A 142,512-nucleotide genomic window follows, 5' to 3' on the forward strand; every position below is an offset into this window, starting at 1 on the left:
GTGAGAGAGGATGGGACAGAGAACAGGATGAGAAGGACATAAGGCAAGGCTAGGACAGGCAAGGACAGGCAAGGCAAGGCTAGGCTGCAGGACATGTTTTTGCTTTATAGTTTCTAGCACATTCGTCTTCAGACTAGGAGGAAAGCCATAAGACCGTATGGATTAGGCCCAAGCAAAAACCCCAGCTACTTGAGACACTTAGACTAAGCCTAAAATACCAAGATCTCTCCATAAGGATGGTTTTTATACTGTACTTCCACAATCTGCTGGCAGTACAAAAAAATCAGCTGCAGATCTCCTTAGGCTGAGTCATGGTGCTTTGGGGCAGGGACCATGCATATCATGGGAATATTTCACAGTTTCTGCTCTGTTTTCAGTGTATGACACCAAAACACCCACCTGACGACATCCTTTCAAGAGCAAAGGCAGCAATTTGCAGAATTCCGCTTCTTAGGGGAAGTGAGAAATTGCTGAGCTGACACCAAGTCCTGCAGTGTCCCTGTCACCTGCAGAGCCACCGCATCCTCGCCACGGTAGCGGGCATTGTGACAAAGGTTCTATGTCAGCTGGGTGTGGCAGCGAGGCGCCCCCTAGGGGATGGGGAGCCTGTCAGCCCCGGGCCTGTCACTGCCTGCTGGCCCTGCTGCCACCAGCCAGGCCTCTGAAAACTTGTCAAACCATGCCCAGACGTGGGGACAGTTTGGCATAAAGTCTGCAAGAGACAAGTCGGGAAGAAAGATATGGGACAGAGGGAGAAAGCGAAGGGAGCAGGAGAAAGGGAAGGAAGAATAAAAAGTAGTGTTGGGCTGCAGGAGTGAGATGGAGGAATTGCAAGAAAAGAGGCAGGAAGCAGGAGAGTGAGAGAAAAGGAAAGAAGAGACATGCAGCCAGACGAGCTGTTAGTGAGAGAGGATGGGACAGAGAACAGGATGAGAAGGACATAAGGCAAGGCTAGGACAGGCAAGGACAGGCAAGGCAAGGCTAGGCGGCAGGACATGTTTTTGCTTTATAGTTTCTAGCACATTCGTCTTCAGACTAGCAGGAAAGCCATAAGACCGTATGGGTTAGGCCCAAGGAAAACCCCAGCTACTTGAGACACTTAGACTAAGCCTAAAATACCAAGATCTCTCCATAAGGATGGTTTTTATACTGTACTTCCACAATCTGCTGGCAGTACAAAAAAATCAGCTGCAGATCTCCTTAGGCTGAGTCATGGTGCTTTGGGGCAGGGACCATGCATATCATGGGAATATTTCACAGTTTCTGCTCTGTTTTCAGTGTATGACACCAAAACACCCACCTGACGACATCCTTTCAAGAGCAAAGGCAGCAATTTGCAGAATTCCGCTTCTTAGGGGAAGTGAGAAATTGCTGAGCTGACACCAAGTCCTGCAGTGTCCCTGTCACCTGCAGAGCCACCGCATCCTCGCCACGGTAGCGGGCATTGTGACAAAGGTTCTATGTCAGCTGGGTGTGGCAGCCAGGCGCCCCCTAGGGGATGGGGAGCCTGTCAGCCCCGGGCCTGTCACTGCCTGCTGGCCCTGCTGCCACCAGCCAGGCCTCTGAAAACTTGTCAAACCATGCCCAGACTTGGGGACAGTTTGGCCCAAAGTCTGCAAGAGACAAGTCGGGAAGAAAGATATGGGACAGAGGGAGAAAGCGAAGGGAGCAGGAGAAAGGGAAGGAAGACTAAAAAGTAGTGTTGGGCTGCAGGAGTGAGATGGAGGAATTGCAAGAAAAGAGGCAGGAAGCAGGAGAGTGAGAGAAAAGGAAAGAAGAGACATGCAGCCAGACGAGGGCTTAGTGAGAGAGGATGGGACAGAGAACAGGATGAGAAGGACATAAGGCAAGGCTAGGACAGGCAAGGACAGGCAAGGCAAGGCTAGGCTGCAGGACATGCTTTTGCTTTATAGTTTCTAGCACATTCGTATTCAGACTAGCAGGAAAGCCATAAGACCGTATGGATTAGGCCCAAGCAAAAACCCCAGCTACTTGAGACACTTAGACTAAGCCTAAAATACCAAGATCTCTCCATAAGGATGGTTTTTATACTGTACTTCCACAATCTGCTGGCAGTACAAAAAAATAAGCTGCAGATCTCCTTAGGCTGAGTCATGGTGCTTTGGGGCAGGGACCATGCATATCATGGGAATATTTCACAGTTTCTGCTCTGTTTTCAGTGTATGATACCAAAACACCCACCTGACGACATCCTTTCAAGAGCAAAGGCAGCAATTTGCAGAATTCCGCTTCTTAGGGGAAGTGAGAAATTGCTGAGCTGACACCAAGTCCTGCAGTGTCCCTGTCACCTGCAGAGCCACCGCATCCTCGCCACGGTAGCGGGCATTGTGGCAAAGGTTCTATGTCAGCTGGGTGTGGCAGCCAGGCGCCCCCTAGGGGCTGGGGAGCCTGTCAGACCCGGGCCTGTCACTGCCTGCTGGCCCTGCTGCCACCAGCCAGGCCTCTGAAAACTTGTCAAACCATGCCCAGACTTGGGGCCAGTTTGGCCCAAAGTCTGCAAGAGACAAGTCGGGAAGAAAGATAGGGGACAGAGGGAGAAAGCGAAGGGAGCAGGAGAAAGGGAAGGAAGAATAAAAAGTAGTGTTGGGCTGCAGGAGTGAGATGGAGGAATTGCAAGAAAAGAGGCAGGAAGCAGGAGAGTGAGAGAAAAGGAAAGAAGAGACATGCAGCCAGACGAGGGCTTAGTGAGAAAGGATGGGACAGAGAACAGGATGAGAAGGACATAAGGCAAGGCCAAAACAGGCAAGGACAGGCAAGGCAAGGCTAGGCTGCAGGACATGTTTTTGCTTTATAGTTTCTAGCACATTTGTTTTCAGACTAGGAGGAAAGCCATAAGACCGTATGGATTAGGCCCAAGCAAAAACCCCAGCTACTTGAGACACTTAGACTAAGCCTAAAATACCAAGATCTCTCCATAAGGATGGTTTTTATACTGTACTTCCACAATCTGCTGGCAGTACAAAAAAATCAGCTGCAGATCTCCTTAGGCTGAGTCATGGTGCTTTGGGGCAGGGACCATGCATATCATGGGAATATTTCACAGTTTCTGCTCTGTTTTCAGTGTATGACACCAAAACACCCACCTGATGACATCCTTTCAAGAGCAAAGGCAGCAATTTGCAGAATTCCGCTTCTTAGGGGAAGTGAGAAATTGCTGAGCTGACACCAAGTCCTGCAGTGTCCCTGTCACCTGCAGAGCCACCGCATCCTCGCCACGGTAGTGGGCATTGTGACAAAGGTTCTATGTCAGCTGGGTGTGGCAGCCAGGCGCCCCCTAGGGGATGGGGAGCCTGTCAGCCCCGGGCCTGTCACTGCCTGGTGTCACTGCTGCCACCAGCCAGGCCTCTGAAAACTTGTCAAACCATGCCCAGACTTGGAGCCAGTTTGGCCCAAAGTCTGCAAGAGACAAGTCGGGAAGAAAGATACGGGACAGAGGGAGAAAGCGAAGGGAGCAGGAGAAAGGGAAGGAAGAATAAAAAGTAGTGTTGGGCTGCAGGAGTGAGATGGAGGAATTGCAAGAAAAGAGGCAGGAAGCAGGAGAGTGAGAGAAAAGGAAAGAAGAGACATGCAGCCAGACGAGGGCTTAGTGAGAGAGGATGGGACAGAGAACAGGATGAGAAGGACATAAGGCAAGGCTAGGACAGGCAAGGACAGGCAAGGCAAGGCTAGGCTGCAGGACATGTTTTTGCTTTATAGTTTCTAGCACATTCGTCTTCAGACTAGCAGGAAAGCCATAAGACCGTATGGATTAGGCCCAAGCAAAAACCCCAGCTACTTGAGACACTTAGACTAGGCCTAAAATACCAAGATCTCTCCATAAGGATGGTTTTTATACTGTACTTCCACAATCTGCTGGCAGTACAAAAAAATCAGCTGCAGATCTCCTTAGGCTGAGTCATGGTGCTTTGGGGCAGGGACCATGCATATCATGGGAATATTTCACAGTTTCTGCTCTGTTTTCAGTGTATGACACCAAAACACCCACCTGACGACATCCTTTCAAGAGCAAAGGCAGCAATTTGCAGAATTCCGCTTCTTAGGGGAAGTGAGAAATTGCTGAGCTGACACCAAGTCCTGCAGTGTCCCTGTCACCTGCAGAGCCACCGCATCCTCGCCACGGTAGCGGGCATTGTGACAAAGGTTCTATGTCAGCTGGGTGTGGCAGCCAGGCGCCCCCTAGGGGATGGGGAGCCTGTCAGCCCCGGGCCTGTCACTGCCTGCTGGCCCTGCTGCCACCAGCCAGGCCTCTGAAAACTTGTCAAACCATGGCCAGACTTGGGGACAGTTTGGCCCAAAGTCTGCAAGAGACAAGTCGGGAAGAAAGATATGGGACAGAGGGAGAAAGCGAAGAGAGCAGGAGAAAGGAACGGAAGAATAAAAAGTAGTGTTGGGCTGCAGGAGTGAGATGGAGGAATTGCAAGAAAAGAGGCAGGAAGCAGGAGAGTGAGAGAAAAGGAAAGAAGAGACATGCAGCCAGACGAGGGCTTAGTGAGAGAGGATGGGACAGAGAACAGGATGAGAAGGACATAAGGCAAGGCTAGGACAGGCAAGGACAGGCAAGGCAAGGCTAGGCTGCAGGACATGTTTTTGCTTTATAGTTTCTAGCACATTCGTCTTCAGACTAGCAGGAAAGCCATAAGACCGTATGGATTAGGCCCAAGCAAAAACCCCAGCTACTTGAGACACTTAGACTAAGCCTAAAATACCAAGATCTCTCCATAAGGATGGTTTTTATACTGTACTTCCACAATCTGCTGGCAGTACAAAAAAATAAGCTGCAGATCTCCTTAGGCTGAGTCATGGTGCTTTGGGGCAGGGACCATGCATATCATGGGAATATTTCACAGTTTCTGCTCTGTTTTCGGTGTATGACACCAAAAAACCCACCTGATGACATCCTTTCAAGAGCAAAGGCAGCAATTTGCAGAATTCCGCTTCTTAGGGGAAGTGAGAAATTGCTGAGCTGACACCAAGTCCTGCAGTGTCCCTGTCACCTGCAGAGCCACCGCATCCTCGCCACGGTAGCGGGCATTGTGACAAAGGTTCTATGTCAGCTGGGTGTGGCAGCCAGGCGCCCCCTAGGGGATGGGGAGCCTGTCAGCCCCGGGCCCGTCACTGCCTGCTGGCCCTGCTGCCACCAGCCAGGCCTCTGAAAACTTGTCAAACCATGCCCAGATTTGGGGCCAGTTTGGCCCAAAGTCTGCAAGAGACAAGTCGGGAAGAAAGATACGGGACAGAGGGAGAAAGCGAAGGGAGCAGGAGAAAGGGAAGGAAGAATAAAAAGTAGTGTTGGGCTGCAGGAGTGAGATGGAGGAATTGCAAGAAAAGAGGCAGGAAGCAGGAGAGTGAGAGAAAAGGAAAGAAGAGACATGCAGCCAGACGAGGGCTTAGTGAGAGAGGATGGGACAGAGAACAGGATGAGAAGGACATAAGGCAAGGCTAGGACAGGAAAGGACAGGCAAGGCAAGGCTAGGCTGCAGGACATGTTTTTGCTTTATAGTTTCTACCACATTCGTCTTCAGACTAGCAGGAAAGCCATAAGACCGTATGGATTAGGCCCAAGCAAAAACCCCAGCCACTTGAGACACTTAGACTAAGCCTAAAATACCAAGATCTCTCCATAAGGATGGTTTTTATACTGTACTTCCACAATCTGCTGGCAGTACAAAAAAATCAGCTGCAGATCTCCTTAGGCTGAGTCATGGTGCTTTGGGGCAGGGACCATGCATATCATGGGAATATTTCACAGTTTCTGCTCTGTTTTCAGTGTATGACACCAAAACACCCACCTGATGACATCCTTTCAAGAGCAAAGGCAGCAATTTGCAGAATTCCGCTTCTTAGGGGAAGTGAGAAATTGCTGAGCTGACACCAAGTCCTGCAGTGTCCCTGTCACCTGCAGAGCCACCGCATCCTCGCCACGGTAGCGGGCATTGTGACAAAGGTTCTATGTCAGCTGGGTGTGGCAGCCAGGCGCCCCCTAGGGGATGGGGAGCCTGTCAGCCCCGGGCCTGTCACTGCCTGGTGTCCCTGCTGCCACCAGCCAGGCCTCTGAAAACTTGTCAAACCATGGCCAGACTTGGGGCCAGTTTGGCCCAACGTCTGCAAGAGACAAGTCGGGAAGAAAGATACGGGACAGAGGGAGAAAGCGAAGGGAGCAGGAGAAAGGGAAGGAAGACTAAAAAGTAGTGTTGGGCTGCAGGAGTGAGATGGAGGAATTGCAAGAAAAGAGGCAGGAAGCAGGAGAGTGAGAGAAAAGGAAAGAAGAGACATGCAGCCAGACGAGGGCTTAGTGAGAGAGGATGGGACAGAGAACAGGATGAGAAGGACATAAGGCAAGGCTAGGACAGGCAAGGACAGGCAAGGCAAGGCTAGGCTGCAGGACATGCTTTTGCTTTATAGTTTCTAGCACATTCGTATTCAGACTAGCAGGAAAGCCATAAGACCGTATGGATTAGGCCCAAGCAAAAACCCCAGCTACTTGAGACACTTAGACTAAGCCTAAAATACCAAGATCTCTCCATAAGGATGGTTTTTATACTGTACTTCCACAATCTGCTGGCAGTACAAAAAAATAAGCTGCAGATCTCCTTAGGCTGAGTCATGGTGCTTTGGGGCAGGGACCATGCATATCATGGGAATATTTCACAGTTTCTGCTCTGTTTTCAGTGTATGATACCAAAACACCCACCTGACGACATCCTTTCAAGAGCAAAGGCAGCAATTTGCAGAATTCCGCTTCTTAGGGGAAGTGAGAAATTGCTGAGCTGACACCAAGTCCTGCAGTGTCCCTGTCACCTGCAGAGCCACCGCATCCTCGCCACGGTAGCGGGCATTGTGGCAAAGGTTCTATGTCAGCTGGGTGTGGCAGCCAGGCGCCCCCTAGGGGCTGGGGAGCCTGTCAGACCCGGGCCTGTCACTGCCTGCTGGCCCTGCTGCCACCAGCCAGGCCTCTGAAAACTTGTCAAACCATGCCCAGACTTGGGGCCAGTTTGGCCCAAAGTCTGCAAGAGACAAGTCGGGAAGAAAGATAGGGGACAGAGGGAGAAAGCGAAGGGAGCAGGAGAAAGGGAAGGAAGAATAAAAAGTAGTGTTGGGCTGCAGGAGTGAGATGGAGGAATTGCAAGAAAAGAGGCAGGAAGCAGGAGAGTGAGAGAAAAGGAAAGAAGAGACATGCAGCCAGACGAGGGCTTAGTGAGAGAGGATGGGACAGAGAACAGGATGAGAAGGACATAAGGCAAGGCTAGGACAGGCAAGGACAGGCAAGGCAAGGCTAGGCTGCAGGACATGTTTTTGCTTTATAGTTTCTAGCACATTCGTCTTCAGACTAGCAGGAAAGCCATAAGACCGTATGGATTAGGCCCAAGCAAAAACCCCAGCTACTTGAGACACTTAGACTAGGCCTAAAATACCAAGATCTCTCCATAAGGATGGTTTTTATACTGTACTTCCACAATCTGCTGGCAGTACAAAAAAATCAGCTGCAGATCTCCTTAGGCTGAGTCATGGTGCTTTGGGGCAGGGACCATGCATATCATGGGAATATTTCACAGTTTCTGCTCTGTTTTCAGTGTATGACACCAAAACACCCACCTGACGACATCCTTTCAAGAGCAAAGGCAGCAATTTGCAGAATTCCGCTTCTTAGGGGAAGTGAGAAATTGCTGAGCTGACACCAAGTCCTGCAGTGTCCCTGTCACCTGCAGAGCCACCGCATCCTCGCCACGGTAGCGGGCATTGTGACAAAGGTTCTATGTCAGCTGGGTGTGGCAGCCAGGCGCCCCCTAGGGGATGGGGAGCCTGTCAGCCCCGGGCCTGTCACTGCCTGCTGGCCCTGCTGCCACCAGCCAGGCCTCTGAAAACTTGTCAAACCATGGCCAGACTTGGGGACAGTTTGGCCCAAAGTCTGCAAGAGACAAGTCGGGAAGAAAGATATGGGACAGAGGGAGAAAGCGAAGAGAGCAGGAGAAAGGAACGGAAGAATAAAAAGTAGTGTTGGGCTGCAGGAGTGAGATGGAGGAATTGCAAGAAAAGAGGCAGGAAGCAGGAGAGTGAGAGAAAAGGAAAGAAGAGACATGCAGCCAGACGAGGGCTTAGTGAGAGAGGATGGGACAGAGAACAGGATGAGAAGGACATAAGGCAAGGCTAGGACAGGCAAGGACAGGCAAGGCAAGGCTAGGCTGCAGGACATGTTTTTGCTTTATAGTTTCTAGCACATTCGTCTTCAGACTAGCAGGAAAGCCATAAGACCGTATGGATTAGGCCCAAGCAAAAACCCCAGCTACTTGAGACACTTAGACTAAGCCTAAAATACCAAGATCTCTCCATAAGGATGGTTTTTATACTGTACTTCCACAATCTGCTGGCAGTACAAAAAAATAAGCTGCAGATCTCCTTAGGCTGAGTCATGGTGCTTTGGGGCAGGGACCATGCATATCATGGGAATATTTCACAGTTTCTGCTCTGTTTTCGGTGTATGACACCAAAACACCCACCTGATGACATCCTTTCAAGAGCAAAGGCAGCAATTTGCAGAATTCCGCTTCTTAGGGGAAGTGAGAAATTGCTGAGCTGACACCAAGTCCTGCAGTGTCCCTGTCACCTGCAGAGCCACCGCATCCTCGCCACGGTAGCGGGCATTGTGACAAAGGTTCTATGTCAGCTGGGTGTGGCAGCCAGGCGCCCCCTAGGGGATGGGGAGCCTGTCAGCCCCGGGCCTGTCACTGCCTGCTGGCCCTGCTGCCACCAGCCAGGCCTCTGAAAACTTGTCAAACCATGCCCAGACGTGGGGACAGTTTGGCATAAAGTCTGCAAGAGACAAGTCGGGAAGAAAGATATGGGACAGAGGGAGAAAGCGAAGGGAGCAGGAGAAAGGGAAGGAAGAATAAAAAGTAGTGTTGGGCTGCAGGAGTGAGATGGAGGAATTGCAAGAAAAGAGGCAGGAAGCAGGAGAGTGAGAGAAAAGGAAAGAAGAGACATGCAGCCAGACGAGCTGTTAGTGAGAGAGGATGGGACAGAGAACAGGATGAGAAGGACATAAGGCAAGGCTAGGACAGGCAAGGACAGGCAAGGCAAGGCTAGGCGGCAGGACATGTTTTTGCTTTATAGTTTCTAGCACATTCGTCTTCAGACTAGCAGGAAAGCCATAAGACCGTATGGGTTAGGCCCAAGCAAAAACCCCAGCTACTTGAGACACTTAGACTAAGCCTAAAATACCAAGATCTCTCCATAAGGATGGTTTTTATACTGTACTTCCACAATCTGCTGGCAGTACAAAAAAATCAGCTGCAGATCTCCTTAGGCTGAGTCATGGTGCTTTGGGGCAGGGACCATGCATATCATGGGAATATTTCACAGTTTCTGCTCTGTTTTCAGTGTATGACACCAAAACACCCACCTGACGACATCCTTTCAAGAGCAAAGGCAGCAATTTGCAGAATTCCGCTTCTTAGGGGAAGTGAGAAATTGCTGAGCTGACACCAAGTCCTGCAGTGTCCCTGTCACCTGCAGAGCCACCGCATCCTCGCCACGGTAGCGGGCATTGTGACAAAGGTTCTATGTCAGCTGGGTGTGGCAGCCAGGCGCCCCCTAGGGGATGGGGAGCCTGTCAGCCCCGGGCCTGTCACTGCCTGCTGGCCCTGCTGCCACCAGCCAGGCCTCTGAAAACTTGTCAAACCATGCCCAGACTTGGGGACAGTTTGGCCCAAAGTCTGCAAGAGACAAGTCGGGAAGAAAGATATGGGACAGAGGGAGAAAGCGAAGGGAGCAGGAGAAAGGGAAGGAAGACTAAAAAGTAGTGTTGGGCTGCAGGAGTGAGATGGAGGAATTGCAAGAAAAGAGGCAGGAAGCAGGAGAGTGAGAGAAAAGGAAAGAAGAGACATGCAGCCAGACGAGGGCTTAGTGAGAGAGGATGGGACAGAGAACAGGATGAGAAGGACATAAGGCAAGGCTAGGACAGGCAAGGACAGGCAAGGCAAGGCTAGGCTGCAGGACATGCTTTTGCTTTATAGTTTCTAGCACATTCGTATTCAGACTAGCAGGAAAGCCATAAGACCGTATGGATTAGGCCCAAGCAAAAACCCCAGCTACTTGAGACACTTAGACTAAGCCTAAAATACCAAGATCTCTCCATAAGGATGGTTTTTATACTGTACTTCCACAATCTGCTGGCAGTACAAAAAAATAAGCTGCAGATCTCCTTAGGCTGAGTCATGGTGCTTTGGGGCAGGGACCATGCATATCATGGGAATATTTCACAGTTTCTGCTCTGTTTTCAGTGTATGATACCAAAACACCCACCTGACGACATCCTTTCAAGAGCAAAGGCAGCAATTTGCAGAATTCCGCTTCTTAGGGGAAGTGAGAAATTGCTGAGCTGACACCAAGTCCTGCAGTGTCCCTGTCACCTGCAGAGCCACCGCATCCTCGCCACGGTAGCGGGCATTGTGGCAAAGGTTCTATGTCAGCTGGGTGTGGCAGCCAGGCGCCCCCTAGGGGCTGGGGAGCCTGTCAGACCCGGGCCTGTCACTGCCTGCTGGCCCTGCTGCCACCAGCCAGGCCTCTGAAAACTTGTCAAACCATGCCCAGACTTGGGGCCAGTTTGGCCCAAAGTCTGCAAGAGACAAGTCGGGAAGAAAGATAGGGGACAGAGGGAGAAAGCGAAGGGAGCAGGAGAAAGGGAAGGAAGAATAAAAAGTAGTGTTGGGCTGCAGGAGTGAGATGGAGGAATTGCAAGAAAAGAGGCAGGAAGCAGGAGAGTGAGAGAAAAGGAAAGAAGAGACATGCAGCCAGACGAGGGCTTAGTGAGAAAGGATGGGACAGAGAACAGGATGAGAAGGACATAAGGCAAGGCCAAAACAGGCAAGGACAGGCAAGGCAAGGCTGGGCTGCAGGACATGTTTTTGCTTTATAGTTTCTAGCACATTTGTTTTCAGACTAGGAGGAAAGCCATAAGACCGTATGGATTAGGCCCAAGCAAAAACCCCAGCTACTTGAGACACTTAGACTAAGCCTAAAATACCAAGATCTCTCCATAAGGATGGTTTTTATACTGTACTTCCACAATCTGCTGGCAGTACAAAAAAATCAGCTGCAGATCTCCTTAGGCTGAGTCATGGTGCTTTGGGGCAGGGACCATGCATATCATGGGAATATTTCACAGTTTCTGCTCTGTTTTCAGTGTATGACACCAAAACACCCACCTGATGACATCCTTTCAAGAGCAAAGGCAGCAATTTGCAGAATTCCGCTTCTTAGGGGAAGTGAGAAATTGCTGAGCTGACACCAAGTCCTGCAGTGTCCCTGTCACCTGCAGAGCCACCGCATCCTCGCCACGGTAGTGGGCATTGTGACAAAGGTTCTATGTCAGCTGGGTGTGGCAGCCAGGCGCCCCCTAGGGGATGGGGAGCCTGTCAGCCCCGGGCCTGTCACTGCCTGGTGTCCCTGCTGCCACCAGCCAGGCCTCTGAAAACTTGTCAAACCATGCCCAGACTTGGAGCCAGTTTGGCCCAAAGTCTGCAAGAGACAAGTCGGGAAGAAAGATACGGGACAGAGGGAGAAAGCGAAGGGAGCAGGAGAAAGGGAAGGAAGAATAAAAAGTAGTGTTGGGCTGCAGGAGTGAGATGGAGGAATTGCAAGAAAAGAGGCAGGAAGCAGGAGAGTGAGAGAAAAGGAAAGAAGAGACATGCAGCCAGACGAGGGCTTAGTGAGAGAGGATGGGACAGAGAACAGGATGAGAAGGACATAAGGCAAGGCTAGGACAGGCAAGGACAGGCAAGGCAAGGCTAGGCTGCAGGACATGTTTTTGCTTTATAGTTTCTAGCACATTCGTCTTCAGACTAGCAGGAAAGCCATAAGACCGTATGGATTAGGCCCAAGCAAAAACCCCAGCTACTTGAGACACTTAGACTAGGCCTAAAATACCAAGATCTCTCCATAAGGATGGTTTTTATACTGTACTTCCACAATCTGCTGGCAGTACAAAAAAATCAGCTGCAGATCTCCTTAGGCTGAGTCATGGTGCTTTGGGGCAGGGACCATGCATATCATGGGAATATTTCACAGTTTCTGCTCTGTTTTCAGTGTATGACACCAAAACACCCACCTGACGACATCCTTTCAAGAGCAAAGGCAGCAATTTGCAGAATTCCGCTTCTTAGGGGAAGTGAGAAATTGCTGAGCTGACACCAAGTCCTGCAGTGTCCCTGTCACCTGCAGAGCCACCGCATCCTCGCCACGGTAGCGGGCATTGTGACAAAGGTTCTATGTCAGCTGGGTGTGGCAGCCAGGCGCCCCCTAGGGGATGGGGAGCCTGTCAGCCCCGGGCCTGTCACTGCCTGCTGGCCCTGCTGCCACCAGCCAGGCCTCTGAAAACTTGTCAAACCATGGCCAGACTTGGGGACAGTTTGGCCCAAAGTCTGCAAGAGACAAGTCGGGAAGAAAGATATGGGACAGAGGGAGAAAGCGAAGAGAGCAGGAGAAAGGAACGGAAGAATAAAAAGTAGTGTTGGGCTGCAGGAGTGAGATGGAGGAATTGCAAGAAAAGAGGCAGGAAGCAGGAGAGTGAGAGAAAAGGAAAGAAGAGACATGCAGCCAGACGAGGGCTTAGTGAGAGAGGATGGGACAGAGAACAGGATGAGAAGGACATAAGGCAAGGCTAGGACAGGCAAGGACAGGCAAGGCAAGGCTAGGCTGCAGGACATGTTTTTGCTTTATAGTTTCTAGCACATTCGTCTTCAGACTAGCAGGAAAGCCATAAGACCGTATGGATTAGGCCCAAGCAAAAACCCCAGCTACTTGAGACACTTAGACTAAGCCTAAAATACCAAGATCTCTCCATAAGGATGGTTTTTATACTGTACTTCCACAATCTGCTGGCAGTACAAAAAAATAAGCTGCAGATCTCCTTAGGCTGAGTCATGGTGCTTTGGGGCAGGGACCATGCATATCATGGGAATATTTCACAGTTTCTGCTCTGTTTTCGGTGTATGACACCAAAAAACCCACCTGATGACATCCTTTCAAGAGCAAAGGCAGCAATTTGCAGAATTCCGCTTCTTAGGGGAAGTGAGAAATTGCTGAGCTGACACCAAGTCCTGCAGTGTCCCTGTCACCTGCAGAGCCACCGCATCCTCGCCACGGTAGCGGGCATTGTGACAAAGGTTCTATGTCAGCTGGGTGTGGCAGCCAGGCGCCCCCTAGGGGATGGGGAGCCTGTCAGCCCCGGGCCCGTCACTGCCTGCTGGCCCTGCTGCCACCAGCCAGGCCTCTGAAAACTTGTCAAACCATGCCCAGATTTGGGGCCAGTTTGGCCCAAAGTCTGCAAGAGACAAGTCGGGAAGAAAGATACGGGACAGAGGGAGAAAGCGAAGGGAGCAGGAGAAAGGGAAGGAAGAATAAAAAGTAGTGTTGGGCTGCAGGAGTGAGATGGAGGAATTGCAAGAAAAGAGGCAGGAAGCAGGAGAGTGAGAGAAAAGGAAAGAAGAGACATGCAGCCAGACGAGGGCTTAGTGAGAGAGGATGGGACAGAGAACAGGATGAGAAGGACATAAGGCAAGGCTAGGACAGGAAAGGACAGGCAAGGCAAGGCTAGGCTGCAGGACATGTTTTTGCTTTATAGTTTCTACCACATTCGTCTTCAGACTAGCAGGAAAGCCATAAGACCGTATGGATTAGGCCCAAGCAAAAACCCCAGCCACTTGAGACACTTAGACTAAGCCTAAAATACCAAGATCTCTCCATAAGGATGGTTTTTATACTGTACTTCCACAATCTGCTGGCAGTACAAAAAAATCAGCTGCAGATCTCCTTAGGCTGAGTCATGGTGCTTTGGGGCAGGGACCATGCATATCATGGGAATATTTCACAGTTTCTGCTCTGTTTTCAGTGTATGACACCAAAACACCCACCTGATGACATCCTTTCAAGAGCAAAGGCAGCAATTTGCAGAATTCCGCTTCTTAGGGGAAGTGAGAAATTGCTGAGCTGACACCAAGTCCTGCAGTGTCCCTGTCACCTGCAGAGCCACCGCATCCTCGCCACGGTAGCGGGCATTGTGACAAAGGTTCTATGTCAGCTGGGTGTGGCAGCCAGGCGCCCCCTAGGGGATGGGGAGCCTGTCAGCCCCGGGCCTGTCACTGCCTGGTGTCCCTGCTGCCACCAGCCAGGCCTCTGAAAACTTGTCAAACCATGGCCAGACTTGGGGCCAGTTTGGCCCAACGTCTGCAAGAGACAAGTCGGGAAGAAAGATACGGGACAGAGGGAGAAAGCGAAGGGAGCAGGAGAAAGGGAAGGAAGACTAAAAAGTAGTGTTGGGCTGCAGGAGTGAGATGGAGGAATTGCAAGAAAAGAGGCAGGAAGCAGGAGAGTGAGAGAAAAGGAAAGAAGAGACATGCAGCCAGACGAGGGCTTAGTGAGAGAGGATGGGACAGAGAACAGGATGAGAAGGACATAAGGCAAGGCTAGGACAGGCAAGGACAGGCAAGGCAAGGCTAGGCTGCAGGACATGCTTTTGCTTTATAGTTTCTAGCACATTCGTATTCAGACTAGCAGGAAAGCCATAAGACCGTATGGATTAGGCCCAAGCAAAAACCCCAGCTACTTGAGACACTTAGACTAAGCCTAAAATACCAAGATCTCTCCATAAGGATGGTTTTTATACTGTACTTCCACAATCTGCTGGCAGTACAAAAAAATAAGCTGCAGATCTCCTTAGGCTGAGTCATGGTGCTTTGGGGCAGGGACCATGCATATCATGGGAATATTTCACAGTTTCTGCTCTGTTTTCAGTGTATGATACCAAAACACCCACCTGACGACATCCTTTCAAGAGCAAAGGCAGCAATTTGCAGAATTCCGCTTCTTAGGGGAAGTGAGAAATTGCTGAGCTGACACCAAGTCCTGCAGTGTCCCTGTCACCTGCAGAGCCACCGCATCCTCGCCACGGTAGCGGGCATTGTGGCAAAGGTTCTATGTCAGCTGGGTGTGGCAGCCAGGCGCCCCCTAGGGGCTGGGGAGCCTGTCAGACCCGGGCCTGTCACTGCCTGCTGGCCCTGCTGCCACCAGCCAGGCCTCTGAAAACTTGTCAAACCATGCCCAGACTTGGGGCCAGTTTGGCCCAAAGTCTGCAAGAGACAAGTCGGGAAGAAAGATAGGGGACAGAGGGAGAAAGCGAAGGGAGCAGGAGAAAGGGAAGGAAGAATAAAAAGTAGTGTTGGGCTGCAGGAGTGAGATGGAGGAATTGCAAGAAAAGAGGCAGGAAGCAGGAGAGTGAGAGAAAAGGAAAGAAGAGACATGCAGCCAGACGAGGGCTTAGTGAGAGAGGATGGGACAGAGAACAGGATGAGAAGGACATAAGGCAAGGCTAGGACAGGCAAGGACAGGCAAGGCAAGGCTAGGCTGCAGGACATGTTTTTGCTTTATAGTTTCTAGCACATTCGTCTTCAGACTAGCAGGAAAGCCATAAGACCGTATGGATTAGGCCCAAGCTAAAACCCCAGCTACTTGAGACACTTAGACTAGGCCTAAAATACCAAGATCTCTCCATAAGGATGGTTTTTATACTGTACTTCCACAATCTGCTGGCAGTACAAAAAAATCAGCTGCAGATCTCCTTAGGCTGAGTCATGGTGCTTTGGGGCAGGGACCATGCATATCATGGGAATATTTCACAGTTTCTGCTCTGTTTTCAGTGTATGACACCAAAACACCCACCTGACGACATCCTTTCAAGAGCAAAGGCAGCAATTTGCAGAATTCCGCTTCTTAGGGGAAGTGAGAAATTGCTGAGCTGACACCAAGTCCTGCAGTGTCCCTGTCACCTGCAGAGCCACCGCATCCTCGCCACGGTAGCGGGCATTGTGACAAAGGTTCTATGTCAGCTGGGTGTGGCAGCCAGGCGCCCCCTAGGGGATGGGGAGCCTGTCAGCCCCGGGCCTGTCACTGCCTGCTGGCCCTGCTGCCACCAGCCAGGCCTCTGAAAACTTGTCAAACCATGGCCAGACTTGGGGACAGTTTGGCCCAAAGTCTGCAAGAGACAAGTCGGGAAGAAAGATATGGGACAGAGGGAGAAAGCGAAGAGAGCAGGAGAAAGGAACGGAAGAATAAAAAGTAGTGTTGGGCTGCAGGAGTGAGATGGAGGAATTGCAAGAAAAGAGGCAGGAAGCAGGAGAGTGAGAGAAAAGGAAAGAAGAGACATGCAGCCAGACGAGGGCTTAGTGAGAGAGGATGGGACAGAGAACAGGATGAGAAGGACATAAGGCAAGGCTAGGACAGGCAAGGACAGGCAAGGCAAGGCTAGGCTGCAGGACATGTTTTTGCTTTATAGTTTCTAGCACATTCGTCTTCAGACTAGCAGGAAAGCCATAAGACCGTATGGATTAGGCCCAAGCAAAAACCCCAGCTACTTGAGACACTTAGACTAAGCCTAAAATACCAAGATCTCTCCATAAGGATGGTTTTTATACTGTACTTCCACAATCTGCTGGCAGTACAAAAAAATAAGCTGCAGATCTCCTTAGGCTGAGTCATGGTGCTTTGGGGCAGGGACCATGCATATCATGGGAATATTTCACAGTTTCTGCTCTGTTTTCGGTGTATGACACCAAAACACCCACCTGATGACATCCTTTCAAGAGCAAAGGCAGCAATTTGCAGAATTCCGCTTCTTAGGGGAAGTGAGAAATTGCTGAGCTGACACCAAGTCCTGCAGTGTCCCTGTCACCTGCAGAGCCACCGCATCCTCGCCACGGTAGCGGGCATTGTGACAAAGGTTCTATGTCAGCTGGGTGTGGCAGCCAGGCGCCCCCTAGGGGATGGGGAGCCTGTCAGCCCCGGGCCCGTCACTGCCTGCTGGCCCTGCTGCCACCAGCCAGGCCTCTGAAAACTTGTCAAACCATGCCCAGATTTGGGGCCAGTTTGGCCCAAAGTCTGCAAGAGACAAGTCGGGAAGAAAGATATGGGACAGAGGGAGAAAGCGAAGGGAGCAGGAGAAAGGGAAGGAAGAATAAAAAGTAGTGTTGGGCTGCAGGAGTGAGATGGAGGAATTGCAAGAAAAGAGGCAGGAAGCAGGAGAGTGAGAGAAAAGGAAAGAAGAGACATGCAGCCAGACGAGGGCTTAGTGAGAGAGGATGGGACAGAGAACAGGATGAGAAGGACATAAGGCAAGGCTAGGACAGGAAAGGACAGGCAAGGCAAGGCTAGGCTGCAGGACATGTTTTTGCTTTATAGTTTCTACCACATTCGTCTTCAGACTAGCAGGAAAGCCATAAGACCGTATGGATTAGGCCCAAGCAAAAACCCCAGCCACTTGAGACACTTAGACTAAGCCTAAAATACCAAGATCTCTCCATAAGGATGGTTTTTATACTGTACTTCCACAATCTGCTGGCAGTACAAAAAAATCAGCTGCAGATCTCCTTAGGCTGAGTCATGGTGCTTTGGGGCAGGGACCATGCATATCATGGGAATATTTCACAGTTTCTGCTCTGTTTTCAGTGTATGACACCAAAACACCCACCTGATGACATCCTTTCAAGAGCAAAGGCAGCAATTTGCAGAATTCCGCTTCTTAGGGGAAGTGAGAAATTGCTGAGCTGACACCAAGTCCTGCAGTGTCCCTGTCACCTGCAGAGCCACCGCATCCTCGCCACGGTAGCGGGCATTGTGACAAAGGTTCTATGTCAGCTGGGTGTGGCAGCCAGGCGCCCCCTAGGGGATGGGGAGCCTGTCAGCCCCGGGCCTGTCACTGCCTGGTGTCCCTGCTGCCACCAGCCAGGCCTCTGAAAACTTGTCAAACCATGGCCAGACTTGGGGCCAGTTTGGCCCAACGTCTGCAAGAGACAAGTCGGGAAGAAAGATACGGGACAGAGGGAGAAAGCGAAGGGAGCAGGAGAAAGGGAAGGAAGAATAAAAAGTAGTGTTGGGCTGCAGGAGTGAGATGGAGGAATTGCAAGAAAAGAGGCAGGAAGCAGGAGAGTGAGAGAAAAGGAAAGAAGAGACATGCAGCCAGACGAGGGGTTAGTGAGAGATGATGGGACAGAGAACAGGATGAGAAGGAAAGAAGGCAAGGCTAGGACAGGCAAGGACAGGCAAGGCAAGGCTAGGCTGCAGGACATGTTTTTGCTTTATAGTTTCTAGCACATTCGTCTTCAGACTAGGAGGAAAGCCATAAGACCGTATGGATTAGGCCCAAGCAAAAACCCCAGCCACTTGAGACACTTAGACTAAGCCTAAAATACCAAGATCTCTCCATAAGGATGGTTTTTATACTGTACTTCCACAATCTGCTGGCAGTACAAAAAAATCAGCTGCAGATCTCCTTAGGCTGAGTCATGGTGCTTTGGGGCAGGGACCATGCATATCATGGGAATATTTCACAGTTTCTGCTCTGTTTTCAGTGTATGACACCAAAACACCCACCTGATGACATCCTTTCAAGAGCAAAGGCAGCAATTTGCAGAATTCCGCTTCTTAGGGGAAGTGAGAAATTGCTGAGCTGACACCAAGTCCTGCAGTGTCCCTGTCACCTGCAGAGCCACCGCATCCTCGCCACGGTAGCGGGCATTGTGACAAAGGTTCTATGTCAGCTGGGTGTGGCAGCCAGGCGCCCCCTAGGGGATGGGGAGCCTGTCAGCCCCGGGCCTGTCACTGCCTGCTGGCCCTGATGCCACCAGCCAGGCCTCTGAAAACTTGTCAAACCATGCCCAGACTTGGGGACAGTTTGGCATAAAGTCTGCAAGAGACAAGTCGGGAAGAAAGATATGGGACAGAGGGAGAAAGCGAAGGGAGCAGGAGAAAGGGAAGGAAGAATAAAAAGTAGTGTTGGGCTGCAGGAGTGAGATGGAGGAATTGCAAGAAAAGAGGCAGGAAGCAGGAGAGTGAGAGAAAAGGAAAGAAGAGACATGCAGCCAGACGAGGGCTTAGTGAGAGAGGATGGGACAGAGAACAGGATGAGAAGGACATAAGGCAAGGCTAGGACAGGCAAGGACAGGCAAGGCAAGGCTAGGCTGCAGGACATGTTTTTGCTTTATAGTTTCTAGCACATTCGTCTTCAGACTAGGAGGAAAGCCATAAGACCGTATGGATTAGGCCCAAGCAAAAACCCCAGCTACTTGAGACACTTAGACTAAGCCTAAAATACCAAGATCTCTCCATAAGGATGGTTTTTATACTGTACTTCCACAATCTGCTGGCAGTACAAAAAAATCAGCTGCAGATCTCCTTAGGCTGAGTCATGGTGCTTTGGGGCAGGGACCATGCATATCATGGGAATATTTCACAGTTTCTGCTCTGTTTTCAGTGTATGACACCAAAACACCCACCTGACGACATCCTTTCAAGAGCAAAGGCAGCAATTTGCAGAATTCCGCTTCTTAGGGGAAGTGAGAAATTGCTGAGCTGACACCAAGTCCTGCAGTGTCCCTGTCACCTGCAGAGCCACCGCATCCTCGCCACGGTAGCGGGCATTGTGACAAAGGTTCTATGTCAGCTGGGTGTGGCAGCCAGGCGCCCCCTAGGGGATGGGGAGCCTGTCAGCCCCGGGCCTGTCACTGCCTGCTGGCCCTGCTGCCACCAGCCAGGCCTCTGAAAACTTGTCAAACCATGCCCAGACTTGGGGCCAGTTTGGCCCAAAGTCTGCAAGAGACAAGTCGGGAAGAAAGATATGGGACAGAGGGAGAAAGCGAAGGGAGCAGGAGAAAGGGAAGGAAGAATAAAAAGTAGTGTTGGGCTGCAGGAGTGAGATGGAGGAATTGCAAGAAAAGAGGCAGGAAGCAGGAGAGTGAGAGAAAAGGAAAGAAGAGACATGCAGCCAGACGAGGGCTTAGTGAGAGAGGATGGGACAGAGAACAGGATGAGAAGGACATAAGGCAAGGCTAGGACAGGAAAGGACAGGCAAGGCAAGGCTAGGCTGCAGGACATGTTTTTGCTTTATAGTTTCTAGCACATTCGTCTTCAGACTAGGAGGAAAGCCATAAGACCGTATATATAAGGCCCAAGCAAAAACCCCAGCTACTTGAGACACTTAGACTAGGCCTAAAATACCAAGATCTCTCCATAAGGATGGTTTTTATACTGTACTTCCACAATCTGCTGGCAGTACAAAAAAATCAGCTGCAGATCTCCTTAGGCTGAGTCATGGTGCTTTGGGGCAGGGACCATGCATATCATGGGAATATTTCACAGTTTCTGCTCTGTTTTCAGTGTATGACACCAAAACACCCACCTGACGACATCCTTTCAAGAGCAAAGGCAGCAATTTGCAGAATTCCGCTTCTTAGGGGAAGTGAGAAATTGCTGAGCTGACACCAAGTCCTGCAGTGTCCCTGTCACCTGCAGAGCCACCGCATCCTCGCCACGGTAGCGGGCATTGTGACAAAGGTTCTATGTCAGCTGGGTGTGGCAGCCAGGCGCCCCCTAGGGGATGGGGAGCCTGTCAGCCCCGGGCCTGTCACTGCCTGCTGGCCCTGCTGCCACCAGCCAGGCCTCTGAAAACTTGTCAAACCATGGCCAGACTTGGGGACAGTTTGGCCCAAAGTCTGCAAGAGACAAGTCGGGAAGAAAGATATGGGACAGAGGGAGAAAGCGAAGAGAGCAGGAGAAAGGAACGGAAGAATAAAAAGTAGTGTTGGGCTGCAGGAGTGAGATGGAGGAATTGCAAGAAAAGAGGCAGGAAGCAGGAGAGTGAGAGAAAAGGAAAGAAGAGACATGCAGCCAGACGAGGGCTTAGTGAGAGAGGATGGGACAGAGAACAGGATGAGAAGGACATAAGGCAAGGCTAGGACAGGCAAGGACAGGCAAGGCAAGGCTAGGCTGCAGGACATGTTTTTGCTTTATAGTTTCTAGCACATTCGTCTTCAGACTAGCAGGAAAGCCATAAGACCGTATGGATTAGGCCCAAGCAAAAACCCCAGCTACTTGAGACACTTAGACTAAGCCTAAAATACCAAGATCTCTCCATAAGGATGGTTTTTATACTGTACTTCCACAATCTGCTGGCAGTACAAAAAAATAAGCTGCAGATCTCCTTAGGCTGAGTCATGGTGCTTTGGGGCAGGGACCATGCATATCATGGGAATATTTCACAGTTTCTGCTCTGTTTTCGGTGTATGACACCAAAACACCCACCTGATGACATCCTTTCAAGAGCAAAGGCAGCAATTTGCAGAATTCCGCTTCTTAGGGGAAGTGAGAAATTGCTGAGCTGACACCAAGTCCTGCAGTGTCCCTGTCACCTGCAGAGCCACCGCATCCTCGCCACGGTAGCGGGCATTGTGACAAAGGTTCTATGTCAGCTGGGTGTGGCAGCCAGGCGCCCCCTAGGGGATGGGGAGCCTGTCAGCCCCGGGCCCGTCACTGCCTGCTGGCCCTGCTGCCACCAGCCAGGCCTCTGAAAACTTGTCAAACCATGCCCAGATTTGGGGCCAGTTTGGCCCAAAGTCTGCAAGAGACAAGTCGGGAAGAAAGATATGGGACAGAGGGAGAAAGCGAAGGGAGCAGGAGAAAGGGAAGGAAGAATAAAAAGTAGTGTTGGGCTGCAGGAGTGAGATGGAGGAATTGCAAGAAAAGAGGCAGGAAGCAGGAGAGTGAGAGAAAAGGAAAGAAGAGACATGCAGCCAGACGAGGGCTTAGTGAGAGAGGATGGGACAGAGAACAGGATGAGAAGGACATAAGGCAAGGCTAGGACAGGAAAGGACAGGCAAGGCAAGGCTAGGCTGCAGGACATGTTTTTGCTTTATAGTTTCTACCACATTCGTCTTCAGACTAGCAGGAAAGCCATAAGACCGTATGGATTAGGCCCAAGCAAAAACCCCAGCCACTTGAGACACTTAGACTAAGCCTAAAATACCAAGATCTCTCCATAAGGATGGTTTTTATACTGTACTTCCACAATCTGCTGGCAGTACAAAAAAATCAGCTGCAGATCTCCTTAGGCTGAGTCATGGTGCTTTGGGGCAGGGACCATGCATATCATGGGAATATTTCACAGTTTCTGCTCTGTTTTCAGTGTATGACACCAAAACACCCACCTGATGACATCCTTTCAAGAGCAAAGGCAGCAATTTGCAGAATTCCGCTTCTTAGGGGAAGTGAGAAATTGCTGAGCTGACACCAAGTCCTGCAGTGTCCCTGTCACCTGCAGAGCCACCGCATCCTCGCCACGGTAGCGGGCATTGTGACAAAGGTTCTATGTCAGCTGGGTGTGGCAGCCAGGCGCCCCCTAGGGGATGGGGAGCCTGTCAGCCCCGGGCCTGTCACTGCCTGCTGGCCCTGCTGCCACCAGCCAGGCCTCTGAAAACTTGTCAAACCATGGCCAGACTTGGGGCCAGTTTGGCCCAACGTCTGCAAGAGACAAGTCGGGAAGAAAGATACGGGACAGAGGGAGAAAGCGAAGGGAGCAGGAGAAAGGGAAGGAAGAATAAAAAGTAGTGTTGGGCTGCAGGAGTGAGATGGAGGAATTGCAAGAAAAGAGGCAGGAAGCAGGAGAGTGAGAGAAAAGGAAAGAAGAGACATGCAGCCAGACGAGGGCTTAGTGAGAGAGGATGGGACAGAGAACAGGATGAGAAGGACATAAGGCAAGGCTAGGACAGGCAAGGACAGGCAAGGCAAGGCTAGGCTGCAGGACATGTTTTTGCTTTATAGTTTCTAGCACATTCGTCTTCAGACTAGCAGGAAAGCCATAAGACCGTATGGATTAGGCCCAAGCAAAAACCCCAGCCACTTGAGACACTTAGACTAAGCCTAAAATACCAAGATCTCTCCATAAGGATGGTTTTTATACTGTACTTCCACAATCTGCTGGCAGTACAAAAAAATCAGCTGCAGATCTCCTTAGGCTGAGTCATGGTGCTTTGGGGCAGGGACCATGCATATCATGGGAATATTTCACAGTTTCTCCTCTGTTTTCAGTGTATGACACCAAAACACCCACCTGATGACATCCTTTCAAGAGCAAAGGCAGCAATTTGCAGAATTCCCCTTCTTAGGGGAAGTGAGAAATTGCTGAGCTGACACCAAGTCCTGCAGTGTCCCTGTCACCTGCAGAGCCACCGCATCCTCGCCACGGTAGCGGGCATTGTGACAAAGGTTCTATGTCAGCTGGGTGTGGCAGCCAGGCGCCCCCTAGGGGATGGGGAGCCTGTCAGCCCCGGGCCTGTCACTGCCTGCTGGCCCTGATGCCACCAGCCAGGCCTCTGAAAACTTGTCAAACCATGCCCAGACTTGGGGACAGTTTGGCATAAAGTCTGCAAGAGACAAGTCGGGAAGAAAGATATGGGACAGAGGGAGAAAGCGAAGGGAGCAGGAGAAAGGGAAGGAAGAATAAAAAGTAGTGTTGGGCTGCAGGAGTGAGATGGAGGAATTGCAAGAAAAGAGGCAGGAAGCAGGAGAGTGAGAGAAAAGGAAAGAAGAGACATGCAGCCAGACGAGGGCTTAGTGAGAGAGGATGGGACAGAGAACAGGATGAGAAGGACATAAGGCAAGGCTAGGACAGGCAAGGACAGGCAAGGCAAGGCTAGGCTGCAGGACATGTTTTTGCTTTATAGTTTCTAGCACATTCGTCTTCAGACTAGGAGGAAAGCCATAAGACCGTATGGATTAGGCCCAAGCAAAAACCCCAGCTACTTGAGACACTTAGACTAAGCCTAAAATACCAAGATCTCTCCATAAGGATGGTTTTTATACTGTACTTCCACAATCTGCTGGCAGTACAAAAAAATCAGCTGCAGATCTCCTTAGGCTGAGTCATGGTGCTTTGGGGCAGGGACCATGCATATCATGGGAATATTTCACAGTTTCTGCTCTGTTTTCAGTGTATGACACCAAAACACCCACCTGACGACATCCTTTCAAGAGCAAAGGCAGCAATTTGCAGAATTCCGCTTCTTAGGGGAAGTGAGAAATTGCTGAGCTGACACCAAGTCCTGCAGTGTCCCTGTCACCTGCAGAGCCACCGCATCCTCGCCACGGTAGCGGGCATTGTGGCAAAGGTTCTATGTCAGCTGGGTGTGGCAGCCAGGCGCCCCCTAGGGGATGGGGAGCCTGTCAGCCCCGGGCCTGTCACTGCCTGCTGGCCCTGCTGCCACCAGCCAGGCCTCTGAAAACTTGTCAAACCATGCCCAGACTTGGGGCCAGTTTGGCCCAAAGTCTGCAAGAGACAAGTCGGGAAGAAAGATATGGGACAGAGGGAGAAAGCGAAGGGAGCAGGAGAAAGGGAAGGAAGAATAAAAAGTAGTGTTGGGCTGCAGGAGTGAGATGGAGGAATTGCAAGAAAAGAGGCAGGAAGCAGGAGAGTGAGAGAAAAGGAAAGAAGAGACATGCAGCCAGACGAGGGCTTAGTGAGAGAGGATGGGACAGAGAACAGGATGAGAAGGACATAAGGCAAGGCTAGGACAGGCAAGGACAGGCAAGGCAAGGCTAGGCTGCAGGACATGTTTTTGCTTTATAGTTTCTAGCACATTCGTCTTCAGACTAGGAGGAAAGCCATAAGACCGTATATATAAGGCCCAAGCAAAAACCCCAGCTACTTGAGACACTTAGACTAGGCCTAAAATACCAAGATCTCTCCATAAGGATGGTTTTTATACTGTACTTCCACAATCTGCTGGCAGTACAAAAAAATCAGCTGCAGATCTCCTTAGGCTGAGTCATGGTGCTTTGGGGCAGGGACCATGCATATCATGGGAATATTTCACAGTTTCTGCTCTGTTTTCAGTGTATGACACCAAAACACCCACCTGACGACATCCTTTCAAGAGCAAAGGCAGCAATTTGCAGAATTCCGCTTCTTAGGGGAAGTGAGAAATTGCTGAGCTGACACCAAGTCCTGCAGTGTCCCTGTCACCTGCAGAGCCACCGCATCCTCGCCACGGTAGCGGGCATTGTGACAAAGGTTCTATGTCAGCTGGGTGTGGCAGCCAGGCGCCCCCTAGGGGATGGGGAGCCTGTCAGCCCCGGGCCTGTCACTGCCTGCTGGCCCTGCTGCCACCAGCCAGGCCTCTGAAAACTTGTCAAACCATGGCCAGACTTGGGGACAGTTTGGCCCAAAGTCTGCAAGAGACAAGTCGGGAAGAAAGATATGGGACAGAGGGAGAAAGCGAAGAGAGCAGGAGAAAGGAACGGAAGAATAAAAAGTAGTGTTGGGCTGCAGGAGTGAGATGGAGGAATTGCAAGAAAAGAGGCAGGAAGCAGGAGAGTGAGAGAAAAGGAAAGAAGAGACATGCAGCCAGACGAGGGCTTAGTGAGAGAGGATGGGACAGAGAACAGGATGAGAAGGACATAAGGCAAGGCTAGGACAGGCAAGGACAGGCAAGGCAAGGCTAGGCTGCAGGACATGTTTTTGCTTTATAGTTTCTAGCACATTCGTCTTCAGACTAGCAGGAAAGCCATAAGACCGTATGGATTAGGCCCAAGCAAAAACCCCAGCTACTTGAGACACTTAGACTAAGCCTAAAATACCAAGATCTCTCCATAAGGATGGTTTTTATACTGTACTTCCACAATCTGCTGGCAGTACAAAAAAATAAGCTGCAGATCTCCTTAGGCTGAGTCATGGTGCTTTGGGGCAGGGACCATGCATATCATGGGAATATTTCACAGTTTCTGCTCTGTTTTCGGTGTATGACACCAAAACACCCACCTGATGACATCCTTTCAAGAGCAAAGGCAGCAATTTGCAGAATTCCGCTTCTTAGGGGAAGTGAGAAATTGCTGAGCTGACACCAAGTCCTGCAGTGTCCCTGTCACCTGCAGAGCCACCGCATCCTCGCCACGGTAGCGGGCATTGTGACAAAGGTTCTATGTCAGCTGGGTGTGGCAGCCAGGCGCCCCCTAGGGGATGGGGAGCCTGTCAGCCCCGGGCCCGTCACTGCCTGCTGGCCCTGCTGCCACCAGCCAGGCCTCTGAAAACTTGTCAATCCATGCCCAGATTTGGGGCCAGTTTGGCCCAAAGTCTGCAAGAGACAAGTCGGGAAGAAAGATATGGGACAGAGGGAGAAAGCGAAGGGAGCAGGAGAAAGGGAAGGAAGAATAAAAAGTAGTGTTGGGCTGCAGGAGTGAGATGGAGGAATTGCAAGAAAAGAGGCAGGAAGCAGGAGAGTGAGAGAAAAGGAAAGAAGAGACATGCAGCCAGACGAGGGCTTAGTGAGAGAGGATGGGACAGAGAACAGGATGAGAAGGACATAAGGCAAGGCTAGGACAGGAAAGGACAGGCAAGGCATGGCTAGGCTGCAGGACATGTTTTTGCTTTATAGTTTCTAGCACATTCGTCTTCAGACTAGGAGGAAAGCCATAAGACCGTATGGATTAGGCCCAAGCAAAAACCCCAGCCACTTGAGACACTTAGACTAAGCCTAAAATACCAAGATCTCTCCATAAGGATGGTTTTTATACTGTACTTCCACAATCTGCTGGCAGTACAAAAAAATCAGCTGCAGATCTCCTTAGGCTGAGTCATGGTGCTTTGGGGCAGGGACCATGCATATCATGGGAATATTTCACAGTTTCTGCTCTGTTTTCAGTGTATGACACCAAAACACCCACCTGATGACATCCTTTCAAGAGCAAAGGCAGCAATTTGCAGAATTCCGCTTCTTAGGGGAAGTGAGAAATTGCTGAGCTGACACCAAGTCCTGCAGTGTCCCTGTCACCTGCAGAGCCACCGCATCCTCGCCACGGTAGCGGGCATTGTGACAAACGTTCTATGTCAGCTGGGTGTGGCAGCCAGGCGCCCCCTAGGGGATGGGGAGCCTGTCAGCCCCGGGCCTGTCACTGCCTGGTGTCCCTGCTGCCACCAGCCAGGCCTCTGAAAACTTGTCAAACCATGCCCAGACTTGGGGCCAGTTTGGCCCAACGTCTGCAAGAGACAAGTCGGGAAGAAAGATACGGGACAGAGGGAGAAAGCGAAGGGAGCAGGAGAAAGGGAAGGAAGAATAAAAAGTAGTGTTGGGCTGCAGGAGTGAGATGGAGGAATTGCAAGAAAAGAGGCAGGAAGCAGGAGAGTGAGAGAAAAGGAAAGAAGAGACATGCAGCCAGACGAGGGCTTAGTGAGAGAGGATGGGACAGAGAACAGGATGAGAAGGAAAGAAGGCAAGGCTAGGACAGGCAAGGACAGGCAAGGCAAGGCTAGGCTGCAGGACATGTTTTTGCTTTATAGTTTCTAGCACATTCGTCTTCAGACTAGGAGGAAAGCCATAAGACCGTATGGATTAGGCCCAAGCAAAAACCCCAGCCACTTGAGACACTTAGACTAAGCCTAAAATACCAAGATCTCTCCATAAGTATGGTTTTTATACTGTACTTCCACAATCTGCTGGCAGTACAAAAAAATCAGCTGCAGATCTCCTTAGGCTGAGTCATGGTGCTTTGGGGCAGGGACCATGCATATCATGGGAATATTTCACAGTTTCTGCTCTGTTTTCAGTGTATGACACCAAAACACCCACCTGATGACATCCTTTCAAGAGCAAAGGCAGCAATTTGCAGAATTCCGCTTCTTAGGGGAAGTGAGAAATTGCTGAGCTGACACCAAGTCCTGCAGTGTCCCTGTCACCTGCAGAGCCACCGCATCCTCGCCACGGTAGCGGGCATTGTGACAAAGGTTCTATGTCAGCTGGGTGTGGCAGCCAGGCGCCCCCTAGGGGATGGGGAGCCTGTCAGCCCCGGGCCTGTCACTGCCTGCTGGCCCTGATGCCACCAGCCAGGCCTCTGAAAACTTGTCAAACCATGCCCAGACTTGGGGACAGTTTGGCATAAAGTCTGCAAGAGACAAGTCGGGAAGAAAGATATGGGACAGAGGGAGAAAGCGAAGGGAGCAGGAGAAAGGGAAGGAAGAATAAAAAGTAGTGTTGGGCTGCAGGAGTGAGATGGAGGAATTGCAAGAAAAGAGGCAGGAAGCAGGAGAGTGAGAGAAAAGGAAAGAAGAGACATGCAGCCAGACGAGGGCTTAGTGAGAGAGGATGGGACAGAGAACAGGATGAGAAGGACATAAGGCAAGGCTAGGACAGGCAAGGACAGGCAAGGCAAGGCTAGGCTGCAGGACATGTTTTTGCTTTATAGTTTCTAGCACATTCGTCTTCAGACTAGGAGGAAAGCCATAAGACCGTATGGATTAGGCCCAAGCAAAAACCCCAGCCACTTGAGACACTTAGACTAAGCCTAAAATACCAAGATCTCTCCATAAGGATGGTTTTTATACTGTACTTCCACAATCTGCTGGCAGTACAAAAAAATCAGCTGCAGATCTCCTTAGGCTGAGTCATGGTGCTTTGGGGCAGGGACCATGCATATCATGGGAATATTTCACAGTTTCTGCTCTGTTTTCAGTGTATGACACCAAAACACCCACCTGATGACATCCTTTCAAGAGCAAAGGCAGCAATTTGCAGAATTCCGCTTCTTTGGGGAAGTGAGATATTGCTGAGCTGACACCAAGTCCTGCAGTGTCCCTGTCACCTGCAGAGCCACCGCATCCTCGCCACGGTAGCGGGCATTGTGACAAAGGTTCTATGTCAGCTGGGTGTGGCAGCCAGGCGCCCCCTAGGGGATGGGGAGCCTGTCAGCCCCGGGCCTGTCACTGCCTGCTGGCCCTGCTGCCACCAGCCAGGCCTCTGAAAACTTGTCAAACCATGGCCAGACTTGGGGACAGTTTGGCCCAAAGTCTGCAAGAGACAAGTCGGGAAGAAAGATATGGGACAGAGGGAGAAAGCGAAGAGAGCAGGAGAAAGGAACGGAAGAATAAAAAGTAGTGTTGGGCTGCAGGAGTGAGATGGAGGAATTGCAAGAAAAGAGGCAGGAAGCAGGAGAGTGAGAGAAAAGGAAAGAAGAGACATGCAGCCAGACGAGGGCTTAGTGAGAGAGGATGGGACAGAGAACAGGATGAGAAGGACATAAGGCAAGGCTAGGACAGGCAAGGACAGGCAAGGCAAGGCTAGGCTGCAGGACATGTTTTTGCTTTATAGTTTCTAGCACATTCGTCTTCAGACTAGGAGGAAAGCCATAAGACCGTATGGATTAGGCCCAAGCAAAAACCCCAGCTACTTGAGACACTTAGACTAAGCCTAAAATACCAAGATCTCTCCATAAGGATGGTTTTTATACTGTACTTCCACAATCTGCTGGCAGTACAAAAAAATCAGCTGCAGATCTCCTTAGGCTGAGTCATGGTGCTTTGGGGCAGGGACCATGCATATCATGGGAATATTTCACAGTTTCTGCTCTGTTTTCAGTGTATGACACCAAAACACCCGCCTGATGACATCCTTTCAAGAGCAAAGGCAGCAATTTGCAGAATTCCGCTTCTTAGGGGAAGTGAGAAATTGCTGAGCTGACACCAAGTCCTGCAGTGTCCCTGTCACCTGCAGAGCCACCACATCCTCGCCACGGTAGCGGGCATTGTGACAAAGGTTCTATGTCAGCTGGGTGTGGCAGCCAGGCGCCCCCTAGGGGATGGGGAGCCTGTCAGCCCCGGGCCTGTCACTGCCTGCTGGCCCTGCTGCCACCAGCCAGGCCTCTGAAAACTTGTCAAACCATGCCCAGATTTGGGGCCAGTTTGGCCCAAAGTCTGCAAGAGACAAGTCGGGAAGAAAGATATGGGACAGAGGGAGAAAGCGAAGGGAGCAGGAGAAAGGAACGGAAGAATAAAAAGTAGTGTTGGGCTGCAGGAGTGAGATGGAGGAATTGCAAGAAAAGAGGCAGGAAGCAGGAGAGTGAGAGAAAAGGAAAGAAGAGACATGCAGCCAGACGAGGGCTTAGTGAGAGAGGATGGGACAGAGAACAGGATGAGAAGGACATAAGGCAAGGCTAGGACAGGAAAGGACAGGCAAGGCAAGGCTAGGCTGCAGGACATGTTTTTGCTTTATAGTTTCTAGCACATTCGTCTTCAGACTAGCAGGAAAGCCATAAGACCGTATGGATTAGGCCCAAGCAAAAACCCCAGCCACTTGAGACACTTAGACTAAGCCTAAAATACCAAGATCTCTCCATAAGGATGGTTTTTATACTGTACTTCCACAATCTGCTGGCAGTACAAAAAAATCAGCTGCAGATCTCCTTAGGCTGAGTCATGGTGCTTTGGGGCAGGGACCATGCATATCATGGGAATATTTCACAGTTTCTGCTCTGTTTTCAGTGTATGACACCAAAACACCCACCTGACGACATCCTTTCAAGAGCAAAGGCAGCAATTTGCAGAATTCCGCTTCTTAGGGGAAGTGAGAAATTGCTGAGCTGACACCAAGTCCTGCAGTGTCCCTGTCACCTGCAGAGCCACCGCATCCTCGCCACGGTAGCGGGCATTGTGACAAAGGTTCTATGTCAGCTGGGTGTGGCAGCCAGGCGCCCCCTAGGGGATGGGGAGCCTGTCAGCCCCGGGCCTGTCACTGCCTGCTGGCCCTGCTGCCACCAGCCAGGCCTCTGAAAACTTGTCAAACCATGCCCAGACTTGGGGACAGTTTGGCATAAAGTCTGCAAGAGACAAGTCGGGAAGAAAGATATGGGACAGAGGGAGAAAGCGAAGGGAGCAGGAGAAAGGGAAGGAAGAATAAAAAGTAGTGTTGGGCTGCAGGAGTGAGATGGAGGAATTGCAAGAAAAGAGGCAGGAAGCAGGAGAGTGAGAGAAAAGAAAAGAAGAGACATGCAGCCAGACGAGGGCTTAGTGAGAGAGGATGGGACAGAGAACAGGATGAGAAGGACATAAGGCAAGGCTAGGACAGGCAAGGACAGGCAAGGCAAGGCTAGGCTGCAGGACATGTTTTTGCTTTATAGTTTCTAGCACATTCGTCTTCAGACTAGCAGGAAAGCCATAAGACCGTATGGATTAGGCCCAAGCAAAAACCCCAGCTACTTGAGACACTTAGACTAAGCCTAAAATACCAAGATCTCTCCATAAGGATGGTTTTTATACTGTACTTCCACAATCTGCTGGCAGTACAAAAAAATCAGCTGCAGATCTCCTTAGACTGAGTCATGGTGCTTTGGGGCAGGGACCATGCATATCATGGGAATATTTCACAGTTTCTGCTCTGTTTTCAGTGTATGACACCAAAACACCCACCTGATGACATCCTTTCAAGAGCAAAGGCAGCAATTTGCAGAATTCCGCTTCTTAGGGGAAGTGAGAAATTGCTGAGCTGACACCAAGTCCTGCAGTGTCCCTGTCACCTGCAGAGCCACCGCATCCTCGCCACGGTAGTGGGCACTGTGACAAAGGTTCTATGTCAGCTGGGTGTGGCAGCCAGGCGCCCCCTAGGGGATGGGGAGCCTGTCAGCCCCGGGCCTGTCACTGCCTGGTGTCCCTGCTGCCACCAGCCAGGCCTCTGAAAACTTGTCAAACCATGCCCAGACTTGGAGCCAGTTTGGCATAAAGTCTGCAAGAGACAAGTCGGGAAGAAAGATACGGGACAGAGGGAGAAAGCGAAGGGAGCAGGAGAAAGGGAAGGAAGAATAAAAAGTAGTGTTGGGCTGCAGGAGTGAGATGGAGGAATTGCAAGAAAAGAGGCAGGAAGCAGGAGAGTGAGAGAAAAGGAAAGAAGAGACATGCAGCCAGACGAGGGCTTAGTGAGAGAGGATGGGACAGAGAACAGGATGAGAAGGACATAAGGCAAGGCTAGGACAGGCAAGGACATGCAAGGCAAGGCTAGGCTGCAGGACATGTTTTTGCTTTATAGTTTCTAGCACATTCGTCTTCAGACTAGGAGGAAAGCCATAAGACCGTATGGATTAGGCCCAAGCAAAAACCCCAGCCACTTGAGACACTTAGACTAAGCCTAAAATACCAAGATCTCTCCATAAGGATGGTTTTTATACTGTACTTCCACAATCTGCTGGCAGTACAAAAAAATCAGCTGCAGATCTCCTTAGGCTGAGTCATGGTGCTTTGGGGCAGGGACCATGCATATCATGGGAATATTTCACAGTTTCTGCTCTGTTTTCAGTGTATGACACCAAAACACCCACCTGATGACATCCTTTCAAGAGCAAAGGCAGCAATTTGCAGAATTCCGCTTCTTAGGGGAAGTGAGAAATTGCTGAGCTGACACCAAGTCCTGCAGTGTCCCTGTCACCTGCAGAGCCACCGCATCCTCGCCACGGTAGCGGGCATTGTGACAAAGGTTCTATGTCAGCTGGGTGTGGCAGCCAGGCGCCCCCTAGGGGATGGGGAGCCTGTCAGCCCCGGGCCTGTCACTGCCTGGTGTCCCTGCTGCCACCAGCCAGGCCTCTGAAAACTTGTCAAACCATGCCCAGACTTGGAGCCAGTTTGGCATAAAGTCTGCAAGAGACAAGTCGGGAAGAAAGATAGGGGACAGAGGGAGAAAGCGAAGGGAGCAGGAGAAAGGGAAGGAAGAATAAAAAGTAGTGTTGGGCTGCAGGAGTGAGATGGAGGAATTGCAAGAAAAGAGGCAGGAAGCAGGAGAGTGAGAGAAAAGGAAAGAAGAGACATGCAGCCAGACGAGGGCTTAGTGAGAGAGGATGGGACAGAGAACAGGATGAGAAGGACATAAGGCAAGGCTAGGACAGGCAAGGACAGGCAAGGCAAGGCTAGGCTGCAGGACATGTTTTTGCTTTATAGTTTCTAGCACATTCGTCTTCAGACTAGGAGGAAAGCCATAAGACCGTATGGATTAGGCCCAAGCAAAAACCCCAGCCACTTGAGACACTTAGACTAAGCCTAAAATACCAAGATCTCTCCATAAGGATGGTTTTTATACTGTACTTCCACAATCTGCTGGCAGTACAAAAAAATCAGCTGCAGATCTCCTTAGGCTGAGTCATGGTGCTTTGGGGCAGGGACCATGCATATCATGGGAATATTTCACAGTTTCTGCTCTGTTTTCAGTGTATGACACCAAAACACCCACCTGATGACATCCTTTCAAGAGCAAAGGCAGCAATTTGCAGAATTCCGCTTCTTAGGGGAAGTGAGAAATTGCTGAGCTGACACCAAGTCCTGCAGTGTCCCTGTCACCTGCAGAGCCACCGCATCCTCGCCACGGTAGCGGGCATTGTGACAAAGGTTCTATGTCAGCTGGGTGTGGCAGCCAGGCGCCCCCTAGGGGATGGGGAGCCTGTCAGCCCCGGGCCTGTCACTGCCTGGTGTCCCTGCTGCCACCAGCCAGGCCTCTGAAAACTTGTCAAACCATGCCCAGACTTGGGGCCAGTTTGGCCCAACGTCTGCAAGAGACAAGTCGGGAAGAAAGATACGGGACAGAGGGAGAAAGCGAAGAGAGCAGGAGAAAGGAACGGAAGAATAAAAAGTAGTGTTGGGCTGCAGGAGTGAGATGGAGGAATTGCAAGAAAAGAGGCAGGAAGCAGGAGAGTGAGAGAAAAGGAAAGAAGAGACATGCAGCCAGACGAGGGCTTAGTGAGAGAGGATGGGACAGAGAACAGGATGAGAAGGAAAGAAGGCAAGGCTAGGACAGGCAAGGACAGGCAAGGCAAGGCTAGGCTGCAGGACATGTTTTTGCTTTATAGTTTCTAGCACATTCGTCTTCAGACTAGGAGGAAAGCCATAAGACCCTATGGATTAGGCCCAAGCAAAAACCCCAGCCACTTGAGACACTTAGACTAAGCCTAAAATACCAAGATCTCTCCATAAGGATGGTTTTTATACTGTACTTCCACAATCTGCTGGCAGTACAAAAAAATCAGCTGCAGATCTCCTTAGGCTGAGTCATGGTGCTTTGGGGCAGGGACCATGCATATCATGGGAATATTTCACAGTTTCTGCTCTGTTTTCAGTGTATGACACCAAAACACCCACCTGATGACATCCTTTCAAGAGCAAAGGCAGCAATTTGCAGAATTCCGCTTCTTAGGGGAAGTGAGAAATTGCTGAGCTGACACCAAGTCCTGCAGTGTCCCTGTCACCTGCAGAGCCACCGCATCCTCGCCACGGTAGCGGGCATTGTGACAAAGGTTCTATGTCAGCTGGGTGTGGCAGCCAGGCGCCCCCTAGGGGATGGGGAGCCTGTCAGCCCCGGGCCTGTCACTGCCTGGTGTCCCTGCTGCCACCAGCCAGGCCTCTGAAAACTTGTCAAACCATGCCCAGACTTGGGGCCAGTTTGGCCCAACGTCTGCAAGAGACAAGTCGGGAAGAAAGATACGGGACAGAGGGAGAAAGCGAAGGGAGCAGGAGAAAGGGAAGGAAGAATAAAAAGTAGTGTTGGGCTGCAGGAGTGAGATGGAGGAATTGCAAGAAAAGAGGCAGGAAGCAGGAGAGTGAGAGAAAAGGAAAGAAGAGACATGCAGCCAGACGAGGGCTTAGTGAGAGAGGATGGGACAGAGAACAGGATGAGAAGGACATAAGGCAAGGCTAGGACAGGCAAGGACAGGCAAGGCAAGGCTAGGCTGCAGGACATGTTTTTGCTTTATAGTTTCTAGCACATTCGTCTTCAGACTAGCAGGAAAGCCATAAGACCGTATGGATTAGGCCCAAGCAAAAACCCCAGCCACTTGAGACACTTAGACTAAGCCTAAAATACCAAGATCTCTCCATAAGGATGGTTTTTATACTGTACTTCCACAATCTGCTGGCAGTACAAAAAAATCAGCTGCAGATCTCCTTAGGCTGAGTCATGGTGCTTTGGGGCAGGGACCATGCATATCATGGGAATATTTCACAGTTTCTGCTCTGTTTTCAGTGTATGACACCAAAACACCCACCTGATGACATCCTTTCAAGAGCAAAGGCAGCAATTTGCAGAATTCCGCTTCTTAGGGGAAGTGAGAAATTGCTGAGCTGACACCAAGTCCTGCAGTGTCCCTGTCACCTGCAGAGCCACCACATCCTCGCCACGGTAGCGGGCATTGTGACAAAGGTTCTATGTCAGCTGGGTGTGGCAGCCAGGCGCCCCCTAGGGGATGGGGAGCCTGTCAGCCCCGGGCCTGTCACTGCCTGCTGGCCCTGCTGCCACCAGCCAGGCCTCTGAAAACTTGTCAAACCATGCCCAGATTTGGGGCCAGTTTGGCCCAAAGTCTGCAAGAGACAAGTCGGGAAGAAAGATATGGGACAGAGGGAGAAAGCGAAGGGAGCAGGAGAAAGGAACGGAAGAATAAAAAGTAGTGTTGGGCTGCAGGAGTGAGATGGAGGAATTGCAAGAAAAGAGGCAGGAAGCAGGAGAGTGAGAGAAAAGGAAAGAAGAGACATGCAGCCAGACGAGGGCTTAGTGAGAGAGGATGGGACAGAGAACAGGATGAGAAGGAAAGAAGGCAAGGCTAGGACAGGCAAGGACAGGCAAGGCAAGGCTAGGCTGCAGGACATGTTTTTGCTTTATAGTTTCTAGCACATTCGTCTTCAGACTAGCAGGAAAGCCATAAGACCGTATGGATTAGGCCCAAGCAAAAACCCCAGCCACTTGAGACACTTAGACTAAGCCTAAAATACCAAGATCTCTCCATAAGGATGGTTTTTATACTGTACTTCCACAATCTGCTGGCAGTACAAAAAAATAAGCTGCAGATCTCCTTAGGCTGAGTCATGGTGCTTTGGGGCAGGGACCATGCATATCATGGGAATATTTCACAGTTTCTGCTCTGTTTTCAGTGTATGACACCAAAACACCCACCTGACGACATCCTTTCAAGAGCAAAGGCAGCAATTTGCAGAATTCCGCTTCTTAGGGGAAGTGAGAAATTGCTGAGCTGACACCAAGTCCTGCAGTGTCCCTGTCACCTGCAGAGCCACCGCATCCTCGCCACGGTAGCGGGCATTGTGACAAAGGTTCTATGTCAGCTGGGTGTGGCAGCCAGGCGCCCCCTAGGGGATGGGGAGCCTGTCAGCCCCGGGCCTGTCACTGCCTGGTGTCCCTGCTGCCACCAGCCAGGCCTCTGAAAACTTGTCAAACCATGCCCAGACTTGGGGACAGTTTGGCATAAAGTCTGCAAGAGACAAGTCGGGAAGAAAGATATGGGACAGAGGGAGAAAGCGAAGGGAGCAGGAGAAAGGGAAGGAAGAATAAAAAGTAGTGTTGGGCTGCAGGAGTGAGATGGAGGAATTGCAAGAAAAGAGGCAGGAAGCAGGAGAGTGAGAGAAAAGGAAAGAAGAGACATGCAGCCAGACGAGGGCTTAGTGAGAGAGGATGGGACAGAGAACAGGATGAGAAGGACATAAGGCAAGGCTAGGACAGGCAAGGACAGGCAAGGCAAGGCTAGGCTGCAGGACATGTTTTTGCTTTATAGTTTCTAGCACATTCGTCTTCAGACTAGGAGGAAAGCCATAAGACCGTATGGATTAGGCCCAAGCAAAAACCCCAGCTACTTGAGACACTTAGACTAAGCCTAAAATACCAAGATCTCTCCATAAGGATGGTTTTTATACTGTACTTCCACAATCTGCTGGCAGTACAAAAAAATCAGCTGCAGATCTCCTTAGGCTGAGTCATGGTGCTTTGGGGCAGGGACCATGCATATCATGGGAATATTTCACAGTTTCTGCTCTGTTTTCAATGTATGACACCAAAACACCCACCTGACGAAATCCTTTCAAGAGCAAAGGCAGCAATTTGCAGAATTCCGCTTCTTAGGGGAAGTGAGAAATTGCTGAGCTGACACCAAGTCCTGCAGTGTCCCTGTCACCTGCAGAGCCACCGCATCCTCGCCACGGTAGCGGGCATTGTGACAAAGGTTCTATGTCAGCTGGGTGTGGCAGCCAGGCGCCCCCTAGGGGATGGGGAGCCTGTCAGCCCCGGGCCTGTCACTGCCTGCTGGCCCTGCTGCCACCAGCCAGGCCTCTGAAAACTTGTCAAACCATGCCCAGACTTGGGGACAGTTTGGCATAAAGTCTGCAAGAGACAAGTCGGGAAGAAAGATATGGGACAGAGGGAGAAAGCGAAGGGAGCAGGAGAAAGGGAAGGAAGAATAAAAAGTAATGTTGGGCTGCAGGAGTGAGATGGAGGAATTGCAAGAAAAGAGGCAGGAAGCAGGAGAGTGAGAGAAAAGGAAAGAAGAGACATGCAGCCAGACGAGGGCTTAGTGAGAGAGGATGGGACAGAGAACAGGATGAGAAGGACATAAGGCAAGGCTAGGACAGGCAAGGACAGGCAAGGCAAGGCTAGGCTGCAGGACATGTTTTTGCTTTATAGTTTCTAGCACATTCGTCTTCAGACTAGCAGGAAAGCCATAAGACCGTATGGATTAGGCCCAAGCAAAAACCCCAGCTACTTGAGACACTTAGACTAAGCCTAAAATACCAAGATCTCTCCATAAGGATGGTTTTTATACTGTACTTCCACAATCTGCTGGCAGTACAAAAAAATCAGCTGCAGATCTCCTTAGGCTGAGTCATGGTGCTTTGGGGCAGGGACCATGCATATCATGGGAATATTTCACAGTTTCTGCTCTGTTTTCAGTGTATGACACCAAAACACCCACCTGACGACATCCTTTCAAGAGCAAAGGCAGCAATTTGCAGAATTCCGCTTCTTAGGGGAAGTGAGAAATTGCTGAGCTGACACCAAGTCCTGCAGTGTCCCTGTCACCTGCAGAGCCACCGCATCCTCGCCACGGTAGCGGGCATTGTGACAAAGGTTCTATGTCAGCTGGGTGTGGCAGCCAGGCGCCCCCTAGGGGATGGGGAGCCTGTCAGCCCCGGGCCTGTCACTGCCTGCTGGCCCTGCTGCCACCAGCCAGGCCTCTGAAAACTTGTCAAACCATGCCCAGACTTGGGGACAGTTTGGCCCAAAGTCTGCAAGAGAAAAGTCGGGAAGAAAGATATGGGACAGAGGGAGAATGCGAAGGGAGCAGGAGAAAGGGAAGGAAGAATAAAAAGTAGTGTTGGGCTGCAGGAGTGAGATGGAGGAATTGCAAGAAAAGAGGCAGGAAGCAGGAGAGTGAGAGAAAAGGAAAGAAGAGACATGCAGCCAGACGAGGGCTTAGTGAGAGAGGATGGGACAGAGAACAGGATGAGAAGGACATAAGGCAAGGCTAGGACAGGCAAGGACAGGCAAGGCAAGGCTAGGCTGCAGGACATGTTTTTGCTTTATAGTTTCTAGCACATTCGTCTTCAGACTAGGAGGAAAGCCATAAGACCGTATGGATTAGGCCCAAGCAAAAACCCCAGCCACTTGAGACACTTAGACTAAGCCTAAAATACCAAGATCTCTCCATAAGAATGGTTTTTATACTGTACTTCCACAATCTGCTGGCAGGACAAAAAAATAAGCTGCAGATCTCCTTATGCTGAGTCATGGTGCTTTGGGGCAGGGACCATGCATATCATGGGAATATTTCACAGTTTCTGCTCTGTTTTCAGTGTATGACACCAAAACACCCACCTGATGACATCCTTTCAAGAGCAAAGGCAGCAATTTGCAGAATTCCGCTTCTTAGGGGAAGTGAGAAATTGCTGAGCTGACACCAAGTCCTGCAGTGTCCCTGTCACCTGCAGAGCCACCGCATCCTCGCCACGGTAGCGGGCATTGTGACAAAGGTTCTATGTCAGCTGGGTGTGGCAGCCAGGTGCCCCCTAGGGGCTGGGGAGCCTGTCAGCCCCGGGCCTGATCACTGCCTGGTGTCCCTGCTGCCACCAGCCAGGCCTCTGAAAACTTGTCAAACCATGCCCAGACTTGGGGACAGTTTGGCATAAAGTCTGCAAGAGACAAGTCGGGAAGAAAGATACGGGACAGAGGGAGAAAGCGAATGGAGCAGGAGAAAGGGAAGGAAGAATAAAAAGTAGTGTTGGGCTGCAGGAGTGAGATGGAGGAATTGCAAGAAAAGAGGCAGGAAGCAGGAGAGTGAGAGAAAAGGAAAGAAGAGACATGCAGCCAGACGAGGGCTTAGTGAGAGAGGATGGGACAGAGAACAGGATGAGAAGGACATAAGGCAAGGCTAGGACAGGCAAGGACAGGCAAGGCAAGGCTAGGCTGCAGGACATGTTTTTGGTTTATAGTTTCTAGCACATTCGTCTTCAGACTAGCAGGAAAGCCAAAAGACCGTATGGATTAGGCCCAAGCAAAAACCCCAGCTACCTGAGACACTTAGACTAAGCCTAAAATACCAAGATCTCTCCATAAGAATGGTTTTTATACTGTATTTCCACAATCTGCTGGCAGTACAAAAAAATCAGCTGCAGATCTCCTTAGGCTGAGTCATGGTGCTTTGGGGCAGGGACCATGCATATCATGGGAATATTTCACAGTTTCTGCTCTGTTTTCAGTGTATGACACCAAAACACCCACCTGATGACATCCTTTCAAGAGCAAGGGCAGCAATTTGCAGAATTCCGCTTCTTAGGGGAAGTGAGAAATTGCTGAGCTGACACCAAGTCCTGCAGTGTCCCTGTCACCTGCAGAGCCACCGCATCCTCGCCACGGTAGCGGGCATTGTGACAAAGGTTCTATGTCAGCTGGGTGTGGCAGCCAGGCGCCCCCTAGGGGATGGGGAGCCTGTCAGCCCCGGGCCTGTCACTGCCTGCTGGCCCTGCTGCCACCAGCCAGGCCTCTGAAAACTTGTCAAACCATGCCCAGACTTGGGGCCAGTTTGGCCCAAAGTCTGCAAGAGAAAAGTCGGGAAGAAAGATATGGGACAGAGGGAGAAAGCGAAGGGAGCAGGAGAAAGGGAAGGAAGACTAAAAAGTAGTGTTGGGCTGCAGGAGTGAGATGGAGGAATTGCAAGAAAAGAGGCAGGAAGCAGGAGAGTGAGAGAAAAGGAAAGAAGAGACATGCAGCCAGACGAGGGCTTAGTGAGAGAGGATGGGACAGAGAACAGGATGAGAAGGACATAAGGCAAGGCTAGGACAGGCAAGGACAGGCAAGGCAAGGCTAGGCTGCAGGACATGTTTTTGCTTTATAGTTTCTAGCACATTCATCTTCAGACTAGGAGGAAAGCCATAAGACCGTATGGATTAGGCCCAAGCAAAAACCCCAGCTACTTGAGACACTTAGACTAAGCCTAAAATACCAAGATCTCTCCATAAGGATGGTTTTTATACTGTACTTCCACAATCTGCTGGCAGTACAAAAAAATCAGCTGCAGATCTCCTTAGGCTGAGTCATGGTGCTTTGGGGCAGGGACCATGCATATCATGGGAATATTTCACAGTTTCTGCTCTGTTTTCAGTGTATGACACCAAAACACCCACCTGACGACATCCTTTCAAGAGCAAAGGCAGCAATTTGCAGAATTCCGCTTCTTAGGGGAAGTGAGAAATTGCTGAGCTGACACCAAGTCCTGCAGTGTCCCTGTCACCTGCAGAGCCACCGCATCCTCGCCACGGTAGCGGGCATTGTGACAAAGGTTCTATGTCAGCTGGGTGTGGCAGCCAGGCGCCCCCTAGGGGATGGGGAGCCTGTCAGCCCCGGGCCTGTCACTGCCTGCTGGCCCTGCTGCCACCAGCCAGGCCTCTGAAAACTTGTCAAACCCTGCCCAGACTTGGGGCCAGTTTGGCCCAAAGTCTGCAAGAGAAAAGTCGGGAAGAAAGATATGGGACAGAGGGAGAATGCGAAGGGAGCAGGAGAAAGGGAAGGAAGAATAAAAAGTAGTGTTGGGCTGCAGGAGTGAGATGGAGGAATTGCAAGAAAAGAGGCAGGAAGCAGGAGAGTGAGAGAAAAGGAAAGAAGAGACATGCAGCCAGACGAGGGCTTAGTGAGAGAGGATGGGACAGAGAACAGGATGAGAAGGACATAAGGCAAGGCTAGGACAGGCAAGGACAGGCAAGGCAAGGCTAGGCTGCAGGACATGTTTTTGCTTTATAGTTTCTAGCACATTCGTCTTCAGACTAGGAGGAAAGCCATAAGACCGTATGGATTAGGCCCAAGCAAAAACCCCAGCCACTTGAGACACTTAGACTAAGCCTAAAATACCAAGATCTCTCCATAAGAATGGTTTTTATACTGTACTTCCACAATCTGCTGGCAGGACAAAAAAATAAGCTGCAGATCTCCTTATGCTGAGTCATGGTGCTTTGGGGCAGGGACCATGCATATCATGGGAATATTTCACAGTTTCTGCTCTGTTTTCAGTGTATGACACCAAAACACCCACCTGATGACATCCTTTCAAGAGCAAAGGCAGCAATTTGCAGAATTCCGCTTCTTAGGGGAAGTGAGAAATTGCTGAGCTGACACCAAGTCCTGCAGTGTCCCTGTCACCTGCAGAGCCACCGCATCCTCGCCACGGTAGCGGGCATTGTGACAAAGGTTCTATGTCAGCTGGGTGTGGCACCCAGGTGCCCCCTAGGGGCTGGGGAGCCTGTCAGCCCCGGGCCTGTCACTGCCTGCTGGCCCTGCTGCCACCAGCCAGGCCTCTGAAAACTTGTCAAACCATGCCCAGACTTGGGGACAGTTTGGCATAAAGTCTGCAAGAGACAAGTCGGGAAGAAAGATACGGGACAGAGGGAGAAAGCGAATGGAGCAGGAGAAAGGGAAGGAAGAATAAAAAGTAGTGTTGGGCTGCAGGAGTGAGATGGAGGAATTGCAAGAAAAGAGGCAGGAAGCAGGAGAGTGAGAGAAAAGGAAAGAAGAGACATGCAGCCAGACGAGGGCTTAGTGAGAGAGGATGGGACAGAGAACAGGATGAGAAGGAAAGAAGGCAAGGCTAGGACAGGCAAGGACAGGCAAGGCAAGGCTAGGCTGCAGGACATGTTTTTGGTTTATAGTTTCTAGCACATTCGTCTTCAGACTAGCAGGAAAGCCAAAAGACCGTATGGATTAGGCCCAAGCAAAAACCCCAGCTACCTGAGACACTTAGACTAAGCCTAAAATACCAAGATCTCTCCATAAGAATGGTTTTTATACTGTATTTCCACAATCTGCTGGCAGTACAAAAAAATCAGCTGCAGATCTCCTTATGCTGAGTCATGGTGCTTTGGGGCAGGGACCATGCATATCATGGGAATATTTCACAGTTTCTGCTCTGTTTTCAGTGTATGACACCAAAACACCCACCTGATGACATCCTTTCAAGAGCAAGGGCAGCAATTTGCAGAATTCCGCTTCTTAGGGGAAGTGAGAAATTGCTGAGCTGACACCAAGTCCTGCAGTGTCCCTGTCACCTGCAGAGCCACCGCATCCTCGCCACGGTAGCGGGCATTGTGACAAAGGTTCTATGTCAGCTGGGTGTGGCAGCCAGGCGCCCCCTAGGGGATGGGGAGCCTGTCAGCCCCGGGCCTGTCACTGCCTGCTGGCCCTGCTGCCACCAGCCAGGCCTCTGAAAACTTGTCAAACCATGCCCAGACTTGGGGACAGTTTGGCCCAAAGTCTGCAAGAGACAAGTCGGGAAGAAAGATACGGGACAGAGGGAGAAAGCGAAGGGAGCAGGAGAAAGGGAAGGAAGAATAAAAAGTAGTGTTGGGCTGCAGGAGTGAGATGGAGGAATTGCAAGAAAAGAGGCAGGAAGCAGGAGAGTGAGAGAAAAGGAAAGAAGAGACATGCAGCCAGACGAGGGTTTAGTGAGAGAGGATGGGACAGAGAACAGGATGAGAAGGACATAAGGCAAGGCTAGGACAGGCAAGGACAGGCAAGGCAAGGCTAGGCTGCAGGACATGTTTTTGCTTTATAGTTTCTAGCACATTCGTCTTCAGACTAGGAGGAAAGCCAAAAGACCGTATGGATTAGGCCCAAGCAAAAACCCCAGCCACTTGAGACACTTAGACTAAGCCTAAAATACCAAGATCTCTCCATAAGGATGGTTTTTATACTGTACTTCCACAATCTGCTGGCAGTACAAAAAAATCAGCTGCAGATCTCCTTAGGCTGAGTCATGGTGCTTTGGGGCAGGGACCATGCATATCATGGGAATATTTCACAGTTTCTGCTCTGTTTTCAGTGTATGACACCAAAACACCCACCTGATGACATCCTTTCAAGAGCAAAGGCAGCAATTTGCAGAATTCCGCTTCTTAGGGGAAGTGAGAAATTGCTGAGCTGACACCAAGTCCTGCAGTGTCCCTGTCACCTGCAGAGCCACTGCATCCTCGCCACGGTAGCGGGCATTGTGACAAAGGTTCTATGTCAGCTGGGTGTGGCAGCCAGGCGCCCCCTAGGGGATGGGGAGCCTGTCAGCCCCGGGCCTGTCACTGCCTGCTGGCCCTGCTGCCACCAGCCAGGCCTCTGAAAACTTGTCAAACCATGCCCAGACTTGGGGACAGTTTGGCCCAAAGTCTGCAAGAGACAAGTCGGGAAGAAAGATACGGGACAGAGGGAGAAAGCGAAGGGAGCAGGAGAAAGGGAAGGAAGAATAAAAAGTAGTGTTGGGCTGCAGGAGTGAGATGGAGGAATTGCAAGAAAAGAGGCAGGAAGCAGGAGAGTGAGAGAAAAGGAAAGAAGAGACATGCAGCCAGACGAGGGTTTAGTGAGAGAGGATGGGACAGAGAACAGGATGAGAAGGACATAAGGCAAGGCTAGGACAGGCAAGGACAGGCAAGGCAAGGCTAGGCTGCAGGACATGTTTTTGCTTTATAGTTTCTAGCACATTCGTCTTCAGACTAGGAGGAAAGCCATAAGACCGTATGGATTAGGCCCAAGCAAAGACCCCAGCCACTTGAGACACTTAGACTAAGCCTAAAATACCAAGATCTCTCCATAAGGATGGTTTTTATACTGTACTTCCACAATCTGCTGGCAGGACAAAAAAATAAGCTGCAGATCTCCTTAGGCTGAGTCATGGTGCTTTGGGGCAGGGACCATGCATATCATGGGAATATTTCACAGTTTCTGCTCTGTTTTCAGTGTATGACACCAAAACACCCACCTGATGACATCCTTTCAAGAGCAAAGGCAGCAATTTGCAGAATTCCGCTTCTTAGGGGAAGTGAGAAATTGCTGAGCTGACACCAAGTCCTGCAGTGTCCCTGTCACCTGCAGAGCCACCGCATCCTCGCCACGGTAGCGGGCATTGTGACAAAGGTTCTATGTCAGCTGGGTGTGGCAGCCAGGCGCCCCCTAGGGGATGGGGAGCCTGTCAGCCCCGGGCCTGTCACTGCCTGCTGGCCCTGCTGCCACCAGCCAGGCCTCTGAAAACTTGTCAAACCATGCCCAGACTTGGGGACAGTTTGGCATAAAGTCTGCAAGAGACAAGTCGGGAAGAAAGATATGGGACAGAGGGAGAAAGCGAAGGGAGCAGGAGAAAGGGAAGGAAGAATAAAAAGTAGTGTTGGGCTGCAGGAGTGAGATGGAGGAATTGCAAGAAAAGAGGCAGGAAGCAGGAGAGTGAGAGAAAAGGAAAGAAGAGACATGCAGCCAGACGAGGGGTTAGTGAGAGAGGATGGGACAGAGAACAGGATGAGAAGGACATAAGGCAAGGCTAGGACAGGCAAGGACAGGCAAGGCAAGGCTAGGCTGCAGGACATGTTTTTGCTTTATAGTTTCTAGCACATTCGTCTTCAGACTAGCAGGAAAGCCATAAGACCGTATGGATTAGGCCCAAGCAAAAACCCCAGCTACTTGAGACACTTAGACTAAGCCTAAAATACCAAGATCTCTCCATAAGGATGGTTTTTATACTGTACTTCCACAATCTGCTGGCAGTACAAAAAAATCAGCTGCAGATCTCCTTAGGCTGAGTCATGGTGCTTTGGGGCAGGGACCATGCATATCATGGGAATATTTCACAGTTTCTGCTCTGTTTTCAGTGTATGACACCAAAACACCCACCTGACGACATCCTTTCAAGAGCAAAGGCAGCAATTTGCAGAATTCCGCTTCTTAGGGGAAGTGAGAAATTGCTGAGCTGACACCAAGTCCTGCAGTGTCCCTGTCACCTGCAGAGCCACCGCATCCTCGCCACGGTAGCGGGCATTGTGACAAAGGTTCTATGTCAGCTGGGTGTGGCAGCCAGGCGCCCCCTAGGGGATGGGGAGCCTGTCAGCCCCGGGCCTGTCACTGCCTGGTTTCCCTGCTGCCACCAGCCAGGCCTCTGAAAACTTGTCAAACCATGCCCAGACTTGGGGACAGTTTGGCATAAAGTCTGCAAGAGACAAGTCGGGAAGAAAGATATGGGACAGAGGGAGAAAGCGAAGGGAGCAGGAGAAAGGGAAGGAAGAATAAAAAGTAGTGTTGGGCTGCAGGAGTGAGATGGAGGAATTGCAAGAAAAGAGGCAGGAAGCAGGAGAGTGAGAGAAAAGGAAAGAAGAGACATGCAGCCAGACGAGGGGTTAGTGAGAGAGGATGGGACAGAGAACAGGATGAGAAGGACATAAGGCAAGGCTAGGACAGGCAAGGACAGGCAAGGCAAGGCTAGGCTGCAGGACATGTTTTTGCTTTATAGTTTCTAGCACATTCGTCTTCAGACTAGGAGGAAAGCCATAAGACCGTATGGATTAGGCCCAAGCAAAAACCCCAGCTACTTGAGACACTTAGACTAAGCCTAAAATACCAAGATCTCTCCATAAGGATGGTTTTTATACTGTACTTCCACAATCTGCTGGCAGTACAAAAAAATCAGCTGCAGATCTCCTTAGGCTGACTCATGGTGCTTTGGGGCAGGGACCATGCATATCATGGGAATATTTCACAGTTTCTGCTCTGTTTTCAGTGTATGACACCAAAACACCCACCTGACGACATCCTTTCAAGAGCAAAGGCAGCAATTTGCAGAATTCCGCTTCTTAGGGGAAGTGAGAAATTGCTGAGCTGACACCAAGTCCTGCAGTGTCCCTGTCACCTGCAGAGCCACCGCATCCTCGCCACGGTAGCGGGCATTGTGACAAAGGTTCTATGTCAGCTGGGTGTGGCAGCCAGGCGCCCCCTAGGGGATGGGGAGCCTGTCAGCCCCGGGCCTGTCACTGCCTGGTGTCCCTGCTGCCACCAGCCAGGCCTCTGAAAACTTGTCAAACCATGCCCAGACTTGGGGACAGTTTGGCCCAAAGTCTGCAAGAGACAAGTCGGGAAGAAAGATAGGGGACAGAGGGAGAAAGCGAAGGGAGCAGGAGAAAGGGAAGGAAGAATAAAAAGTAGTGTTGGGCTGCAGGCATGAGATGGAGGAATTGCAAGAAAAGAGGCAGGAAGCAGGAGAGTGCGAGAAAAGGAAAGAAGAGACATGCAGCCAGACGAGGGCTTAGTGAGAGAGAATGGGACAGAGAACAGGATGAGAAGGACATAAGGCAAGGCTAGGACAGGCAAGGACAGGCAAGGCAAGGCTAGGCTGCAGGACATGTTTTTGCTTTATAGTTTCTAGCACATTCGTCTTCAGACGAGGAGGAAAGCCATAAGACCGTATGGATTAGGCCCAAGCAAAAACCCCAGCTACTTGAGACACTTAGACTAAGCCTAAAATACCAAGATCTCTCCATAAGGATGGTTTTTATACTGTACTTCCACAATCTGCTGGCAGTACAAAAAAATCAGCTGCAGATCTCCTTAGGCTGAGTCATGGTGCTTTGGGGCAGGGACCATGCATATCATGGGAATATTTCACAGTTTCTGCTCTGTTTTCAGTGTATGACACCAAAACACCCACCTGATGACATCCTTTCAAGAGCAAAGGCAGCAATTTGCAGAATTCCGCTTCTTAGGGGAAGTGAGAAATTGCTGAGCTGACACCAAGTCCTGCAGTGTCCCTGTCACCTGCAGAGCCACCGCATCCTCGCCACGGTAGCGGGCATTGTGACAAAGGTTCTATGTCAGCTGGGTGTGGCAGCCAGGCGCCCCCTAGGGGATGGGGAGCCTGTCAGCCCCGGGCCTGTCACTGCCTGGTGTCCCTGCTGCCACCAGCCAGGCCTCTGAAAACTTGTCAAACCATGCCCAGACTTGGGGACAGTTTGGCATAAAGTCTGCAAGAGACAAGTCGGGAAGAAAGATATGGGACAGAGGGAGAAAGCGAAGGGAGCAGGAGAAAGGGAAGGAAGAATAAAAAGTAGTGTTGGGCTGCAGGAGTGAGATGGAGGAATTGCAAGAAAAGAGGCAGGAAGCAGGAGAGTGAGAGAAAAGGAAAGAAGAGACATGCAGCCAGACGAGGGCTTAGTGAGAGAGGATGGGACAGAGAACAGGATGAGAAGGAAAGAAGGCAAGGCTAGGACAGGCAAGGACAGGCAAGGCAAGGCTAGGCTGCAGGACATGTTTTTGGTTTATAGTTTCTAGCACATTCGTCTTCAGACTAGCAGGAAAGCCATAAGACCGTATGGATTAGGCCCAAGCAAAAACCCCAGCTACCTGAGACACTTAGACTAAGCCTAAAATACCAAGATCTCTCCATAAGGATGGTTTTTATACTGTACTTCCACAATCTGCTGGCAGTACAAAAAAATCAGCTGCAGATCTCCTTAGGCTGAGTCATGGTGCTTTGGGGCAGGGACCATGCATATCATGGGAATATTTCACAGTTTCTGCTCTGTTTTCAGTGTATGACACCAAAACACCCACCTGATGACATCCTTTCAAGAGCAAAGGCAGCAATTTGCAGAATTCCGCTTCTTAGGGGAAGTGAGAAATTGCTGAGCTGACACCAAGTCCTGCAGTGTCCCTGTCACCTGCAGAGCCACCGCATCCTCGCCACGGTAGCGGGCATTGTGACAAAGGTTCTATGTCAGCTGGGTGTGGCAGCCAGGCGCCCCCTAGGGGATGGGGAGCCTGTCAGCCCCGGGCCTGTCACTGCCTGGTGTCCCTGCTGCCACCAGCCAGGCCTCTGAAAACTTGTCAAACCATGCCCAGACTTGGGGACAGTTTGGCATAAAGTCTGCAAGAGACAAGTCGGGAAGAAAGATATGGGACAGAGGAAGAAAGCGAAGGGAGCAGGAGAAAGGGAAGGAAGAATAAAAAGTAGTGTTGGGCTGCAGGAGTGAGATGGAGGAATTGCAAGAAAAGAGGCAGGAAGCAGGAGAGTGAGAGAAAAGGAAAGAAGAGACATGCAGCCAGACGAGGGCTTAGTGAGAGAGGATGGGACAGAGAACAGGATGAGAAGGACATAAGGCAAGGCTAGGATAGGCAAGGACAGGCAAGGCAAGGCTAGGCTGCAGGACATGTTTTTGCTTTATAGTTTCTAGCACATTCGTCTTCAGACTAGCAGGAAAGCCATAAGACCGTATGGATTAGGCCCAAGCAAAAACCCCAGCTACTTGAGACACTTAGACTAAGCCTAAAATACCAAGATCTCTCCATAAGGATGGTTTTTATACTGTACTTCCACAATCTGCTGGCAGGACAAAAAAATAAGCTGCAGATCTCCTTAGGCTGAGTCATGGTGCTTTGGGGCAGGGACCATGCATATCATGGGAATATTTCACAGTTTCTGCTCTGTTTTCAGTGTATGACACCAAAACACCCACCTGATGACATCCTTTCAAGAGCAAAGGCAGCAATTTGCACAATTCCGCTTCTTAGGGGAAGTGAGAAATTGCTGAGCTGACACCAAGTCCTGCAGTGTCCCTGTCACCTGCAGAGCCACCGCATCCTCGCCACGGTAGCGGGCATTGTGACAAAGGTTCTATGTCAGCTGGGTGTGGCAGCCAGGCGCCCCCTAGGGGATGGGGAGCCTGTCAGCCCCGGGCCTGTCACTGCCTGGTGTCCCTGCTGCCACCAGCCAGGCCTCTGAAAACTTGTCAAACCATGCCCAGACTTGGGGCCAGTTTGCCCCAAAGTCTGCAAGAGACAAGTCGGGAAGAAAGATAGGGGACAGAGGGAGAAAGCGAAGGGAGCAGGAGAAAGGGAAGGAAGACTAAAAAGTAGTGTTGGGCTGCAGGCATGAGATGGAGGAATTGCAAGAAAAGAGGCAGGAAGCAGGAGAGTGAGAGAAAAGGAAAGAAGAGACATGCAGCCAGACGAGGGCTTAGTGAGAGAGGATGGGACAGAGAACAGGATGAGAAGGACATAAGGCAAGGCTAGGACAGGCAAGGACAGGCAAGGCAAGGCTAGGCTGCAGGACATGTTTTTGCTTTATAGTTTCTAGCACATTCGTCTTCAGACGAGGAGGAAAGCCATAAGACCGTATGGATTAGGCCCAAGCAAAAACCCCAGCTACTTGAGACACTTAGACTAAGCCTAAAATACCAAGATCTCTCCATAAGGATGGTTTTTATACTGTACTTCCACAATCTGCTGGCAGTACAAAAAAATCAGCTGCAGATCTCCTTAGGCTGAGTCATGGTGCTTTGGGGCAGGGACCATGCATATCATGGGAATATTTCACAGTTTCTGCTCTGTTTTCAGTGTATGACACCAAAACACCCACCTGATGACATCCTTTCAAGAGCAAAGGCAGCAATTTGCAGAATTCCGCTTCTTAGGGGAAGTGAGAAATTGCTGAGCTGACACCAAGTCCTGCAGTGTCCCTGTCACCTGCAGAGCCACCGCATCCTCGCCACGGTAGCGGGCATTGTGACAAAGGTTCTATGTCAGCTGGGTGTGGCAGCCAGGCGCCCCCTAGGGGATGGGGAGCCTGTCAGCCCCGGGCCTGTCACTGCCTGGTGTCCCTGCTGCCACCAGCCAGGCCTCTGAAAACTTGTCAAACCATGCCCAGACTTGGGGACAGTTTGGCATAAAGTCTGCAAGAGACAAGTCGGGAAGAAAGATAGGGGACAGAGGGAGAAAGCGAAGGGAGCAGGAGAAAGGGAAGGAAGAATAAAAAGTAGTGTTGGGCTGCAGGCATGAGATGGAGGAATTGCAAGAAAAGAGGCAGGAAGCAGGAGAGTGAGAGAAAAGGAAACAAGAGACATGCAGCCAGACGAGGGCTTAGTGAGAGAGAATGGGACAGAGAACAGGATGAGAAGGACATAAGGCAAGGCTAGGACAGGCAAGGACAGGCAAGGCAAGGCTAGGCTGCAGGACATGTTTTTGCTTTATAGTTTCTAGCACATTCGTCTTCAGACGAGGAGGAAAGCCATAAGACCGTATGGATTAGGCCCAAGCAAAAACCCCAGCTACTTGAGACACTTAGACTAAGCCTAAAATACCAAGATCTCTCCATAAGGATGGTTTTTATACTGTACTTCCACAATCTGCTGGCAGTACAAAAAAATCAGCTGCAGATCTCCTTAGGCTGAGTCATGGTGCTTTGGGGCAGGGACCATGCATATCATGGGAATATTTCACAGTTTCTGCTCTGTTTTCAGTGTATGACACCAAAACACCCACCTGATGACATCCTTTCAAGAGCAAAGGCAGCAATTTGCAGAATTCCGCTTCTTAGGGGAAGTGAGAAATTGCTGAGCTGACACCAAGTCCTGCAGTGTCCCTGTCACCTGCAGAGCCACCGCATCCTCGCCACGGTAGCGGGCATTGTGACAAAGGTTCTATGTCAGCTGGGTGTGGCAGCCAGGCGCCCCCTAGGGGATGGGGAGCCTGTCAGCCCCGGGCCTGTCACTGCCTGGTGTCCCTGCTGCCACCAGCCAGGCCTCTGAAAACTTGTCAAACCATGCCCAGACTTGGGGACAGTTTGGCATAAAGTCTGCAAGAGACAAGTCGGGAAGAAAGATATGGGACAGAGGGAGAAAGCGAAGGGAGCAGGAGAAAGGGAAGGAAGAATAAAAAGTAGTGTTGGGCTGCAGGAGTGAGATGGAGGAATTGCAAGAAAAGAGGCAGGAAGCAGGAGAGTGAGAGAAAAGGAAAGAAGAGACATGCAGCCAGACGAGGGCTTAGTGAGAGAGGATGGGACAGAGAACAGGATGAGAAGGAAAGAAGGCAAGGCTAGGACAGGCAAGGACAGGCAAGGCAAGGCTAGGCTGCAGGACATGTTTTTGGTTTATAGTTTCTAGCACATTCGTCTTCAGACTAGCAGGAAAGCCATAAGACCGTATGGATTAGGCCCAAGCAAAAACCCCAGCTACCTGAGACACTTAGACTAAGCCTAAAATACCAAGATCTCTCCATAAGGATGGTTTTTATACTGTACTTCCACAATCTGCTGGCAGTACAAAAAAATCAGCTGCAGATCTCCTTAGGCTGAGTCATGGTGCTTTGGGGCAGGGACCATGCATATCATGGGAATATTTCACAGTTTCTGCTCTGTTTTCAGTGTATGACACCAAAACACCCACCTGATGACATCCTTTCAAGAGCAAAGGCAGCAATTTGCAGAATTCCGCTTCTTAGGGGAAGTGAGAAATTGCTGAGCTGACACCAAGTCCTGCAGTGTCCCTGTCACCTGCAGAGCCACCGCATCCTCGCCACGGTAGCGGGCATTGTGACAAAGGTTCTATGTCAGCTGGGTGTGGCAGCCAGGCGCCCCCTAGGGGATGGGGAGCCTGTCAGCCCCGGGCCTGTCACTGCCTGGTGTCCCTGCTGCCACCAGCCAGGCCTCTGAAAACTTGTCAAACCATGCCCAGACTTGGGGACAGTTTGGCATAAAGTCTGCAAGAGACAAGTCGGGAAGAAAGATATGGGACAGAGGAAGAAAGCGAAGGGAGCAGGAGAAAGGGAAGGAAGAATAAAAAGTAGTGTTGGGCTGCAGGAGTGAGATGGAGGAATTGCAAGAAAAGAGGCAGGAAGCAGGAGAGTGAGAGAAAAGGAAAGAAGAGACATGCAGCCAGACGAGGGCTTAGTGAGAGAGGATGGGACAGAGAACAGGATGAGAAGGACATAAGGCAAGGCTAGGATAGGCAAGGACAGGCAAGGCAAAGCTAGGCTGCAGGACATGTTTTTGCTTTATAGTTTCTAGCACATTCGTCTTCAGACTAGCAGGAAAGCCATAAGACCGTATGGATTAGGCCCAAGCAAAAACCCCAGCTACTTGAGACACTTAGACTAAGCCTAAAATACCAAGATCTCTCCATAAGGATGGTTTTTATACTGTACTTCCACAATCTGCTGGCAGGACAAAAAAATAAGCTGCAGATCTCCTTAGGCTGAGTCATGGTGCTTTGGGGCAGGGACCATGCATATCATGGGAATATTTCACAGTTTCTGCTCTGTTTTCAGTGTATGACACCAAAACACCCACCTGACGACATCCTTTCAAGAGCAAAGGCAGCAATTTGCAGAATTCCGCTTCTTAGGGGAAGTGAGAAATTGCTGAGCTGACACCAAGTCCTGCAGTGTCCCTGTCACCTGCAGAGCCACCGCATCCTCGCCACGGTAGCGGGCATTGTGACAAAGGTTCTATGTCAGCTGGGTGTGGCAGCCAGGCGCCCCCTAGGGGATGGGGAGCCTGTCAGCCCCGGGCCTGTCACTGCCTGGTGTCCCTGCTGCCACCAGCCAGGCCTCTGAAAACTTGTCAAACCATGCCCAGACTTGGGGACAGTTTGGCATAAAGTCTGCAAGAGACAAGTCGGGAAGAAAGATATGGGACAGAGGAAGAAAGCGAAGGGAGCAGGAGAAAGGGAAGGAAGAATAAAAAGTAGTGTTGGGCTGCAGGAGTGAGATGGAGGAATTGCAAGAAAAGAGGCAGGAAGCAGGAGAGTGAGAGAAAAGGAAAGAAGAGACATGCAGCCAGACGAGGGCTTAGTGAGAGAGGATGGGACAGAGAACAGGATGAGAAGGACATAAGGCAAGGCTAGGACAGGCAAGGACAGGCAAGGCAAGGCTAGGCTGCAGGACATGTTTTTGCTTTATAGTTTCTAGCACATTCGTCTTCAGACTAGGAGGAAAGCCATAAGACCGTATGGATTAGGCCCAAGCAAAAACCCCAGCTACTTGAGACACTTAGACTAAGCCTAAAATACCAAGATCTCTCCATAAGGATGGTTTTTATACTGTACTTCCACAATCTGCTGGCAGGACAAAAAAATAAGCTGCAGATCTCCTTAGGCTGAGTCATGGTGCTTTGGGGCAGGGACCATGCATATCATGGGAATATTTCACAGTTTCTGCTCTATTTTCAGTGTATGACACCAAAACACCCACCTGACGACATCCTTTCAAGAGCAAAGGCAGCAATTTGCAGAATTCCGCTTCTTAGGGGAAGTGAGAAATTGCTGAGCTGACACCAAGTCCTGCAGTGTCCCTGTCACCTGCAGAGCCACCGCATCCTCGCCACGGTAGCGGGCATTGTGACAAAGGTTCTATGTCAGCTGGGTGTGGCAGCCAGGCGCCCCCTAGGGGATGGGGAGCCTGTCAGCCCCGGGCCTGTCACTGCCTGGTGTCCCTGCTGCCACCAGCCAGGCCTCTGAAAACTTGTCAAACCATGCCCAGACGTGGGGCCAGTTTGGCCCAAAGTCTCCAAGGGACAAGTCGGGAAGAAAGATATGGGACAGAGGGAGAAAGCGAAGGGAGCAGGAGAAAGGGAAGGAAGAATAAAAAGTAGTGTTGGGCTGCAGGAGTGAGATGGAGGAATTGCAAGAAAAGAGGCAGGAAGCAGGAGAGTGAGAGAAAAGGAAAGAAGAGACATGCAGCCAGACGAGGGCTTAGTGAGAGAGGATGGGACAGAGAACAGGATGAGAAGGACATAAGGCAAGGCTAGGACAGGCAAGGACAGGCAAGGCAAGGCTAGGCTGCAGGACATGTTTTTGCTTTATAGTTTCTAGCACATTCGTCTTCAGACTAGCAGGAAAGCCATAAGACCGTATGGATTAGGCCCAAGCAAAAACCCCAGCTACTTGAGACACTTAGACTAAGCCTAAAATACCAAGATCTCTCCATAAGGATGGTTTTTATACTGTACTTCCACAATCTGCTGGCAGTACAAAAAAATCAGCTGCAGATCTCCTTAGGCTGAGTCATGGTGCTTTGGGGCAGGGACCATGCATATCATGGGAATATTTCACAGTTTCTGCTCTGTTTTCAGTGTATGACACCAAAACACCCACCTGACGACATCCTTTCAAGAGCAAAGGCAGCAATTTGCAGAATTCCGCTTCTTAGGGGAAGTGAGAAATTGCTGAGCTGACACCAAGTCCTGCAGTGTCCCTGTCACCTGCAGAGCCACCGCATCCTCGCCACGGTAGCGGGCATTGTGACAAAGGTTCTATGTCAGCTGGGTGTGGCAGCCAGGCGCCCCCTAGGGGATGGGGAGCCTGTCAGCCCCGGGCCTGTCACTGCCTGCTGGCCCTGCTGCCACCAGCCAGGCCTCTGAAAACTTGTCAAACCATGCCCAGACTTGTGGCCATTTTGGCACAAAGTCTGCAAGAGACAAGTCGGGAAGAAAGATAGGGGACAGAGGGAGAAAGCGAAGGGAGCAGGAGAAAGGGAAGGAAGAATAAAAAGTAGTGTTGGGCTGCAGGAGTGAGATGGAGGAATTGCAAGAAAAGAGGCAGGAAGCAGGAGAGTGAGAGAAAAGGAAAGAAGAGACATGCAGCCAGACGAGGGGTTAGTGAGAGAGGATGGGACAGAGAACAGGATGAGAAGGAAATAAGGCAAGGCTAGGACAGGCAAGGACAGGCAAGGCAAGGCTAGGCTGCAGGACATGTTTTTGCTTTATAGTTTCTAGCACATTCGTCTTCAGACTAGGAGGAAAGCCATAAGACCGTATGGATTAGGCCCAAGCAAAAACCCCAGCCACTTGAGACACTTAGACTAAGCCTAAAATACCAAGATCTCTCCATAAGGATGGTTTTTATACTGTACTTCCACAATCTGCTGGCAGGACAAAAAAATCAGCTGCAGATATCCTTAGGCTGAGTCATGGTGCTTTGGGGCAGGGACCATGCATATCATGGGAATATTTCACAGTTTCTGCTCTGTTTTCAGTGTATGACACCAAAACACCCACCTGAGACATCCTTTCAAGAGCAAAGGCAGCAATTTGCAGAATTCCGCTTCTTAGGGGAAGTGAGAAATTGCTGAGCTGACACCAAGTCCTGCAGTGTCCCTGTCACCTGCAGAGCCACCGCATCCTCGCCACGGTAGCGGGCATTGTGACAAAGGTTCTATGTCAGCTGGGTGTGGCAGCCAGGCGCCCCCTAGGGGATGGGGAGCCTGTCAGCCCCGGGCCTGTCACTGCCTGCTGGCCCTGCTGCCACCAGCCAGGCCTCTGAAAACTTGTCAAACCATGCCCACACTTGGGGACAGTTTGGCATAAAGTCTGCAAGAGACAAGTCGGGAAGAAAGATACGGGACAGAGGGAGAAAGCGAAGGGAGCAGGAGAAAGGGAAGGAAGAATAAAAAGTAGTGTTGGGCTGCAGGAGTGAGATGGAGGAATTGCAAGAAAAGAGGCAGGAAGCAGGAGAGTGAGAGAAAAGGAAAGAAGAGACATGCAGCCAGACGAGGGCTTAGTGAGAGAGGATGGGACAGAGAACAGGATGAGAAGGAAATAAGGCAAGGCTAGGACAGGCAAGGACAGGCAAGGCAAGGCTAGGCTGCAGGACATGTTTTTGCTTTATAGTTTCTAGCACATTCGTCTTCAGACTAGGAGGAAAGCCATAAGACCGTATGGATTAGGCCCAAGCAAAAACCCCAGCTACCTGAGACACTTAGACTAAGCCTAAAATACCAAGATCTCTCCATAAGGATGGTTTTTATACTGTACTTCCACAATCTGCTGGCAGTACAAAAAAATCAGCTGCAGATCTCCTTAGGCTGAGTCATGGTGCTTTGGGGCAGGGACCATGCATATCATGGGAATATTTCACAGTTTCTGCTCTGTTTTCAGTGTATGACACCAAAACACCCACCTGACGACATCCTTTCAAGAGCAAAGGCAGCAATTTGCAGAATTCCGCTTCTTAGGGGAAGTGAGAAATTGCTGAGCTGACACCAAGTCCTGCAGTGTCCCTGTCACCTGCAGAGCCACCGCATCCTCGCCACGGTAGCGGGCATTGTGACAAAGGTTCTATGTCAGCTGGGTGTGGCAGCCAGGCGCCCCCTAGGGGATGGGGAGCCTGTCAGCCCCGGGCCTGTCACTGCCTGGTGTCCCTGCTGCCACCAGCCAGGCCTCTGAAAACTTGTCAAACCATGCCCAGACTTGGGGACAGTTTGGCATAAAGTCTGCAAGAGACAAGTCGGGAAGAAAGATATGGGACAGAGGAAGAAAGCGAAGGGAGCAGGAGAAAGGGAAGGAAGAATAAAAAGTAGTGTTGGGCTGCAGGAGTGAGATGGAGGAATTGCAAGAAAAGAGGCAGGAAGCAGGAGAGTGAGAGAAAAGGAAAGAAGAGACATGCAGCCAGACGAGGGCTTAGTGAGAGAGGATGGGACAGAGAACAGGATGAGAAGGACATAAGGCAAGGCTAGGACAGGCAAGGACAGGCAAGGCAAGGCTAGGCTGCAGGACATGTTTTTGCTTTATAGTTTCTAGCACATTCGTCTTCAGACTAGGAGGAAAGCCATAAGACCGTATGGATTAGGCCCAAGCAAAAACCCCAGCCACTTGAGACACTTAGACTAAGCCTAAAATACCAAGATCTCTCCATAAGGATGGTTTTTATACTGTACTTCCACAATCTGCTGGCAGGACAAAAAAATAAGCTGCAGATCTCCTTAGGCTGAGTCATGGTGCTTTGGGGCAGGGACCATGCATATCATGGGAATATTTCACAGTTTCTGCTCTATTTTCAGTGTATGACACCAAAACACCCACCTGACGACATCCTTTCAAGAGCAAAGGCAGCAATTTGCAGAATTCCGCTTCTTAGGGGAAGTGAGAAATTGCTGAGCTGACACCAAGTCCTGCAGTGTCCCTGTCACCTGCAGAGCCACCGCATCCTCGCCACGGTAGCGGGCATTGTGACAAAGGTTCTATGTCAGCTGGGTGTGGCAGCCAGGCGCCCCCTAGGGGATGGGGAGCCTGTCAGCCCCGGGCCTGTCACTGCCTGGTGTCCCTGCTGCCACCAGCCAGGCCTCTGAAAACTTGTCAAACCATGCCCAGACGTGGGGCCAGTTTGGCCCAAAGTCTCCAAGGGACAAGTCGGGAAGAAAGATATGGGACAGAGGGAGAAAGCGAAGGGAGCAGGAGAAAGGGAAGGAAGAATAAAAAGTAGTGTTGGGCTGCAGGAGTGAGATGGAGGAATTGCAAGAAAAGAGGCAGGAAGCAGGAGAGTGAGAGAAAAGGAAAGAAGAGACATGCAGCCAGACGAGGGCTTAGTGAGAGAGGATGGGACAGAGAACAGGATGAGAAGGACATAAGGCAAGGCTAGGACAGGCAAGGACAGGCAAGGCAAGGCTAGGCTGCAGGACATGTTTTTGCTTTATAGTTTCTAGCACATTCGTCTTCAGACTAGCAGGAAAGCCATAAGACCGTATGGATTAGGCCCAAGCAAAAACCCCAGCTACTTGAGACACTTAGACTAAGCCTAAAATACCAAGATCTCTCCATAAGGATGGTTTTTATACTGTACTTCCACAATCTGCTGGCAGTACAAAAAAATCAGCTGCAGATCTCCTTAGGCTGAGTCATGGTGCTTTGGGGCAGGGACCATGCATATCATGGGAATATTTCACAGTTTCTGCTCTGTTTTCAGTGTATGACACCAAAACACCCACCTGACGACATCCTTTCAAGAGCAAAGGCAGCAATTTGCAGAATTCCGCTTCTTAGGGGAAGTGAGAAATTGCTGAGCTGACACCAAGTCCTGCAGTGTCCCTGTCACCTGCAGAGCCACCGCATCCTCGCCACGGTAGCGGGCATTGTGACAAAGGTTCTATGTCAGCTGGGTGTGGCAGCCAGGCGCCCCCTAGGGGATGGGGAGCCTGTCAGCCCCGGGCCTGTCACTGCCTGCTGGCCCTGCTGCCACCAGCCAGGCCTCTGAAAACTTGTCAAACCATGCCCAGACTTGGGGCCATTTTGGCCCAAAGTCTGCAAGAGACAAGTCGGGAAGAAAGATAGGGGACAGAGGGAGAAAGCGAAGGGAGCAGGAGAAAGGGAAGGAAGAATAAAAAGTAGTGTTGGGCTGCAGGAGTGAGATGGAGGAATTGCAAGAAAAGAGGCAGGAAGCAGGAGAGTGAGAGAAAAGGAAAGAAGAGACATGCAGCCAGACGAGGGCTTAGTGAGAGAGGATGGGACAGAGAACAGGATGAGAAGGAAATAAGGCAAGGCTAGGACAGGCAAGGACAGGCAAGGCAAGGCTAGGCTGCAGGACATGTTTTTGCTTTATAGTTTCTAGCACATTCGTCTTCAGACTAGGAGGAAAGCCATAAGACCGTATGGATTAGGCCCAAGCAAAAACCCCAGCCACTTGAGACACTTAGACTAAGCCTAAAATACCAAGATCTCTCCATAAGGATGGTTTTTATACTGTACTTCCACAATCTGCTGGCAGGACAAAAAAATCAGCTGCAGATCTCCTTAGGCTGAGTCATGGTGCTTTGGGGCAGGGACCATGCATATCATGGGAATATTTCACAGTTTCTGCTCTGTTTTCAGTGTATGACACCAAAACACCCACCTGACGACATCCTTTCAAGAGCAAAGGCAGCAATTTGCAGAATTCCGCTTCTTAGGGGAAGTGAGAAATTGCTGAGCTGACACCAAGTCCTGCAGTGTCCCTGTCACCTGCAGAGCCACCGCATCCTCGCCACGGTAGCGGGCATTGTGACAAAGGTTCTATGTCAGCTGGGTGTGGCAGCCAGGCGCCCCCTAGGGGATGGGGAGCCTGTCAGCCCCGGGCCTGTCACTGCCTGCTGGCCCTGCTGCCACCAGCCAGGCCTCTGAAAACTTGTCAAACCATGCCCAGACTTGGGGCCAGTTTGGCCCAAGGTCTGCAAGAGACAAGTCGGGAAGAAAGATATGGGACAGAGGGAGAAAGCGAAGGGAGCAGGAGAAAGGGAAGGAAGACTAAAAAGTAGTGTTGGGCTGCAGGAGTGAGATGGAGGAATTGCAAGAAAAGAGGCAGGAAGCAGGAGAGTGAGAGAAAAGGAAAGAAGAGACATGCAGCCAGACGAGGGCTTAGTGAGAGAGGATGGGACAGAGAACAGGATGAGAAGGACATAAGGCAAGGCTAGGACAGGCAAGGACAGGCAAGGCAAGGCTAGGCTGCAGGACATGTTTTTGCTTTATAGTTTCTAGTACATTCGTCTTCAGACTAGGAGGAAAGCCGTAAGACCGTATGGATTAGGCCCAAGCAAAAACCCCAGCCACTTGAGACACTTAGACTAAGCCTAAAATACCAAGATCTCTCCATAAGGATGGTTTTTATACTGTACTTCCACAATCTGCTGGCAGTACAAAAAAATAAGCTGCAGATCTCCTTAGGCTGAGTCATGGTGCTTTGGGGCAGGGACCATGCATATCATGGGAATATTTCACAGTTTCTGCTCTGTTTTCAGTGTATGACACCAAAACACCCACCTGATGACATCCTTTCAAGAGCAAAGGCAGCAATTTGCAGAATTCCGCTTCTTAGGGGAAGTGAGAAATTGCTGAGCTGACACCAAGTCCTGCAGTGTCCCTGTCACCTGCAGAGCCACCGCATCCTCGCCACGGTAGCGGGCATTGTGACAAAGGTTCTATGTCAGCTGGGTGTGGCAGCCAGGCGCCCCCTAGGGGATGGGGAGCCTGTCAGCCCCGGGCCTGTCACTGCCTGCTGTCCCTGCTGCCACCAGCCAGGCCTCTGAAAACTTGTCAAACCATGCCCAGACTTGGGGACAGTTTGGCATAAAGTCTGCAAGAGACAAGTCGGGAAGAAAGGTATGGGACAGAGGGAGAAAGCGAAGGGAGCAGGAGAAAGGGAAGGAAGAATAAAAAGTAGTGTTGGGCTGCAGGAGTGAGATGGAGGAATTGCAAGAAAAGAGGCAGGAAGCAGGAGAGTGAGAGAAAAGGAAAGAAGAGACATGCAGCCAGACGAGGGGTTAGTGAGAGAGGATGGGACAGAGAACAGGATGAGAAGGACATAAGGCAAGGCTAGGACAGGCAAGGACAGGCAAGGCAAGGCTAGGCTGCAGGACATGTTTTTGCTTTATAGTTTCTAGCACATTCGTGTTCAGACTAGCAGGAAAGCCATAAGACCGTATGGATTAGGCCCAAGCAAAAACCCCAGCCACTTGAGACACTTAGACTAAGCCTAAAATACCAAGATCTCTCCATAAGGATGGTTTTTATACTGTACTTCCACAATCTGCTGGCAGTACAAAAAAATCAGCTGCAGATCTCCTTAGGCTGAGTCATGGTGCTTTGGGGCAGGGACCATGCATATCATGGGAATATTTCACAGTTTCTGCTCTGTTTTCAGTGTATGACACCAAAACACCCACCTGATGACATCCTTTCAAGAGCAAAGGCAGCAATTTGCAGAATTCCGCTTCTTAGGGGAAGTGAGAAATTGCTGAGCTGACACCAAGTCCTGCAGTGTCCCTGTCACCTGCAGAGCCACCGCATCCTCGCCACGGTAGCGGGCATTGTGACAAAGGTTCTATGTCAGCTGGGTGTGGCAGCCAGGCGCCCCCTAGGGGATGGGGAGCCTGTCAGCCCCGGGCCTGTCACTGCCTGGTGTCCCTGCTGCCACCAGCCAGGCCTCTGAAAACTTGTCAAACCATGCCCAGACTTGGGGACAGTTTGGCATAAAGTCTGCAAGAGACAAGTCGGGAAGAAAGGTATGGGACAGAGGGAGAAAGCGAAGGGAGCAGGAGAAAGGGAAGGAAGAATAAAAAGTAGTGTTGGGCTGCAGGAGTGAGATGGAGGAATTGCAAGAAAAGAGGCAGGAAGCAGGAGAGTGAGAGAAAAGGAAAGAAGAGACATGCAGCCAGACGAGGGGTTAGTGAGAGAGGATGGGACAGAGAACAGGATGAGAAGGACATAAGGCAAGGCTAGGACAGGCAAGGACAGGCAAGGCAAGGCTAGGCTGCAGGACATGTTTTTGCTTTATAGTTTCTAGCACATTCGTGTTCAGACTAGCAGGAAAGCCATAAGACCGTATGGATTAGGCCCAAGCAAAAACCCCAGCCACTTGAGACACTTAGACTAAGCCTAAAATACCAAGATCTCTCCATAAGGATGGTTTTTATACTGTACTTCCACAATCTGCTGGCAGTACAAAAAAATCAGCTGCAGATCTCCTTAGGCTGAGTCATGGTGCTTTGGGGCAGGGACCATGCATATCATGGGAATATTTCACAGTTTCTGCTCTATTTTCAGTGTATGACACCAAAACACCCACCTGACGACATCCTTTCAAGAGCAAAGGCAGCAATTTGCAGAATTCCGCTTCTTAGGGGAAGTGAGAAATTGCTGAGCTGACACCAAGTCCTGCAGTGTCCCTGTCACCTGCAGAGCCACCGCATCCTCGCCACGGTAGCGGGCATTGTGACAAAGGTTCTATGTCAGCTGGGTGTGGCAGCCAGGCGCCCCCTAGGGGATGGGGAGCCTGTCAGCCCCGGGCCTGTCACTGCCTGCTGTCCCTGCTGCCACCAGCCAGGCCTCTGAAAACTTGTCAAACCATGCCCAGACTTGGGGCCAGTTTGGCCCAAAGTCTCCAAGAGACAAGTCGGGAAGAAAGATAGGGGACAGAGGGAGAAAGCGAAGGGAGCAGGAGAAAGGGAAGGAAGAATAAAAAGTAGTGTTGGGCTGCAGGAGTGAGATGGAGGAATTGCAAGAAAAGAGGCAGGAAGCAGGAGAGTGAGAGAAAAGGAAAGAAGAGACATGCAGCCAGACGAGGGCTTAGTGAGAGAGGATGGGACAGAGAACAGGATGAGAAGGACATAAGGCAAGGCTAGGACAGGCAAGGACAGGCAAGGCAAGGCTAGGCTGCAGGACATGTTTTTGCTTTATAGTTTCTAGCACATTCGTCTTCAGACTAGCAGGAAAGCCATAAGACCGTATGGATTAGGCCCAAGCAAAAACCCCAGCTACTTGAGACACTTAGACTAAGCCTAAAATACCAAGATCTCTCCATAAGGATGGTTTTTATACTGTACTTCCACAATCTGCTGGCAGTACAAAAAAATCAGCTGCAGATCTCCTTAGGCTGAGTCATGGTGCTTTGGGGCAGGGACCATGCATATCATGGGAATATTTCACAGTTTCTGCTCTGTTTTCAGTGTATGACACCAAAACACCCACCTGATGACATCCTTTCAAGAGCAAAGGCAGCAATTTGCACAATTCCGCTTCTTAGGGGAAGTGAGAAATTGCTGAGCTGACACCAAGTCCTGCAGTGTCCCTGTCACCTGCAGAGCCACCGCATCCTCGCCACGGTAGCGGGCATTGTGACAAAGGTTCTATGTCAGCTGGGTGTGGCAGCCAGGCGCCCCCTAGGGGATGGGGAGCCTGTCAGCCCCGGGCCTGTCACTGCCTGGTGTCCCTGCTGCCACCAGCCAGGCCTCTGAAAACTTGTCAAACCATGCCCAGACTTGGGGCCATTTTGGCCCAAAGTCTGCAAGAGACAAGTCGGGAAGAAAGATAGGGGACAGAGGGAGAAAGCGAAGGGAGCAGGAGAAAGGGAAGGAAGAATAAAAAGTAGTGTTGGGCTGCAGGAGTGAGATGGAGGAATTGCAAGAAAAGAGGCAGGAAGCAGGAGAGTGAGAGAAAAGGAAAGAAGAGACATGCAGCCAGACGAGGGCTTAGTGAGAGAGGATGGGACAGAGAACAGGATGAGAAGGACATAAGGCAAGGCTAGGACAGGCAAGGACAGGCAAGGCAAGGCTAGGCTGCAGGACATGTTTTTGCTTTATAGTTTCTAGCACATTCGTCTTCAGACTAGGAGGAAAGCCATAAGACCGTATGGATTAGGCCCAAGCAAAAACCCCAGCCACTTGAGACACTTAGACTAAGCCTAAAATACCAAGATCTCTCCATAAGGATGGTTTTTATACTGTACTTCCACAATCTGCTGGCAGGACAAAAAAATCAGCTGCAGATCTCCTTAGGCTGAGTCATGGTGCTTTGGGGCAGGGACCATGCATATCATGGGAATATTTCACAGTTTCTGCTCTGTTTTCAGTGTATGACACCAAAACACCCACCTGACGACATCCTTTCAAGAGCAAAGGCAGCAATTTGCAGAATTCCGCTTCTTAGGGGAAGTGAGAAATTGCTGAGCTGACACCAAGTCCTGCAGTGTCCCTGTCACCTGCAGAGCCACCGCATCCTCGCCACGGTAGCGGGCATTGTGACAAAGGTTCTATGTCAGCTGGGTGTGGCAGCCAGGCGCCCCCTAGGGGATGGGGAGCCTGTCAGCCCCGGGCCTGACACTGCCTGCTGGCCCTGCTGCCACCAGCCAGGCCTCTGAAAACTTGTCAAACCATGCCCACACTTGGGGCCAGTTTGGCCCAAAGTCTGCAAGAGACAAGTCGGGAAGAAAGATATGGGACAGAGGGAGAAAGCGAAGGGAGCAGGAGAAAGGGAAGGAAGAATAAAAAGTAGTGTTGGGCTGCAGGAGTGAGATGGAGGAATTGCAAGAAAAGAGGCACGAAGCAGGAGAGTGAGAGAAAAGGAAAGAAGAGACATGCAGCCAGACGAGGGCTTAGTGAGAGAGGATGGGACAGAGAACAGGATGAGAAGGAAATAAGGCAAGGCTAGGACAGGCAAGGACAGGCAAGGCAAGGCTAGGCTGCAGGACATGTTTTTGGTTTATAGTTTCTAGCACATTCGTCTTCAGACTAGGAGGAAAGCCATAAGACCGTATGGATTAGGCCCAAGCAAAAACCCCAGTCACTTGAGACACTTAGACTAAGCCTAAAATACCAAGATCTCTCCATAAGGATGGTTTTTATACTGTACTTCCACAATCTGCTGGCAGTACAAAAAAATCAGCTGCAGATCTCCTTAGGCTGAGTCATGGTGCTTTGGGGCAGGGACCATGCATATCATGGGAATATTTCACAGTTTCTGCTCTGTTTTCAGTGTATGACACCAAAACACCCACCTGATGACATCCTTTCAAGAGCAAAGGCAGCAATTTGCAGAATTCCGCTTCTTAGGGGAAGTGAGAAATTGCTGAGCTGACACCAAGTCCTGCAGTGTCCCTGTCACCTGCAGAGCCACCGCATCCTCGCCACGGTAGCGGGCATTGTGACAAAGGTTCTATGTCAGCTGGGTGTGGCAGACAGGTGCCCCCTAGGGGCTGGGGAGCCTGTCAGCCCCGGGCCTGTCACTGCCGGGTGTCCCTGCTGCCACCAGCCAGGCCTCTGAAAACTTGTCAAACCATGCCCAGACTTGGGGACAGTTTGGCAAAAAGTCTGCAAGAGACAAGTCAGGAAGAAAGATATGGGACAGAGGGAGAAAGCGAAGGGAGCAGGAGAAAGGGAAGGAAGAATAAAAAGTAGTGTTGGGCTGCAGGAGTGAGATGGAGGAATTGCAAGAAAAGAGGCAGGAAGCAGGAGAGTGAGAGAAAAGGAAAGAAGAGACATGCAGCCAGACGAGGGCTTAGTGAGAGAGGATGGGACAGAGAACAGGATGAGAAGGACATAAGGCAAGGCTAGGACAGGCAAGGACAGGCAAGGCAAGGCTAGGCTGCAGGACATGTTTTTGCTTTATAGTTTCTAGCACATTCGTCATCAGACTAGCAGGAAAGCCATAAGACCGTATGGATTAGGCCCAAGCAAAAACCCCAGCTACCTGAGACACTTAGACTAAGCCTAAAATACCAAGATCTCTCCATAAGGATGGTTTTTATACTGTACTTCCACAATCTGCTGGCAGTACAAAAAAATCAGCTGCAGATCTCCTTAGGCTGAGTCATGGTGCTTTGGGGCAGGGACCATGCATATCATGGGAATATTTCACAGTTTCTGCTCTGTTTTCAGTGTATGACACCAAAACACCCACCTGATGACATCCTTTCAAGAGCAAAGGCAGCAATTTGCACAATTCCGCTTCTTAGGGGAAGTGAGAAATTGCTGAGCTGACACCAAGTCCTGCAGTGTCCCTGTCACCTGCAGAGCCACCGCATCCTCGCCACGGTAGCGGGCATTGTGACAAAGGTTCTATGTCAGCTGGGTGTGGCAGCCAGGCGCCCCCTAGGGGATGGGGAGCCTGTCAGCCCCGGGCCTGTCACTGCCTGCTGGCCCTGCTGCCACCAGCCAGGCCTCTGAAAACTTGTCAAACCATGCCCAGACTTGGGGCCATTTTGGCCCAAAGTCTGCAAGAGACAAGTCGGGAAGAAAGATAGGGGACAGAGGGAGAAAGCGAAGGGAGCAGGAGAAAGGGAAGGAAGAATAAAAAGTAGTGTTGGGCTGCAGGAGTGAGATGGAGGAATTGCAAGAAAAGAGGCAGGAAGCAGGAGAGTGAGAGAAAAGGAAAGAAGAGACATGCAGCCAGACGAGGGGTTAGTGAGAGAGGATGGGACAGAGAACAGGATGAGAAGGACATAAGGCAAGGCTAGGACAGGCAAGGACAGGCAAGGCAAGGCTAGGCTGCAGGACATGTTTTTGCTTTATAGTTTCTAGCACATTCGTCTTCAGACTAGCAGGAAAGCCATAAGACCGTATGGATTAGGCCCAAGCAAAAACCCCAGCTACTTGAGACACTTAGACTAAGCCTAAAATACCAAGATCTCTCCATAAGGATGGTTTTTATACTGTACTTCCACAATCTGCTGGCAGGACAAAAAAATAAGCTGCAGATCTCCTTAGGCTGAGTCATGGTGCTTTGGGGCAGGGACCATGCATATCATGGGAATATTTCACAGTTTCTGCTCTGTTTTCAGTGTATGACACCAAAACACCCACCTGACTACATCCTTTCAAGAGCAAAGGCAGCAATTTGCAGAATTCCGCTTCTTAGGGGAAGTGAGAAATTGCTGAGCTGACACCAAGTCCTGCAGTGTCCCTGTCACCTGCAGAGCCACCGCATCCTCGCCACGGTAGCGGGCATTGTGACAAAGGTTCTATGTCAGCTGGGTGTGGCAGCCAGGCGCACCCTAGGGGATGGGGAGCCTGTCAGCCCCGGGCCTGTCACTGCCTGCTGTCCCTGCTGCCACCAGCCAGGCCTCTGAAAACTTGTCAAACCATGCCCAGACTTGGGGACAGTTTGGCAAAAAGCATGCAAGAGACAAGTCAGGAAGAAAGATATGGGACAGAGGGAGAAAGCGAAGGGAGCAGGAGAAAGGGAAGGAAGAATAAAAAGTAGTGTTGGGCTGCAGGAGTGAGATGGAGGAATTGCAAGAAAAGAGGCAGGAAGCAGGAGAGTGAGAGAAAAGGAAAGAAGAGACATGCAGCCAGACGAGGGCTTAGTGAGAGAGGATGGGACAGAGAACAGGATGAGAAGGACATAAGGCAAGGCTAGGACAGGCAAGGACAGGCAAGGCAAGGCTAGGCTGCAGGACATGTTTTTGCTTTATAGTTTCTAGCACATTCGTCTTCAGACTAGCAGGAAAGCCATAAGACCGTATGGATTAGGCCCAAGCAAAAACCCCAGCTACTAGAGACACTTAGACTAAGCCTAAAATACCAAGATCTCTCCATAAGGATGGTTTTTATACTGTACTTCCACAATCTGCTGGCAGTACAAAAAAATCAGCTGCAGATCTCCTTAGGCTGAGTCATGGTGCTTTGGGGCAGGGACCATGCATATCATGGGAATATTTCACAGTTTCTGCTCTGTTTTCAGTGTATGACACCAAAACACCCACCTGACGACATCCTTTCAAGAGCAAAGGCAGCAATTTGCAGAATTCCGCTTCTTAGGGGAAGTGAGAAATTGCTGAGCTGACACCAAGTCCTGCAGTGTCCCTGTCACCTGCAGAGCCACCGCATCCTCGCCACGGTAGCGGGCATTGTGACAAAGGTTCTATGTCAGCTGGGTGTGGCAGCCAGGCGCCCCCTAGGGGATGGGGAGCCTGTCAGCCCCGGGCCTGTCACTGCCTGCTGGCCCTGCTGCCACCAGCCAGGCCTCTGAAAACTTGTCAAACCATGCCCAGACTTGGGGCCAGTTTGGCCCAAGGTCTGCAAGAGACAAGTCGGGAAGAAAGATATGGGACAGAGGGAGAAAGCGAAGGGAGCAGGAGAAAGGGAAGGAAGACTAAAAAGTAGTGTTGGGCTGCAGGAGTGAGATGGAGGAATTGCAAGAAAAGAGGCAGGAAGCAGGAGAGTGAGAGAAAAGGAAAGAAGAGACATGCAGCCAGACGAGGGGTTAGTGAGAGAGGATGGGACAGAGAACAGGATGAGAAGGACATAAGGCAAGGCTAGGACAGGCAAGGACAGGCAAGGCAAGGCTAGGCTGCAGGACATGTTTTTGCTTTATAGTTTCTAGCACATTCGTCTTCAGACTAGGAGGAAAGCCATAAGACCGTATGGATTAGGCCCAAGCAAAAACCCCAGCTACTTGAGACACTTAGACTAAGCGTAAAATACCAAGGTCTCTCCATAAGGATGGTTTTTATACTGTACTTCCACAATCTGCTGGCAGTACAAAAAAATAAGCTGCAGATCTCCTTAGGCTGAGTCATGGTGCTTTGGGGCAGGGACCATGCATATCATGGGAATATTTCACAGTTTCTGCTCTGTTTTCAGTGTATGACACCAAAACACCCACCTGATGACATCCTTTCAAGAGCAAAGGCAGCAATTTGCAGAATTCCGCTTCTTAGGGGAAGTGAGAAATTGCTGAACTGACACCAAGTCCTGCAGTGTCCCTGTCACCTGCAGAGCCACCGCATCCTCGCCACGGTAGCGGGCATTGTGACAAAGGTTCTATGTCAGCTGGGTGTGGCAGCCAGGCGCCCCCTAGGGGATGGGGAGCCTGTCAGCCCCGGGCCTGTCACTGCCTGCTGGCCCTGCTGCCACCAGCCAGGCCTCTGAAAACTTGTCAAACCATGCCCAGACTTGGGGCCATTTTGGCCCAAAGTCTGCAAGAGACAAGTCGGGAAGAAAGATATGGGACAGAGGGAGAAAGCGAAGGGAGCAGGAGAAAGGGAAGGAAGAATAAAAAGTAGTGTTGGGCTGCAGGAGTGAGATGGAGGAATTGCAAGAAAAGAGGCAGGAAGCAGGAGAGTGAGAGAAAAGGAAAGAAGAGACATGCAGCCAGACGAGGGCTTAGTGAGAGAGGATGGGACAGAGAACAGGATGAGAAGGACATAAGGCAAGGCTAGGACAGGCAAGGACAGGCAAGGCAAGGCTAGGCTGCAGGACATGTTTTTGCTTTATAGTTTCTAGCACATTCGTCTTCAGACAAGGAGGAAAGCCATATGACCGTATGGATTAGGCCCAAGCAAAAACCCCAGCTACTTGAGACACTTAGACTAAGCCTAAAATACCAAGATCTCTCCATAAGGATGGTTTTTATACTGTACTTCCACAATCTGCTGGCAGTACAAAAAAATAAGCTGCAGATCTCCTTAGGCTGAGTCATGGTGCTTTGGGGCAGGGACCATGCATATCATGGGAATATTTCACAGTTTCTGCTCTGTTTTCAGGGTATGACACCAAAACACCCACCTGATGACATCCTTTCAAGAGCAAAGGCAGCAATTTGCACAATTCCGCTTCTTAGGGGAAGTGAGAAATTGCTGAGCTGACACCAAGTCCTGCAGTGTCCCTGTCACCTGCAGAGCCACCGCATCCTCGCCACGGTAGCGGGCATTGTGACAAAGGTTCTATGTCAGCTGGGTGTGGCAGCCAGGCGCCCCCTAGGGGATGGGGAGCCTGTCAGCCCCGGGCCTGTCACTGCCTGCTGGCCCTGCTGCCACCAGCCAGGCCTCTGAAAACTTGTCAAACCATGCCCAGACTTGGGGCCATTTTGGCCCAAAGTCTGCAAGAGACAAGTCGGGAAGAAAGATAGGGGACAGAGGGAGAAAGCGAAGGGAGCAGGAGAAAGGGAAGGAAGAATAAAAAGTAGTGTTGGGCTGCAGGAGTGAGATGGAGGAATTGCAAGAAAAGAGGCAGGAAGCAGGAGAGTGAGAGAAAAGGAAAGAAGAGACATGCAGCCAGACGAGGGCTTAGTGAGAGAGGATGGGACAGAGAACAGGATGAGAAGGACATAAGGCAAGGCTAGGACAGGCAAGGACAGGCAAGGCAAGGCTAGGCTGCAGGACATGTTTTTGCTTTATAGTTTCTAGCACATTCGTCTTCAGACTAGCAGGAAAGCCATAAGACCGTATGGATTAGGCCCAAGCAAAAACCCCAGCTACTTGAGACACTTAGACTAAGCCTAAAATACCAAGATCTCTCCATAACGATGGTTTTTATACTGTACTTCCACAATCTGCTGGCAGTACAAAAAAATAAGCTGCAGATCTCCTTAGGCTGAGTCATGGTGCTTTGGGGCAGGGACCATGCATATCATGGGAATATTTCACAGTTTCTGCTCTGTTTTCAGTGTATGACACCAAAACACCCACCTGATGACATCCTTTCAAGAGCAAAGGCAGCAATTTGCACAATTCCGCTTCTTAGGGGAAGTGAGAAATTGCTGAGCTGACACCAAGTCCTGCAGTGTCCCTGTCACCTGCAGAGCCACCGCATCCTCGCCACGGTAGCGGGCATTGTGACAAAGGTTCTATGTCAGCTGGGTGTGGCAGCCAGGCGCCCCCTAGGGGATGGGGAGCCTGTCAGCCCCGGGCCTGTCACTGCCTGCTGTCCCTGCTGCCACCAGCCAGGCCTCTGAAAACTTGTCAAACCATGCCCAGACTTGGGGCCATTTTGGCCCAAAGTCTGCAAGAGACAAGTCGGGAAGAAAGATAGGGGACAGAGGGAGAAAGCGAAGGGAGCAGGAGAAAGGGAAGGAAGAATAAAAAGTAGTGTTGGGCTGCAGGAGTGAGATGGAGGAATTGCAAGAAAAGAGGCAGGAAGCAGGAGAGTGAGAGAAAAGGAAAGAAGAGACATGCAGCCAGACGAGGGGTTAGTGAGAGAGGATGGGACAGAGAACAGGATGAGAAGGACATAAGGCAAGGCTAGGACAGGCAAGGACAGGCAAGGCAAGGCTAGGCTGCAGGACATGTTTTTGCTTTATAGTTTCTAGCACATTCGTCTTCAGACAAGGAGGAAAGCCATATGACCGTATGGATTAGGCCCAAGCAAAAACCCCAGCTACTTGAGACACTTAGACTAAGCCTAAAATACCAAGATCTCTCCATAAGGATGGTTTTTATACTGTACTTCCACAATCTGCTGGCAGTACAAAAAAATAAGCTGCAGATCTCCTTAGGCTGAGTCATGGTGCTTTGGGGCAGGGACCATGCATATCATGGGAATATTTCACAGTTTCTGCTCTGTTTTCAGGGTATGACACCAAAACACCCACCTGATGACATCCTTTCAAGAGCAAAGGCAGCAATTTGCACAATTCCGCTTCTTAGGGGAAGTGAGAAATTGCTGAGCTGACACCAAGTCCTGCAGTGTCCCTGTCACCTGCAGAGCCACCGCATCCTCGCCACGGTAGCGGGCATTGTGACAAAGGTTCTATGTCAGCTGGGTGTGGCAGCCAGGCGCCCCCTAGGGGATGGGGAGCCTGTCAGCCCCGGGCCTGTCACTGCCTGCTGTCCCTGCTGCCACCAGCCAGGCCTCTGAAAACTTGTCAAACCATGCCCAGACTTGGGGCCAGTTTGGCCCAAGGTCTGCAAGAGACAAGTCGGGAAGAAAGATATGGGACAGAGGGAGAAAGCGAAGGGAGCAGGAGAAAGGGAAGGAAGAATAAAAAGTAGTGTTGGGCTGCAGGAGTGAGATGGAGGAATTGCAAGAAAAGAGGCAGGAAGCAGGAGAGAGAGAGAAAAGGAAAGAAGAGACATGCAGCCAGACGAGGGGTTAGTGAGAGAGGATGGGACAGAGAACAGGATGAGAAGGACATAAGGCAAGGCTAGGACAGGCAAGGACAGGCAAGGCAAGGCTAGGCTGCAGGACATGTTTTTGCTTTATAGTTTCTAGCACATTCGTCTTCAGACTAGGAGGAAAGCCATAAGACCGTATGGATTAGGCCCAAGCAAAAACCCCAGCTACTTGAGACACTTAGACTAAGCGTAAAATACCAAGGTCTCTCCATAAGGATGGTTTTTATACTGTACTTCCACAATCTGCTGGCAGTACAAAAAAATCAGCTGCAGATCTCCTTAGGCTGAGTCATGGTGCTTTGGGGCAGGGACCATGCATATCATGGGAATATTTCACAGTTTCTGCTCTGTTTTCAGTGTATGACACCAAAACACCCACCTGATGACATCCTTTCAAGAGCAAAGGCATCAATTTGCAGAATTCCGCTTCTTAGGGGAAGTGAGAAATTGCTGAGCTGACACCAAGTCCTGCAGTGTCCCTGTCACCTGCAGAGCCACCGCATCCTCGCCACGGTAGCGGGCATTGTGACAAAGGTTCTATGTCAGCTGGGTGTAGCAGCCAGGCGCCCCCTAGGGGATGGGGAGCCTGTCAGCCCCGGGCCTGTCACTGCCTGGTGTCCCTGCTGCCACCAGCCAGGCCTCTGAAAACTTGTCAAACCATGCCCAGACTTTTGGCCAGTTTGGCCCAAGGTCTGCAAGAGACAAGTCGGGAAGAAAGATATGGGACAGAGGGAGAAAGCGAAGGGAGCAGGAGAAAGGGAAGGAAGAATAAAAAGTAGTGTTGGGCTGCAGGAGTGAGATGGAGGAATTGCAAGAAAAGAGGCAGGAAGCAGGAGAGTGAGAGAAAAGGAAAGAAGAGACATGCAGCCAGACGAGGGCTTAGTGAGAGAGGATGGGACAGAGAACAGGATGAGAAGGACATAAGGCAAGGCTAGGACAGGCAAGGACAGGCAAGGCAAGGCTAGGCTGCAGGACATGTTTTTGCTTTATAGTTTCTAGCACATTCGTCTTCAGACTAGGAGGAAAGCCATAAGACCCTATGGATTAGGCCCAAGCAAAAACCCCAGCTACTTGAGACACTTAGACTAAGCCTAAAATTTCAAGATCTCTCCATAAGGATGGTTTTTATACTGTACTTCCACAATCTGCTGGCAGTACAAAAAAATCAGCTGCAGATCTCCTTAGGCTGAGTCATGGTGCTTTGGGGCAGGGACCATGCATATCATGGGAATATTTCACAGTTTCTGCTCTGTTTTCAGTGTATGACACCAAAACACCCACCTGATGACATCCTTTCAAGAGCAAAGGCAGCAATTTGCACAATTCCGCTTCTTAGGGGAAGTGAGAAATTGCTGAGCTGACACCAAGTCCTGCAGTGTCCCTGTCACCTGCAGAGCCACCGCATCCTCGCCACGGTAGCGGGCATTGTGACAAAGGTTCTATGTCAGCTGGGTGTAGCAGCCAGGCGCCCCCTACGGGATGGGGAGCCTGTCAGCCCCGGGCCTGTCACTGCCTGGTGTCCCTGCTGCCACCAGCCAGGCCTCTGAAAACTTGTCAAACCATGCCCAGACTTTTGGCCAGTTTGGCCCAAGGTCTGCAAGAGACAAATCGGGAAGAAAGATATGGGACATAGGGAGAAAGCGAAGGGAGCAGGAGAAAGGGAAGGAAGAATAAAAAGTAGTGTTGGGCTGCAGGAGTGAGATGGAGGAATTGCAAGAAAAGAGGCAGGAAGCAGGAGAGTGAGAGAAAAGGAAAGAAGAGACATGCAGCCAGACGAGGGCTTAGTGAGAGAGGATGGGACAGAGAACAGGATGAGAAGGACATAAGGCAAGGCTAGGACAGGCAAGGACAGGCAAGGCAAGGCTAGGCTGCAGGACATGTTTTTGCTTTATAGTTTCTAGCACATTCGTCTTCAGACTAGCAGGAAAGCCATAAGACCGTATGGATTAGGCCCAAGCAAAAACCCCAGCTACTTGAGACACTTAGACTAAGCCTAAAATACCAAGATCTCTCCATAAGGATGGTTTTTATACTGTACTTCCACAATCTGCTGGCAGTACAAAAAAATAAGCTGCAGATCTCCTTAGGCTGAGTCATGGTGCTTTGGGGCAGGGACCATGCATATCATGGGAATATTTCACAGTTTCTGCTCTGTTTTCAGTGTATGACACCAAAACACCCACCTGATGACATCCTTTCAAGAGCAAAGGCAGCAATTTGCACAATTCCGCTTCTTAGGGGAAGTGAGAAATTGCTGAGCTGACACCAAGTCCTGCAGTGTCCCTGTCACCTGCAGAGCCACCGCATCCTCGCCACGGTAGCGGGCATTGTGACAAAGGTTCTATGTCAGCTGGGTGTGGCAGCCAGGCGCCCCCTAGGGGATGGGGAGCCTGTCAGCCCCGGGCCTGTCACTGCCTGGTGTCCCTGCTGCCACCAGCCAGGCCTCTGAAAACTTGTCAAACCCTGCCCAGACTTGGGGCCAGTTTGGCCCAAGGTCTGCAAGAGACAAGTCGGGAAGAAAGATATGGGACAGAGGGAGAAAGCGAAGGGAGCAGGAGAAAGGGAAGGAAGAATAAAAAGTAGTGATGGGCTGCAGGAGTGAGATGGAGGAATTGCAGGAAAAGAAGCAGGAAGCAGGAGAGTGAGAGAAAAGGAAAGAAGAGACATGCAGCCAGACGAGGGCTTAGTGAGAGAGGATGGGACAGAGAACAGGATGAGAAGGACATAAGGCAAGGCTAGGACAGGCAAGGACAGGCAAGGCAAGGCTAGGCTGCAGGACATGTTTTTGCTTTATAGTTTCTAGCACATTCGTCTTCAGACTAGCAGGAAAGCCATAAGACCGTATGGATTAGGCCCAAGCAAAAACCCCAGCTACTTGAGACACTTAGACTAAGCCTAAAATACCAAGATCTCTCCATAAGGATGGTTTTTATACTGTACTTCCACAATCTGCTGGCAGTACAAAAAAATCAGCTGCAGATCTCCTTAGGCTGAGTCATGGTGCTTTGGGGCAGGGACCATGCACATCATGGGAATATTTCACAGTTTCTGCTCTGTTTTCAGTGTATGACACCAAAACACCCACCTGATGACATCCTTTCAAGAGCAAAGGCAGCAATTTGCACAATTCCGCTTCTTAGGGGAAGTGAGAAATTGCTGAGCTGACACCAAGTCCTGCAGTGTCCCTGTCACCTGCAGAGCCACCGCATCCTCGCCACGGTAGCGGGCATTGTGACAAAGGTTCTATGTCAGCTGGGTGTGGCAGCCAGGCGCCCCCTAGGGGATGGGGAGCCTGTCAGCCCCGGGCCTGTCACTGCCTGGTGTCCCTGCTGCCACCAGCCAGGCCTCTGAAAACTTGTCAAACCCTGTCCAGACTTGGGGCCAGTTTGGCCCAAGGTCTGCAAGAGACAAGTCGGGAAGAAAGATATGGGACAGAAGGAGAAAGCGAAGGGAGCAGGAGAAAGGGAAGGAAGAATAAAAAGTAGTGTTGGGCTGCAGGAGTGAGATGGAGGAATTGCAAGAAAAGAGGCAGGAAGCAGGAGAGTGAGAGAAAAGGAAAGAAGAGACATGCAGCCAGACGAGGGCTTAGTGAGAGAGGATGGGACAGAGAACAGGATGAGAAGGACATAAGGCAAGGCTAGGACAGGCAAGGACAGGCAAGGGAAGGCTAGGCTGCAGGACATGTTTTTGCTTTATAGTTTCTAGCACATTCGTCTTCAGACTAGCAGGAAAGCCATAAGACCGTATGGATTAGGCCCAAGCAAAAACCCCAGCTACTTGAGACACTTAGACTAAGCCTAAAATACCTAGATCTCTCCATAAGGATGGTTTTTATACTGTACTTCCACAATCTGCTGGCAGTACAAAAAAATAAGCTGCAGATCTCCTTAGGCTGAGTCATGGTGCTTTGGGGCAGGGACCATGCATATCATGGGAATATTTCACAGTTTCTGCTCTGTTTTCAGTGTATGACACCAAAACACCCACCTGATGACATCCTTTCAAGAGCAAAGGCAGCAATTTGCACAATTCCGCTTCTTAGGGGAAGTGAGAAATTGCTGAGCTGACACCAAGTCCTGCAGTGTCCCTGTCACCTGCAGAGCCACCGCATCCTCGCCACGGTAGCGGGCATTGTGACAAAGGTTCTATGTCAGCTGGGTGTGGCAGCCAGGCGCCCCCTAGGGGATGGGGAGCCTGTCAGCCCCGGGCCTGTCACTGCCTGCTGGCCCTGCTGCCACCAGCCAGGCCTCTGAAAACTTGTCAAACCATGCCCAGACTTGGGGCCATTTTGCCCCAAAGTCTGCAAGAGACAAGTCGGGAAGAAAGATAGGGGACAGAGGGAGAAAGCGAAGGGAGCAGGAGAAAGGGAAGGAAGAATAAAAAGTAGTGTTGGGCTGCAGGAGTGAGATGGAGGAATTGCAAGAAAAGAGGCAGGAAGCAGGAGAGTGAGAGAAAAGGAAAGAAGAGACATGCAGCCAGACGAGGGCTTAGTGAGAGAGGATGGGACAGAGAACAGGATGAGAAGGACATAAGGCAAGGCTAGGACAGGCAAGGACAGGCAAGGCAAGGCTAGGCTGCAGGACATGTTTTTGCTTTATAGTTTCTAGCACATTCGTCTTCAGACTAGGAGGAAAGCCATAAGACCGTATGGATTAGGCCCAAGCAAAAACCCCAGCTACTTGAGACACTTAGACTAAGCCTAAAATACCAAGATCTCTCCATAAGGATGGTTTTTATACTGTACTTCCACAATCTGCTGGCAGTACAAAAAAATAAGCTGCAGATCTCCTTAGGCTGAGTCATGGTGCTTTGGGGCAGGGACCATGCATATCATGGGAATATTTCACAGTTTCTGCTCTGTTTTCAGTGTATGACACCAAAACACCCACCTGATGACATCCTTTCAAGAGCAAAGGCAGCAATTTGCACAATTCCGCTTCTTAGGGGAAGTGAGAAATTGCTGAGCTGACACCAAGTCCTGCAGTGTCCCTGTCACCTGCAGAGCCACCGCATCCTCGCCACGGTAGCGGGCATTGTGACAAAGGTTCTATGTCAGCTGGGTGTGGCAGCCAGGCGCCCCCTAGGGGATGGGGAGCCTGTCAGCCCCGGGCCTGTCACTGCCTGGTGTCCCTGCTGCCACCAGCCAGGCCTCTGAAAACTTGTCAAACCCTGCCCAGACTTGGGGCCAGTTTGGCCCAAGGTCTGCAAGAGACAAGTCGGGAAGAAAGATATGGGACAGAGGGAGAAAGCGAAGGGAGCAGGAGAAAGGGAAGGAAGAATAAAAAGTAGTGATGGGCTGCAGGAGTGAGATGGAGGAATTGCAGGAAAAGAAGCAGGAAGCAGGAGAGTGAGAGAAAAGGAAAGAAGAGACATGCAGCCAGACGAGGGCTTAGTGAGAGAGGATGGGACAGAGAACAGGATGAGAAGGACATAAGGCAAGGCTAGGACAGGCAAGGACAGGCAAGGCAAGGCTAGGCTGCAGGACATGTTTTTGCTTTATAGTTTCTAGCACATTCGTCTTCAGACTAGCAGGAAAGCCATAAGACCGTATGGATTAGGCCCAAGCAAAAACCCCAGCTACTTGAGACACTTAGACTAAGCCTAAAATACCAAGATCTCTCCATAAGGATGGTTTTTATACTGTACTTCCACAATCTGCTGGCAGTACAAAAAAATCAGCTGCAGATCTCCTTAGGCTGAGTCATGGTGCTTTGGGGCAGGGACCATGCACATCATGGGAATATTTCACAGTTTCTGCTCTGTTTTCAGTGTATGACACCAAAACACCCACCTGATGACATCCTTTCAAGAGCAAAGGCAGCAATTTGCACAATTCCGCTTCTTAGGGGAAGTGAGAAATTGCTGAGCTGACACCAAGTCCTGCAGTGTCCCTGTCACCTGCAGAGCCACCGCATCCTCGCCACGGTAGCGGGCATTGTGACAAAGGTTCTATGTCAGCTGGGTGTGGCAGCCAGGCGCCCCCTAGGGGATGGGGAGCCTGTCAGCCCCGGGCCTGTCACTGCCTGGTGTCCCTGCTGCCACCAGCCAGGCCTCTGAAAACTTGTCAAACCCTGCCCAGACTTGGGGCCAGTTTGGCCCAAGGTCTGCAAGAGACAAGTCGGGAAGAAAGATAGGGGACAGAGGGAGAAAGCGAAGGGAGCAGGAGAAAGGGAAGGAAGAATAAAAAGTAGTGTTGGGCTGCAGGAGTGAGATGGAGGAATTGCAAGAAAAGAGGCAGGAAGCAGGAGAGTGAGAGAAAAGGAAAGAAGAGACATGCAGCCAGACGAGGGGTTAGTGAGAGAGGATGGGACAGAGAACAGGATGAGAAGGACATAAGGCAAGGCTAGGACAGGCAAGGACAGGCAAGGCAAGGCTAGGCTGCAGGACATGTTTTTGCTTTATAGTTTCTAGCACATTCGTCTTCAGACTAGCAGGAAAGCCATAAGACCGTATGGATTAGGCCCAAGCAAAAACCCCAGCTACTTGAGACACTTAGACTAAGCCTAAAATACCTAGATCTCTCCATAAGGATGGTTTTTATACTGTACTTCCACAATCTGCTGGCAGTACAAAAAAATAAGCTGCAGATCTCCTTAGGCTGAGTCATGGTGCTTTGGGGCAGGGACCATGCATATCATGGGAATATTTCACAGTTTCTGCTCTGTTTTCAGTGTATGACACCAAAACACCCACCTGATGACATCCTTTCAAGAGCAAAGGCAGCAATTTGCACAATTCCGCTTCTTAGGGGAAGTGAGAAATTGCTGAGCTGACACCAAGTCCTGCAGTGTCCCTGTCACCTGCAGAGCCACCGCATCCTCGCCACGGTAGCGGGCATTGTGACAAAGGTTCTATGTCAGCTGGGTGTGGCAGCCAGGCGCCCCCTAGGGGATGGGGAGCCTGTCAGCCCCGGGCCTGTCACTGCCTGCTGGCCCTGCTGCCACCAGCCAGGCCTCTGAAAACTTGTCAAACCATGCCCAGACTTGGGGCCATTTTGCCCCAAAGTCTGCAAGAGACAAGTCGGGAAGAAAGATAGGGGACAGAGGGAGAAAGCGAAGGGAGCAGGAGAAAGGGAAGGAAGAATAAAAAGTAGTGTTGGGCTGCAGGAGTGAGATGGAGGAATTGCAAGAAAAGAGGCAGGAAGCAGGAGAGTGAGAGAAAAGGAAAGAAGAGACATGCAGCCAGACGAGGGCTTAGTGAGAGAGGATGGGACAGAGAACAGGATGAGAAGGACATAAGGCAAGGCTAGGACAGGCAAGGACAGGCAAGGCAAGGCTAGGCTGCAGGACATGTTTTTGCTTTATAGTTTCTAGCACATTCGTCTTCAGACTAGGAGGAAAGCCATAAGACCGTATGGATTAGGCCCAAGCAAAAACCCCAGCTACTTGAGACACTTAGACTAAGCCTAAAATACCAAGATCTCTCCATAAGGATGGTTTTTATACTGTACTTCCACAATCTGCTGGCAGTACAAAAAAATAAGCTGCAGATCTCCTTAGGCTGAGTCATGGTGCTTTGGGGCAGGGACCATGCATATCATGGGAATATTTCACAGTTTCTGCTCTGTTTTCAGTGTATGACACCAAAACACCCACCTGATGACATCCTTTCAAGAGCAAAGGCAGCAATTTGCACAATTCCGCTTCTTAGGGGAAGTGAGAAATTGCTGAGCTGACACCAAGTCCTGCAGTGTCCCTGTCACCTGCAGAGCCACCGCATCCTCGCCACGGTAGCGGGCATTGTGACAAAGGTTCTATGTCAGCTGGGTGTGGCAGCCAGGCGCCCCCTAGGGGATGGGGAGCCTGTCAGCCCCGGGCCTGTCACTGCCTGGTGTCCCTGCTGCCACCAGCCAGGCCTCTGAAAACTTGTCAAACCCTGCCCAGACTTGGGGCCAGTTTGGCCCAAGGTCTGCAAGAGACAAGTCGGGAAGAAAGATATGGGACAGAGGGAGAAAGCGAAGGGAGCAGGAGAAAGGGAAGGAAGAATAAAAAGTAGTGATGGGCTGCAGGAGTGAGATGGAGGAATTGCAGGAAAAGAAGCAGGAAGCAGGAGAGTGAGAGAAAAGGAAAGAAGAGACATGCAGCCAGACGAGGGCTTAGTGAGAGAGGATGGGACAGAGAACAGGATGAGAAGGACATAAGGCAAGGCTAGGACAGGCAAGGACAGGCAAGGCAAGGCTAGGCTGCAGGACATGTTTTTGCTTTATAGTTTCTAGCACATTCGTCTTCAGACTAGCAGGAAAGCCATAAGACCGTATGGATTAGGCCCAAGCAAAAACCCCAGCTACTTGAGACACTTAGACTAAGCCTAAAATACCAAGATCTCTCCATAAGGATGGTTTTTATACTGTACTTCCACAATCTGCTGGCAGTACAAAAAAATCAGCTGCAGATCTCCTTAGGCTGAGTCATGGTGCTTTGGGGCAGGGACCATGCACATCATGGGAATATTTCACAGTTTCTGCTCTGTTTTCAGTGTATGACACCAAAACACCCACCTGATGACATCCTTTCAAGAGCAAAGGCAGCAATTTGCACAATTCCGCTTCTTAGGGGAAGTGAGAAATTGCTGAGCTGACACCAAGTCCTGCAGTGTCCCTGTCACCTGCAGAGCCACCGCATCCTCGCCACGGTAGCGGGCATTGTGACAAAGGTTCTATGTCAGCTGGGTGTGGCAGCCAGGCGCCCCCTAGGGGATGGGGAGCCTGTCAGCCCCGGGCCTGTCACTGCCTGGTGTCCCTGCTGCCACCAGCCAGGCCTCTGAAAACTTGTCAAACCATGCCCAGACTTGGGGCCAGTTTGGCCCAAGGTCTGCAAGAGACAAGTCGGGAAGAAAGATATGGGACAGAAGGAGAAAGCGAAGGGAGCAGGAGAAAGGGAAGGAAGAATAAAAAGTAGTGTTGGGCTGCAGGAGTGAGATGGAGGAATTGCAAGAAAAGAGGCAGGAAGCAGGAGAGTGAGAGAAAAGGAAAGAAGAGACATGCAGCCAGACGAGGGCTTAGTGAGAGAGGATGGGACAGAGAACAGGATGAGAAGGACATAAGGCAAGGCTAGGACAGGCAAGGACAGGCAAGGGAAGGCTAGGCTGCAGGACATGTTTTTGCTTTATAGTTTCTAGCACATTCGTCTTCAGACTAGCAGGAAAGCCATAAGACCGTATGGATTAGGCCCAAGCAAAAACCCCAGCTACTTGAGACACTTAGACTAAGCCTAAAATACCTAGATCTCTCCATAAGGATGGTTTTTATACTGTACTTCCACAATCTGCTGGCAGTACAAAAAAATAAGCTGCAGATCTCCTTAGGCTGAGTCATGGTGCTTTGGGGCAGGGACCATGCATATCATGGGAATATTTCACAGTTTCTGCTCTGTTTTCAGTGTATGACACCAAAACACCCACCTGATGACATCCTTTCAAGAGCAAAGGCAGCAATTTGCACAATTCCGCTTCTTAGGGGAAGTGAGAAATTGCTGAGCTGACACCAAGTCCTGCAGTGTCCCTGTCACCTGCAGAGCCACCGCATCCTCGCCACGGTAGCGGGCATTGTGACAAAGGTTCTATGTCAGCTGGGTGTGGCAGCCAGGCGCCCCCTAGGGGATGGGGAGCCTGTCAGCCCCGGGCCTGTCACTGCCTGCTGGCCCTGCTGCCACCAGCCAGGCCTCTGAAAACTTGTCAAACCATGCCCAGACTTGGGGCCATTTTGGCCCAAAGTCTGCAAGAGACAAGTCGGGAAGAAAGATATGGGACAGAGGGAGAAAGCGAAGGGAGCAGGAGAAAGGGAAGGAAGAATAAAAAGTAGTGTTGGGCTGCAGGAGTGAGATGGAGGAATTGCAAGAAAAGAGGCAGGAAGCAGGAGAGTGAGAGAAAAGGAAAGAAGAGACATGCAGCCAGACGAGGGCTTAGTGAGAGAGGATGGGACAGAGAACAGGATGAGAAGGACATAAGGCAAGGCTAGGACAGGCAAGGACAGGCAAGGCAAGGCTAGGCTGCAGGACATGTTTTTGCTTTATAGTTTCTAGCACATTCGTCTTCAGACTAGGAGGAAAGCCATAAGACCGTATGGATTAGGCCCAAGCAAAAACCCCAGCTACTTGAGACACTTAGACTAAGCCTAAAATACCAAGATCTCTCCATAAGGATGGTTTTTATACTGTACTTCCACAATCTGCTGGCAGTACAAAAAAATAAGCTGCAGATCTCCTTAGGCTGAGTCATGGTGCTTTGGGGCAGGGACCATGCATATCATGGGAATATTTCACAGTTTCTGCTCTGTTTTCAGTGTATGACACCAAAACACCCACCTGATGACATCCTTTCAAGAGCAAAGGCAGCAATTTGCACAATTCCGCTTCTTAGGGGAAGTGAGAAATTGCTGAGCTGACACCAAGTCCTGCAGTGTCCCTGTCACCTGCAGAGCCACCGCATCCTCGCCACGGTAGCGGGCATTGTGACAAAGGTTCTATGTCAGCTGGGTGTGGCAGCCAGGCGCCCCCTAGGGGATGGGGAGCCTGTCAGCCCCGGGCCTGTCACTGCCTGCTGGCCCTGCTGCCACCAGCCAGGCCTCTGAAAACTTGTCAAACCATGCCCAGACTTGGGGCCATTTTGGCCCAAAGTCTGCAAGAGACAAGTCGGGAAGAAAGATAGGGGACAGAGGGAGAAAGCGAAGGGAGCAGGAGAAAGGGAAGGAAGAATAAAAAGTAGTGTTGGGCTGCAGGAGTGAGATGGAGGAATTGCAAGAAAAGAGGCAGGAAGCAGGAGAGTGAGAGAAAAGGAAAGAAGAGACATGCAGCCAGACGAGGGGTTAGTGAGAGAGGATGGGACAGAGAACAGGATGAGAAGGACATAAGGCAAGGCTAGGACAGGCAAGGACAGGCAAGGCAAGGCTAGGCTGCAGGACATGTTTTTGCTTTATAGTTTCTAGCACATTCGTCTTCAGACAAGGAGGAAAGCCATATGACCGTATGGATTAGGCCCAAGCAAAAACCCCAGCTACTTGAGACACTTAGACTAAGCCTAAAATACCAAGATCTCTCCATAAGGATGGTTTTTATACTGTACTTCCACAATCTGCTGGCAGTACAAAAAAATAAGCTGCAGATCTCCTTAGGCTGAGTCATGGTGCTTTGGGGCAGGGACCATGCATATCATGGGAATATTTCACAGTTTCTGCTCTGTTTTCAGGGTATGACACCAAAACACCCACCTGATGACATCCTTTCAAGAGCAAAGGCAGCAATTTGCAAAATTCCGCTTCTTAGGGGAAGTGAGAAATTGCTGAGCTGACACCAAGTCCTGCAGTGTCCCTGTCACCTGCAGAGCCACCGCATCCTCGCCACGGTAGCGGGCATTGTGACAAAGGTTCTATGTCAGCTGGGTGTGGCAGCCAGGCGCCCCCTAGGGGATGGGGAGCCTGTCAGCCCCGGGCCTGTCACTGCCTGGTGTCCCTGCTGCCACCAGCCAGGCCTCTGAAAACTTGTCAAACCATGCCCAGACTTGGGGCCAGTTTGGCCCAAGGTCTGCAAGAGACAAGTCGGGAAGAAAGATATGGGACAGAGGGAGAAAGCGAAGGGAGCAGGAGAAAGGGAAGGAAGAATAAAAAGTAGTGTTGGGCTGCAGGAGTGAGATGGAGGAATTGCAAGAAAAGAGGCAGGAAGCAGGAGAGAGAGAGAAAAGGAAAGAAGAGACATGCAGCCAGACGAGGGGTTAGTGAGAGAGGATGGGACAGAGAACAGGATGAGAAGGACATAAGGCAAGGCTAGGACAGGCAAGGACAGGCAAGGCAAGGCTAGGCTGCAGGACATGTTTTTGCTTTATAGTTTCTAGCACATTCGTCTTCAGACTAGGAGGAAAGCCATAAGACCGTATGGATTAGGCCCAAGCAAAAACCCCAGCTACTTGAGACACTTAGACTAAGCCTAAAATACCAAGATCTCTCCATAAGGATGGTTTTTATACTGTACTTCCACAATCTGCTGGCAGTACAAAAAAATCAGCTGCAGATCTCCTTAGGCTGAGTCATGGTGCTTTGGGGCAGGGACCATGCATATCATGGGAATATTTCACAGTTTCTGCTCTGTTTTCAGTGTATGACACCAAAACACCCACCTGATGACATCCTTTCAAGAGCAAAGGCATCAATTTGCAGAATTCCGCTTCTTAGGGGAAGTGAGAAATTGCTGAGCTGACACCAAGTCCTGCAGTGTCCCTGTCACCTGCAGAGCCACCGCATCCTCGCCACGGTAGCGGGCATTGTGACAAAGGTTCTATGTCAGCTGGGTGTGGCAGCCAGGCGCCCCCTACGGGATGGGGAGCCTGTCAGCCCCGGGCCTGTCACTGCCTGGTGTCCCTGCTGCCACCAGCCAGGCCTCTGAAAACTTGTCAAACCATGCCCAGACTTTTGGCCAGTTTGGCCCAAGGTCTGCAAGAGACAAATCGGGAAGAAAGATATGGGACATAGGGAGAAAGCGAAGGGAGCAGGAGAAAGGGAAGGAAGAATAAAAAGTAGTGTTGGGCTGCAGGAGTGAGATGGAGGAATTGCAAGAAAAGAGGCAGGAAGCAGGAGAGTGAGAGAAAAGGAAAGAAGAGACATGCAGCCAGACGAGGGGTTAGTGAGAGAGGATGGGACAGAGAACAGGATGAGAAGGACATAAGGCAAGGCTAGGACAGGCAAGGACAGGCAAGGCAAGGCTAGGCTGCAGGACATGTTTTTGCTTTATAGTTTCTAGCACATTCGTCTTCAGACTAGCAGGAAAGCCATAAGACCGTATGGATTAGGCCCAAGCAAAAACCCCAGCTACTTGAGACACTTAGACTAAGCCTAAAATACCAAGATCTCTCCATAAGGATGGTTTTTATACTGTACTTCCACAATCTGCTGGCAGTACAAAAAAATAAGCTGCAGATCTCCTTAGGCTGAGTCATGGTGCTTTGGGGCAGGGACCATGCATATCATGGGAATATTTCACAGTTTCTGCTCTGTTTTCAGTGTATGACACCAAAACACCCACCTGATGACATCCTTTCAAGAGCAAAGGCAGCAATTTGCACAATTCCGCTTCTTAGGGGAAGTGAGAAATTGCTGAGCTGACACCAAGTCCTGCAGTGTCCCTGTCACCTGCAGAGCCACCGCATCCTCGCCACGGTAGCGGGCATTGTGACAAAGGTTCTATGTCAGCTGGGTGTGGCAGCCAGGCGCCCCCTAGGGGATGGGGAGCCTGTCAGCCCCGGGCCTGTCACTGCCTGGTGTCCCTGCTGCCACCAGCCAGGCCTCTGAAAACTTGTCAAACCCTGCCCAGACTTGGGGCCAGTTTGGCCCAAGGTCTGCAAGAGACAAGTCGGGAAGAAAGATATGGGACAGAGGGAGAAAGCGAAGGGAGCAGGAGAAAGGGAAGGAAGAATAAAAAGTAGTGATGGGCTGCAGGAGTGAGATGGAGGAATTGCAGGAAAAGAAGCAGGAAGCAGGAGAGTGAGAGAAAAGGAAAGAAGAGACATGCAGCCAGACGAGGGCTTAGTGAGAGAGGATGGGACAGAGAACAGGATGAGAAGGACATAAGGCAAGGCTAGGACAGGCAAGGACAGGCAAGGCAAGGCTAGGCTGCAGGACATGTTTTTGCTTTATAGTTTCTAGCACATTCGTCTTCAGACTAGCAGGAAAGCCATAAGACCGTATGGATTAGGCCCAAGCAAAAACCCCAGCTACTTGAGACACTTAGACTAAGCCTAAAATACCAAGATCTCTCCATAAGGATGGTTTTTATACTGTACTTCCACAATCTGCTGGCAGTACAAAAAAATCAGCTGCAGATCTCCTTAGGCTGAGTCATGGTGCTTTGGGGCAGGGACCATGCACATCATGGGAATATTTCACAGTTTCTGCTCTGTTTTCAGTGTATGACACCAAAACACCCACCTGATGACATCCTTTCAAGAGCAAAGGCAGCAATTTGCACAATTCCGCTTCTTAGGGGAAGTGAGAAATTGCTGAGCTGACACCAAGTCCTGCAGTGTCCCTGTCACCTGCAGAGCCACCGCATCCTCGCCACGGTAGCGGGCATTGTGACAAAGGTTCTATGTCAGCTGGGTGTGGCAGCCAGGCGCCCCCTAGGGGATGGGGAGCCTGTCAGCCCCGGGCCTGTCACTGCCTGGTGTCCCTGCTGCCACCAGCCAGGCCTCTGAAAACTTGTCAAACCATGCCCAGACTTTTGGCCAGTTTGGCCCAAGGTCTGCAAGAGACAAGTCGGGAAGAAAGATATGGGACAGAAGGAGAAAGCGAAGGGAGCAGGAGAAAGGGAAGGAAGAATAAAAAGTAGTGTTGGGCTGCAGGAGTGAGATGGAGGAATTGCAAGAAAAGAGGCAGGAAGCAGGAGAGTGAGAGAAAAGGAAAGAAGAGACATGCAGCCAGACGAGGGCTTAGTGAGAGAGGATGGGACAGAGAACAGGATGAGAAGGACATAAGGCAAGGCTAGGACAGGCAAGGACAGGCAAGGGAAGGCTAGGCTGCAGGACATGTTTTTGCTTTATAGTTTCTATCACATTCGTCTTCAGACTAGCAGGAAAGCCATAAGACCGTATGGATTAGGCCCAAGCAAAAACCCCAGCTACTTGAGACACTTAGACTAAGCCTAAAATACCTAGATCTCTCCATAAGGATGGTTTTTATACTGTACTTCCACAATCTGCTGGCAGTACAAAAAAATAAGCTGCAGATCTCCTTAGGCTGAGTCATGGTGCTTTGGGGCAGGGACCATGCATATCATGGGAATATTTCACAGTTTCTGCTCTGTTTTCAGTGTATGACACCAAAACACCCACCTGATGACATCCTTTCAAGAGCAAAGGCAGCAATTTGCAGAATTCCGCTTCTTAGGGGAAGTGAGAAATTGCTGAGCTGACACCAAGTCCTGCAGTGTCCCTGTCACCTGCAGAGCCACCGCATCCTCGCCACGGTAGCGGGCATTGTGACAAAGGTTCTATGTCAGCTGGGTGTGGCAGCCAGGCGCCCCCTAGGGGATGGGGAGCCTGTCAGCCCCGGGCCTGTCACTGCCTGCTGTCCCTGCTGCCACCAGCCAGGCCTCTGAAAACTTGTCAAACCATGCCCAGACTTGGGGCCAGTTTGGCCCAAAGTCTCCAAGAGACAAGTCGGGAAGAAAGATATGGGACAGAGGGAGAAAGCGAAGGGAGCAGGAGAAAGGGAAGGAAGAATAAAAAGTAGTGTTGGGCTGCAGGAGTGAGATGGAGGAATTGCAGGAAAAGAAGCAGGAAGCAGGAGAGTGAGAGAAAAGGAAAGAAGAGACATGCAGCCAGACGAGGGGTTAGTGAGAGAGGATGGGACAGAGAACAGGATGAGAAGGACATAAGGCAAGGCTAGGACAGGCAAGGACAGGCAAGGCAAGGCTAGGCTGCAGGACATGTTTTTGCTTTATAGTTTCTAGCACATTCGTCTTCAGACTAGCAGGAAAGCCATAAGACCGTATGGATTAGGCCCAAGCAAAAACCCCAGCTACTTGAGACACTTAGACTAAGCGTAAAATACCAACATCTCTCCATAAGGATGGTTTTTATACTGTACTTCCACAATCTGCTGGCAGTACAAAAAAATAAGCTGCAGATCTCCTTAGGCTGAGTCATGGTGCTTTGGGGCAGGGACCATGCATATCATGGGAATATTTCACAGTTTCTGCTCTGTTTTCAGTGTATGACACCAAAACACCCACCTGATGACATCTTTTCAAGAGCAAAGGCAGCAATTTGCAGAATTCCGCTTCTTAGGGGAAGTGAGAAATTGCTGAACTGACACCAAGTCCTGCAGTGTCCCTGTCACCTGCAGAGCCACCGCATCCTCGCCACGGTAGCGGGCATTGTGACAAAGGTTCTATGTCAGCTGGGTGTGGCAGCCAGGCGCCCCCTAGGGGATGGGGAGCCTGTCAGCCCCGGGCCTGTCACTGCCTGCTGTCCCTGCTGCCACCAGCCAGGCCTCTGAAAACTTGTCAAACCATGCCCAGACTTGGGGCCAGTTTGGCCCAAAGTCTCCAAGAGACAAGTCGGGAAGAAAGATATGGGACAGAGGGAGAAAGCGAAGGGAGCAGGAGAAAGGGAAGGAAGAATAAAAAGTAGTGTTGGGCTGCAGGAGTGAGATGGAGGAATTGCAAGAAAAGAGGCAGGAAGCAGGAGAGTGAGAGAAAAGGAAAGAAGAGACATGCAGCCAGACGAGGGGTTAGTGAGAGAGGATGGGACAGAGAACAGGATGAGAAGGACATAAGGCAAGGCTAGGACAGGCAAGGACAGGCAAGGCAAGGCTAGGCTGCAGGACATGTTTTTGCTTTATAGTTTCTAGCACATTCGTCTTCAGACTAGCAGGAAAGCCATAAGACCGTATGGATTAGGCCCAAGCAAAAACCCCAGCTACTTGAGACACTTAGACTAAGCCTAAAATACCAAGATCTCTCCATAACGATGGTTTTTATACTGTACTTCCACAATCTGCTGGCAGTACAAAAAAATAAGCTGCAGATCTCCTTAGGCTGAGTCATGGTGCTTTGGGGCAGGGACCATGCATATCATGGGAATATTTCACAGTTTCTGCTCTGTTTTCAGTGTATGACACCAAAACACCCACCTGATGACATCCTTTCAAGAGCAAAGGCAGCAATTTGCAGAATTCCGCTTCTTAGGGGAAGTGAGAAATTGCTGAGCTGACACCAAGTCCTGCAGTGTCCCTGTCACCTGCAGAGCCACCGCATCCTCGCCACGGTAGCGGGCATTGTGACAAAGGTTCTATGTCAGCTGGGTGTGGCAGCCAGGCGCCCCCTAGGGGATGGGGAGCCTGTCAGCCCCGGGCCTGTCACTGCCTGGTGTCCCTGCTGCCACCAGCCAGGCCTCTGAAAACTTGTCAAACCATGCCCAGACTTGGGGCCAGTTTGGCCCAAAGTCTCCAAGAGACAAGTCGGGAAGAAAGATATGGAACAGAGGGAGAAAGCGAAGGGAGCAGGAGAAAGGGAAGGAAGAATAAAAAGTAGTGTTGGGCTGCAGGAGTGAGATGGAGGAATTGCAAGAAAAGAGGCAGGAAGCAGGAGAGTGAGAGAAAAGGAAAGAAGAGACATGCAGCCAGACGAGGGCTTAGTGAGAGAGGATGGGACAGAGAACAGGATGAGAAGGACATAAGGCAAGGCTAGGACAGGCAAGGACAGGCAAGGCAAGGCTAGGCTGCAGGACATGTTTTTGCTTTATAGTTTCTAGCACATTCGTCTTCAGACTAGGAGGAAAGCCATAAGACCGTATGGATTAGGCCCAAGCAAAAACCCCAGCTACTTGAGACACTTAGACTAAGCCTAAAATACCAAGATCTCTCCATAAGGATGGTTTTTATACTGTACTTCCACAATCTGCTGGCAGTACAAAAAAATAAGCTGCAGATCTCCTTAGGCTGAGTCATGGTGCTTTGGGGCAGGGACCATGCATATCATGGGAATATTTCACAGTTTCTGCTCTGTTTTCAGTGTATGACACCAAAACACCCACCTGATGACATCCTTTCAAGAGCAAAGGCAGCAATTTGCAGAATTCCGCTTCTTAGGGGAAGTGAGAAATTGCTGAGCTGACACCAAGTCCTGCAGTGTCCCTGTCACCTGCAGAGCCACCGCATCCTCGCCACGGTAGCGGGCATTGTGACAAAGGTTCTATGTCAGCTGGGTGTGGCAGCCAGGCGCCCCCTAGGAGATGGGGAGCCTGTCAGCCCCGGGCCTGTCACTGCCTGCTGTCCCTGCTGCCACCAGCCAGGCCTCTGAAAACTTGTCAAACCATGCCCAGACTTGGGGCCAGTTTGGCCCAAAGTCTCCAAGAGACAAGTCGGGAGAAAGATATGGGACAGAGGGAGAAAGCGAAGGGAGCAGGAGAAAGGGAAGGAAGAATAAAAAGTAGTGTTGGGCTGCAGGAGTGAGATGGAGGAATTGCAGGAAAAGAAGCAGGAAGCAGGAGAGTGAGAGAAAAGGAAAGAAGAGACATGCAGCCAGACGAGGGCTTAGTGAGAGAGGATGGGACAGAGAACAGGATGAGAAGGACATAAGGCAAGGCTAGGACAGGCAAGGACAGGCAAGGCAAGGCTAGGCTGCAGGACATGTTTTTGCTTTATAGTTTCTAGCACATTCGTCTTCAGACTAGCAGGAAAGCCATAAGACCGTATGGATTAGGCCCAAGCAAAAACCCCAGCTACTTGAGACACTTAGACTAAGCCTAAAATACCAAGATCTCTCCATAAGGATGGTTTTTATACTGTACTTCCACAATCTGCTGGCAGTACAAAAAAATAAGCTGCAGATCTCCTTAGGCTGAGTCATGGTGCTTTGGGGCAGGGACCATGCATATCATGGGAATATTTCACAGTTTCTGCTCTGTTTTCAGTGTATGACACCAAAACACCCACCTGATGACATCCTTTCAAGAGCAAAGGCAGCAATTTGCACAATTCCGCTTCTTAGGGGAAGTGAGAAATTGCTGAGCTGACACCAAGTCCTGCAGTGTCCCTGTCACCTGCAGAGCCACCGCATCCTCGCCACGGTAGCGGGCATTGTGACAAAGGTTCTATGTCAGCTGGGTGTGGCAGCCAGGCGCCCCCTAGGGGATGGGGAGCCTGTCAGCCCCGGGCCTGTCACTGCCTGCTGGCCCTGCTGCCACCAGCCAGGCCTCTGAAAACTTGTCAAACCATGCCCAGACTTGGGGCCATTTTGGCCCAAAGTCTGCAAGAGACAAGTCGGGAAGAAAGATAGGGGACAGAGGGAGAAAGCGAAGGGAGCAGGAGAAAGGGAAGGAAGAATAAAAAGTAGTGTTGGGCTGCAGGAGTGAGATGGAGGAATTGCAAGAAAAGAGGCAGGAAGCAGGAGAGTGAGAGAAAAGGAAAGAAGAGACATGCAGCCAGACGAGGGCTTAGTGAGAGAGGATGGGACAGAGAACAGGATGAGAAGGACATAAGGCAAGGCTAGGACAGGCAAGGACAGGCAAGGCAAGGCTAGGCTGCAGGACATGTTTTTGCTTTATAGTTTCTAGCACATTCGTCTTCAGACTAGGAGGAAAGCCATAAGACCGTATGGATTAGGCCCAAGCAAAAACCCCAGCTACTTGAGACACTTAGACTAAGCCTAAAATACCAAGATCTCTCCATAAGGATGGTTTTTATACTGTACTTCCACAATCTGCTGGCAGTACAAAAAAATAAGCTGCAGATCTCCTTAGGCTGAGTCATGGTGCTTTGGGGCAGGGACCATGCATATCATGGGAATATTTCACAGTTTCTGCTCTGTTTTCAGTGTATGACACCAAAACACCCACCTGATGACATCCTTTCAAGAGCAAAGGCAGCAATTTGCAGAATTCCGCTTCTTAGGGGAAGTGAGAAATTGCTGAGCTGACACCAAGTCCTGCAGTGTCCCTGTCACCTGCAGAGCCACCGCATCCTCGCCACGGTAGCGGGCATTGTGACAAAGGTTCTATGTCAGCTGGGTGTGGCAGCCAGGCGCCCCCTAGGAGATGGGGAGCCTGTCAGCCCCGGGCCTGTCACTGCCTGCTGTCCCTGCTGCCACCAGCCAGGCCTCTGAAAACTTGTCAAACCATGCCCAGACTTGGGGCCAGTTTGGCCCAAAGTCTCCAAGAGACAAGTCGGGAGAAAGATATGGGACAGAGGGAGAAAGCGAAGGGAGCAGGAGAAAGGGAAGGAAGAATAAAAAGTAGTGTTGGGCTGCAGGAGTGAGATGGAGGAATTGCAGGAAAAGAAGCAGGAAGCAGGAGAGTGAGAGAAAAGGAAAGAAGAGACATGCAGCCAGACGAGGGCTTAGTGAGAGAGGATGGGACAGAGAACAGGATGAGAAGGACATAAGGCAAGGCTAGGACAGGCAAGGACAGGCAAGGCAAGGCTAGGCTGCAGGACATGTTTTTGCTTTATAGTTTCTAGCACATTCGTCTTCAGACTAGCAGGAAAGCCATAAGACCGTATGGATTAGGCCCAAGCAAAAACCCCAGCTACTTGAGACACTTAGACTAAGCCTAAAATACCAAGATCTCTCCATAAGGATGGTTTTTATACTGTACTTCCACAATCTGCTGGCAGTACAAAAAAATAAGCTGCAGATCTCCTTAGGCTGAGTCATGGTGCTTTGGGGCAGGGACCATGCATATCATGGGAATATTTCACAGTTTCTGCTCTGTTTTCAGTGTATGACACCAAAACACCCACCTGATGACATCCTTTCAAGAGCAAAGGCAGCAATTTGCACAATTCCGCTTCTTAGGGGAAGTGAGAAATTGCTGAGCTGACACCAAGTCCTGCAGTGTCCCTGTCACCTGCAGAGCCACCGCATCCTCGCCACGGTAGCGGGCATTGTGACAAAGGTTCTATGTCAGCTGGGTGTGGCAGCCAGGCGCCCCCTAGGGGATGGGGAGCCTGTCAGCCCCGGGCCTGTCACTGCCTGCTGGCCCTGCTGCCACCAGCCAGGCCTCTGAAAACTTGTCAAACCATGCCCAGACTTGGGGCCATTTTGGCCCAAAGTCTGCAAGAGACAAGTCGGGAAGAAAGATAGGGGACAGAGGGAGAAAGCGAAGGGAGCAGGAGAAAGGGAAGGAAGAATAAAAAGTAGTGTTGGGCTGCAGGAGTGAGATGGAGGAATTGCAAGAAAAGAGGCAGGAAGCAGGAGAGTGAGAGAAAAGGAAAGAAGAGACATGCAGCCAGACGAGGGCTTAGTGAGAGAGGATGGGACAGAGAACAGGATGAGAAGGACATAAGGCAAGGCTAGGACAGGCAAGGACAGGCAAGGCAAGGCTAGGCTGCAGGACATGTTTTTGCTTTATAGTTTCTAGCACATTCGTCTTCAGACTAGGAGGAAAGCCATAAGACCGTATGGATTAGGCCCAAGCAAAAACCCCAGCTACTTGAGACACTTAGACTAAGCCTAAAATACCAAGATCTCTCCATAAGGATGGTTTTTATACTGTACTTCCACAATCTGCTGGCAGTACAAAAAAATAAGCTGCAGATCTCCTTAGGCTGAGTCATGGTGCTTTGGGGCAGGGACCATGCATATCATGGGAATATTTCACAGTTTCTGCTCTGTTTTCAGTGTATGACACCAAAACACCCACCTGATGACATCCTTTCAAGAGCAAAGGCAGCAATTTGCACAATTCCGCTTCTTAGGGGAAGTGAGAAATTGCTGAGCTGACACCAAGTCCTGCAGTGTCCCTGTCACCTGCAGAGCCACCGCATCCTCGCCACGGTAGCGGGCATTGTGACAAAGGTTCTATGTCAGCTGGGTGTGGCAGCCAGGCGCCCCCTAGGGGATGGGGAGCCTGTCAGCCCCGGGCCTGTCACTGCCTGCTGTCCCTGCTGCCACCAGCCAGGCCTCTGAAAACTTGTCAAACCATGCCCAGACTTGGGGCCATTTTGGCCCAAAGTCTGCAAGAGACAAGTCGGGAAGAAAGATAGGGGACAGAGGGAAAAAGCGAAGGGAGCAGGAGAAAGGGAAGGAAGAATAAAAAGTAGTGTTGGGCTGCAGGAGTGAGATGGAGGAATTGCAAGAAAAGAGGCAGGAAGCAGGAGAGTGAGAGAAAAGGAAAGAAGAGACATGCAGCCAGACGAGGGGTTAGTGAGAGAGGATGGGACAGAGAACAGGATGAGAAGGACATAAGGCAAGGCTAGGACAGGCAAGGACAGGCAAGGCAAGGCTAGGCTGCAGGACATGTTTTTGCTTTATAGTTTCTAGCACATTCGTCTTCAGACAAGGAGGAAAGCCATATGACCGTATGGATTAGGCCCAAGCAAAAACCCCAGCTACTTGAGACACTTAGACTAAGCCTAAAATACCAAGATCTCTCCATAAGGATGGTTTTTATACTGTACTTCCACAATCTGCTGGCAGTACAAAAAAATAAGCTGCAGATCTCCTTAGGCTGAGTCATGGTGCTTTGGGGCAGGGACCATGCATATCATGGGAATATTTCACAGTTTCTGCTCTGTTTTCAGTGTATGACACCAAAACACCCACCTGATGACATCCTTTCAAGAGCAAAGGCAGCAATTTGCACAATTCCGCTTCTTAGGGGAAGTGAGAAATTGCTGAGCTGACACCAAGTCCTGCAGTGTCCCTGTCACCTGCAGAGCCACCGCATCCTCGCCACGGTAGCGGGCATTGTGACAAAGGTTCTATGTCAGCTGGGTGTGGCAGCCAGGCGCCCCCTAGGGGATGGGGAGCCTGTCAGCCCCGGGCCTGTCACTGCCTGGTGTCCCTGCTGCCACCAGCCAGGCCTCTGAAAACTTGTCAAACCATGCCCAGACTTGGGGCCATTTTGGCCCAAAGTCTGCAAGAGACAAGTCGGGAAGAAAGATAGGGGACAGAGGGAGAAAGCGAAGGGAGCAGGAGAAAGGGAAGGAAGAATAAAAAGTAGTGTTGGGCTGCAGGAGTGAGATGGAGGAATTGCAAGAAAAGAGGCAGGAAGCAGGAGAGTGAGAGAAAAGGAAAGAAGAGACATGCAGCCAGACGAGGGGTTAGTGAGAGAGGATGGGACAGAGAACAGGATGAGAAGGACATAAGGCAAGGCTAGGACAGGCAAGGACAGGCAAGGCAAGGCTAGGCTGCAGGACATGTTTTTGCTTTATAGTTTCTAGCACATTCGTCTTCAGACTAGGAGGAAAGCCATAAGACCGTATGGATTAGGCCCAAGCAAAAACCCCAGCTACTTGAGACACTTAGACTAAGCCTAAAATACCAAGATCTCTCCATAAGGATGGTTTTTATACTGTACTTCCACAATCTGCTGGCAGTACAAAAAAATAAGCTGCAGATCTCCTTAGGCTGAGTCATGGTGCTTTGGGGCAGGGACCATGCATATCATGGGAATATTTCACAGTTTCTGCTCTGTTTTCAGTGTATGACACCAAAACACCCACCTGATGACATCCTTTCAAGAGCAAAGGCAGCAATTTGCACAATTCCGCTTCTTAGGGGAAGTGAGAAATTGCTGAGCTGACACCAAGTCCTGCAGTGTCCCTGTCACCTGCAGAGCCACCGCATCCTCGCCACGGTAGCGGGCATTGTGACAAAGGTTCTATGTCAGCTGGGTGTGGCAGCCAGGCGCCCCCTAGGGGATGGGGAGCCTGTCAGCCCCGGGCCTGTCACTGCCTGCTGTCCCTGCTGCCACCAGCCAGGCCTCTGAAAACTTGTCAAACCATGCCCAGACTTGGGGCCATTTTGGCCCAAAGTCTGCAAGAGACAAGTCGGGAAGAAAGATAGGGGACAGAGGGAAAAAGCGAAGGGAGCAGGAGAAAGGGAAGGAAGAATAAAAAGTAGTGTTGGGCTGCAGGAGTGAGATGGAGGAATTGCAAGAAAAGAGGCAGGAAGCAGGAGAGTGAGAGAAAAGGAAAGAAGAGACATGCAGCCAGACGAGGGGTTAGTGAGAGAGGATGGGACAGAGAACAGGATGAGAAGGACATAAGGCAAGGCTAGGACAGGCAAGGACAGGCAAGGCAAGGCTAGGCTGCAGGACATGTTTTTGCTTTATAGTTTCTAGCACATTCGTCTTCAGACAAGGAGGAAAGCCATATGACCGTATGGATTAGGCCCAAGCAAAAACCCCAGCTACTTGAGACACTTAGACTAAGCCTAAAATACCAAGATCTCTCCATAAGGATGGTTTTTATACTGTACTTCCACAATCTGCTGGCAGTACAAAAAAATAAGCTGCAGATCTCCTTAGGCTGAGTCATGGTGCTTTGGGGCAGGGACCATGCATATCATGGGAATATTTCACAGTTTCTGCTCTGTTTTCAGTGTATGACACCAAAACACCCACCTGATGACATCCTTTCAAGAGCAAAGGCAGCAATTTGCAGAATTCCGCTTCTTAGGGGAAGTGAGAAATTGCTGAGCTGACACCAAGTCCTGCAGTGTCCCTGTCACCTGCAGAGCCACCGCATCCTCGCCACGGTAGCGGGCATTGTGACAAAGGTTCTATGTCAGCTGGGTGTGGCAGCCAGGCGCCCCCTAGGAGATGGGGAGCCTGTCAGCCCCGGGCCTGTCACTGCCTGCTGTCCCTGCTGCCACCAGCCAGGCCTCTGAAAACTTGTCAAACCATGCCCAGACTTGGGGCCAGTTTGGCCCAAAGTCTCCAAGAGACAAGTCGGGAGAAAGATATGGGACAGAGGGAGAAAGCGAAGGGAGCAGGAGAAAGGGAAGGAAGAATAAAAAGTAGTGTTGGGCTGCAGGAGTGAGATGGAGGAATTGCAGGAAAAGAAGCAGGAAGCAGGAGAGTGAGAGAAAAGGAAAGAAGAGACATGCAGCCAGACGAGGGCTTAGTGAGAGAGGATGGGACAGAGAACAGGATGAGAAGGACATAAGGCAAGGCTAGGACAGGCAAGGACAGGCAAGGCAAGGCTAGGCTGCAGGACATGTTTTTGCTTTATAGTTTCTAGCACATTCGTCTTCAGACTAGCAGGAAAGCCATAAGACCGTATGGATTAGGCCCAAGCAAAAACCCCAGCTACTTGAGACACTTAGACTAAGCCTAAAATACCAAGATCTCTCCATAAGGATGGTTTTTATACTGTACTTCCACAATCTGCTGGCAGTACAAAAAAATAAGCTGCAGATCTCCTTAGGCTGAGTCATGGTGCTTTGGGGCAGGGACCATGCATATCATGGGAATATTTCACAGTTTCTGCTCTGTTTTCAGTGTATGACACCAAAACACCCACCTGATGACATCCTTTCAAGAGCAAAGGCAGCAATTTGCACAATTCCGCTTCTTAGGGGAAGTGAGAAATTGCTGAGCTGACACCAAGTCCTGCAGTGTCCCTGTCACCTGCAGAGCCACCGCATCCTCGCCACGGTAGCGGGCATTGTGACAAAGGTTCTATGTCAGCTGGGTGTGGCAGCCAGGCGCCCCCTAGGGGATGGGGAGCCTGTCAGCCCCGGGCCTGTCACTGCCTGGTGTCCCTGCTGCCACCAGCCAGGCCTCTGAAAACTTGTCAAACCATGCCCAGACTTGGGGCCATTTTGGCCCAAAGTCTGCAAGAGACAAGTCGGGAAGAAAGATAGGGGACAGAGGGAGAAAGCGAAGGGAGCAGGAGAAAGGGAAGGAAGAATAAAAAGTAGTGTTGGGCTGCAGGAGTGAGATGGAGGAATTGCAAGAAAAGAGGCAGGAAGCAGGAGAGTGAGAGAAAAGGAAAGAAGAGACATGCAGCCAGACGAGGGGTTAGTGAGAGAGGATGGGACAGAGAACAGGATGAGAAGGACATAAGGCAAGGCTAGGACAGGCAAGGACAGGCAAGGCAAGGCTAGGCTGCAGGACATGTTTTTGCTTTATAGTTTCTAGCACATTCGTCTTCAGACTAGGAGGAAAGCCATAAGACCGTATGGATTAGGCCCAAGCAAAAACCCCAGCTACTTGAGACACTTAGACTAAGCCTAAAATACCAAGATCTCTCCATAAGGATGGTTTTTATACTGTACTTCCACAATCTGCTGGCAGTACAAAAGAATAAGCTGCAGATCTCCTTAGGCTGAGTCATGGTGCTTTGGGGCAGGGACCATGCATATCATGGGAATATTTCACAGTTTCTGCTCTGTTTTCAGTGTATGACACCAAAACACCCACCTGATGACATCCTTTCAAGAGCAAAGGCAGCAATTTGCACAATTCCGCTTCTTAGGGGAAGTGAGAAATTGCTGAGCTGACACCAAGTCCTGCAGTGTCCCTGTCACCTGCAGAGCCACCGCATCCTCGCCACGGTAGCGGGCATTGTGACAAAGGTTCTATGTCAGCTGGGTGTGGCAGCCAGGCGCCCCCTAGGGGATGGGGAGCCTGTCAGCCCCGGGCCTGTCACTGCCTGCTGTCCCTGCTGCCACCAGCCAGGCCTCTGAAAACTTGTCAAACCATGCCCAGACTTGGGGCCATTTTGGCCCAAAGTCTGCAAGAGACAAGTCGGGAAGAAAGATAGGGGACAGAGGGAAAAAGCGAAGGGAGCAGGAGAAAGGGAAGGAAGAATAAAAAGTAGTGTTGGGCTGCAGGAGTGAGATGGAGGAATTGCAAGAAAAGAGGCAGGAAGCAGGAGAGTGAGAGAAAAGGAAAGAAGAGACATGCAGCCAGACGAGGGGTTAGTGAGAGAGGATGGGACAGAGAACAGGATGAGAAGGACATAAGGCAAGGCTAGGACAGGCAAGGACAGGCAAGGCAAGGCTAGGCTGCAGGACATGTTTTTGCTTTATAGTTTCTAGCACATTCGTCTTCAGACAAGGAGGAAAGCCATATGACCGTATGGATTAGGCCCAAGCAAAAACCCCAGCTACTTGAGACACTTAGACTAAGCCTAAAATACCAAGATCTCTCCATAAGGATGGTTTTTATACTGTACTTCCACAATCTGCTGGCAGTACAAAAAAATAAGCTGCAGATCTCCTTAGGCTGAGTCATGGTGCTTTGGGGCAGGGACCATGCATACCATGGGAATATTTCACAGTTTCTGCTCTGTTTTCAGGGTATGACACCAAAACACCCACCTGATGACATCCTTTCAAGAGCAAAGGCAGCAATTTGCACAATTCCGCTTCTTAGGGGAAGTGAGAAATTGCTGAGCTGACACCAAGTCCTGCAGTGTCCCTGTCACCTGCAGAGCCACCGCATCCTCGCCACGGTAGCGGGCATTGTGACAAAGGTTCTATGTCAGCTGGGTGTGGCAGCCAGGCGCCCCCTAGGGGATGGGGAGCCTGTCAGCCCCGGGCCTGTCACTGCCTGCTGTCCCTGCTGCCACCAGCCAGGCCTCTGAAAACTTGTCAAACCATGCCCAGACTTGGGGCCAGTTTGGCCCAAGGTCTGCAAGAGACAAGTCGGGAAGAAAGATATGGGACAGAGGGAGAAAGCGAAGGGAGCAGGAGAAAGGGAAGGAAGAATAAAAAGTAGTGTTGGGCTGCAGGAGTGAGATGGAGGAATTGCAAGAAAAGAGGCAGGAAGCAGGAGAGAGAGAGAAAAGGAAAGAAGAGACATGCAGCCAGACGAGGGGTTAGTGAGAGAGGATGGGACAGAGAACAGGATGAGAAGGACATAAGGCAAGGCTAGGACAGGCAAGGACAGGCAAGGCAAGGCTAGGCTGCAGGACATGTTTTTGCTTTATAGTTTCTAGCACATTCGTCTTCAGACTAGGAGGAAAGCCATAAGACCGTATGGATTAGGCCCAAGCAAAAACCCCAGCTACTTGAGACACTTAGACTAAGCGTAAAATACCAAGGTCTCTCCATAAGGATGGTTTTTATACTGTACTTCCACAATCTGCTGGCAGTACAAAAAAATCAGCTGCAGATCTCCTTAGGCTGAGTCATGGTGCTTTGGGGCAGGGACCATGCATATCATGGGAATATTTCACAGTTTCTGCTCTGTTTTCAGTGTATGACACCAAAACACCCACCTGATGACATCCTTTCAAGAGCAAAGGCATCAATTTGCAGAATTCCGCTTCTTAGGGGAAGTGAGAAATTGCTGAGCTGACACCAAGTCCTGCAGTGTCCCTGTCACCTGCAGAGCCACCGCATCCTCGCCACGGTAGCGGGCATTGTGACAAAGGTTCTATGTCAGCTGGGTGTAGCAGCCAGGCGCCCCCTAGGGGATGGGGAGCCTGTCAGCCCCGGGCCTGTCACTGCCTGGTGTCCCTGCTGCCACCAGCCAGGCCTCTGAAAACTTGTCAAACCATGCCCAGACTTTTGGCCAGTTTGGCCCAAGGTCTGCAAGAGACAAGTCGGGAAGAAAGATATGGGACAGAGGGAGAAAGCGAAGGGAGCAGGAGAAAGGGAAGGAAGAATAAAAAGTAGTGTTGGGCTGCAGGAGTGAGATGGAGGAATTGCAAGAAAAGAGGCAGGAAGCAGGAGAGTGAGAGAAAAGGAAAGAAGAGACATGCAGCCAGACGAGGGGTTAGTGAGAGAGGATGGGACAGAGAACAGGATGAGAAGGACATAAGGCAAGGCTAGGACAGGCAAGGACAGGCAAGGCAAGGCTAGGCTGCAGGACATGTTTTTGCTTTATAGTTTCTAGCACATTCGTCTTCAGACTAGGAGGAAAGCCATAAGACCCTATGGATTAGGCCCAAGCAAAAACCCCAGCTACTTGAGACACTTAGACTAAGCCTAAAATACCAAGATCTCTCCATAAGGATGGTTTTTATACTGTACTTCCACAATCTGCTGGCAGTACAAAAAAATAAGCTGCAGATCTCCTTAGGCTGAGTCATGGTGCTTTGGGGCAGGGACCATGCATATCATGGGAATATTTCACAGTTTCTGCTCTGTTTTCAGTGTATGACACCAAAACACCCACCTGATGACATCCTTTCAAGAGCAAAGGCAGCAATTTGCACAATTCCGCTTCTTAGGGGAAGTGAGAAATTGCTGAGCTGACACCAAGTCCTGCAGTGTCCCTGTCACCTGCAGAGCCACCGCATCCTCGCCACGGTAGCGGGCATTGTGACAAAGGTTCTATGTCAGCTGGGTGTAGCAGCCAGGCGCCCCCTACGGGATGGGGAGCCTGTCAGCCCCGGGCCTGTCACTGCCTGGTGTCCCTGCTGCCACCAGCCAGGCCTCTGAAAACTTGTCAAACCATGCCCAGACTTTTGGCCAGTTTGGCCCAAGGTCTGCAAGAGACAAATCGGGAAGAAAGATATGGGACATAGGGAGAAAGCGAAGGGAGCAGGAGAAAGGGAAGGAAGAATAAAAAGTAGTGTTGGGCTGCAGGAGTGAGATGGAGGAATTGCAAGAAAAGAGGCAGGAAGCAGGAGAGTGAGAGAAAAGGAAAGAAGAGACATGCAGCCAGACGAGGGGTTAGTGAGAGAGGATGGGACAGAGAACAGGATGAGAAGGACATAAGGCAAGGCTAGGACAGGCAAGGACAGGCAAGGCAAGGCTAGGCTGCAGGACATGTTTTTGCATTATAGTTTCTAGCACATTCGTCTTCAGACTAGCAGGAAAGCCATAAGACCGTATGGATTAGGCCCAAGCAAAAACCCCAGCTACTTGAGACACTTAGACTAAGCCTAAAATACCAAGATCTCTCCATAAGGATGGTTTTTATACTGTACTTCCACAATCTGCTGGCAGTACAAAAAAATAAGCTGCAGATCTCCTTAGGCTGAGTCATGGTGCTTTGGGGCAGGGACCATGCATATCATGGGAATATTTCACAGTTTCTGCTCTGTTTTCAGTGTATGACACCAAAACACCCACCTGATGACATCCTTTCAAGAGCAAAGGCAGCAATTTGCACAATTCCGCTTCTTAGGGGAAGTGAGAAATTGCTGAGCTGACACCAAGTCCTGCAGTGTCCCTGTCACCTGCAGAGCCACCGCATCCTCGCCACGGTAGCGGGCATTGTGACAAAGGTTCTATGTCAGCTGGGTGTGGCAGCCAGGCGCCCCCTAGGGGATGGGGAGCCTGTCAGCCCCGGGCCTGTCACTGCCTGGTGTCCCTGCTGCCACCAGCCAGGCCTCTGAAAACTTGTCAAACCCTGCCCAGACTTGGGGCCAGTTTGGCCCAAGGTCTGCAAGAGACAAGTCGGGAAGAAAGATATGGGACAGAGGGAGAAAGCGAAGGGAGCAGGAGAAAGGGAAGGAAGAATAAAAAGTAGTGATGGGCTGCAGGAGTGAGATGGAGGAATTGCAGGAAAAGAAGCAGGAAGCAGGAGAGTGAGAGAAAAGGAAAGAAGAGACATGCAGCCAGACGAGGGCTTAGTGAGAGAGGATGGGACAGAGAACAGGATGAGAAGGACATAAGGCAAGGCTAGGACAGGCAAGGACAGGCAAGGCAAGGCTAGGCTGCAGGACATGTTTTTGCTTTATAGTTTCTAGCACATTCGTCTTCAGACTAGGAGGAAAGCCATAAGACCCTATGGATTAGGCCCAAGCAAAAACCCCAGCTACTTGAGACACTTAGACTAAGCCTAAAATACCAAGATCTCTCCATAAGGATGGTTTTTATACTGTACTTCCACAATCTGCTGGCAGTACAAAAAAATAAGCTGCAGATCTCCTTAGGCTGAGTCATGGTGCTTTGGGGCAGGGACCATGCATATCATGGGAATATTTCACAGTTTCTGCTCTGTTTTCACTGTATGACACCAAAACACCCACCTGATGACATCCTTTCAAGAGCAAAGGCAGCAATTTGCACAATTCCGCTTCTTAGGGGAAGTGAGAAATTGCTGAGCTGACACCAAGTCCTGCAGTGTCCCTGTCACCTGCAGAGCCACCGCATCCTCGCCACGGTAGCGGGCATTGTGACAAAGGTTCTATGTCAGCTGGGTGTAGCAGCCAGGCGCCCCCTACGGGATGGGGAGCCTGTCAGCCCCGGGCCTGTCACTGCCTGGTGTCCCTGCTGCCACCAGCCAGGCCTCTGAAAACTTGTCAAACCATGCCCAGACTTTTGGCCAGTTTGGCCCAAGGTCTGCAAGAGACAAATCGGGAAGAAAGATATGGGACATAGGGAGAAAGCGAAGGGAGCAGGAGAAAGGGAAGGAAGAATAAAAAGTAGTGTTGGGCTGCAGGAGTGAGATGGAGGAATTGCAAGAAAAGAGGCAGGAAGCAGGAGAGTGAGAGAAAAGGAAAGAAGAGACATGCAGCCAGACGAGGGCTTAGTGAGAGAGGATGGGACAGAGAACAGGATGAGAAGGACATAAGGCAAGGCTAGGACAGGCAAGGACAGGCAAGGCAAGGCTAGGCTGCAGGACATGTTTTTGCTTTATAGTTTCTAGCACATTCGTCTTCAGACTAGCAGGAAAGCCATAAGACCGTATGGATTAGGCCCAAGCAAAAACCCCAGCTACTTGAGACACTTAGACTAAGCCTAAAATACCAAGATCTCTCCATAAGGATGGTTTTTATACTGTACTTCCACAATCTGCTGGCAGTACAAAAAAATAAGCTGCAGATCTCCTTAGGCTGAGTCATGGTGCTTTGGGGCAGGGACCATGCATATCATGGGAATATTTCACAGTTTCTGCTCTGTTTTCAGTGTATGACACCAAAACACCCACCTGATGACATCCTTTCAAGAGCAAAGGCAGCAATTTGCACAATTCCGCTTCTTAGGGGAAGTGAGAAATTGCTGAGCTGACACCAAGTCCTGCAGTGTCCCTGTCACCTGCAGAGCCACCGCATCCTCGCCACGGTAGCGGGCATTGTGACAAAGGTTCTATGTCAGCTGGGTGTGGCAGCCAGGCGCCCCCTAGGGGATGGGGAGCCTGTCAGCCCCGGGCCTGTCACTGCCTGGTGTCCCTGCTGCCACCAGCCAGGCCTCTGAAAACTTGTCAAACCCTGCCCAGACTTGGGGCCAGTTTGGCCCAAGGTCTGCAAGAGACAAGTCGGGAAGAAAGATATGGGACAGAGGGAGAAAGCGAAGGGAGCAGGAGAAAGGGAAGGAAGAATAAAAAGTAGTGATGGGCTGCAGGAGTGAGATGGAGGAATTGCAGGAAAAGAAGCAGGAAGCAGGAGAGTGAGAGAAAAGGAAAGAAGAGACATGCAGCCAGACGAGGGCTTAGTGAGAGAGGATGGGACAGAGAACAGGATGAGAAGGACATAAGGCAAGGCTAGGACAGGCAAGGACAGGCAAGGCAAGGCTAGGCTGCAGGACATGTTTTTGCTTTATAGTTTCTAGCACATTCGTCTTCAGACTAGCAGGAAAGCCATAAGACCGTATGGATTAGGCCCAAGCAAAAACCCCAGCTACTTGAGACACTTAGACTAAGCCTAAAATACCAAGATCTCTCCATAAGGATGGTTTTTATACTGTACTTCCACAATCTGCTGGCAGTACAAAAAAATCAGCTGCAGATCTCCTTAGGCTGAGTCATGGTGCTTTGGGGCAGGGACCATGCACATCATGGGAATATTTCACAGTTTCTGCTCTGTTTTCAGTGTATGACACCAAAACACCCACCTGATGACATCCTTTCAAGAGCAAAGGCAGCAATTTGCACAATTCCGCTTCTTAGGGGAAGTGAGAAATTGCTGAGCTGACACCAAGTCCTGCAGTGTCCCTGTCACCTGCAGAGCCACCGCATCCTCGCCACGGTAGCGGGCATTGTGACAAAGGTTCTATGTCAGCTGGGTGTGGCAGCCAGGCGCCCCCTAGGGGATGGGGAGCCTGTCAGCCCCGGGCCTGTCACTGCCTGCTGGCCCTGCTGCCACCAGCCAGGCCTCTGAAAACTTGTCAAACCATGCCCAGACTTGGGGCCAGTTTGGCCCAAAGTCTCCAAGAGACAAGTCGGGAAGAAAGATATGGGACAGAGGGAGAAAGCGAAGGGAGCAGGAGAAAGGGAAGGAAGAATAAAAAGTAGTGTTGGGCTGCAGGAGTGAGATGGAGGAATTGCAAGAAAAGAGGCAGGAAGCAGGAGAGTGAGAGAAAAGGAAAGAAGAGACATGCAGCCAGACGAGGGCTTAGTGAGAGAGGATGGGACAGAGAACAGGATGAGAAGGACATAAGGCAAGGCTAGGACAGGCAAGGACAGGCAAGGCAAGGCTAGGCTGCAGGACATGTTTTTGCTTTATAGTTTCTAGCACATTCGTCTTCAGACTAGGAGGAAAGCCATAAGACCGTATGGATTAGGCCCAAGCAAAAACCCCAGCTACTTGAGACACTTAGACTAAGCCTAAAATACCAAGATCTCTCCATAAGGATGGTTTTTATACTGTACTTCCACAATCTGCTGGCAGTACAAAAAAATAAGCTGCAGATCTCCTTAGGCTGAGTCATGGTGCTTTGGGGCAGGGACCATGCATATCATGGGAATATTTCACAGTTTCTGCTCTGTTTTCAGTGTATGACACCAAAACACCCACCTGATGACATCCTTTCAAGAGCAAAGGCAGCAATTTGCAGAATTCCGCTTCTTAGGGGAAGTGAGAAATTGCTGAGCTGACACCAAGTCCTGCAGTGTCCCTGTCACCTGCAGAGCCACCGCATCCTCGCCACGGTAGCGGGCATTGTGACAAAGGTTCTATGTCAGCTGGGTGTGGCAGCCAGGCGCCCCCTAGGGGATGGGGAGCCTGTCAGCCCCGGGCCTGTCACTGCCTGGTGTCCCTGCTGCCACCAGCCAGGCCTCTGAAAACTTGTCAAACCATGCCCAGACTTGGGGCCAGTTTGGCCCAAAGTCTCCAAGAGACAAGTCGGGAAGAAAGATATGGGACAGAGGGAGAAAGCGAAGGGAGCAGGAGAAAGGGAAGGAAGAATAAAAAGTAGTGTTGGGCTGCAGGAGTGAGATGGAGGAATTGCAGGAAAAGAAGCAGGAAGCAGGAGAGTGAGAGAAAAGGAAAGAAGAGACATGCAGCCAGACGAGGGCTTAGTGAGAGAGGATGGGACAGAGAACAGGATGAGAAGGACATAAGGCAAGGCTAGGACAGGCAAGGACAGGCAAGGCAAGGCTAGGCTGCAGGACATGTTTTTGCTTTATAGTTTCTAGCACATTCGTCTTCAGACTAGGAGGAAAGCCATAAGACCGTATGTATTAGGCCCAAGCAAAAACCCCAGCTACTTGAGACACTTAGACTAAGCGTAAAATACCAAGGTCTCTCCATAAGGATGGTTTTTATACTGTACTTCCACAATCTGCTGGCAGTACAAAAAAATAAGCTGCAGATCTCCTTAGGCTAAGTCATGGTGCTTTGGGGCAGGGACCATGCATATCATGGGAATATTTCACAGTTTCTGCTCTGTTTTCAGTGTATGACACCAAAACACCCACCTGATGACATCCTTTCAAGAGCAAAGGCAGCAATTTGCACAATTCCGCTTCTTAGGGGAAGTGAGAAATTGCTGAGCTGACACCAAGTCCTGCAGTGTCCCTGTCACCTGCAGAGCCACCGCATCCTCGCCACGGTAGCGGGCATTGTGACAAAGGTTCTATGTCAGCTGGGTGTGGCAGCCAGGCGCCCCCTAGGGGATGGGGAGCCTGTCAGCCCCGGGCCTGTCACTGCCTGCTGTCCCTGCTGCCACCAGCCAGGCCTCTGAAAACTTGTCAAACCATGCCCAGACTTGGGGCCAGTTTGGCCCAAAGTCTGCAAGAGACAAGTCGGGAAGAAAGATATGGGACAGAGGGAGAAAGCGAAGGGAGCAGGAGAAAGGGAAGGAAGAATAAAAAGTAGTGTTGGGCTGCAGGAGTGAGATGGAGGAATTGCAGGAAAAGAAGCAGGAAGCAGGAGAGTGAGAGAAAAGGAAAGAAGAGACATGCAGCCAGACGAGGGCTTAGTGAGAGAGGATGGGACAGAGAACAGGATGAGAAGGACATAAGGCAAGGCTAGGACAGGCAAGGACAGGCAAGGCAAGGCTAGGCTGCAGGACATGTTTTTGCTTTATAGTTTCTAGCACATTCGTCTTCAGACTAGCAGGAAAGCCATAAGACCGTATGGATTAGGCCCAAGCAAAAACCCCAGCTACTTGAGACACTTAGACTAAGCCTAAAATACCAAGATCTCTCCATAAGGATGGTTTTTATACTGTACTTCCACAATCTGCTGGCAGTACAAAAAAATAAGCTGCAGATCTCCTTAGGCTGAGTCATGGTGCTTTGGGGCAGGGACCATGCATATCATGGGAATATTTCACAGTTTCTGCTCTGTTTTCAGGGTATGACACGAAAACACCCACCTGATGACATCCTTTCAAGAGCAAAAGCAGCAATTTGCAGAATTCCGCTTCTTAGGGGAAGTGAGAAATTGCTGAGCTGACACCAAGTCCTGCAGTGTCCCTGTCACCTGCAGAGCCACCGCATCCTCGCCATGGTAGCGGGCATTGTGACAAAGGTTCTATGTCAGCTGGGTGTGGCAGCCAGGCGCCCCCTAGGGGATGGGGAGCCTGTCAGCCCCGGGCCTGTCACTGCCTGCTGTCCCTGCTGCCACCAGCCAGGCCTCTGAAAACTTGTCAAACCATGCCCAGACTTGGGGCCAGTTTGGCCCAAGGTCTGCAAGAGACAAGTCGGGAAGAAAGATATGGGACAGAGGGAGAAAGCGAAGGGAGCAGGAGAAAGGGAAGGAAGAATAAAAAGTAGTGTTGGGCTGCAGGAGTGAGATGGAGGAATTGCAAGAAAAGAGGCAGGAAGCAGGAGAGAGAGAGAAAAGGAAAGAAGAGACATGCAGCCAGACGAGGGCTTAGTGAGAGAGGATGGGACAGAGAACAGGATGAGAAGGACATAAGGCAAGGCTAGGACAGGCAAGGACAGGCAAGGCAAGGCTAGGCTGCAGGACATGTTTTTGCTTTATAGTTTCTAGCACATTCGTCTTCAGACTAGGAGGAAAGCCATAAGACCGTATGGATTAGGCCCAAGGAAAAACCCCAGCTACTTGAGACACTTAGACTAAGCGTAAAATACCAAGGTCTCTCCATAAGGATGGTTTTTATACTGTACTTCCACAATCTGCTGGCAGTACAAAAAAATAAGCTGCAGATCTCCTTAGGCTGAGTCATGGTGCTTTGGGGCAGGGACCATGCATATCATGGGAATATTTCACAGTTTCTGCTCTGTTTTCAGTGTATGACACCAAAACACCCACCTGATGACATCCTTTCAAGAGCAAAGGCAGCAATTTGCACAATTCCGCTTCTTAGGGGAAGTGAGAAATTGCTGAGCTGACACCAAGTCCTGCAGTGTCCCTGTCACCTGCAGAGCCACCGCATCCTCGCCACGGTAGCGGGCATTGTGACAAAGGTTCTATGTCAGCTGGGTGTGGCAGCCAGGCGCCCCCTAGGGGATGGGGAGCCTGTCAGCCCCGGGCCTGTCACTGCCTGCTGTCCCTGCTGCCACCAGCCAGGCCTCTGAAAACTTGTCAAACCATGCCCAGACTTGGGGCCAGTTTGGCCCAAAGTCTGCAAGAGACAAGTCGGGAAGAAAGATATGGGACAGAGGGAGAAAGCGAAGGGAGCAGGAGAAAGGGAAGGAAGAATAAAAAGTAGTGTTGGGCTGCAGGAGTGAGATGGAGGAATTGCAGGAAAAGAAGCAGGAAGCAGGAGAGTGAGAGAAAAGGAAAGAAGAGACATGCAGCCAGACGAGGGCTTAGTGAGAGAGGATGGGACAGAGAACAGGATGAGAAGGACATAAGGCAAGGCTAGGACAGGCAAGGACAGGCAAGGCAAGGCTAGGCTGCAGGACATGTTTTTGCTTTATAGTTTCTAGCACATTCGTCTTCAGACTAGCAGGAAAGCCATAAGACCGTATGGATTAGGCCCAAGCAAAAACCCCAGCTACTTGAGACACTTAGACTAAGCCTAAAATACCAAGATCTCTCCATAAGGATGGTTTTTATACTGTACTTCCACAATCTGCTGGCAGTACAAAAAAATAAGCTGCAGATCTCCTTAGGCTGAGTCATGGTGCTTTGGGGCAGGGACCATGCATATCATGGGAATATTTCACAGTTTCTGCTCTGTTTTCAGGGTATGACACGAAAACACCCACCTGATGACATCCTTTCAAGAGCAAAAGCAGCAATTTGCAGAATTCCGCTTCTTAGGGGAAGTGAGAAATTGCTGAGCTGACACCAAGTCCTGCAGTGTCCCTGTCACCTGCAGAGCCACCGCATCCTCGCCATGGTAGCGGGCATTGTGACAAAGGTTCTATGTCAGCTGGGTGTGGCAGCCAGGCGCCCCCTAGGGGATGGGGAGCCTGTCAGCCCCGGGCCTGTCACTGCCTGCTGTCCCTGCTGCCACCAGCCAGGCCTCTGAAAACTTGTCAAACCATGCCCAGACTTGGGGCCAGTTTGGCCCAAGGTCTGCAAGAGACAAGTCGGGAAGAAAGATATGGGACAGAGGGAGAAAGCGAAGGGAGCAGGAGAAAGGGAAGGAAGAATAAAAAGTAGTGTTGGGCTGCAGGAGTGAGATGGAGGAATTGCAAGAAAAGAGGCAGGAAGCAGGAGAGAGAGAGAAAAGGAAAGAAGAGACATGCAGCCAGACGAGGGCTTAGTGAGAGAGGATGGGACAGAGAACAGGATGAGAAGGACATAAGGCAAGGCTAGGACAGGCAAGGACAGGCAAGGCAAGGCTAGGCTGCAGGACATGTTTTTGCTTTATAGTTTCTAGCACATTCGTCTTCAGACTAGGAGGAAAGCCATAAGACCGTATGGATTAGGCCCAAGGAAAAACCCCAGCTACTTGAGACACTTAGACTAAGCGTAAAATACCAAGGTCTCTCCATAAGGATGGTTTTTATACTGTACTTCCACAATCTGCTGGCAGTACAAAAAAATAAGCTGCAGATCTCCTTAGGCTGAGTCATGGTGCTTTGGGGCAGGGACCATGCATATCATGGGAATATTTCACAGTTTCTGCTCTGTTTTCAGTGTATGACACCAAAACACCCACCTGATGACATCCTTTCAAGAGCAAAGGCAGCAATTTGCACAATTCCGCTTCTTAGGGGAAGTGAGAAATTGCTGAGCTGACACCAAGTCCTGCAGTGTCCCTGTCACCTGCAGAGCCACCGCATCCTCGCCACGGTAGCGGGCATTGTGACAAAGGTTCTATGTCAGCTGGGTGTGGCAGCCAGGCGCCCCCTAGGGGATGGGGAGCCTGTCAGCCCCGGGCCTGTCACTGCCTGGTGTCCCTGCTGCCACCAGCCAGGCCTCTGAAAACTTGTCAAACCATGCCCAGACTTGGGGCCAGTTTGGCCCAAAGTCTGCAAGAGACAAGTCGGGAAGAAAGATATGGGACAGAGGGAGAAAGCGAAGGGAGCAGGAGAAAGGGAAGGAAGAATAAAAAGTAGTGTTGGGCTGCAGGAGTGAGATGGAGGAATTGCAGGAAAAGAAGCAGGAAGCAGGAGAGTGAGAGAAAAGGAAAGAAGAGACATGCAGCCAGACGAGGGCTTAGTGAGAGAGGATGGGACAGAGAACAGGATGAGAAGGACATAAGGCAAGGCTAGGACAGGCAAGGACAGGCAAGGCAAGGCTAGGCTGCAGGACATGTTTTTGCTTTATAGTTTCTAGCACATTCGTCTTCAGACTAGCAGGAAAGCCATAAGACCGTATGGATTAGGCCCAAGCAAAAACCCCAGCTACTTGAGACACTTAGACTAAGCCTAAAATACCAAGATCTCTCCATAAGGATGGTTTTTATACTGTACTTCCACAATCTGCTGGCAGTACAAAAAAATCAGCTGCAGATCTCCTTAGGCTGAGTCATGGTGCTTTGGGGCAGGGACCATGCATATCATGGGAATATTTCACAGTTTCTGCTCTGTTTTCAGTGTATGACACCAAAACACCCACCTGATGACATCTTTTCAAGAGCAAAGGCAGCAATTTGCAGAATTCCGCTTCTTAGGGGAAGTGAGAAATTGCTGAGCTGACACCAAGTCCTGCAGTGTCCCTGTCACCTGCAGAGCCACCGCATCCTCGCCACGGTAGCGGGCATTGTGACAAAGGTTCTATGTCAGCTGGGTGTGGCAGCCAGGCGCCCCCTAGGGGATGGGGAGCCTGTCAGCCCCGGGCCTGTCACTGCCTGGTGTCCCTGCTGCCACCAGCCAGGCCTCTGAAAACTTGTCAAACCATGCCCAGACTTGGGGCCAGTTTGGCCCAAAGTCTCCAAGAGACAAGTCGGGAAGAAAGATATGGGACAGAGGGAGAAAGCGAAGGGAGCAGGAGAAAGGGAAGGAAGAATAAAAAGTAGTGTTGGGCTGCAGGAGTGAGATGGAGGAATTGCAAGAAAAGAGGCAGGAAGCAGGAGAGTGAGAGAAAAGGAAAGAAGAGACATGCAGCCAGACGAGGGCTTAGTGAGAGAGGATGGGACAGAGAACAGGATGAGAAGGACATAAGGCAAGGCTAGGACAGGCAAGGACAGGCAAGGCAAGGCTAGGCTGCAGGACATGTTTTTGCTTTATAGTTTCTAGCACATTCGTCTTCAGACTAGGAGGAAAGCCATAAGACCGTATGGATTAGGCCCAAGCAAAAACCCCAGCTACTTGAGACACTTAGACTAAGCCTAAAATACCAAGATCTCTCCATAAGGATGGTTTTTATACTGTACTTCCACAATCTGCTGGCAGTACAAAAAAATCAGCTGCAGATCTCCTTAGGCTGAGTCATGGTGCTTTGGGGCAGGGACCATGCACATCATGGGAATATTTCACAGTTTCTGCTCTGTTTTCAGTGTATGACACCAAAACACCCACCTGATGACATCCTTTCAAGAGCAAAGGCAGCAATTTGCACAATTCCGCTTCTTAGGGGAAGTGAGAAATTGCTGAGCTGACACCAAGTCCTGCAGTGTCCCTGTCACCTGCAGAGCCACCGCATCCTCGCCACGGTAGCGGGCATTGTGACAAAGGTTCTATGTCAGCTGGGTGTGGCAGCCAGGCGCCCCCTAGGGGATGGGGAGCCTGTCAGCCCCGGGCCTGTCACTGCCTGCTGGCCCTGCTGCCACCAGCCAGGCCTCTGAAAACTTGTCAAACCATGCCCAGACTTGGGGCCAGTTTGGCCCAAAGTCTCCAAGAGACAAGTCGGGAAGAAAGATATGGGACAGAGGGAGAAAGCGAAGGGAGCAGGAGAAAGGGAAGGAAGAATAAAAAGTAGTGTTGGGCTGCAGGAGTGAGATGGAGGAATTGCAAGAAAAGAGGCAGGAAGCAGGAGAGTGAGAGAAAAGGAAAGAAGAGACATGCAGCCAGACGAGGGCTTAGTGAGAGAGGATGGGACAGAGAACAGGATGAGAAGGACATAAGGCAAGGCTAGGACAGGCAAGGACAGGCAAGGCAAGGCTAGGCTGCAGGACATGTTTTTGCTTTATAGTTTCTAGCACATTCGTCTTCAGACTAGGAGGAAAGCCATAAGACCGTATGGATTAGGCCCAAGCAAAAACCCCAGCTACTTGAGACACTTAGACTAAGCCTAAAATACCAAGATCTCTCCATAAGGATGGTTTTTATACTGTACTTCCACAATCTGCTGGCAGTACAAAAAAATAAGCTGCAGATCTCCTTAGGCTGAGTCATGGTGCTTTGGGGCAGGGACCATGCATATCATGGGAATATTTCACAGTTTCTGCTCTGTTTTCAGTGTATGACACCAAAACACCCACCTGATGACATCCTTTCAAGAGCAAAGGCAGCAATTTGCAGAATTCCGCTTCTTAGGGGAAGTGAGAAATTGCTGAGCTGACACCAAGTCCTGCAGTGTCCCTGTCACCTGCAGAGCCACCGCATCCTCGCCACGGTAGCGGGCATTGTGACAAAGGTTCTATGTCAGCTGGGTGTGGCAGCCAGGCGCCCCCTAGGGGATGGGGAGCCTGTCAGCCCCGGGCCTGTCACTGCCTGCTGTCCCTGCTGCCACCAGCCAGGCCTCTGAAAACTTGTCAAACCATGCCCAGACTTGGGGCCAGTTTGGCCCAAAGTCTCCAAGAGACAAGTCGGGAAGAAAGATATGGGACAGAGGGAGAAAGCGAAGGGAGCAGGAGAAAGGGAAGGAAGAATAAAAAGTAGTGTTGGGCTGCAGGAGTGAGATGGAGGAATTGCAGGAAAAGAAGCAGGAAGCAGGAGAGTGAGAGAAAAGGAAAGAAGAGACATGCAGCCAGACGAGGGCTTAGTGAGAGAGGATGGGACAGAGAACAGGATGAGAAGGACATAAGGCAAGGCTAGGACAGGCAAGGACAGGCAAGGCAAGGCTAGGCTGCAGGACATGTTTTTGCTTTATAGTTTCTAGCACATTCGTCTTCAGACTAGGAGGAAAGCCATAAGACCGTATGTATTAGGCCCAAGCAAAAACCCCAGCTACTTGAGACACTTAGACTAAGCGTAAAATACCAAGGTCTCTCCATAAGGATGGTTTTTATACTGTACTTCCACAATCTGCTGGCAGTACAAAAAAATAAGCTGCAGATCTCCTTAGGCTAAGTCATGGTGCTTTGGGGCAGGGACCATGCATATCATGGGAATATTTCACAGTTTCTGCTCTGTTTTCAGTGTATGACACCAAAACACCCACCTGATGACATCCTTTCAAGAGCAAAGGCAGCAATTTGCACAATTCCGCTTCTTAGGGGAAGTGAGAAATTGCTGAGCTGACACCAAGTCCTGCAGTGTCCCTGTCACCTGCAGAGCCACCGCATCCTCGCCACGGTAGCGGGCATTGTGACAAAGGTTCTATGTCAGCTGGGTGTGGCAGCCAGGCGCCCCCTAGGGGATGGGGAGCCTGTCAGCCCCGGGCCTGTCACTGCCTGCTGTCCCTGCTGCCACCAGCCAGGCCTCTGAAAACTTGTCAAACCATGCCCAGACTTGGGGCCAGTTTGGCCCAAAGTCTGCAAGAGACAAGTCGGGAAGAAAGATATGGGACAGAGGGAGAAAGCGAAGGGAGCAGGAGAAAGGGAAGGAAGAATAAAAAGTAGTGTTGGGCTGCAGGAGTGAGATGGAGGAATTGCAGGAAAAGAAGCAGGAAGCAGGAGAGTGAGAGAAAAGGAAAGAAGAGACATGCAGCCAGACGAGGGCTTAGTGAGAGAGGATGGGACAGAGAACAGGATGAGAAGGACATAAGGCAAGGCTAGGACAGGCAAGGACAGGCAAGGCAAGGCTAGGCTGCAGGACATGTTTTTGCTTTATAGTTTCTAGCACATTCGTCTTCAGACTAGCAGGAAAGCCATAAGACCGTATGGATTAGGCCCAAGCAAAAACCCCAGCTACTTGAGACACTTAGACTAAGCCTAAAATACCAAGATCTCTCCATAAGGATGGTTTTTATACTGTACTTCCACAATCTGCTGGCAGTACAAAAAAATAAGCTGCAGATCTCCTTAGGCTGAGTCATGGTGCTTTGGGGCAGGGACCATGCATATCATGGGAATATTTCACAGTTTCTGCTCTGTTTTCAGGGTATGACACGAAAACACCCACCTGATGACATCCTTTCAAGAGCAAAAGCAGCAATTTGCAGAATTCCGCTTCTTAGGGGAAGTGAGAAATTGCTGAGCTGACACCAAGTCCTGCAGTGTCCCTGTCACCTGCAGAGCCACCGCATCCTCGCCATGGTAGCGGGCATTGTGACAAAGGTTCTATGTCAGCTGGGTGTGGCAGCCAGGCGCCCCCTAGGGGATGGGGAGCCTGTCAGCCCCGGGCCTGTCACTGCCTGCTGTCCCTGCTGCCACCAGCCAGGCCTCTGAAAACTTGTCAAACCATGCCCAGACTTGGGGCCAGTTTGGCCCAAGGTCTGCAAGAGACAAGTCGGGAAGAAAGATATGGGACAGAGGGAGAAAGCGAAGGGAGCAGGAGAAAGGGAAGGAAGAATAAAAAGTAGTGTTGGGCTGCAGGAGTGAGATGGAGGAATTGCAAGAAAAGAGGCAGGAAGCAGGAGAGAGAGAGAAAAGGAAAGAAGAGACATGCAGCCAGACGAGGGCTTAGTGAGAGAGGATGGGACAGAGAACAGGATGAGAAGGACATAAGGCAAGGCTAGGACAGGCAAGGACAGGCAAGGCAAGGCTAGGCTGCAGGACATGTTTTTGCTTTATAGTTTCTAGCACATTCGTCTTCAGACTAGGAGGAAAGCCATAAGACCGTATGGATTAGGCCCAAGGAAAAACCCCAGCTACTTGAGACACTTAGACTAAGCGTAAAATACCAAGGTCTCTCCATAAGGATGGTTTTTATACTGTACTTCCACAATCTGCTGGCAGTACAAAAAAATAAGCTGCAGATCTCCTTAGGCTGAGTCATGGTGCTTTGGGGCAGGGACCATGCATATCATGGGAATATTTCACAGTTTCTGCTCTGTTTTCAGTGTATGACACCAAAACACCCACCTGATGACATCCTTTCAAGAGCAAAGGCAGCAATTTGCACAATTCCGCTTCTTAGGGGAAGTGAGAAATTGCTGAGCTGACACCAAGTCCTGCAGTGTCCCTGTCACCTGCAGAGCCACCGCATCCTCGCCACGGTAGCGGGCATTGTGACAAAGGTTCTATGTCAGCTGGGTGTGGCAGCCAGGCGCCCCCTAGGGGATGGGGAGCCTGTCAGCCCCGGGCCTGTCACTGCCTGGTGTCCCTGCTGCCACCAGCCAGGCCTCTGAAAACTTGTCAAACCATGCCCAGACTTGGGGCCAGTTTGGCCCAAAGTCTGCAAGAGACAAGTCGGGAAGAAAGATATGGGACAGAGGGAGAAAGCGAAGGGAGCAGGAGAAAGGGAAGGAAGAATAAAAAGTAGTGTTGGGCTGCAGGAGTGAGATGGAGGAATTGCAGGAAAAGAAGCAGGAAGCAGGAGAGTGAGAGAAAAGGAAAGAAGAGACATGCAGCCAGACGAGGGGTTAGTGAGAGAGGATGGGACAGAGAACAGGATGAGAAGGACATAAGGCAAGGCTAGGACAGGCAAGGACAGGCAAGGCAAGGCTAGGCTGCAGGACATGTTTTTGCTTTATAGTTTCTAGCACATTCGTCTTCAGACTAGCAGGAAAGCCATAAGACCGTATGGATTAGGCCCAAGCAAAAACCCCAGCTACTTGAGACACTTAGACTAAGCCTAAAATACCAAGATCTCTCCATAAGGATGGTTTTTATACTGTACTTCCACAATCTGCTGGCAGTACAAAAAAATCAGCTGCAGATCTCCTTAGGCTGAGTCATGGTGCTTTGGGGCAGGGACCATGCATATCATGGGAATATTTCACAGTTTCTGCTCTGTTTTCAGTGTATGACACCAAAACACCCACCTGATGACATCTTTTCAAGAGCAAAGGCAGCAATTTGCAGAATTCCGCTTCTTAGGGGAAGTGAGAAATTGCTGAGCTGACACCAAGTCCTGCAGTGTCCCTGTCACCTGCAGAGCCACCGCATCCTCGCCACGGTAGCGGGCATTGTGACAAAGGTTCTATGTCAGCTGGGTGTGGCAGCCAGGCGCCCCCTAGGGGATGGGGAGCCTGTCAGCCCCGGGCCTGTCACTGCCTGGTGTCCCTGCTGCCACCAGCCAGGCCTCTGAAAACTTGTCAAACCATGCCCAGACTTGGGGCCAGTTTGGCCCAAAGTCTCCAAGAGACAAGTCGGGAAGAAAGATATGGGACAGAGGGAGAAAGCGAAGGGAGCAGGAGAAAGGGAAGGAAGAATAAAAAGTAGTGTTGGGCTGCAGGAGTGAGATGGAGGAATTGCAAGAAAAGAGGCAGGAAGCAGGAGAGTGAGAGAAAAGGAAAGAAGAGACATGCAGCCAGACGAGGGCTTAGTGAGAGAGGATGGGACAGAGAACAGGATGAGAAGGACATAAGGCAAGGCTAGGACAGGCAAGGACAGGCAAGGCAAGGCTAGGCTGCAGGACATGTTTTTGCTTTATAGTTTCTAGCACATTTGTCTTCAGACTAGGAGGAAAGCCATAAGACCGTATGGATTAGGCCCAAGCAAAAACCCCAGCTACTTGAGACACTTAGACTAAGCCTAAAATACCAAGATCTCTCCATAAGGATGGTTTTTATACTGTACTTCCACAATCTGCTGGCAGTACAAAAAAATAAGCTGCAGATCTCCTTAGGCTGAGTCATGATGCTTTGGGGCAGGGACCATGCATATCATGGGAATATTTCACAGTTTCTGCTCTGTTTTCAGTGTATGACACCAAAACACCCACCTGATGACATCCTTTCAAGAGCAAAGGCAGCAATTTGCAGAATTCCGCTTCTTAGGGGAAGTGAGAAATTGCTGAGCTGACACCAAGTCCTGCAGTGTCCCTGTCACCTGCAGAGCCACCGCATCCTCGCCACGGTAGCGGGCATTGTGACAAAGGTTCTATGTCAGCTGGGTGTGGCAGCCAGGCGCCCCCTAGGGGATGGGGAGCCTGTCAGCCCCGGGCCTGTCACTGCCTGCTGGCCCTGCTGCCACCAGCCAGGCCTCTGAAAACTTGTCAAACCATGCCCAGACTTGGGGCCAGTTTGGCCCAAAGTCTCCAAGAGACAAGTCGGGAAGAAAGATATGGGACAGAGGGAGAAAGCGAAGGGAGCAGGAGAAAGGGAAGGAAGAATAAAAAGTAGTGTTGGGCTGCAGGAGTGAGATGGAGGAATTGCAGGAAAAGAAGCAGGAAGCAGGAGAGTGAGAGAAAAGGAAAGAAGAGACATGCAGCCAGACGAGGGGTTAGTGAGAGAGGATGGGACAGAGAACAGGATGAGAAGGACATAAGGCAAGGCTAGGACAGGCAAGGACAGGCAAGGCAAGGCTAGGCTGCAGGACATGTTTTTGCTTTATAGTTTCTAGCACATTCGTCTTCAGACTAGCAGGAAAGCCATAAGACCGTATGGATTAGGCCCAAGCAAAAACCCCAGCTACTTGAGACACTTAGACTAAGCCTAAAATACCAAGATCTCTCCATAAGGATGGTTTTTATACTGTACTTCCACAATCTGCTGGCAGTACAAAAAAATCAGCTGCAGATCTCCTTAGGCTGAGTCATGGTGCTTTGGGGCAGGGACCATGCATATCATGGGAATATTTCACAGTTTCTGCTCTGTTTTCAGTGTATGACACCAAAACACCCACCTGATGACATCCTTTCAAGAGCAAAGGCAGCAATTTGCAGAATTCCGCTTCTTAGGGGAAGTGAGAAATTGCTGAGCTGACACCAAGTCCTGCAGTGTCCCTGTCACCTGCAGAGCCACCGCATCCTCGCCACGGTAGCGGGCATTGTGACAAAGGTTCTATGTCAGCTGGGTGTGGCAGCCAGGCGCCCCCTAGGGGATGGGGAGCCTGTCAGCCCCGGGCCTGTCACTGCCTGGTGTCCCTGCTGCCACCAGCCAGGCCTCTGAAAACTTGTCAAACCATGCCCAGACTTGGGGCCAGTTTGGCCCAAAGTCTCCAAGAGACAAGTCGGGAAGAAAGATATGGGACAGAGGGAGAAAGCGAAGGGAGCAGGAGAAAGGGAAGGAAGAATAAAAAGTAGTGTTGGGCTGCAGGAGTGAGATGGAGGAATTGCAGGAAAAGAAGCAGGAAGCAGGAGAGTGAGAGAAAAGGAAAGAAGAGACATGCAGCCAGACGAGGGCTTAGTGAGAGAGGATGGGACAGAGAACAGGATGAGAAGGACATAAGGCAAGGCTAGGACAGGCAAGGACAGGCAAGGCAAGGCTAGGCTGCAGGACATGTTTTTGCTTTATAGTTTCTAGCACATTCGTCTTCAGACTAGGAGGAAAGCCATAAGACCGTATGGATTAGGCCCAAGCAAAAACCCCAGCTACTTGAGACACTTAGACTAAGCGTAAAATACCAAGATCTCTCCATAAGGATGGTTTTTATACTGTACTTCCACAATCTGCTGGCAGTACAAAAAAATAAGCTGCAGATCTCCTTAGGCTGAGTCATGGTGCTTTGGGGCAGGGACCATGCATATCATGGGAATATTTCACAGTTTCTGCTCTGTTTTCAGTGTATGACACCAAAACACCCACCTGATGACATCCTTTCAAGAGCAAAGGCAGCAATTTGCACAATTCCGCTTCTTAGGGGAAGTGAGAAATTGCTGAGCTGACACCAAGTCCTGCAGTGTCCCTGTCACCTGCAGAGCCACCGCATCCTCGCCACGGTAGCGGGCATTGTGACAAAGGTTCTATGTCAGCTGGGTGTGGCAGCCAGGCGCCCCCTAGGGGATGGGGAGCCTGTCAGCCCCGGGCCTGTCACTGCCTGGTGTCCCTGCTGCCACCAGCCAGGCCTCTGAAAACTTGTCAAACCATGCCCAGACTTTTGGCCAGTTTGGCCCAAGGTCTGCAAGAGACAAGTCGGGAAGAAAGATATGGGACAGAGGGAGAAAGCGAAGGGAGCAGGAGAAAGGGAAGGAAGAATAAAAAGTAGTGTTGGGCTGCAGGAGTGAGATGGAGGAATTGCAAGAAAAGAGGCAGGAAGCAGGAGAGAGAGAAAAGGAAAGAAGAGACATGCAGCCAGACGAGAGCTTAGTGAGAGAGGATGGGACAGAGAACAGGATGAGAAGGACATAAGGCAAGGCTAGGACAGGCAAGGACAGGCAAGGCAAGGCTAGGCTGCAGGACATGTTTTTGCTTTATAGTTTCTAGCACATTCGTCTTCAGACTAGGAGGAAAGCCATAAGACCCTATGGATTAGGCCCAAGCAAAAACCCCAGCTACTTGAGACACTTAGACTAAGCCTAAAATACCAAGATCTCTCCATAAGGATGGTTTTTATACTGTACTTCCACAATCTGCTGGCAGTACAAAAAAATAAGCTGCAGATCTCCTTAGGCTGAGTCATGGTGCTTTGGGGCAGGGACCATGCATATCATGGGAATATTTCACAGTTTCTGCTCTGTTTTCAGTGTATGACACCAAAACACCCACCTGATGACATCCTTTCAAGAGCAAAGGCAGCAATTTGCACAATTCCGCTTCTTAGGGGAAGTGAGAAATTGCTGAGCTGACACCAAGTCCTGCAGTGTCCCTGTCACCTGCAGAGCCACCGCATCCTCACCACGGTAGCGGGCATTGTGACAAAGGTTCTATGTCAGCTGGGTGTGGCAGCCAGGCGCCCCCTAGGGGATGGGGAGCCTGTCAGCCCCGGGCCTGTCACTGCCTGCTGTCCCTGCTGCCACCAGCCAGGCCTCTGAAAACTTGTCAAACCATGCCCAGACTTGGGGCCAGTTTGGCCCAAGGTCTGCAAGAGACAAGTCGGGAAGAAAGATATGGGACAGAGGGAGAAAGCGAAGGGAGCAGGAGAAAGGGAAGGAAGAATAAAAAGTAGTGTTGGGCTGCAGGAGTGAGATGGAGGAATTGCAAGAAAAGAGGCAGGAAGCAGGAGAGTGAGAGAAAAGGAAAGAAGAGACATGCAGCCAGACGAGGGGTTAGTGAGAGAGGATGGGACAGAGAACAGGATGAGAAGGACATAAGGCAAGGCTAGGACAGGCAAGGACAGGCAAGGCAAGGCTAGGCTGCAGGACATGTTTTTGCTTTATAGTTTCTAGCACATTCGTCTTCAGACTAGCAGGAAAGCCATAAGACCGTATGGATTAGGCCCAAGCAAAAACCCCAGCTACTTGAGACACTTAGACTAAGCGTAAAATACCAAGGTCTCTCCATATAGGATGGTTTTTATACTGTACTTCCACAATCTGCTGGCAGTACAAAAAAATAAGCTGCAGATCTCCTTAGGCTGAGTCATGGTGCTTTGGGGCAGGGACCATGCATATCATGGGAATATTTCACAGTTTCTGCTCTGTTTTCAGTGTATGACACCAAAACACCCACCTGATGACATCCTTTCAAGAGCAAAGGCAGCAATTTGCACAATTCCGCTTCTTAGGGGAAGTGAGAAATTGCTGAGCTGACACCAAGTCCTGCAGTGTCCCTGTCACCTGCAGAGCCACCGCATCCTCGCCACAGTAGCGGGCATTGTGACAAAGGTTCTATGTCAGCTGGGTGTGGCAGCCAGGCGCCCCCTAGGGGATGGGGAGCCTGTCAGCCCCGGGCCTGTCACTGCCTGCTGTCCCTGCTGCCACCAGCCAGGCCTCTGAAAACTTGTCAAACCATGCCCAGACTTTTGGCCAGTTTGGCCCAAGGTCTGCAAGAGACAAGTCGGGAAGAAAGATATGGGACAGAGGGAGAAAGCGAAGGGAGCAGGAGAAAGGGAAGGAAGAATAAAAAGTAGTGTTGGGCTGCAGGAGTGAGATGGAGGAATTGCAAGAAAAGAGGCAGGAAGCAGGAGAGTGAGAGAAAAGGAAAGAAGAGACATGCAGACAGACGAGGGGTTAGTGAGAGAGGATGGGACAGAGAACAGGATGAGAAGGACATAAGGCAAGGCTAGGACAGGCAAGGACAGGCAAGGCAAGGCTAGGCTGCAGGACATGTTTTTGCTTTATAGTTTCTAGCACATTCGTCTTCAGACTAGCAGGAAAGCCATAAGACCGTATGGATTAGGCCCAAGCAAAAACCCCAGCTACTTGAGACACTTAGACTAAGCCTAAAATACCAAGATCTCTCCATAACGATGGTTTTTATACTGTACTTCCACAATCTGCTGGCAGTACAAAAAAATAAGCTGCAGATCTCCTTAGGCTGAGTCATGGTGCTTTGGGGCAGGGACCATGCATATCATGGGAATATTTCACAGTTTCTGCTCTGTTTTCAGTGTATGACACCAAAACACCCACCTGATGACATCCTTTCAAGAGCAAAGGCAGCAATTTGCAGAATTCCGCTTCTTAGGGGAAGTGAGAAATTGCTGAGCTGACACCAAGTCCTGCAGTGTCCCTGTCACCTGCAGAGCCACCGCATCCTCGCCACGGTAGCGGGCATTGTGACAAAGGTTCTATGTCAGCTGGGTGTAGCAGCCAGGCGCCCCCTAGGGGATGGGGAGCCTGTCAGCCCCGGGCCTGTCACTGCCTGGTGTCCCGGCTGCCACCAGCCAGGCCTCTGAAAACTTGTCAAACCATGCCCAGACTTTTGGCCAGTTTGGCCCAAGGTCTGCAAGAGACAAGTCGGGAAGAAAGATATGGGACAGAGGGAGAAAGCGAAGGGAGCAGGAGAAAGGGAAGGAAGAATAAAAAGTAGTGTTGGGCTGCAGGAGTGAGATGGAGGAATTGCAAGAAAAGAGGCAGGAAGCAGGAGAGTGAGAGAAAAGGAAAGAAGAGACATGCAGCCAGACGAGGGGTTAGTGAGAGAGGATGGGACAGAGAACAGGATGAGAAGGACATAAGGCAAGGCTAGGACAGGCAAGGACAGGCAAGGCAAGGCTAGGCTGCAGGACATGTTTTTGCTTTATAGTTTCTAGCACATTCGTCTTCAGACTAGCAGGAAAGCCATAAGACCGTATGGATTAGGCCCAAGCAAAAACCCCAGCTACTTGAGACACTTAGACTAAGCCTAAAATACCAAGATCTCTCCATAACGATGGTTTTTATACTGTACTTCCACAATCTGCTGGCAGTACAAAAAAATAAGCTGCAGATCTCCTTAGGCTGAGTCATGGTGCTTTGGGGCAGGGACCATGCATATCATGGGAATATTTCACAGTTTCTGCTCTGTTTTCAGTGTATGACACCAAAACACCCACCTGATGACATCCTTTCAAGAGCAAAGGCAGCAATTTGCAGAATTCCGCTTCTTAGGGGAAGTGAGAAATTGCTGAGCTGACACCAAGTCCTGCAGTGTCCCTGTCACCTGCAGAGCCACCGCATCCTCGCCACGGTAGCGGGCATTGTGACAAAGGTTCTATGTCAGCTGGGTGTAGCAGCCAGGCGCCCCCTAGGGGATGGGGAGTCTGTCAGCCCCGGGCCTGTCACTGCCTGGTGTCCCTGCTGCCAGCAGCCAGGCCTCTGAAAACTTGTCAAACCATGCCCAGACTTGGGGCCAGTTTGGCCCAAAGTCTCCAAGAGACAAGTCGGGAAGAAAGATATGGGACAGAGGGAGAAAGCGAAGGGAGCAGGAGAAAGGGAGGGAAGAATAAAAAGTAGTGTTCGGCTGCAGGAGTGAGATGGAAGAATTGCAAGAAAAGAAGCAGGAAGCAGGAGAGTGAGAGAAAAGGAAAGAAGAGACATGCAGCCAGACGAGGGGTTAGTGAGAGAGGATGGGACAGAGAACAGGATGAGAAAGACATAAGGCAAGGCTAGGACAGGCAAGGACAGGCAAGGCAAGGCTAGGCTGCAGGACATGTTTTTGCTTTATAGTTTCTAGCACATTCGTCTTCAGACTAGCAGGAAAGCCATAAGACCGTATGGATTAGGCCCAAGCAAAAACCCCAGCTACTTGAGACACTTAGACTAAGCCTAAAATACCAAGATCTCTCCATAAGGATGGTTTTTATACTGTACTTCCACAATCTGCTGGCAGTACAAAAAAATAAGCTGCAGATCTCCTTAGGCTGAGTCATGGTGCTTTGGGGCAGGGACCATGCATATCATGGGAATATTTCACAGTTTCTGCTCTGTTTTCAGTGTATGACACCAAAACACCCACCTGATGACATCCTTTCAAGAGCAAAGGCAGCAATTTGCAGAATTCCGCTTCTTAGGGGAAGTGAGAAATTGCTGAGCTGACACCAAGTCCTGCAGTGTCCCTGTCACCTGCAGAGCCACCGCATCCTCGCCACGGTAGCGGGCATTGTGACAAAGGTTCTATGTCAGCTGGGTGTGGCAGCCAGGCGCCCCCTAGGGGATGGGGAGCCTGTCAGCCCCGGGCCTGTCACTGCCTGCTGTCCCTGCTGCCACCAGCCAGGCCTCTGAAAACTTGTCAAACCATGCCCAGACTTGGGGCCAGTTTGGCCCAAGGTCTGCAAGAGACAAGTCGGGAAGAAAGATATGGGACAGAGGGAGAAAGCGAAGGGAGCAGGAGAAAGGGAAGGAAGAATAAAAAGTAGTGTTGGGCTGCAGGAGTGAGATGGAGGAATTGCAAGAAAAGAGGCAGGAAGCAGGAGAGAGAGAGAAAAGGAAAGAAGAGTCATGCAGCCAGACGAGGGGTTAGTGAGAGAGGATGGGACAGAGAACAGGATGAGAAGGACATAAGGCAAGGCTAGGACAGGCAAGGACAGGCAAGGCAAGGCTAGGCTGCAGGACATGTTTTTGCTTTATAGTTTCTAGCACATTCGTCTTCAGACTAGGAGGAAAGCCATAAGACCGTATGGATTAGGCCCAAGCAAAAACCCCAGCTACTTGAGACACTTAGACTAAGCCTAAAATACCAAGGTCTCTCCATAAGGATGGTTTTTATACTGTACTTCCACAATCTGCTGGCAGTACAAAAAAATCAGCTGCAGATCTCCTTAGGCTGAGTCATGGTGCTTTGGGGCAGGGACCATGCATATCATGGGAATATTTCACAGTTTCTGCTCTGTTTTCAGTGTATGACACCAAAACACCCACCTGATGACATCCTTTCAAGAGCAAAGGCAGCAATTTGCAGAATTCCGCTTCTTAGGGGAAGTGAGAAATTGCTGAGCTGACACCAAGTCCTGCAGTGTCCCTGTCACCTGCAGAGCCACCGCATCCTCGCCACGGTAGCGGGCATTGTGACAAAGGTTCTATGTCAGCTGGGTGTAGCAGCCAGGCGCCCCCTAGGGGATGGGGAGCCTGTCAGCCCCGGGCCTGTCACTGCCTGGTGTCCCTGCTGCCACCAGCCAGGCCTCTGAAAACTTGTCAAACCATGCCCAGACTTGGGGCCAGTTTGGCCCAAAGTCTCCAAGAGACAAGTCGGGAAGAAAGATATGGGACAGAGGGAGAAAGCGAAGGGAGCAGGAGAAAGGGAAGGAAGAATAAAAAGTAGTGTTGGGCTGCAGGAGTGAGATGGAGGAATTGCAAGAAAAGAGGCAGGAAGCAGGAGAGTGAGAGAAAAGGAAAGAAGAGACATGCAGCCAGACGAGGGGTTAGTGAGAGAGGATGGGACAGAGAACAGGATGAGAAGGACATAAGGCAAGGCTAGGACAGGCAAGGACAGGCAAGGCAAGGCTAGGCTGCAGGACATGTTTTTGCTTTATAGTTTCTAGCACATTCGTCTTCAGACTAGGAGGAAAGCCATAAGACCGTATGGATTAGGCCCAAGCAAAAACCCCAGCTACTTGAGACACTTAGACTAAGCCTAAAATACCAAGGTCTCTCCATAAGGATGGTTTTTATACTGTACTTCCACAATCTGCTGGCAGTACAAAAAAATAAGCTGCAGATCTCCTTAGGCTGAGTCATGGTGCTTTGGGGCAGGGACCATGCATATCATGGGAATATTTCACAGTTTCTGCTCTGTTTTCAGTGTATGACACAAAAAAACACACCTGATGACATCCTTTCAAGAGCAAAAGCAGCAATTTGCAGAATTCCGCTTCTTAGGGGAAGTGAGAAATTGCTGAGCTGACACCAAGTCCTGCAGTGTCCCTGTCACCTGCAGAGCCACCGCATCCTCGCCACGGTAGCGGGCATTGTGACAAAGGTTCTATGTCAGCTGGGTGTGGCAGCCAGGCGCCCCCTAGGGGATGGGGAGCCTGTCAGCCCCGGGTCTGTCACTGCCTGGTGTCCCGGCTGCCACCAGCCAGGCCTCTGAAAACTTGTCAAACCATGCCCAGACTTGGGGCCAGTTTGGCCCAAAGTCTCCAAGAGACAAGTCAGGAAGAAAGATACGGGACAGAGGGAGAAAGCGAAGGGAGCAGGAGAAAGGGAAGGAAGAATAAAAAGTAGTGTTGGGCTGCAGGAGTGAGATGGAGGAATTGCAAGAAAAGAGGCAGGAAGCAGGAGAGTGAGAGAAAAGGAAAGAAGAGACATGCAGCCAGACGAGGGGTTAGTGAGAGAGGATGGGACAGAGAACAGGATGAGAAGGACATAAGGCAAGGCTAGGACAGGCAAGGACGGGCAAGGCAAGGCTAGGCTGCAGGACATGTTTTTGCTTTATAGTTTCTAGCACATTCGTCTTCAGACTAGGAGGAAAGCCATAAGACCGTATGGATTAGGCCCAAGCAAAAACCCCAGCTACTTGAGACACTTAGACTAAGCCTAAAATACCAAGATCTCTCCATAAGGATGGTTTTTATGCTGTACTTCCACAATCTGCTGGCAGTACAAAAAAATAAGCTGCAGATCTCCTTAGGCTGAGTCATGGTGCTTTGGGGCAGGGACCATGCATATCATGGGAATATTTCACAGTTTCTGCTCTGTTTTCAGTGTATGACACCAAAACACCCACCTGATGACATCCTTTCAAGAGCAAAGGCAGCAATTTGCAGAATTCCGCTTCTTAGGGGAAGTGAGAAATTGCTGAGCTGACACCAAGTCCTGCAGTGTCCCTGTCACCTGCAGAGCCACCGCATCCTCGCCACGGTAGCGGGCATTGTGACAAAGGTTCTATGTCAGCTGGGTGTGGCAGCCAGGCGCCCCCTAGGGGATGGGGAGCCTGTCAGCCCCGGGCCTGTCACTGCCTGGTGTCCCTGCTGCCAGCAGCCAGGCCTCTGAAAACTTGTCAAACCCTGCCCAGACTTGTGGCCAGTTTGGCCCAAAGTCTGCAAGAGACAAGTCGGGAAGAAAGATACGGGACAGAGGGAGAAAGCGAAGGGAGCAGGAGAAAGGGAAGGAAGAATAAAAAGTAGTGTTGGGCTGCAGGAGTGAGATGGAGGAATTGCAGGAAAAGAGGCAGGAAGCAGGAGAGTGAGAGAAAAGGAAAGAAGAGACATGCAGCCAGACGAAGGGTTAGTGAGAGAGGATGGGACAGAGAACAGGATGAGAAGGAAAGAAGGCAAGGCTAGGACAGGCAAGGACAGGCAAGGCAAGGCTAGGCTGCAGGACATGTTTTTGCTTTATAGTTTCTAGCACATTCGTCTTCAGACTAGGAGGAAAGCCATAAGACCGTATGGATTAGGCCCAAGCAAAAACCCCAGCTACTTGAGACACTTAGACTAAGCCTAAAATACCAAGATCTCTCCATAAGGATGGTTTTTATGCTGTACTTCCACAATCTGCTGGCAGTACAAAAAAATAAGCTGCAGATCTCCTTAGGCTGAGTCATGGTGCTTTGGGGTAGGGACCATGCATATCATGGGAATATTTCACAGTTTCTGCTCTGTTTTCAGTGTATGACACCAAAATACCCACCTGATGACATCCTTTCAAGAGCAAAGGCAGCAATTTGCAGAATTCCGCTTCTTAGGGGAAGTGAGAAATTGCTGAGCTGACACCAAGTTCTGCAGTGTCCCTGTCACCTGCAGAGCCACCACATCCTCGCCACGGTAGCGGGCATTGTGACAAAGGTTCTATGTCAGCTGGGTGTGGCAGCCAGGCGCCCCCTAGGGGATGGGGAGCCTGTCAGCCCCGGGCCTGTCACTGCCTGCTGGCCCTGCTGCCACCAGCCAGGCCTCTGAAAACTTGTCAAACCGTGCCCAGACTTGGGCCAGTTTGGCCCAAAGTCTCCAAGAGACAAGTCGGGAAGAACGATATGGGACAGCGGGAGAAAGCGAAGGGAGCAGGAGAAAGGGAAGGAAGAATAAAAAGTAGTGTTGGGCTGCAGGAGTGAGATGGAGGAATTGCAGGAAAAGAGGCAGGAAGCAGGAGAGTGAGAGAAAAGGAAAGAAGAGACATGCAGCCAGACGAGGGCTTAGTGAGAGAGGATGGGACAGAGAACAGGATGAGAAGGACATAAGGCAAGGCTAGGACAGGCAAGGACAGGCAAGGCAAGGCTAGGCTGCAGGACATGTTTTTGCTTTATAGATTCTAGCACATTCGTCTTCAGACTAGGAGGAAAGCCATAAGACCGTATGGATTAGGCCCAAGCAAAAACCCCAGCTACTTGAGACACTTAGACTAAGCCTAAAATACCAAGATCTCTCCATAAGGATGGTTTTTATGCTGTACTTCCACAATCTGCTGGCAGTACAAAAAAATAAGCTGCAGATCTCCTTAGGCTGAGTCATGGTGCTTTGGGGCAGGGCCCATGCATATCATGGGAATATTTCACTGTTTCTGCTCTGTTTTCAGTGTATGACACCAAAACACCCACCTGATGACATCCTTTCAAGAGCAAAGGCAGCAATTTGCAGAATTCCGCTTCTTAGGGGAAGTGAGAAATTGCTGAGCTGACACCAAGTCCTGCAGTGTCCCTGTCACCTGCAGAGCCACCGCATCCTCGCCACGGTAGCGGGCATTGTGACAAAGGTTCTATGTCAGCTGGGTGTGGCAGCCAGGCGCCCCCTAGGGGATGGGGAGCCTGTCAGCCCCGGGCCTGTCACTGCCTGGTGTCCCTGCTGCCACCAGCCAGGCCTCTGAAAACTTGTCAAACCATGCCCAGACTTGGGGCCAGTTTGGCCCAAAGTCTCCAAGAGACAAGTCGGGAAGAAAGATACGTGACAGAGGGAGAAAGCGAAGGGAGCAGGAGAAAGGGAAGGAAGAATAAAAAGTAGTGTTGGGCTGCAGGAGTGAGATGGAGGAATTGCAAGAAAAGAGGCAGGAAGCAGGAGAGTGAGAGAAAATTAAAGAAGAGACATGCAGCCAGACAAAGGGTTAGTGAGAGAGGATGGGACAGAGAACAGGATGAGAAGGACATAAGGCAAGGCTAGGACAGGCAAGGACAGGCAAGGCAAGGCTAGGCTGCAGGAAATGTTTTTGCTTTATAGTTTCTAGCACATTCGTCTTCAGACTAGGAGGAAAGCCATAAGACCGTATGGATTAGGCCCAAGCAAAAACCCCAGCTACTTGAGACACTTAGACTAAGCCTAAAATACCAAGATCTCTCCATAAGGATGGTTTTTATGCTGTACTTCCACAATCTGCTGGCAGTACAAAAAAATAAGCTGCAGATCTCCTTAGGCTGAGTCATGGTGCTTTGGGGCAGGGACCATGCATATCATGGGAATATTTCACAGTTTCTGCTCTGTTTTCAGTGTATGACACCAAAACACCCACCTGATGACATCCTTTCAAGAGCAAAGGCAGCAATTTGCACAATTCCGCTTCTTAGGGGAAGTGAGAAATTGCTGAGCTGACACCAAGTCCTGCAGTGTCCCTGTCACCTGCAGAGCCACCGCATCCTCGCCACGGTAGCGGGCATTGTGACAAAGGTTCTATGTCAGCTGGGTGTGGCAGCCAGGCGCCCCCTAGGGGATGGGGAGCCTGTCAGCCCCGGGCCTGTCACTGCCTGCTGTCCCTGCTGCCACCAGCCAGGCCTCTGAAAACTTGTCAAACCATGCCCAGACTTGGGGCCAGTTTGGCCCAAAGTCTCCAAGAGACAAGTCGGGAAGAAAGATATGGGACAGAGGGAGAAAGCGAAGGGAGCAGGAGAAAGGGAAGGAAGAATAAAAAGTAGTGTTGGGCTGCAGGAGTGAGATGGAGGAATTGCAAGAAAAGAGGCAGGAAGCAGGAGAGTGAGAGAAAAGGAAAGAAGAGACATGCAGCCAGACGAGGGCTTAGTGAGAGAGGATGGGACAGAGAACAGGATGAGAAGGAAAGAAGGCAAGGCTGGGACAGGCAAGGACAGGCAAGGCAAGGCTAGGCTGCAGGACATGTTTTTGCTTTATAGCTTCTAGCACATTCGTCTTCAGACTAGGAGGAAAGCCATAAAACGGTATGGATTAGGCCCAAGCAAAAACCCCAGCTACTTGAGACACTTAGACTAAGCCTAAAATACCAAGATCTCTCCATAAGGATGGTTTTTATACTGTACTTCCACAATCTGCTGGCAGTACAAAAAATCAGCTGCAGATCTCCTTAGGCTGAGTCATGGTGCTTTGGGGCAGGCACCATGCATATCATGGGAATATTTCACAGTTTCTGCTCTGTTTTCAGTGTATGACACCAAAACACCCACCTGATGACATCCTTTCAAGAGCAAAGAGAGCAATTTGCACAACTCCGCTTCTTAGGGGAAGTGAGAAATTGCTGAGCTGACACCAAGTCCTGCAGTGTCCCTGTCACCTGCAGAGCCACCGCATCCTCGCCACGGCAGCGGGCATTGTGACAAAGGTTCTATGTCAGCTGGGTGTGGCAGCCAGGCGCCCCCTAGGGGATGGGGAGCCTGTCAGCCCCGGGCCTGTCACTGCCTGGTGTCACTCTGAAAACTTGTCAAACCATGCCCAGACTTGGGGCCAGTTTGGCCCAAGGTCTGCAAGAGACAAGTCGGGAAGAAAGATATGGGACAGAGGGAGAAAGCGAAGGGAGCAGGAGAAAGGGAAGGAAGAATAAAAAGTAGTGTTGGGCTGCAGGAGTGAGATGGAGGAATTGCAAGAAAAGAGGCAGGAAGCAGGAGAGTGAGAGAAAAGGAAAGAAGAGACATGCAGCCAGACGAGGGGTTAGTGAGAGAGGATGGGACAGAGAACAGGATGAGAAGGAAAGAAGGCAAGGCTAGGACAGGCAAGGACAGGCAAGGCAAGGCTAGGCTGCAGGACATGTTTTTGCTTTATAGTTTCTAGCACATTCGTCTTCAGACGAGGAGGAAAGCCATAAGACCGTATGGATTAGGCCCAAGCAAAAACCCCAGCTACTTGAGACACTTAGACTAAGCCTAAAATACCAAAATCTCTCCATAAGGATGGTTTTTATACTCTACTTCCACAATCTGCTGGCAGTACAAAAAAATAAGCTGCAGATCTCCTTAGGCTGAGTCATGGTGCTTTGGGGCAAAGACCATGCATATCATGGGAATATTTCACAGTTTCAGCTCTGTTTTCAGTGTATGACACCAAAACACCCACCTGATGACATCCTTTCAAGAGCAAAGAGAGCAATTTGCACAACTCCGCTTCTTAGGGGAAGTGAGAAATTGCTGAGCTGACACCAAGTCCTGCAGTGTCCCTGTCACCTGCAGAGCCACCGCATCCTCGCCACGGTAGCGGGCATTGTGACAAAGGTTCTATGTCAGCTGGGTGTGGCAGCCAGGCGCCCCCTAGGGGATGGGGAGCCTGTCAGCCCCGGGCCTGTCACTGCCTGGTGTCCCTGCTGCCAGCAGCCAGGCCTCTGAAAACTTGTCAAACCCTGCCCAGACTTGTGGCCAGTTTGGCCCAAAGTCTGCAAGAGACAAGTCGGGAAGAAAGATACGGGACAGAGGGAGAAAGCGAAGGGAGCAGGAGAAAGGGAAGGAAGAATAAAAAGTAGTGTTGGGCTGCAGGAGTGAGATGGAGGAATTGCAGGAAAAGAGGCAGGAAGCAGGAGAGTGAGAGAAAAGGAAAGAAGAGACATGCAGCCAGACGAAGGGTTAGTGAGAGAGGATGGGACAGAGAACAGGATGAGAAGGAAAGAAGGCAAGGCTAGGACAGGCAAGGACAGGCAAGGCAAGGCTAGGCTGCAGGACATGTTTTTGCTTTATAGTTTCTAGCACATTCGTCTTCAGACTAGGAGGAAAGCCATAAGACCCTATGGATTAGGCCCAAGCAAAAACCCCAGCTACTTGAGACACTTAGACTAAGCCTAAAATACCAAGATCTCTCCATAAGGATGGTTTTTATGCTGTACTTCCACAATCTGCTGGCAGTACAAAAATATAAGCTGCAGATCTCCTTAGGCTGAGTCATGGTGCTTTGGGGTAGGGACCATGCATATCATGGGAATATTTCACAGTTTCTGCTCTGTTTTCAGTGTATGACACCAAAATACCCACCTGATGACATCCTTTCAAGAGCAAAGGCAGCAATTTGCAGAATTCCGCTTCTTAGGGGAAGTGAGAAATTGCTGAGCTGACACCAAGTTCTGCAGTGTCCCTGTCACCTGCAGAGCCACCACATCCTCGCCACGGTAGCGGGCATTGTGACAAAGGTTCTATGTCAGCTGGGTGTGGCAGCCAGGCGCCCCCTAGGGGATGGGGAGCCTGTCAGCCCCGGGACTGTCACTGCCTGGTGTCCCTGCTGCCACCAGCCAGGCCTCTGAAATCTTGTCAAACCGTGCCCAGACTTGGGCCAGATTGGCCCAAAGTCTCCAAGAGACAAGTCGGGAAGAACGATATGGGACAGCGGGAGAAAGCGAAGGGAGCAGGAGAAAGGGAAGGAAGAATAAAAAGTAGTGTTGGGCTGCAGGAGTGAGATGGAGGAATTGCAAGAAAAGAGGCAGGAAGCAGGAGAGTGAGAGAAAAGGAAAGAAGAGACATGCAGCCAGACGAGGGCTTAGTGAGAGAGGATGGGACAGAGAAGAGGATGAGAAGGACATAAGGCAAGGCTGGGACAGGCAAGGACAGGCAAGGCAAGGCTAGGCTGCAGGACACGTTTTTGCTTTATAGTTTCTAGCACATTCGTCTTCAGACTAGGAGGAAAGCCATAAGACCCTATGGATTAGGCCCAAGCAAAAACCCCAGCTACTTGAGACACTTAGACTAAGCCTAAAATACCAAGATCTCTCCATAAGGATGGTTTTTATACTGTACTTCCACAATCTACTGGCAGTACAAAAAAATAAGCTGCAGATCTCCTTAGGCTGAGTCATGGTGCTTTGGGGCAGGGACCATGCATATCATGGGAATATTTCACAGTTTCTGCTCTGTTTTCAGTGTATGACACCAAAACACCCACCTGATGACATCCTTTCAAGAGCAAAGGCAGCAATTTGCAGAATTCCGCTTCTTAGGGGAAGTGAGAAATTGCTGAGCTGACACCAAGTCCTGCAGTGTCCCTGTCACCTGCAGAGCCACCGCATCCTCGCCACGGTAGCAGGCATTGTGACAAAGGTTCTATGTCAGCTGGGTGTGGCAGCCAGGCGCCCCCTAGGGGATGGGGAGCCTGTCAGCCCCGGGCCTGTCACTGCCTGCTGGCCCTGCTGCCACCAGCCAGGCCTCTGAAAACTTGTCAAACCATGCCCAGACTTGGGGCCAGTTTGGCCCAAAGTCTCCAAGAGACAAGTCGGGAAGAAAGATACGTGACAGAGGGAGAAAGCGAAGGGAGCAGGAGAAAGGGAAGGAAGAATAAAAAGTAGTGTTGGGCTGCAGGAGTGAGATGGAGGAATTGCAAGAAAAGAGGCAGGAAGCAGGAGAGTGAGAGAAAATTAAAGAAGAGACATGCAGCCAGACGAAGGGTTAGTGAGAGAGGATGGGACAGAGAACAGGATGAGAAGGACATAAGGCAAGGCTAGGACAGGCAAGGACAGGCAAGGCAAGGCTAGGCTGCAGGAAATGTTTTTGCTTTATAGTTTCTAGCACATTCGTCTTCAGACTAGGAGGAAAGCCATAAGACCGTATGGATTAGGCCCAAGCAAAAACCCCAGCTACTTGAGACACTTAGACTAAGCCTAAAATACCAAGATCTCTCCATAAGGATGGTTTTTATGCTGTACTTCCACAATCTGCTGGCAGTACAAAAAAATAAGCTGCAGATCTCCTTAGGCTGAGTCATGGTGCTTTGGGGCAGGGACCATGCATATCATGGGAATATTTCACAGTTTCTGCTCTGTTTTCAGTGTATGACACCAAAACACCCACCTGATGACATCCTTTCAAGAGCAAAAGCAGCAATTTGCAGAATTCCGCTTCTTAGGGGAAGTGAGAAATTGCTGAGCTGACACCAAGTCCTGCAGTGTCCCTGTCACCTGCAGAGCCACTGCATCCTCGCCACGGTAGCGGGCATTGTGACAAAGGTTCTATGTCAGCTGGGTGTGGCAGCCAGGCGCCCCCTAGGGGATGGGGAGCCTGTCAGCCCCGGGCCTGTCACTGCCTGCTGGCCCTGCTGCCACCAGCCAGGCCTCTGAAAACTTGTCAAACCATGCCCAGACTTGGGGCCAGTTTGGCCCAAAGTCTGCAAGAGACAAGTCGGGAAGAAAGATATGGGACAGAGGGAGAAAGCGAAGGGAGCAGGAGAAAGGGAAGGAAGAATAAAAAGTAGTGTTGGGCTGCAGGAGTGAGATGGAGGAATTGCAAGAAAAGAGGCAGGAAGCAGGAGAGTGAGAGAAAAGGAAAGAAGAGACATGCAGCCAGACGAGGGCTTAGTGAGAGAGGATGGGACAGAGAACAGGATGAGAAGGAAAGAAGGCAAGGCTAGGACAGGCAAGGACAGGCAAGGCAAGGCTAGGCTGCAGGACATGTTTTTGCTTTATAGTTTCTAGCACATTCGTCTTCAGACGAGGAGGAAAGCCGTAAGACCGTATGGATTAGGCCCAAGCAAAAACCCCAGCTACTTGAGACACTTAGACTAAGCCTAAAATACCAAGATCTCTCCATAAGGATGGTTTTTATACTGTACTTCCACAATCTCCTGGCAGTACAAAAAAATAAGCTGCAGATCTCCTTAGGCTGAGTCATGGTGCTTTGGGGCAAAGACCATGCATATCATGGGAATATTTCAGTTTCTGCTCTGTTTTCAGTGTATGACACCAAAACACCCACCTGATGACATCCTTTCAAGAGCAAAGAGAGCAATTTGCACAACTCCGCTTCTTAGGGGAAGTGAGAAATTGCTGAGCTGACGCCAAGTCCTGCAGTGTCCCTGTCACCTGCAGAGCCACCGCATCCTCGCCACGGTAGCGGGCATTGTGACAAAGGTTCTATGTCAGCTGGGTGTGGCAGCCAGGCGCCCCCTAGGGGATGGGGAGCCTGTCAGCCCCGGGCCTGTCACTGCCTGGTGTCCCTGCTGCCACCAGCCAGCCCTCTGAAAACTTGTCAAACCATGCCCAGACTTGGGGCCAGTTTGGCCCAAAGTCTGCAAGAGACAAGACGGGAAGAAAGATATGGGACAGAGGGAGAAAGCGAAGGGAGCAGGAGAAAGGGAAGGAAGAATAAAAAGTAGTGTTGGGCTGCAGGAGTGAGATGGAGGAATTGCAAGAAAAGAAGCAGGAAGCAGGAGAGTGAGAGAAAAGGAAAGAAGAGACATGCAGCCAGATGAGGGGTTAGTGAGAGAGGATGGGACAGAGAACAGGATGAGAAGCAAAGAAGGCAAGGCTAGGACAGGCAAGGACAGGAAAGGCAAGGCTAGGCTGCAGGACACGTTTTTGCTTTATAGTTTCTAGCACATTCGTCTTCAGACTAGGAGGAAAGCCATAAGACCGTATGGATTAGGCCCAAGCAAAAACCCCAGCTACTTGAGACACTTAGACTAAGCCTAAAATACCAAGATCTCTCCATAAGGATGGTTTTTATACTGTACTTCCACAATCTGCTGGCAGTACAAAAAAATAAGCTGCAGATCTCCTTAGGCTGAGTCATGGTGCTTTGGGGCAGGGACCATGCATATCATGGGAATATTTCACAGTTTCTGCTCTGTTTTCAGTGTATGACACCAAAACACCCACCTGATGACATCCTTTCAAGAGCAAAGGCAGCAATTTGCAGAATTCCGCTTCTTAGGGGAAGTGAGAAATTGCTGAGCTGACACCAAGTCCTGCAGTGTCCCTGTCACCTGCAGAGCCACCGCATCCTCGCCACGGTAGCGGGCATTGTGACAAAGGTTCTATGTCAGCTGGGTGTGGCAGCCAGGCGCCCCCTAGGGGATGGGGAGCCTGTCAGCCCCGGGCCTGTCACTGCCTGCTGGCCCTGCTGCCACCAGCCAGGCCTCTGAAAACTTGTCAAACCATGCCCAGACTTGGGGCCAGTTTGGCCCAAAGTCTCCAAGAGACAAGTCGGGAAGAAAGATATGGGACAGAGGGAGAAAGCGAAGGGAGCAGGAGAAAGGGAAGGAAGAATAAAAAGTAGTGTTGGGCTGCAGGAGTGAGATGGAGGAATTGCAAGAAAAGAGGCAGGAAGCAGGAGAGTGAGAGAAAAGGAAAGAAGAGACATGCAGCCACACGAGGGCTTAGTGAGAGAGGATGGGACAGAGAACAGGATGAGAAGGAAAGAAGGCAAGGCTAGGACAGGCAAGGACAGGCAAGGCAAGGCTAGGCTGCAGGACATGTTTTTGCTTTATAGTTTCTAGCACATTCGTCTTCAGACGAGGAGGAAAGCCATAAAACCGTATGGATTAGGCCCAATCAAAAACCCCAGCTACTTGAGACACTTAGACTAAGCCTAAAATACCAAGATCTCTCCATAAGGATGGTTTTTATACTGTACTTCCACAATCTGCTGGCAGTACAAAAAAATCAGCTGCAGATCTCCTTAGGCTGAGTCATGGTGCTTTGGGGCAGGGACCATGCATATCATGGGAATATTTCACAGTTTCTGCTCTGTTTTCAGTGTATGACACCAAAACACCCACCTGATGACATCCTTTCAAGAGCAAAGAGAGCAATTTGCACAACTCCGCTTCTTAGGGGAAGTGAGAAATTGCTGAGCTGACACCAAGTCCTGCACTGTCCCTGTCACCTGCAGAGCCACCGCATCCTCGCCACGGCAGCGGGCATTGTGACAAAGGTTCTATGTCAGCTGGGTGTGGCAGCCAGGCGCCCCCTAGGGGATGGGGAGCCTGTCAGCCCCGGGCCTGTCACTGCCTGGTGTCACTCTGAAAACTTGTCAAACCCTGCCCAGACTTGGGGCCAGTTTGGCCCAAGGTCTGCAAGAGACAAGTCGGGAAGAAAGATATGGGACAGAGGGAGAAAGCGAAGGGAGCAGGAGAAAGGGAAGGAAGAATAAAAAGTAGTGTTGGGCTGCAGGAGTGAGATGGAGGAATTGCAAGAAAAGAGGCAGGAAGCAGGAGAGTGAGAGAAAAGGAAAGAAGAGACATGCAGCCAGACGAGGGCTTAGTGAGAGAGGATGGGACAGAGAACAGGATGAGAAGGAAAGAAGGCAAGGCTAGGACAGGCAAGGACAGGCAAGGCAAGGCTAGGCTGCAGGACATGTTTTTGCTTTATAGTTTCTAGCACATTCGTCTTCAGACGAGGAGGAAAGCCATAAGACCGTATGGATTAGGCCCAAGCAAAAACCCCAGCTACTTGAGACACTTAGACTAAGCCTAAAATACCAAGATCTCTCCATAAGGATGGTTTTTATACTCTACTTCCACAATCTGCTGGCAGTACAAAAAAATAAGCTGCAGATCTCCTTAGGCTGAGTCATGGTGCTTTGGGGCAGGGACCATGCATATCATGGGAATATTTCACAGTTTCTGCTCTGTTTTCAGTGTATGACACCAAAACACCCACCTGATGACATCCTTTCAAGAGCAAAGAGAGCAATTTGCACAACTCCGCTTCTTAGGGGAAGTGAGAAATTGCTGAGCTGACACCAAGTCCTGCAGTGTCCCTGTCACCTGCAGAGCCACCGCATCCTCGCCACGGTAGCGGGCATTGTGACAAAGGTTCTATGTCAGCTGGGTGTGGCAGCCAGGCGCCCCCTAGGGGATGGGGAGCCTGTCAGCCCCGGGCCTGTCACTGCCTGCTGGCCCTGCTGCCACTAGCCAGGCCTCTGAAAACTTGTCAAACCATGCCCAGACTTGGGGCCAGTTTGGCCCAAAGTCTGCAAGAGACAAGTCAGGAAGAAAGATATGGGACAGAGGGAGAAAGCGAAGGGAGCAGGAGAAAGGGAAGGAAGAATAAAAAGTAGTGTTGGGCTGCAGGAGTGAGATGGAGGAATTTCAAGAAAAGAAGCAGGAAGCAGGAGAGTGAGAGAAAAGGAAAGAAGAGACATGCAGCCAGACGAGGGCTTAGTGAGAGAGGATGGGACAGAGAACAGGATGAGAAGGAAAGAAGGCAAGGCTAGGACAGGCAAGGACAGGCAAGGCAAGGCTAGGCTGCAGGACATGTTTTTGCTTTATAGTTTCTAGCACATTCGTCTTCAGACGAGGAGGAAAGCCATAAGACCGTATGGATTAGGCCCAAGCAAAAACCCCAGCTACTTGAGACACTTAGACTAAGCCTAAAATACCAAGATCTCTCCATAAGGATGGTTTTTATACTGTACTTCCACAATCTGCTGGCAGTACAAAAAAATAAGCTGCAGATCTCCTTAGTCTGAGTCATGGTGCTTTGGGGCAGGGACCATGCATATCATGGGAATATTTCACAGTTTCTGCTCTGTTTTCAGTGTATGACACCAAAACACCCACCTGATGACATCCTTTCAAGAGCAAAGGCAGCAATTTGCAGAATTCCGCTTCTTAGGGGAAGTGAGAAATTGCTGAGCTGACACCAAGTCCTGCAGTGTCCCTGTCACCTGCAGAGCCACCGCATCCTCGCCACGGTAGCGGGCATTGTGACAAAGGTTCTATGTCAGCTGGGTGTGGCAGCCAGGCGCCCCCTAGGGGATGGGGAGCCTGTCAGCCCCGGGCCTGTCACTGCCTGCTGGCCCTGCTGCCACCAGCCAGGCCTCTGAAAACTTGTCAAACCATGCCCAGACTTGGGGCCAGTTTGGCCCAAAGTCTGCAAGAGACAAGTCGGGAAGAAAGATATGGGACAGAGGGAGAAAGCAAAGGGAGCAGGAGAAAGGGAAGGAAGAATAAAAAGTAGTGTTGGGCTGCATGAGTGAGATGGAGGAATTGCAAGAAAAGAGGCAGGTAGCAGGAGAGTGAGAGAAAAGGAAAGAAGAGACATGCAGCCAGACGAGGGCTTAGTGAGAGAGGATGGGACAGAGAACAGGATGAGAAGGACATAAGGCAAGGCTAGGACAGGCAAGGACAGGCAAGGCAAGGCTAGGCTGCAGGACATGTTTTTGCTTTATAGTTTCTAGCACATTCGTCTTCAGACTAGGAGGAAAGCCATAAGACCGTATGGATTAGGCCCAAGCAAAAACCCCAGCTACTTGAGACACTTAGACTAAGCCTAAAATACCAAGATCTCTCCATAAGGATGGTTTTTTTACTGTACTTCCACAATCTGCTGGCAGTACAAAAAAATAAGCTGCAGGTCTCCTTAGGCTGAGTCATGGTGCTTTGGGGCATGGACCGTGCATATCATGGGAATATTTCACAGTTTCTGCTCTACTTTCAGTGTATGACACCAAAACACCCACCTCACGACATCCTTTCAAGAGCAAAGGCAGCAATTTGCAGAATTCCGCTTCTTAGGGGAAGTGAGAAATTGCTGAGCTGACACCAAGTCCTGCAGTGTCCCTGTCACCTGCAGAGCCACCGCATCCTCGCCACGGTAGCGGGCATTGTGACAAAGGTTCTATGTCAGCTGGGTGTGGCAGCCAGGCGCCCCCTAGGGGATGGGGAGCCTGTCAGCCCCGGGCCTGTCACTGCCTGCTGGCCCTGCTGCCACCAGCCAGGCCTCTGAAAACTTGTCAAACCGTGCACAGACTTGGGCCAGTTTGGCCCAAAGTCTCCAAGAGACAAGTTGGGAAGAAAGATATGGGACAGAGGGAGAAAGCGAAGGGAGCAGGAGAAAGGGAAGGAAGAATAAAAAGTAGTATTGGGCTGCAGGATTGAGATGGAGGAATTGCAAGAAAAGAGGCAGGAAGTAGGAGAGTGAGAGAAAAGGAAAGAAGAGACATGCAGCCAGACGAGGGCTTAGTGAGAGAGGATGGGACAGAGAACAGGATGAGAAGGACATAAGGCAAGGCTGGGACAGGCAAGGACAGGCAAGGCAAGGCTAGGCTGCAGTTCATGTTTTTGCTTTATAGTTTCTAGCACATTCGTCTTCAGACGAGGAGGAAAGCCATAAGACCGTATGGATTAGGCCCAAGCAAAAACCCCAGCTACTTGAGACACTTAGACTAAGCCTAAAATACCAAGATCTCTCCATAAGGATGGTTTTTATACTGTACTTCCACAATCTGCTGGCAGTACAAAAAAATAAGCTGCAGATCTCCTTAGGCTGAGTCATGGTGCTTTGGGGCAAAGACCATGCATATCATGGGAATATTTCACAGTTTCTGCTCTGTTTTCAGTGTATGACACCAAAACACCCACCTGATGACATCCTTTCAAGAGCAAAGAGAGCAATTTGCACAACTCCGCTTCTTAGGGGAAGTGAGAAATTGCTGAGCTGACGCCAAGTCCTGCAGTGTCCCTGTCACCTGCAGAGCCACCGCATCCTCGCCACGGTAGCGGGCATTGTGACAAAGGTTCTATGTCAGCTGGGTGTGGCAGCCAGGCGCCCCCTAGGGGATGGGGAGCCTGTCAGCCCCGGGCCTGTCACTGCCTGCTGTCCCTGCTGCCACCAGCCAGGCCTCTGAAAACTTGTCAAACCATGCCCAGACTTGGGGCCAGTTTGGCTCGAAGTCTCCAAGAGACAAGTCGGGAAGAAAGATATGGGACAGAGGGAGAAAGCGAAGGGAGCAGGAGAAAGGGAAGGAAGAATAAAAAGTAGTGTTGGGCTGCAGGAGTGAGATGGAGGAATTGCAAGAAAAGAGGCAGGAAGCAGGAGAGTGAGAGAAAAGGAAAGAAGAGACATGCAGCCAGACGAGGGCTTAGTGAGAGAGGATGGGACAGAGAACAGGATGAGAAGGAAAGAAGGCAAGGCTAGGACAGGCAAGGACAGGCAAGGCAAGGCTAGGCTGCAGTTCATGTTTTTGCTTTATAGTTTCTAGCACATTCGTCTTCAGACGAGGAGGAAAGCCATAAGACCGTATGGATTAGGCCCAAGCAAAAACCCCAGCTACTTGAGACACTTAGACTAAGCCTAAAATACCAAGATCTCTCCATAAGGATGTTTTTTATACTGTACTTCCACAATCTGCTGGCAGTACAAAAAATCAGCTGCAGATCTCCTTAGGCTGAGTCATGGTGCTTTGGGGCAGGGACCATGCATATCATGGGAATATTTCACAGTTTCTGCTCTGTTTTCAGTGTATGACACCAAAACACCCACCTGATGACATCCTTTCAAGAGCAAAGGCAGCAATTTGCAGAATTCCGCTTCTTAGGGGAAGTGAGAAATTGCTGAGCTGACACCAAGTCCTGCAGTGTCCCTGTCACCTGCAGAGCCACCGCATCCTCGCCACGGCAGCGGGCATTGTGACAAAGGTTCTATGTCAGCTGGGTGTGGCAGCCAGGCGCCCCCTAGGGGATGGGGAGCCTGTCAGCCCCGGGCCTGTCACTGCCTGGTGTCACTCTGAAAACTTGTCAAACCATGCCCAGACTTGGGGCCAGTTTGGCCCAAGGTCTGCAAGAGACAAGTCGGGAAGAAAGATATGGGACAGAGGGAGAAAGCGAAGGGAGCAAGAGAAAGGGAAGGAAGAATAAAAAGTAGTGTTGGGCTGCAGGAGTGAGATGGAGGAATTGCAAGAAAAGAGGCAGGAAGCAGGAGAGTGAGAGAAAAGGAAAGAAGAGACATGCAGCCAGACGAGGGGTTAGTGAGAGAGGATGGGACAGAGAACAGGATGAGAAGGAAAGAAGGCAAGGCTAGGACAGGCAAGGACAGGCAAGGCAAGGCTAGGCTGCAGGACATGTTTTTGCTTTATAGTTACTAGCACATTCGTCTTCAGACGAGGAGGAAAGCCATAAGACCGTATGGATTAGGCCCAAGCAAAAACCCCAGCTACTTGAGACACTTAGACTAAGCCTAAAATACCAAGATCTCTCCATAAGGATGGTTTTTATACTGTACTTCCACAATCTGCTGGCAGTACAAAAAAATAAGCTGCAGATCTCCTTAGGCTGAGTCATGGTGCTTTGGGGCAAAGACCATGCATATCATGGGAATATTTCACAGTTTCTGCTCTGTTTTCAGTGTATGACACCAAAACACCCACCTGATGACATCCTTTCAAGAGCAAAGAGAGCAATTTGCACAACTCCGCTTCTTAGGGGAAGTGAGAAATTGCTGAGCTGACGCCAAGTCCTGCAGTGTCCCTGTCACCTGCAGAGCCACCGCATCCTCGCCACGGCAGCGGGCATTGTGACAAAGGTTCTATGTCAGCTGGGTGTGGCAGCCAGGCGCCCCCTAGGGGATGGGGAGCCTGTCAGCCCCGGGCCTGTCACTGCCTGGTGTCACTCTGAAAACTTGTCAAACCATGCCCAGACTTGGGGCCAGTTTGGCCCAAGGTCTGCAAGAGACAAGTCGGGAAGAAAGATATGGGACAGAGGGAGAAAGCGAAGGGAGCAGGAGAAAGGGAAGGAAGAATAAAAAGTAGTGTTGGGCTGCAGGAGTGAGATGGAGGAATTGCAAGAAAAGAGGCAGGAAGCAGGAGAGTGAGAGAAAAGGAAAGAAGAGACATGCAGCCAGACGAGGGCTTAGTGAGAGAGGATGGGACAGAGAACAGGATGAGAAGGACATAAGGCAAGGCTAGGACAGGCAAGGACAGGCAAGGCAAGGCTAGGCTGCAGGACATGTTTTTGCTTTATAGTTTCTAGCACATTCGTCTTCAGACGAGGAGGAAAGCCATAAGACCGTATGGATTAGGCCCAAGCAAAAACCCCAGCTACTTGAGACACTTAGACTAAGCCTAAAATACCAAGATCTCTCCATAAGGATGGTTTTTATACTGTACTTCCACAATCTGCTGGCAGTACAAAAAAATCAGCTGCAGATCTCCTTAGGCTGAGTCATGGTGCTTTGGGGCAGGGACCATGCATATCATGGGAATATTTCACAGTTTCTGCTCTGTTTTCAGTGTATGACACCAAAACACCCACCTGATGACATCCTTTCAAGAGCAAAGGCAGCAATTTGCAGAATTCCGCTTCTTAGGGGAAGTGAGAAATTGCTGAGCTGACACCAAGTCCTGCAGTGTCCCTGTCACCTGCAGAGCCACCGCATCCTCGCCACGGTAGCGGGCATTGTGATAAAGGTTCTATGTCAGCTGGGTGTGGCAGCCAGGCGCCCCCTAGGGGATGGGGAGCCTGTCAGCCCCGGGCCTGTCACTGCCTGCTGGCCCTGCTGCCACCAGCCAGGCCTCTGAAAACTTGTCAAACCATGCCCAGACTTGGGGCCAGTTTTGCCCAAAGTCTGCAAGAGACAAGTCGGGAAGAAAGATATGGGACAGAGGGAGAAAGCGAAGGGAGCAGGAGAAAGGGAAGGAAGAATAAAAAGTAGTGTTGGGCTGCAGGAGTGAGATGGAGGAATTGCAAGAAAAGAGGCAGGAAGCAGGAGAGTGAGAGAAAAGGAAAGAAGAGACATGCAGCCAGACGAGGGCTTAGTGAGAGAGGATGGGACAGAGAACAGGATGAGAAGGAAAGAAGGCAAGGCTAGGACAGGCAAGGACAGGCAAGGCAAGGCTAGGCTGCAGGACATGTTTTTGCTTTATAGTTTCTAGCACATTCGCCTTCAGACGAGGAGGAAAGCCATAAGACCGTATATATAAGGCCCAAGCAAAAACCCCAGCTACTTGAGACACTTAGACTAAGCCTAAAATACCAAGATCTCTCCATAAGCATGGTTTTTATACTGTACTTCCACAATCTGCTGGCAGTACAAAAAATCAGCTGCAGATCTCCTTAGGCTGAGTCATGGTGCTTTGGGGCAGGGACCATGCATATCATGGGAATATTTCACAGTTTCTGCTCTGTTTTCAGTGTATGACACCAAAACACCCACCTGATGACATCCTTTCAAGAGCAAAGGCAGCAATTTGCAGAATTCCGCTTCTTAGGGGAAGTGAGAAATTGCTGAGCTGACACCAAGTCCTGCAGTGTCCCTGTCACCTGCAGAGCCACCGCATCCTCGCCACGGCAGCGGGCATTGTGACAAAGGTTCTATGTCAGCTGGGTGTGGCAGCCAGGCGCCCCCTAGGGGATGGGGAGCCTGTCAGCCCCGGGCCTGTCACTGCCTGGTGTCACTCTGAAAACTTGTCAAACCATGCCCAGACTTGGGGCCAGTTTGGCCCAAGGTCTGCAAGAGACAAGTCGGGAAGAAAGATATGGGACAGAGGGAGAAAGCGAAGGGAGCAGGAGAAAGGGAAGGAAGAATAAAAAGTAGTGTTGGGCTGCAGGAGTGAGATGGAGGAATTGCAAGAAAAGAGGCAGGAAGCAGGAGAGTGAGAGAAAAGGAAAGAAGAGACATGCAGCCAGACGAGGGGTTAGTGAGAGAGGATGGGACAGAGAACAGGATGAGAAGGACATAAGGCAAGGCTAGGAGAGGCAAGGACAGGCAAGGCAAGGCTAGGCTGCAGGACATGTTTTTGCTTTATAGTTTCTAGCACATTCGTCTTCAGACGAGGAGGAAAGCCATAAGACCGTATGGATTAGGCCCAAGCAAAAACCCCAGCTACTTGAGACACTTAGACTAAGCCTAAAATACCAAGATCTCTCCATAAGGATGGTTTTTATACTGTACTTCCACAATCTGCTGGCAGTACAAAAAAATCAGCTGCAGATCTCCTTAGGCTGAGTCATGGTGCTTTGGGGCAAAGACCATGCATATCATGGGAATATTTCACAGTTTCTGCTCTGTTTTCAGTGTATGACACCAAAACACCCACCTGATGACATCCTTTCAAGAGCAAAGGCAGCAATTTGCACAACTCCGCTTCTTAGGGGAAGTGAGAAATTGCTGAGCTGACACCAAGTCCTGCAGTGTCCCTGTCACCTGCAGAGCCACCGCATCCTCGCCACGGTAGCGGGCATTGTGACAAAGGTTCTATGTCAGCTGGGTGTGGCAGCCAGGCGCCCCCTAGGGGATGGGGAGCCTGTCAGCCCCGGGCCTGTCACTGCCTGCTGGCCCTGCTGCCACTAGCCAGGACTCTGAAAACTTGTCAAACCATGCCCAGACTTGGGGCCAGTTTGGCCCAAAGTCTGCAAGAGACAAGTCGGGAAGAAAGATATGGGACAGAGGGAGAAAGCGAAGGGAGCAGGAGAAAGGGAAGGAAGAATAAAAAGTAGTGTTGGGCTGCAGGAGTGAGATGGAGGAATTGCAAGAAAAGAAGCAGGAAGCAGGAGAGTGAGAGAAAAGGAAAGAAGAGACATGCAGCCAGACGAGGGCTTAGTGAGAGAGGATGGGACAGAGAACAGGATGAGAAGGACATAAGGCAAGGCTGGGACAGGCAAGGACAGGCAAGGCAAGGCTAGGCTGCAGGACATGTTTTTGCT

The sequence above is a fragment of the Columba livia genome, unplaced genomic scaffold, assembly GCF_036013475.1.
Source record: "Columba livia isolate bColLiv1 breed racing homer unplaced genomic scaffold, bColLiv1.pat.W.v2 Scaffold_105, whole genome shotgun sequence".
Taxonomy (NCBI): domain Eukaryota; kingdom Metazoa; phylum Chordata; class Aves; order Columbiformes; family Columbidae; genus Columba; species Columba livia.